At 42.5% G+C, this 118002-nt stretch overlaps 2 protein-coding genes across 8 annotated transcripts; both read right to left on the reverse strand.

Moving 5' to 3' along the window:
- Positions 1-512: 512 nt before the first annotated feature.
- Positions 513-69018, reverse strand: PRELID2 (PRELI domain containing 2). Of its 7 annotated transcripts, none has more exons than XM_026498999.4 (9): positions 68839-68930; positions 64264-64361; positions 63641-63732; positions 56009-56066; positions 53831-53904; positions 52148-52308; positions 35473-35578; positions 8792-8861; positions 513-4542 (listed from the first exon to the last, which is right to left on the reverse strand). In XM_026498999.4, exons 4-8 carry the CDS (start codon positions 56052-56054, stop codon positions 8802-8804), a joined length of 447 nt encoding a protein of 148 aa, XP_026354784.1. In that variant the 5' UTR covers positions 56055-56066; positions 63641-63732; positions 64264-64361; positions 68839-68930; the 3' UTR covers positions 513-4542; positions 8792-8801. The 7 variants fall into 7 exon arrangements, 5 of the variants coding, with proteins under 5 accessions (XP_026354784.1, XP_048076863.1, XP_026354781.1 ...); XM_048220906.2 differs by lacking the exon at positions 68839-68930 and adding an exon at positions 65070-65155; XR_008957482.1 differs by lacking the exons at positions 63641-63732; positions 64264-64361 and adding an exon at positions 4966-5119 and having other exon boundaries at positions 68839-69018.
- Positions 69019-95656: 26638 nt separating this feature from the next.
- Positions 95657-108629, reverse strand: GRXCR2 (glutaredoxin and cysteine rich domain containing 2). The gene is made up of 3 exons (XM_026498432.4): positions 108215-108629; positions 101925-102152; positions 95657-96659 (listed from the first exon to the last, which is right to left on the reverse strand). Exons 1-3 carry the CDS (start codon positions 108548-108550, stop codon positions 96477-96479), a joined length of 747 nt encoding a protein of 248 aa, XP_026354217.2. The 5' UTR covers positions 108551-108629; the 3' UTR covers positions 95657-96476.
- Between the last annotated feature and the right edge of the window lie 9373 nt (positions 108630-118002).

Consider the following 118002-nt stretch of genomic DNA (forward strand, 5'->3'; position numbering starts at 1 on the left):
AGCGTCTGCCTTCGGCTCAGGGCGTGATCCTGGCGTTGTGGGATCGAGCCCCACATCAGGCTCCTCCGCTATGAGCCTGCTTCTTCCTTTCCCACTCCCCCTGCTTGTGTTCCCTCTCTCGCTGGCTGTCTCTATCCCTGTCAAATAAATAAATAAAATCTTAAAAAAAAAAAAAAAAAGAAAGCAGGGGCTGTGTCTCCCACGCTCTAGGGGGTCACATGATTTCACGCTGCTGTGTCTGCACTGTGCTTCATTCCTTCTCTCCTGGCCCACCCTGGACCTTTGCTCCATTTGCACACGGCCCACTCAGATCACTCAAAGGAGCCTCTGCTTGCTTCCGGGAGAAGTGCAACAGCTCACCTTGGGGGACACGGGGAGCTAACATCATCTGGCTGGTGTAACACTCGCAACTGGGGCTGCTGTAAAGGACTGGGGTCATCACTACCAACCATGGACACAAGCTCTGCTGGGTGACGTGATACCCCAAGAAACTAAAGATCATGCATAAGAACTAGTCATAACACCTTTATTTCAGAATGTCTACAGGATCGAATCTCATAGCCATACAACTAATTTATAGCTCCAAATCACAATAATACTGAATCAAAAATACTATGATTACACAAAAATGTGGCCGAGAGATGTTCGTTTGAATTTAATGTACTTAACGTTTCACACCATACAACTGCACATACAAAAACACAAACACGGCTGCGGGAGACAATGGCTTCTAGGTCAAAAGACATCACTTTCAGCAACATCTCACTTACCTTGAGGTCAAAGATCTGACAAGTGTAGCTGAGAAATCAGGAAGGTACAGGAAAAGAGTACAATATTGTCACCAGGTCAATGCAGCAACGTTCGTTCGTTTTACTGTTCTCAGAAAAGCCCTTCGAATCCTGTTTACTGTTACTTGAGACGTACAGCATGCAGTGACATGAGTTCCCAACCCCAGACAGAACGAGAGGAAGCTTCCCAGGGGCAGGCGACAGTAACCACTGCAGAGCTCAAAGAGCAGAGCCATTTGGTGGAGGGGCTTTAACAAACCCAAAGAGGGCCTGAAACAATGAAAAACATAAAGGATGACCATAACATTTTTTCATTATTTCTACGAGATTGTACACAAAAGCAGGGAAATGTATACTAAGAGTTACAATGTAAATGGTTCAAATAAAGGAAAAAAGATGTGTGACTTAAAAGAACCACCTTGACTTGTCTATACCACGAACCCTACAATGTCTGACAAATGGGATATTATTACCACATATATACTGCTTATAAAATACACAAAGCAATTTATATAAAAAGAATACAGCGCCTTTTTTATCCACATATGATTGAAGCCATAAAAGCACCTTCATGGTAAAAGCACCTCAATCATGAAGGGACAGCCTCAGTCAGCTTACCTCTGCATTAAGAACTTTATATTGCATCCTGAGCGGTCAAGTCTATTGATCGGTGGGCCCAAATGACCACAAAACCTTTTTACATGCTACGAGGGCAAGAACACGGCCCCGAAATCAGCGTTTCTCAAAATATGGTCTGTGGAACAGCACAACTGAATCTCCTGGTGAATTCGCTTTAAAGTGTAGATCCCCCCGTCCCAAATGCAGTTTCATGAATCCTAATCTCTGAGGGAGGGTCTGGGAGCCTACAGTTTAGCACTCTTCCCCGAGGATTTCTGGGACAAGTAGAAGTGTGGCCATCACTCTACAAAATCATCATCTTGAAGTATAGGCTCAAGGGCACCGGGGTGGCTCAGTCGGTTAAGGGTCTGACTCTTGATCTCAGCTCAGGTCCTGATCCCAGGGTTGTGAGTTCAAGCCCTCGTTGGGCTCCAGGCTGGGCTTTTTTTTTTTTTTTTTCCTAAATGAAGTGTAGGCTAGGCCGCCCAGTCAGGAGGCAACTGGCCGGTCTGTGAATTAACCCCTTCCCACACTTATTCCTAAGATGCCCAGTAGGGTGGAACTCCTGGTTTTGACATTTCTCACAGGAAAAGGATTCTGACATAAAATAAAAATAAACTCTAACAAGCTCTAATTAATTTTAAAAAGAGCATAAGATTTTTAAGCCATATATGTGAAGCTCAAAGCAATGGATGCCTGCAGAGTATTAAAAAAGAAATACTGAGTGACCGGAAGTTTTCTGGGAATGGGAAGAAAATACATCTCAAAGCTGTCCTGCAGAAGAGGCAGAATGCAGCTGACATCCAGAATGGGAAAATGCAAATCTATTAAAAATTGGCTGGGGTGTTTAAGCCAGGTCTTAACACTTTTGAGGCAGAGGCTGAAAACTACTGGCAAACACGTTTTGTATGGCCGGCACAATGTTTTAAACAATTGTGAATTATCGCCAACCTGTAAAAACTGGGAGAATTCTTCTCTTTCAAATAATCTGTCTTTTCCTACCAAACTGGAAATTGGAATCACTTGAAAAGCCAGCTACACGGTTACAGTGTGGGGGAGCCGGGCAGCAGCTGCCCACCTTTACACAGGTGTGCGTCCCCACAGTGTCCCAGTGGCCACCTGCCCGAGTGACTCATGAGATCACCTGCCAGGTGCCCAAAGCCATTTGCACTGGCCACCCCGGCTCCAGGCAATTAGGGCAAAAATTCCGTCTCTCTGGTGCTTCACTCTTTCTAGTTCTAACAAAAATTCTTGCTACAAAGATCCTTTCCTACTTTAGAAGTGTTGAGAAAGAAATCAGGTAATGTCTGAAAATCACCTAGAATTCACTACAGCATTCTCATCCCTAGCTGCCTACTGGAACCACCCAGGGAGCTTTAAAAAATACGGACGCTGGGTTCCACCCCCGGAGATTCTGCTATATTGCTCTGGCCAAAATCCGGGCAGCAGGGGGTGGTACCTAGAGCTCCCCAGGCGGTTCTAATGAACACCCAAGGCTGAGAACTGCCGTCAGAGGATGCACGTTGCTGAGTATGAAGCATTAAGTTCATTCCAATGTCAACCTCCAAATACGGATTTCTAACCTCTCACCTTTGGGATAATTGACATCACCTTTTATTTCCTGAAATGGGCTATTATCCCAAAAGCCTACCAAATGCCATTTACAACCTGGAAAAGGAAGTCAAAGTGTGCTCTGGTTTCTACCATTCTTTTTCCCTCCAACACACCTGAAGAATGAAAAAAATGAGAATTATCCTAAGGGACAAAACTCAAGCAGCACAAACAGCTCAAATACAATAAGAAGCAGCTCACGCTGGCAGGCTTGTATGAAAAAATGAAATTGCTTTGAAATTCATCACTTGCACTAAGTGGAAAAATTTTCAAATATTAAAAAACAAGCACGATTTCCCCCAGTCTTGCCAGTAATGGCCCAATTTTTATCTTAAGCAGATAAATTCCAAATTACTGCCTCTCTTCAAGCTTTCTGTTACGTAGTGTGCGTTTATATTTTGGCTTCCAATCACGGGAAATGCAAACTACCGTCACCTAATTTTCAAACAGTAATACTACCTTACAATACATCTGAAAAGTACATTTTCAAAATGGTTTCACATAATAATGACTTCTGTTTACGAGACTTCTACTCTGCAAGAGGTAGTAGCATACTGCACTTGGTAGATGTGACCTCGAATCAGCCCAACAACCTCACGAAGTTCATCCTATAACCCCGTTGTACAATTAAAAATAAGGAGCTTCAGAAAGATTGAAAATTATGTAAATGACCGATCACTGAGCAGTGGGTGGCAACACCTGCACTCAAACACAGGCCTGTCAAATTCCCACACCTGTGCTTTTTGCAATAACCCACCCCCCCGCCCTTCTGTGTTTAATCATCACGAGACAGACATCTGTGCCCAGTTCTCCCCACTTGCCAGTGAAACACAGAGAGGGATCGGCTCCACATCTCACAATGCCAAAGTTACACCCTGCCTCCCTGCTCTCCACGCAATGTTCTTTCAGAAGACCAAATCCCACAGCTGACATGTTACGTTACAGAAGCTATACTGATGGCCCTCGGGTAGTACTTATGGGTAGATATCAAATGCTCCCGATTTCTGAGAATCAAACATTACTCTAAATCTGGCATAGCTTCAACATAGGCCCGGTACGTTCCTTTCTGTTGTAGGCCACCTATGCATCAAGTATCAGGTTCAACTCCTTTATCGGTCCCAAAATCTTCTCATGAAACCTATGAGCAATAATGCTGATAACATACGGGCACAAGTGCCACTTGCCAGGCCTCTAGCCCGTCCTTGGCTTCCCTGACACCATCACCAGGCAATCAGCAGGACATCCTGAAGAAGGGCAGACGTCACCTTCTCTGGATTTTTTCCTTTATTTGTAAATCATAAAGATACTGTGTCATAAAAATCCACCTAGAAGGTCTCATGTCCAAGAGGGCCACTAGCTGAGTCAGGCTCCCAGGGGAGGATAGAGTTTCACACCCTGGCACGGAGGTCTCCTCTTCTTTAAGCTGCCGACACTGTATCCTTAAGCTTGTATTTGGAAAACTGCATCAGTGATGTGTTACGGCCAAGAAGGGATTCTCGAGCAAAAGTAGCATAACACAGCTCCCCTGCAAGAGAAAGCAAACAGGCCTTATTACCTAATAAACATGTCTCGCCAATCAATACTTATTTGCCTCTTTTCTGAAGCAACTCTTAAAAGTCACTTGAATTCTAGCACTATGGATAATTCTTGAAGAAACTGCATTTCTGCCTCCTAATGATCTTTGAACAAAGCTAGCACCTGATTAAGTCCAGCGACCCAGAGGAGCTGGTTCAAAGGGGAGTTAAGACAGATCTAAAACTGAGGGCTTAATCATTCCAGTGTGAAAGAACTCTGCCATGTTATCAAACCTCACCAAGCTGCCGGAGGCAAGAACAAACAGATGTCAGGGCTATTTGTTTTATTCAAAAATGACAGGAAATCAAAAGTCTATCAAATGGATATGTCAGCAGCAACACCATGAGCATATTGGTTAGTGAGATTTACGCACCTCCATTCTGGCTCATGACAAAATCACCTTCGAAGCTTTCTAATTTTCAAATGCCCACGTGGATACACAGGCCAGAGAGTTCTGGGGAGTAGCTTGAGGACTGGGCACCACATACAAGATGGTCACAGTCTATGTGAATTTAAATCATGCAAATCTGAAATGTGGTATGATATAAAAATAGTAAATAATGTCTCCCCGTGCACAATCATCCAAATCCCACAGAATTTTTTTTTTTTTTAAATTAAGAACTGCAAAATTCCCGACTGGCAAATGGAGCCCACCGTACACAGGACCTAGACTCCCGCCGCATCGCGGGGCTGCTTTATCTGCTAAACAAAATGCCTACATTTCTACTCCATGATGCATGTGCACTGGGACTTCACGAGCAATGGTAACGATGACTGTTGCTGCTAGTTTAACTTCACTGTTGTGATCATTTCAATGCTTTTTTAGGCCTTAAAATAAAATCATCCGAGTGGTGAGGTTAGCGCTAATACAGGGAGACTAAACTGTCACACTATTAACTTTGAAATACAGGTAACATGCGGTCCAATGCTATATAAAAAAGGCTAAACAACCACCACAAGGCTCCTTGATCCTTAGGATGGGGCATGCTCGAACCTAGGGGATAGAAAGCTTTTCCTTAAAGGATCAGACAGGAAATATTTTAAGTCTTGCAGGAGGCGAGCTCTGTCACAGCTATTGACTCGGCGGGTCTTGCAGTCCAAACAAAGCCAGCGACATAGCTGTGTTCCAATAAAACTTTATCTACAAAAGCAGAGAGCAGGTTGGATTTGGCCTGAGGGCAGTAACTGACTGACCCTCTACAGCCTTAGACCTGATACCGACCCCCCTCCTTTAAATGTGACATTTTATTGCTCATAAAAACAACCATTCTTCCATTTTAACAACCATTCTTCCATTTTCCATAGAGCCAATTTTGAGAAAAGAAGTTCCATTAAAACAGGCATATTTCAAGCTTGCCAAAACTTTGTAATAATAGTCAACAAAAAAAAGGGAGCAATAAGCTGGCAAAAACACGGCCAGCAACATCAAAGCCTTAAAATGTTCTATATCATCTTTTTTGCCATGCTTACATAACTATGTATTTGTCAAAACTCACCAAACTGTATGCTTAAAATTGGTCTATTTATTTGTACATAAATAATACTTCAATAAAATGGATATTGAAAAAATGCTTATAGCCTCGGCAACACGTTCTAATTTGGGTTAGATTTATGTGGTAACAGTGTGTGTGTGTGTGTATATATATATATATATATATATATATATATATATCCCTTACTTCACATTTGCCCCCCTGGGTCATGAATTAAAAGAGCCTGAATTACGTAAATCCTTCAAAACCCCTGTTGCATTAAATGCCCTGAATACAACTGTCCCACACTAAAATCCCGGTAGTCCCCAAACCTCAACCACTTCACTTGAAAGACAGTAAGTTGGTTTTAGAAACAATGTAAAGCCCCGAGTTCATGGCTTGACTTTCAATCACAGTAAAAAAAAAAAAAACAGAGGGGCGCCTGGGTGGCTCAGTCCTTAAGCCTCTGCCTTCGGCTCAGGGTGTGATCCCAGGGTCCTGGGATCGAGCCCCGCATTGGGCTCCTCTGCTGGGAGCCTGCTTCTTCCTCTCCCACTTCCCCTGCTGTGTTCCCTCTCTCACTGGCTGTCTCTCTCTCTGTCAAATAAATAAATAAAATCTTAAAAAAAAAAAATAAAGAAAAAACACAAGAACATGGGTAATTTATGGCAATAGGTGATGCTTGTTGAATTTCCTCGTTTCACTTAAAATCAAAAACACAAGTTGGTGTGAGGGTCATCTCTGTTCTTTTCAGCTGTCTTTCCTCCAGGGTGGAGCATGTCACCACTTAAGAAAGAAAAAAAAAAGTTAAACAGCACGTGGCTGGGATGCTAACATCAAGGAAAAGACACACAAGAAAATCATTCCTCCGATTAATCTAAAGGCAACAAAATCCGTGACGACAATTTGAAGACCCCAGCTATTAGCTTGCTCAGGGCCCTTGTATTTCATCTGTCTCCACTCAGAGACGAGACCTCATCTAAAGCAACTGTTCTCAAAGCGAGAGCCCTGGGCCAGCAGCATCGCCATCACCTGGCAGCCCGCTAGAAATACAAATCCTCGGACGGCACCCCAGACCTACTGACTCAGAAACTCTGAGAGTGGGGCCCATCGCGCTATGTCTAACAGATGCCCCAGATGATTCTGAGAGTCAAGGACGCTCCAAATCATTAATCTGAAGTTTGAAAAACAATATATACTTGTAAGTGGAGTCCCGTCACGTTCTCTCATTTAACTTGGAGCTGACCTTAGACCTCACCCTTTGGGATAAGATGGGATCCACGCTCCAGGACGTGAGCTCTAGGGCTACTTGCGAGCCTCACAAAAATGCCTCAAAATTCGTTTTCAAAGAACAGAGTAGGTGTAGGAAGGCAGCATATTTCGATTCTGCTTCAACATTTTTGAGCACCTGCCATGTGCCGTGCTTGTGCTAAATGAAATTATCTTATTTAGCCTCCCCAGTCATGAATAAATCTGTTTCCAGGCCTGGCTAGCACGCGTTCAATGCCGAATGAAAAACTTGTACATAAATGTTCATTTTGCTTCTCCTTTGGTTAATTGTTCTCAGACTTTATTGTACATCACAATTAGAGTCCAAGGTTGCTGCTACGAAACCAAGCGTACTATAGTTTTAAGCCAACATAAGGAAATCTGAGGTAATGATGAATTACCCAAGACAATGCTTGCTTTACTCAAGTTAAAAATTCAAGTTCAGGGGCGCCTGGGTGGCACAGCGGTTAAGCGTCTGCCTTCGGCTCAGGGCGTGATCCCGGCGTTATGGGATCGAGCCCCACATCAGGCTCCTCCGCTACGAGCCTGCTTCTTCCTCTCCCACTCCCCCTGCTTGTGTTCCCTCTCTCGCTGGCTGTCTCTATCTCTGTCGAATAAATAAACAAAATCTTTAAAAAAAAAAAAAATGCAAGTTCAATAAATTTGGTCAGATGCAAATCCATCGTACTCATTTATTTTAGGCTCTGGTTCTCTCTTAAATAACTTCATTCTGTCCCTTCTGCGATGGAGACCATTCTCCTTCATGTGGACAATAAAATGCTTAAGGGAAACTTAAGGGAAAAAAAAACTAAGTAATTCTAAAAACCCCCTGCTACCTGTGACCCCGACAGGATTTGTCCTCAACAAGAGGTGGCAGGTGCCTTTCCAGCATCCTCCGCACAAAGCACGCAGTGTTAGGCATGGCACCCTTACCCAGAGCCCAAGAATACTCTCAAGACGTCAGAATCCTTCTCTATAGCGTTTCAGGCGGCCACTCCCAACCAGTACAAGTATTTATGACCAATAAAACACACTGATTTCCCTGGCCAATCAAAACATGCCCCTGTTCTGTTTCTCTTCCTGCTTCAAATACAGCTTTTAAACCCCTTCTTTCACTGTTCCCAGAACAATAAAATTAAGCTTCAGCTAATCCTGAACCGCGGTCTACAAATCTATGGCACCTTGAGGGTCGCAATCATGCTGGATTGTGCTGAGCGGTTTAAACCATTTGAATGCAGTTGTAACCCAGCACGTGGTACCAAACTGCTCTGAAAATCAAAGAACGAAGTCAATGAAGGTACTGAAGAGATAACGGACCACCTGTGAGACAGGCTTCTCTGCCCCTAACCGGAGAATGTACGGCCCGAGTAGCCCAGGGAGGCTGATGCCTAAAACAGGGCTTGCAAGCAGGAAAACATGGCTGGAGGAAATAATTCTGATTTTGCTTTTGATACTCACTGACGATTCTCTATTCGGCTAAGGGGGCACCACACTGTTCCTTCAGCAGCATCTCCATTATTCTAATTCCCTAGAGAGAGAAGAAAGACTCATGAGAACGCACAGTTCGCGCACAAGCACTTTTATATCCGTCACGACCCTTTCCCTTCAAGGAATCCAAATCACGGCCCTATATGCATTTCAGAAAAGTAAGCCCATAATCATACCTTACATTTTCATAATATTTTCCTCACCAGTTTCACCTACCTTTTCTCTACATGGGCTCAGAATTAGTCAAGGGAAGTGGGCACAGGAGAGTTCAGAATCTCCATTTTAAACATAAGAAAACAGGCCAAGAGAAGGTAAGTCACTTCTTGAAAGTAGCCCAGCTGCTAAGTGGCATTGCCAGAGCTGGAACATAATGGCAATAACGAGTATTTATTGAGCACTTACGAATGCGCTACGCTGGCTGCCCAGGTTTTCGTGAGCATGGTCCTGAGTAGTGGGTGCAGGGTGCACCACGGAGACCCCTTCAGCACCGGGCACCTCTTCCCCACCTGCCAGCACTGGAGGCACAGTCACCCTCAGCCACACGGAGCTGCCTTAGCTGAGGCCATGTCCCCTCTCCAGCAGCGGCCCACATCCAAGGACTGGTGGATACAGGGGTCTACAGGCCCAGCCCCCTTCCCTCAACTCCAGCAACCATGAAGGACATCCCATTTCTAGAGGTCCCCGTGGGATCAGCTGAGACCTTCACCACAACAACACACAGTTCAAAGTCTCCTCCTGCCTGACCCTATTTCCCCCACTCCCTCTAGCAAGGGCTGTTCCTGAGGGCCCTCTCCAGTCACCCTCTGCACAAAAGTCTCCATCTCTGAGTTTAATACACACAAAACCCCTGAACAAGTACTATTCTTACTCCCATTTTACAGATGAGTTAGTTAACATTAATTCCAAGAGGTTTAAGCAATTTTCCCAAAATCCTACATCTGTTGAGTAATAATGCAAGGAAAGAACAAAGCCATTCTGTTCTGGCTTCAGAGGTTCCCCTGACCCTTCTCACATGCTCATTCCACAAATGCACATCCCGACCTGTCCATGCACCCACCTTGCCAGTCAAAATCTGCCCAAAGGAAAGAGGAAAGCAGACACTCCCTCTTTCCTCATTCAAGAGCAAGTTCTGCAGACCAGGGGATAAACCTTCACAAAAAGACAGGATGATGACGTAATTATGAACGAGAGGTTTAAGGAGGTCAGAGCAGGGGGAATGGGAGACACTGTTCTCAGGAACTAGAAAGTAGTTTACAGGGAACAGGAATAATCTAAGCTAACTTAAAACACAGGTCCCCAGGCCGCTCCCAGGAAGACTCTGATTTAATAGGGCTCAAGCAGGCCCCAGGGCTGTGCACCTTTAGCAAGCACGCAGGTAAGGCCCGTGATCAGGCAGGTCTGGTAGACAGGGAGCTTCTGGAGAAAGGCGGGGGCTTCCTACCAGGGGTTTACTCTGTGGCACGGCAAGGGAGTGAGCCCCTAGAGAAGACCATAAAATATACGGAGTGCCAGAGTACACCAAACAAAATGTAACATATCCTTGCGGTTTCCGATGCTCCTTCCGCTTGTGGCCAGCCATCGCCACAAAGACTGCCCCGGTCCTACAAGGAAGAAGTACCACTTAAAGGATCCTGACAGAATGCTGAGAAGCACAGAGTGGGGGTGAACCAACGCTGCAAACTCTAAGACCAGGAGCATGGCTGTCAGAGTTGGGAGAGCCGGGCTCTGGTCACAGTACCGCCAGTTATTCTGGGGGTACTTTAGCTGAGTCACTTTTTACCAAGGAGTAACTGCGACTGGAGAGCTGAGGGGACAGCAAGGCCAAAGGGGTAGTGCAGCTGCACACCAGAACTGGGAGGGGGACCCACGGAAGCACACAGGGATCCCCACGCCTTACTGAGACCCACACCGTCAGCATGTCTGGGCCTGGAGCCTGGAACCTCTAGATTTATAATGTATCTCATGTGGTTCTGAAGCACAACTGGTTCATTTACTAGAATTTGTGAATGGCAGCCTGACACCACCTCGAAGATCCCCTCCGGCCCTGCCAGTCTGGGAATGCGTTTCGGAAGATATGATACACATGGTCCTCTGGTCCTCTTGGAGCTACTCTCCTTGCAAAGAAATAGGGGGTAAAGAGGAGAGGGGGGACGAAACCACCAGTGCAATGAAATTTAACCTAATTCTTACCCTAAGATCTAATTGCACTCATTTCTGCTCTCATTCATTCATCAACAGATCCACTCAACAAATATTATGTACCTACTGTGTGCACTGGAGATTAAACGGTGAACAAACAAGACAGAGCCCCTGCCCACAGGGAGCTTACAATCTAGTAGTTTTCATACCCCTTGTTTCCATTTGTTTGTTTCAACAAAACCCTGAACAATAATTAAATGCCTTCCCTCTATTTTCAGGAAGAATAAAAACGGCCATGTTGATTCCATTGCAACCTCCTTTTTGCATAAATCTGGTGGTATGTCTTTAAAAACAGGAAAGTGCACTCTCTCCTTAGGAAGTGAGCACTGGTGAACTCTACCCATCCGTCTAAATTAAGAATGCCACCACTTACCGAGCTGAACACTAATTGACATAAGTGAAGACTGTGAGGTTTGCCTTGGGAATTGAAAGACGTTATTTATTGAATCAATTATGTTCACAATGTGACAGTTGATTTTTCTTTCCCTTTTTTCCCCCTCTCTCCTACCACTTTAGTCTTTTTAAGGAGAACAGTTAGAAATAGAAGGTGGAGAATGGGGGCAGAGAGAGAGAGACCTATAAAGTGAATTTAAAAAAAAAAACAAAAACCCTAACAGGGAGGCCAAACCATTATTTATTACCTCTCTTTAGTATGGAGAGACCAAATAAAAGCCCAATCGATAGAGTCCTTTCAAATAAAGTTCCAATGCTTAAAACTCAACCCCTAGGAGATCAGGCTTAAAGAGGCTAAATTTACACCACTTATCACACAACCATGCCTGAAATGCAGAGCAAACATTAAGCGAATCCACCTTCATAGATACGGCTTAAAAGCTTTTTGGACTGACGAACCATAAACCAGCTTGATTTTATTATGCCTTCCCCTCTGAGATTTTTTTCTATTACAAGGCTATCTTCCCTATTGCCAATGCACAGATAAGGGAGCCCTCTCACGGTCTCATTTCCCTAATACCAACACTGCGCGGGCCGAGCACAGCCCCACAAAGGCGTCCCGGAGTCTCACAGACTGAAAACACTTCACAGCTCCCCCGTGCTAAGAGTCTCGGAGAAACAGCTGATTATTGTGGGAACCAAAAAGCTTGTCTGAAGGGGAGCTGGAAGAAACTAGACTAAAGGTGGCTGGATCCAGACGGTGTCTTTAATCTGTTCTCCAACTGACGCTTCCTTAAGAAGTCCTGATTGACCTAGGAGGTCCCAAAGAGAGTGCTAGTTCTCAAGCAGCTCTCTAACGACAAAACAAGAACTGCTCACTTAACTACCACAGCAATCAAAGATGGGTGCAGAATCTGGCACACAAAAGGGTCCTTGTTTTGATGGATTACAAGACTGATAAACTGATTACTTTCAAAGGCCAGGCTGAAAGAGTCTGAATTTTAGCATTACAGCAGCGTCCTGCCCGGTAGTTAGCATTCTTCAAAGTGCAGTCGGAAACAAGCACTGCCCAGGAGATTGAAGAACAGAACAAGGAAAGAATAAAGAATGAAAGTATTAGAAAAAAAAAAAGTGGGAAAGAATGATGTGAAAAGAATTTGACAGCAGAGGTAGGACCTAAAATGGGTCCCGAAGAATCTGGATTAGCCACGAGGGGTTCACAAAGTGCAATAATGTCAAATGCTGAAGGTCGCATTATAAAACCACTCACACCTTCGATAAAAACATTTACATCAAGCTGACCTCACTTCTTTTTCTATTTTTTTCATTGTTGGTTTACACAAAACTTTCTTCGAATCTTTTCGTTTACTCTGTGTAGAATCATAACATATGAATAAAATGAAGGATGAGAATATGTCACTCCCTGCTGCAACCCTTCCAGAGTGTCCCACTGCTCTTAAAATACATGCACACTCACTATCATGGCTCCAGGGATTTCCCAGGCCGCTCAGTGCCCTGCGCAGACACAGGCCTGCTTTCCATTCAGGCAACAGGCTCAGTTCCTTTCTCTTTCACACACTGCTCCCTCCAGCAGGAACATCTCCAGATCTACCAGTGGCGGACTACCTCCTTGCCATACTGAGATCTGAACTCACCCAGCACCTCCTCAGAGACATCCGACGGCCCTCGCTACAAAAGCCTGGCCACAGCCTGGATCACACAGCTTGGTCCTACGGTCTTTACAGCACTCATCACGATAGAAAATGACCATGCTTTCTCAAATATTTGGTACTGTCAGCCATCCCTTCCCTCCCAACAGAAAGTAAGCTCCAGGAGATGGGAGTAACACCTGGCCAGTGAGCATCGTCTGTGGGAAAAAGGGAGGAATCAGCATTCAGTTTTGTCATTAAAGGTAAGAGAAACACTGCTCAAAGCTTCTCCAAGAAGACATCTTTTGCCCAAGAGAGCATCCTTTAATCTGATGGAGGTTAATTTTTTACATTTAGGTCCTCCTCATCCATAAAACTGGGATAACCCCAAACAATAATAATAGTCAAAATTATGGGCATATACTGTATGCCAAGCACTGTGCTGAGTGCTTTACCTGCCAATGGCTTATTTTATTCTCCTATCTGCCTTAGAGGATTATCTTTTTTTTTTTTTTTTTTTTGGATGAGATCTGAGGTTCAGAAAAATTAAGCATCCGGACCAAAATCACACAATAACTAAGAAGTGAAGAGTCTTGATGTGACCCAAAGCAATCAGGACTGAGAGTCCAGGACCCAGGATGTTTCAGCACAAGGGGGCAGAAGGCATAACTGAGACTGCATATGTGAAAATGCCTATTACAATGCTGGGTACACAGCCAGAGTGTGCTCTTCCCTTCCCTATTTACTATGTTCAAAAAGCCTGATAAATAAATCAGACATCCGAGCCCTGCTCCCAACCTAAATGGCATGATCCTTAATATATGAATCAATATTTAATCACCTCTACAAATTATTTTAAATACAATGCTTTTCAGATAATCAGTAGGAATATCTGATAGAATGTATGACCTCAATATAATTTTCCCATAGTAGCTAATAAACTCTTGAGTAAGATTCATTTTTATTTTGATAAGTAACCCAACATCTTTAGGTGTAACTGCAGAACATTAACAGACGTAATAACTCAGATGTCAGTGCTTCACGTTATAAAACTCCCTCTCCTTAAAGAGAACGTTTAATCTCACAGTTGGTTGTGGAAAAGAATATACCCCCCAAATAATAAAATCTAAAAACTGGAAAGGCCATTGTATTATCTAGTCCAGAGAGGAAAGTCTTTGCGAGGAACTGAAGGTGGCCCACCTGACTTAGAGAAGTGTCCTGGGATCAGATAACAGGATGAAAGAAGATCAAGCCATTTCCATCTTGCCAGTTCTCAAATAAACTCTGACCTGGCATAGACATTTTAGTGGCTAAAAGTCATTTAGGCATTGGTGTTTGCCTATTTTATGAAGTTCCTTCCCCAACCCTCCAGGGTAACCCCATTAGTCTATTTTCATTTACAGTTTTTTAGAACGATCTATATATAATTTTATTTTTCCTGACTTGGACTAAATGGCCTTTTCACTACTAACTAATCAAGAGACCAGCCTCCTACCTAGGGCCACACACCATCCATGACATTTCTGACAAACAATCTTGTTACCTGTTAGAAACCTCCACTGATGGGAGGCTTTCTACCCCTATTCCATCTGTCAGTCCTCATTATAAGACAGTCTTCCCAACTGGCTCACTGAAGGGGGTCCAGTACCAACTCTTGTACTCTTAACAAGCAAGCTAAAACACAAGGCTCCTATCAATTCCCTTTATGGGCATTTATTCACTATTCATCAGATTTAAGTGCAGGCATAATTTCGCCTTGCTTCTTCCCTGTTCTGAGAGATAAAATGATTACTAGCATGCTTGTTGTCTCTAACAGAATAAACAAATCCACTAGATGCCCAGATAATTCTCCTTTTATCTTTGATCTCTTCCCGTCTCTTCACCCACATTCACACTAATTTCTATATGTCAACAATTTTCTTTACATGTAAGGCCAGCCTACTGTGTCTTCAAATCTTGTGTGTCTTTTGAAGAAAACATAATTTTCCAAAGTCATATGTCAGTCAAAAACCCATCACACCAAATCTCACCAACACTGAGATTATCTCTATTAGTCCTCTCAACAGTCTCCTGAGCTAAGACACGTTCACTCACCATTTCCAGGTAAGGAGATTGGGCCTCAAAGAGGAGATTAACTTGCTCAGGGTCACAGAGCGAGTAAGTGACCAGCCTGGAACTCTCCAGCTCTTTCCGCAGTGAGTATTTGCCTCAGTGAGTTTGTTTCTGGGCCCACACAGTGGGTGGAGGGAAGTGAGCAAGCACGCGTCCGTGCGGGGCTGCTGTGAGGGTTCACTGAGGCAACAGATACAGTTACTGACACATGACAGACTTTTGTCAGACATCCCCGCCCATCCTCTCTCTGGGGCCTGAAAAGCAGCTACTGATTTCTTTGTGGACCCACATCTGACGAGGGGCCTCTCACAACGGGACTCCCGCAACCAGGCACCCCCCCATTCAGTGGATGGTCAGTGACCCAGAAGATATGTCAGCAAGGGCTCACCTCGTGCCTAGACCAGATTTCTCCAAACACATTCTACTTGATCTTTACAGCACCTCTAAGAGTTAGTAAAACTTCTGTTCGACGACACTGAGCCTCGCAGGGTAAACCAGCTTTCTCTAGGTCACAGGGTCTTCAGCAAAGGGAACAGAACCAGAATCCAAGTCACAGGAAAGAACTGTTTATAGAAAGGCTACGGCCCTACGAGGCTGTGCCGAGCACATTATAGGCTGGTCTCATTTAATCCTCACACTCAACATACGAGTCAGTGGCATGAAGAAAATGAGACCCAGAGAGGCTGAGACACTTGACCAACAGCACCCAGCTATGTAAGTACAGAATCCAGATTCACACCCAAGTTTTTGTGACTGAGCCCGCAATATAGTGAATCCTTAAAAAGGTACATTTGGGTTTTCTCAAAAAATGACACGTTGCTTTAGGCACAGTCCTTCCTGCCATCCCAAAGTTATTTCCATCTACATCTGGGTGATTTTAATTTATCTATTTAGGGGAGGCGGGCTGATACGAAACCACATGTAATTCTTGAAACTGCACTAAGGATAAAAGCATCTCACCTCATCTCCAAGTGCACTTTGTTTTCTGTTGATACCAAGTGAAGCTCTCTCCTGCACTACGAAGAAGCTGGAGGACAGGCATGTGCACAGGAAACATTTCCATTTTGACCCAATATCTGCCAATCAGAATTCCTTGGTTTTATCGAAAGCCAACTAGTGAGGCTGTTACTTCCCACAAAAAGCCTTTCATTATTTCTTGGGAATAAAAGCCCAGGGAGGTTGAACGAGGTATGAGATTACGGCTTTGGGCCGGAGGGCCGTAATGAATGTTAGCTACGTAAACAGGAGGGCTCACCTCCACTGCCCCTCCTTCACACTACCTGTGCAATGGCATAACCATGACATCCGTGGCAAGTGTAAGCATTTACTATTACAAATTAACACAAGCAACCAGAACAAAAGCTACAAATAAATGACTAAATCATAAAATCACTACATTCAAATAACAGTCTAAAGATAAACTACCTGCTGTTTTTAAGAGTCATTTATTTGCAAAGGGGGGAAAAAAATACCACGTAGTGCTCACAGATGCAAATATTCTTTAAAATCCCCAGCCATTATCTCCATTATCCCCATTATTATCAAATAATAAACTGATAAGGGGAAAGAGAGAGTGAAGAAATGGCTGTAATAACACAGTTGATACTCTTTAAAAATTGTTCTATTTCAATTGCTAACTAAATGGAAGCATTACTGGTTAATCCCTAGGATCCTATCCTTTGTATTGTTTGGTCCCAGATATTCCTTCATGAATTAATAACTCCCACATGGACGATGTTCTAAATCTACCAGCTGCCTTGAATGTTTAACAATGTAATAAAATTCTTCCCTTCAATAAAAAAAGCTAAGGTTTATAAAAAAAAATACATTTGCACATCTTTCACTTGGTGAACTGCAAAGGTGAGACTTTTAAATAACAAGCACCTGTAAGCGATTCGGAGACTGAAGCAAACCCTCCAGGCTCAGGGACACCTGATTCACACCTTGTTTGGAATCTGGCCAAGAAATTCAGGTTCCCTGGGAATCATTTGTTAGACTGCCTGACATGGAAAGGGGCGAGCTGCTGGAACAGTAAAGTAGGGGGGATACTAGTCATCGAGTGCAGAGAATAAAGGTCTGACTGCCTCATGTGAACAAGGGTTCCACCACTCACCACCTGTGTGATTTGGGGCAAGTCGACTCACCCCTCTGTCTCCCCATCTATAAAATGGTCATAGAGTCCTTACTGCAGAGCAGCGTTAAGCAAACTGAAGGAGGTAACGCACGTAAGGTACTGAGGATGGTATCTGGGGCATAGAAAGCACTCAACAAATATGACCTACTATTACCTTTCCTATTACCCCAATGGCTAAAAAGTTCTGCTGCTTTTAAGATTATTTTAAAATAAAATAGGACAGAAACAGGGGCACCTGGGTGGCTCAGTTGGTTAAGCGTCTGCCTTCGGCTCAGGTCATGATCCCAGGGTCCTGGAATCGAGCCCCACATCAGGCTCCCTGATCAGCAGTCTGCTTCTCCCTCTCCCCAGCCCCTCCCCCGCACCACTCATGCTCACTCGCTCTCTAATAAATAAATAAATAATCTTTTAAAAAACTAGGATAGAAACATTAAGGTCTTCATACATTCAGAAAAATCACACAATACCGTGCACATGTGTTCACTAGCTCAGTAACTATTTGCTGAGCACGGACTTTGCGCTAGGTGCTGAGGCTAGAGTGCCGAGCCCCACACGGAGCCTGCTGTTCACTGAGGCAGACAAAGAATCATGAACAGTCACATACTGGTAACAGTACTTCAGGGAATCCTTTCTAAGGTAATGACACAAAATATGGAAGATTCTGTGTATAAAGATGTTTCACGTGGTCTCGCTTCTAATGGGAAGCTCGGAAACGACTTCAGTGCTCAATCCTAAAGAAACAGGGAAATCAGTTTACGTAACAACTTGATGAAATACTGCGCAGTCATTAAAATGCTGGCTTTGCGGGTTCTACAGTTGCTGTGGTAGGCCTGTGAGATATAGTATCACTTGAAAAGAGCAAGACATGAAATTGTACTTATACTTAATTATGACTGTTTAAAGTCTGCATAGAAAAGACTGAAAAGAACATGCCACTTTGAGCTATAATGGCAAGATGACAGTTATCATTTCCGGAGTATTTAATATGTGCCAAGATATTTTCAGCACTTCTTTATACTAGCCCCTTTTATTCTCCTGCTCAGAAGGTTAAGTACTATCATTCGCATTTCACCAGGGGCTCAATCTGTACACACCCTATGAGGGAGGGGCCGGAGATTTAAGTTCGTTCTGTGACTCCCAAAGACAGGCTTATCATAACCTCTACACAACTCCGTAGCCTTAATAGGAAAAATAAGTTTCCACCTATTTTTCTTTTTAAATAGTAACTGATTATTTGCTGTCTGCCAAGTCCTGTCCCGAGCATTTCATGCATTTAACTCATTTACTTCTCCCACGTACTTGATGAAGTAGGTTGCAATATCATCCTCACTTCACAAATGAGGACAATGAGACTCAGAAAATTAAGTGGCTTACTCAAGGTCACACAGCTGATCAGTACAGGACATTCTGCTGGTTTTCAAAGACATCTAGGGCAAAAGAACCCATATGGCTCTGCTGAAAAAATATATTTTAAAACATTTATGTGCAGGTAGCACCTATCAAAAACATTTTAAACAAAACCTTAATTTTTTTTGTTTTTTTACAGACTGAATGAGTCTTTTTGGGAGAAGTGCAGCCATTTTTAAAATTATGAAATACTCAAACATATCAAGAAGTGAAGAGAACAGAAAAAATAAGCTTTAAAAAATGTTAGTATCTTGCGGCGCCTGGGTAGCACAGCGGTTAAGCGTCTGCCTTCGGCTCAGGGCGTGATCCCGGCGTTGTGGGATCGAGCCCCACATCAGGCTCCTCCGCTAGGAGCCTGCTTCTTCCTCTCCCACTCCCCCTGCTTGTGTTCCCTCTCTCGCTGGCTGTCTCTGTCTGTCAAATAAATAAATAAATAAAATCTTTAAAAAAAAAATGTTAGTATCTTGAAAAGTAAAAAGCTACATCCCCACCAAAGGCCACTGATGGAGAACATTTTTAGGTACAGCCTCTAAATTCTTCTTAAATTGGTGTCAATATAAAAGAAGTTAACTCTCAAAAACCCACCATTTTCCTTTACTAAGGAAACTCAGAGAAAAACAGAAAAATAGTTTAGCTAGAATCTAAGGAAGAAAGCTAGACAAGAAATAAGGAGTCAAGGTGGCTCAGTGGGTTAAATGTCTGACTCTTGATTATGGCTCAGGTCATGATCTCAGGATGGTGAAATCAAGCCCCATGATGGGCTCCTCAATGAGCCTGGAGCCTGCTTAAGATTCTCTCCCCCCCTCCTGCTCTGCCCCTTCCTGACCCCTCTCTCGGAAGGAAGGAAGGAAGGAAGGAAGGAAGGAAGGAAGGAAGGAAGGGAGGGAGGAAGGGAGGAAGGGAAGAAGGAAGGATGGACGGGAGGGAGGAAGGAAAGGGTCAAATCCTAGGCAGCAAGTGGGATTCTAAAGAAATGGAAAGGGACAAAGAAATATCACTCCAACAAACCTGGGTTCACAAGTCACAGGCTTCTTTCCTCCTTACCTGGCAGGCACTCCGGCCTTCTTCCCCTCTCCTGCTGGGGCTCTGCCTGGTACCACAAGTCCCACAAAGGGTGGACACAACCAAAGGGTCATTCAGCAAGAGATGAAATTCTCCCACAGAGTGGGGAGACAGAATAAGAAATCACCACCTACAGAGGAGGAAGAATGATCAAGGGGAACAGCTGGACACCTCAGAGAACTCACAGAGCATTTAATTAGTATGCTGCAGGGCTTAAGTACACAACTAAAGTTTAACTATTGGATGTACCTTTAAGAAATTAAATTACCTTTGCAATGCAAGTTGCTCTACACAGAATTCTGTATTAATTCCTGATCTCAGAAGGCTCAATGACATTTTCTTGGCCTTGTTGCTCAAACTAAGAATCTTAATTTAGCACAAAGAACCCAGCTGAATTCCAGTCCAGTCCTCCAACGGATCTGATCCACAAAAGTTACGTGCCTCAAATGCACTTAATCCGCACAATCTGCAGACACAGCCCCCATTTTTCCAGTATTTCAATGCCCCCTGGCCAAAGCTGTTTCAGTTTTCAATTCTGCGTCTGCCTTGGGTTTATATGAGGTATGTGAAGATTTATGGTGGCCACAAATACCTATTTTCTCATTGTCTCTGTTTTTGAATTTAGCACAACAGAGTGGAAGAGCGAGCTCAGAGAAGTTAATAGATGGGCTGGAAATTCTATCCACAACAGTGGGGAGAACATGGTTCCCAAATCTCCAAAGATTCCTGGGCAGGTGCAAGAGTAAAGGAACACTAGGAAAGCAAGTCTCACAGTAAGTTAGACAGTAAGTCTCACAGTAAGACAACGCCATTTTCTCTATGTTCTGACAAGTGTTGACTTGACAAGTGTTGACTTGACAAGTGTCCTGTCTCCTCAGCCAAGCTCTTTGGGGGAAAAGAGTCTGTCCTCCAGGTCAGGGAGTCAAAGAGTACAGCAGTTAAGAGGATGGGCTCTGAGGTCAGCCCACCTGGAATTCCAGCTCTGCCACCTGCTGGCTGATGACCTGTGCAAGTAAAATAACCTCTGTGCCTCCACCCCCTCATCTGTAAAATGGAGCAGTGGGAGTAGTCTCTCTGTCTCTGATTCACTGGGAGAACCCACCGCTCATAAAATAGTACAGGGTTCGGCTCATGGTAAACACTCAATAGATTATAGTTAGTATTAATATAGTATAAGGTTTTTTCCAAATTTCCACAACAGTCTATGTTTTCAAAAAGCATGGATTAAAAATAAGCCAACATATCTATTATCAGGTACCAATACCTCCAACACCCCTACGACACCTACACATCTCTGTAATAAGCACTTTATTTAGCTCACCTGAAGAAAACTATAAAATGAAACTGTAACATCCCTACCACATGCTTACCACCCCCCTTGCTAACCAGTATTTTATGAAAGCATGTTTATTATTTTCAAATATTTTATTGCCACCATCTCAACCCCTGACCATCTACTTGTTACATGAATTATCTCTGATGGTCCTGGATGCCCACTTAGCTTAAACTCCTGAATTGTTATGCAGGCTTAAAGACTATTTGTCAGAAAAGAATTTTAAATCTTGGTATTTACACATTGAGGGAAAGGAGGGACAGCTCCCCCCAAAAAAAGTATCATGTCAGAATTAAAACCAAACCTCCTAGTCCAATCCCTGATCTACAAAAGATGATACTGAAGTTCAGAGCAACCAGTCCAAGCAATGTGGCCACTGAGCGCGGCCAAGGCAGGGCCACCACGCGGATCGCCTGACTCTTGGCGCTTGTGTTAAATGCCGCGTGATGTGTGGAGACGTGACTTGGATCGCTATGCAAATAACGCCAGTGACATATCTAAGGCTCAAGAAACGACTTTCTACCATTTCAGCTAAGAGCCTAACTGCTCAGGTTCATCGAGTTTCATAGAAGGCAATGCCCCACAGCTGCAGCTGGCTGATTGCAGGGTTTCCCCCAAGCTTTACCACCGAGCAGTCAATTATAACCCTGATGAGTTCAAATGAGCCATCAAGGGATTCTGGATTCTTAAGTCTCACAGTCGAGGTAAAGGCACTGACTTAAACTCAGGGAAAGGACCAAAGACTGTTATCACTCACGGAATACTCATTTTCACCGAGAGGTTTTCACTACAAAGGCTACACTGCTTGGGATTAAAACTCTAGAGATAGCACGACAAGCTGAGTAGACGGGGAGGGGATAGGTAAGCAAAGGGCCGTTACTATCATTTAACTGATCTAGCAACAAGTTGTTAAAAATCAGAACTCCTGGTAATAGTCTCACAGCATCTAATGAATAAATATGGAATAAATCAATCTATTTGAGCACTCAAGAGTGGGATTAAAAAGTATCACCAACAGAGCTGAATTGAGAGCTAGGAAATAAACCCTCTGGAACTAAGGGCAGAACATATTTCATCAGTTCTTTCATGTCGGTCAAGTAATGTAAAAAATCTTGAAAAGATTCACATAACCAAGAAGGAAATACAAGGCTCCAACATGCACTCAGCAGATTATTATACTGATGTTCATATGTCATACTTGTGACTTTTATTTATTCTTTTGAATGACACTTTTATTTGCTGTCTTCCTCTATCTTAGAACTACTGGGTTTTGAAATGTCCACTCTTTTTTAGGGTTGTGACTACCACACACATGTGTCTCCTAGACATTCATTTCACAGATGAGGAACTGAGCAGCTTAGGGCAACCAGTCCAAGATAACACCATTAGCCTGGAGGAGGACTGGGGTCAATTAGTTAATGACAGAAGCAGTGACTTTCAACGTCTTTGGAGTAGCAATCAGAAGACTGGGGCTAATAATTTCATTTCCTCTTCACAATAATCCTATGAGGGTAGAATAATGAACCCAGCTTTCCTAATGACAAATGAAGTTTAAGAGGTTAGGTCCTTCATTCAAGTCAGACAGCAAGGAAACTGGTAATACCCAGTTGGCTTCTGGTGGAAGCTACAAATTGGCAAAAATTCTTTTGTCAAGAAATTTAGCAATTTGCATCAAAGGTCTTAAAAATGTGCACACTCATTTACCCCAAAGACACATACGTAGTGAAGAGAAGGGCCATATGCACCCCAATGTTCATAGCAGCATTGTCCACAATAGCTAAACTGTGGAAGGAGCCGAGATGCCCTTCAAGAGACAATGGATTAAGAAGATGTGGTCCACGGGGCGCCCAGGTGGCACAGCGGTTAAGCGTCTGCCTTCGGCTCAGGGCGTGATCCCGGCGTTGTGGGATCAAGCCCCACATCGGGCTCCTCTGCTATGAGCCTGCTTCTTCCTCTCCCACTCCCCCTGCTTGTGTTCCCTCTCTCGCTGGCTGTCTCTGTCAAATAAATAAATAAATAAAATCTTTAAAAAAAAGAAGATGTGGTCCATATATACAATGGGATATTGCTCAGCCATCAGAAAGAACGATTACCAACATTTGCAGCAACATGGATGGGACTGGAGGAGATTATGCTAAGTGAAATAAGTCAAGCAGAGAAAGACAATTATCATATGGTTTCACTCACTTATGGAACGTAAGAAATAGCAGGGAGATTGGTAGGAGAAGGAAGGGAAGAATGAAGGGGGGGTAAACAGAACCACGACAGACTATGGACTCTGGGAAACAAACTGAGGGCCTCAGAGGGGAGGGGGGTGGAGGACTGGGATAGGCCGGTGAGGGCACGTATTGCACGGAGCACTGGGTGTTATACGCAAATAATGAATAATGGAACACTATATCAAAAACTAAGGATGTACTGTATGGTGAATAACATAACATAATAAAAAATTATTATTTAAAAAAATGTGCACTCTTTAACCCAGGAAGTGATGAGAAATATACACAAGTATTTGTATTCATGGATTTACCACAATATTATCTACAATGGTGGAAAAAAAGGAAAACCAACAATAAGAGAAATTCTGCCAATGGAATATTATGAAGGTATCAAAACTCATGTTTTCAAGGAAAAATGTTAACAGTGTGTCCATAAATGGAAAAGATAGGCTAAATAAACAGAATACTCCCAATATTGTCTTTCAAAAAATACCATAATACATATATACATATGCCAACATACACAGACACAGAAAAAATTACATCACAATGTGAAATGTGGATACAATGAGTATTAAAATTACAGATGTAAACAAGTGATAAAAAATAAGTTTTAAAACACCATAAACTGCTGCAATCTAAAATTTTTGTTCAGATAAGTATTTAAGAAGGTATTTACACATAAAAATACCTTTCTTGTCAGAGAACTTCTCTTAATGCTAATAATTCTTGAAGTTTCTCTATGTGCCAGCCATATTTCATATATGTGCCCTCACTTAATCTTAACCCTATGAAGTATGACCACTATCACTTCATTTTAGAGATGAGAAAATTGAGGGTCCAAGATGTGAATGTGACATCTAGGAAGTGAAAAAACCAGAGCATGGACCAAAGAGCACTTCTCTAAAGCTTCACATTCAATCCTTATTGTTAAACACACAGCCAAAACCTTGTTTCATGCTGAATAATCCTTCTAAGGCAGAATATACCAGGTTCAGGAATTGACATCTGGTACATGACTATTAAGATATCTATAATTTGCTCCAAAATATGTCACACATACAGTATCCTATCACGATGCCTGTGCTAGTTCACGTTATGCACCAGGGACACTCAGCTGTCCCGATGCAGGCTTCAGGCTCTCGGGGTTGGGCTATGAGCATTCTAATCAGCAAACCTACTCTCCAGAAACTTAAGTTACCTTTATCCTTGAAAACAGCAGGGGCTTTGATAATTGGAATAAGGAATGTTAAAATTGTGAATTTTCACTGGTAAAGTTAGTGACTTCCTAGTGAATGTGCCACATGGACTCCCATTAAGTGGAACTTAAGATACAGGGATCAGCTCAAAATTCCAGAGATACACCCATCCTTGCACAATGAAGGTCTAAGATTCTATCCAGCAAGCCCTACACCAGCCAACTTTAGGGATGGCACCCAAAGTTTATGCCTAGATGGTCCTATGACCACCCACTGGATCAGAATATTTGGCTGCCTGATGCTATCTTTAAAACAGCTGAATCCTGCCTTTGGAATAGTGTCAGCTCTGCTTTCAGTGCGCTAGCTGCTTATGCAATTCATGGTCAGAGCACCCGGAAGGACAGAGATTTAATCAAACTGATAAAACAGGTACACTATTTTGTGCTACTTATAAACAAAGGGTTAATGAAATGTCTGTATGTGTTGCAGAACTTTATAAGCTGGTAGTAAGGTCGTGAGGGTGCAGCTGACCTTTACCAACTTCTAATTATCATCAATTCCCAATATGCGTCTAAAAGAATTTAACAGTTGTGCATGCAACGTGGCATACCAATCAGCTGAGATCAGTATGGTCGGCAGCGCTGACACTGCTCCTAGTGATTCCTGCCCCTTGGTATTTATGCCCTTGTGTAGTCCCCTTCCCTTGAGTGTGGGCTACATCTAATGACAATACACAAAAAGAAATGGATGTCACTTCTATGATTAGGTAACAAAAACTATGGATTTTGCCTTGCTAGCAATCTCCTGACCCCTCTCTTGCTTGCTGCCATGTTGTGAGAGCCCTATATGGCAAGGAATCAAGGGAGGCAGGTAGAATCCTACCAGCAACCATGTGAATGCATTTGAACTGAATCTTCCCCGTAGAGCCTTCCGATGAGATCACAGACCCAGCCAACACCTTGATTGTATCTTTGTAAGACCCCGAAACAGAAGACCCAACTAAGCCATGCCCAGACACCTGACCCACAGAAACCAAGAGACAATAAATGTGTTGCTGTAAGCTGTGGGGTGCTGGGATAATGTATTATACAGCCACAGATGGCTCATATAGTTTATAAAAATGACGCAACCAAAAAGTAGCCAGGTTTTGCCCGTTTGGACCACTACAAATACAGTGTCTCAGTGTATGTGTGCATGTGTGTGTGTGTGTGTACTATGTACAGTGTCGTATACATACACACATACACACACATTTATATCTACTGGTATATACACAAGAATAGTATCTTCTGTCTCAGAGAATTGTATTCCACTATTAAAATGGATTTTTATAAACACCCTCAGGAAACAGCATGTTCAGATATCTTTAGCTGTAGCATGTGTAGGCCAGACCTTCTTTAAAGTGCTGTTCAAACTGTTTGACTTGCCCACATTGTTTCAGTGACAACTATTTCACATGCTGTTGAATTCAGCCTCTCTCCACTTCAGCCTCCTGATCAACACAAGAGTAACGATGCGACTAATAACGGGGCCTTGCCAGGAGAGTGGCTAGGACAACAAATTATTTTATTACACACTGAAAATGTATTTCATAAACTTAAAAAAAAGTAAAAAGGGTAAAACGTCTATGGGAGTGCATCACGAGAGCTCCGCGTTCCCACAGCATTCAGTGTCTCCCAGCACAGAGACAACGGGGCTAACAAAGAACACTTGCATGGCAGGAGTGTAATCACCCATATTATCTCCTAAGCCTCTCCCAGAAGAGTAAACCCCAAAATCTGCAAGAACTATGTGGGAGTTCCCCAAAAAGTTCTTTTGATTTTGGTTTGGAATTTTGGGGGTCAGGGGCCAGGGGACTGGTGAGTGAACTTGGGAGAGATGGAGACAGTTACAACCAGTGCAGTATGAAGCATACTTTCTCAGTGGGAACCATATCAACACAAGGTGACAATTTCTGTTGCGGAGTGAAAAATATCTTACACTTTTTATGTATGAAGCAAAGGCATAATATAGTGTATAAACAGATAATCAGTATATCCATGGTATTAGTATTTCATGGGGAGGGGGACAAAAAGGGGAAAAAAAGTCTAAAAAGGCTCACTGCATATGGGTGGGTGATGATGAAAAAAAAGGTTAAAAACCAAGACCCCAGGGCTACCCGCCAGACAGGGAGAGCACCTGCAGAGCCACACTGCCTGGGGAATATCCCGCTCTCTCTGTGGTGTCCTTCTCCTAGGATCCCTGAGGTGGGACTTGACGGGCCTGGGCTCCACCCAGCTCTGCTTCACAGCTGTTGGCCGTTCCTCCAGGCTGCAGAAACCTGTATGAAGTCTTTCCTGTGTCTCACACTTCCCTCAATCCCTATTTTCCGTCAGATCTTTCTGTTTTCTTGATCTGTTTTTCAATGTGCCTGCTTATCTCAAGGCAAGCTAAAATATGCACTTAAGCGGTATCCAGCGTGCTACTTGTCTGTGGCACTTTCAACACTTCCAACCCATCACGGATCAAAACCGTCCACCAGAACCTGAAATTACAACAGAGCCAGAGACTATGGCGGAGTCAAGAGACAACTGAATGCCTCTCAGACTGAGGAGAGCACCATATGGCAACTCCCTGGTGTCACGAGCCAGGAGTGGAGTATATATAGCACTCTTCTGCACGGACTTGAGAAAAATACACAGTAATGGTACAGTCCCTTGCTGCCGTGGACAAAGATAGCGAGCTACCTCAAAAACAAACTTTTGAGCAGTTCCTTAAAAATTTAAACAGGATTACCATAGCATCCAGAAAAAGAATTGAGAGCAAAGACTTGAACAGGCTTTTACAGACCCCATATTCATGGCAGCATTATTCTCAATAGCCCCAAGGTGGAAGAAACCCAAGTGTCCCGTCGGATGACTACTAAGATGTGGTACATACACATAATGGGATACCACTCAGCCTTAAAAGGAAAGACTGACACACATTATGACGTTGATAAGCCTGAAAACATGATGCTAAGTGAAATAAGCCAGACACAAAAAGCACAAATATTGTCTGATTCCACTTACAAGAAGTACGTCAAGTAGTCAAATTCACAGAGACAAAAAATAAAAGGGTGGTTGCCAGGAGCTGGGAGGAGCGAGGAATGGGGAGTTATTTATTTAATGGCTACCCAGTTATTATTAGGAAGATAAAAAAGTTCTGGATTTGGATAGTGCTGATAGTTGCACAACACTGAATGTACTTAATGACAGCAGACTATGCATTTAAAAATAGTCAAACTGGTAAATTTATGTAACATATACTTCATCACAATAAAAAACCTTTAATATAGTTTTTAATATTTAGGGGGGGGGAATCAGGAGATCTTTACTGTAGGTTTACCTCTACATCTTGATTTACGATTTTGGCAAGTCAAATAACACCTGGGACACCCATGCTTCCTCTTCTCTAACACTCCGCTTCCCGAACTTGCAGATCATCGCATGTACTCAACAGCTGGTCTGTTGCGGCCCTGGGGAAGAGCCAGAAAGTCTGTGTGCAGTGCCTGAATCTGGATTTGATCAGCAGCTCACGAAGTGAAGGTCCTTCCATCCTGAGAATCCATGATTCCTTGAGCTTTCCAACAGATGGATGACATTTTCCATCTCGTCTTCTGTATGTCACCAACCACATCATTCCCAACATCACCTTCACGGGTATGTTTTCCTTTTATTGAGGTATAACTGGCACACAATATTAGTCTTAGGTGAACACATAATGATTTGATATTTGTAAAAACTGTGAAATGATCACCACAGTAAGTCTATTAGCATTCATCACCATACGTAATTACAGAATTCATTTTTCTTGTGATGAGAGCTTTTAAGATTTACTGTCTTAGCAACCTTCAAATATGCAGTACGGTATTATTAACTATAGTCACTGTGCTGTACTTTACATCCCCACATCATATTTATTTTATAACCGCCTCTGGCAACCACTGATTTGTTCTCTGTATCTATGAACTCAGTTTTCGCTTTTGCTTTAGATTCCACAAATCACTGAGATCATATGGTATTTGTATTTCTCTGACTTATTTATTTAGCATATCCTCAAGGTACCATCCATGCTGCTGCAAATGGCAAGATTTCCTTCTTTTTTATGGCTGAATAATGTTCCTCTGTGTGTGTGTGTGTGTGTGTGTGTGTGTGCGCGCGCGTGCAAGTGTGCATGTGCGTGCCACATCTTCTTTTTCCACTCATCCACCAGTGGGTATTTAGGTTGCTTCCACATCTTGGCTAATGTAAATCATTATTTACATGGGGGTATAACACCTTTTGAGTTAGTGTTCTCATTTCCTTTGGATAAATACTCGGAAGTGGAATTGCTGAATCATAGGGTAGGTCTATTTTCAATTGTCTGAAGACCCTCTGTGCTGTTTTCCACAGTGGCTTCACCAACTTACATTCCCACCAACCGTGCGCGAGGGTTCTCTTTCCTCCCACCACCAACACTGATTAGTTCTTGTTCATTGACACTAGTCATTCTGACAGGTGTGAGGTGATAGCTCATTGTGACTTTGATGTGCATTTCCCGGAAGATCTGTGATGTTCAACATTCTTCCTATACCGGTTAGCCATCTGCATGTATCCTTTGGGAAAATGTCTATTCGGTTCCTCTGCCCATTTTTTTTAACATTTGTTTAGGGGTTTTTGCTATTGTTTTTTTGTGTATGGTGTAAGAGAGTGGTTCAGTATCATTCTTTCGCATGTAGCTGTCCAATTTTCCCAACACCATTTGCTGAAGAGACTGTCCTTTCCCTACTGTATATTCATGGTTACTCTGTTATAAATTAACTGACCGAATAAGCATGGGTTGATTTCTGGGGTCTCTATTCTGTCCCTTTGATCTACATGTCTGTTTTTAGGCAATTCCATAATGGTTTGATGACTACACCTTTGTAATATAGTTTGACATCACGAAGCACATGCCTCCAGGGTCTTTCTCAAGATTGCTTTGGCTATCCGAGGTCTTCCCTGCTTCCATACAGATTCTACAACTGTTTATTCTTTTTCTGTGAAAAATGCCATTGAAATTTTCTTTTGTAAAATAAAGATATTTTCAATACAAATAGCACAAAAACAAACCCATAGTCCACAGGAAAGCAGAAAAAAAGGATATATCATTATAGTAAAAGTGGTAGAAACAACAGCTGAACACACCCTCAACCTGTCTGGCACTCTGGAATTTAGGCCAGGTAGAGTCTGGATAAAACCAGAGGCAGGGGGCTCTGACCAGAAGGGAGGACGCTCTCTAGCCACCCAAAAACCCTTAGAACTACCAATATCATAGCCCCTCACTCCCCCGGTCCACTCCAAGTTCTTCCATTGCAACCGAACTCCTCGTTTCTGCATTCCTCCGTCCTTCCCGTAAATTCCACATCGCCTTGCACTGGCTCTAGCAAGCACGCCACATCTGCCGCTGAGTGCAGAGCATGGATGTGGCAGTGGGGTATAATCATTAACCATACGCTCTGGAGACAGCGAGGTTAGGGTTCAAATCCCAAGTGCACCACTCACTAATTCCAGGACCATGAGAAAACTGCTTTATCGCTTGGGACCTCAATTTCCCTACGCATAAAAGAGGAGTAGAGTTCCTATGTCACAGAGTTGCTTAGAAAAGTAATTTGTGGGGTGGGGCTGGGGGGCTGGGTATCTCAGTTGGTTAAAATGTCTGACTCTTGATTTTGGCTCAGGTCATGATCTCAGCGTCCTGGGCTGGAGCCCCACATCGGGCTCACCAGGGAGTCCGCTTGGCTTCTCTCTCTCCCTCTGCCCCTCCCCCTGCTCTCACTCTCTCTCTCTCTCAAATAAATAAATCTTTAAAAAAAAAAAAAAGAAAGAAAAGTACTTTAGGTAACGTGTACCATGCATAGTGCTTGGCATCTAGTAACTCTTATAAGTACAGTTGTTTTAATACCCTTGTCAGCACTGATCTTAGTGCTGACCACTGAACGCCAAGTGGAGCTCAATAAATTCTCACTCTCAGCATATGTTTGTTTAGTGCCTGTCAAGCTTTCCACCCCAAGCTTTTAGATACTTGTGAAATAAAGCTGTACAAGGCACAGGTTCCACTCTTGTGAATTCTCCTTCCTACTTGTGTCTCCAGCTTCCCACCCAGTGCCTGGCACATAGCTGATACCCAAGTGTTTGTGGAACTAAACTTCTGAGTTTAAAATCTACTGTGTGTTCATATGAGTTTGAAGAGAAATAAACAAACATGTAACCATAAAAAGAAAGTATGAAAAAGAAGCACGTGAGTTAGATTTTTTTTAATTCTTGACAACAGGAAGAACACCTTATGTATATTTAACCTGTGTTTTTCAATCTACTGAAAACTTTCAAACATAGTTTTCACACCTATTTGTGGAATGCATTAAAATTCCCACCTTCTGGGGCACCTGGGTGGCTCAGTTGGTTAAGTGTCTGCCTTCGGCTCAGGTCATGATCCCAGAGTCCTGGGATCAACTCCCACGTCGGGCTCTCTGCTCAACAAAGAGTCTGCTTCTTTCTCTCCCTCTGTTCCTGCTCCTGCTCTCTCGCTCACTCTCTCAAATAAATAAATAAAATCTTTTTGAAGAAATCTTAAATTCCCACCTTGTAGACAATTAAATTTAGGATCAGAGGGATAAAGTGACTTGTGCCACATTACAAAACCAAGGGGCTTTAGTGGGCTAGAAGTCAGAACAACTTTTATTTCAAAAACACAGTTGCTGACTTGGCTACCAGAGGGCAATTCCCATTTGCCTGCCCACATACTTCCACTTAAGACGAAAGTGAGAAAAATTGAGCTACCCTATGATCCAGCCATTGCACTACTGGGTATTTACCCCAAAGATACAGACGTAGTGAAGAGAAGGGCCATATGCACCCCAATGTTCATAGCAGCAATGTCCACAATAGCTAAATCGTGGAAGGAGCCGAGATGCCCTTCAACAGATGACTGGATTAAGAAGTTGTGGTCCGTATATACAATGGAATATTACTCAGCTATCAGAAAGAACAAGTTCTCAACATTTGCTACAACATGGACGGCACTGGAGGAGATAATGCTAAGTGAAATAAGTCAAGCAGAGAAAGACAATTATCATATGATTTCTCTCATCTATGGAACATAAGAACTAGGATGATTGGTAGGGGAAGAAAGGGATAAAGAAAGGGGGGGTAATCAGAAGGGGGAATGAAACATGAGATATGGACTCTGAGAAACAAACTGAGGGCTTCAGAGGGGAGGGGGGTGGGGGAATGGGATAGACCGGTGATGGGTAGTAAGGAGGGCACGTATTGCATGGTGCACTGGGTGTTATATGCAACTAATGAATCATCGAGCCTTACATCGGAAACCAGGGATGTACTGTATGGTGACTAACATAATATAATAAAAAATCATTAAAAAAAAATATATGAAAAAAAAAAAAAGACGAAAGTGAGGTCCGAGTGATATATGAAAAAGTCAGCATTTGTGTCAGAAAGGCCCCGAACTGCAAGTTACCTCCACGTGGTGAAGGGAGGAGAGAAGAGCAATTGCACAACGTCTGGAGGCACAGAAACTCCAGTGACTCACCTTGGGGCCCAGATCCAGGGCTAGCTTCTAACTGACAAACACAAAGATACAAACTTTGTGAGGGCCTCGCTGTGCTCTTTTCTGGATAAAAACAGATATCAGATCCCACCTTTACCAGCACTGAACAGCCTCAAGGATAAAGTCCTAAAGTGAAAATAAAGTGGCCTCAAACACCCTCCCGGTAACGTCCACACAAACTATTTATGCAGGCTCAGCTGGGAAGGTTTATCACGAAGTCAGGCTGATACGGGAAAACATCAGCACTTGGATAAAAGGTACAAGACGATTTAGCATGAGTGCCTCCTAAAATTGAAAAGCTAACTCATTAAACTGAGCCTCTTAAAAAAAAAAAAAAAAAAGAGGAAAGTCAGAAAAGGCAAAACCTAGCAGGAAAAATATATTCTTACTTCTGAGCCAAAGTGAGAAAAAAAAGAGGAATCAGTTGGGTTCCTCACTTTAAAAATTTAAAGTCACTGAATGATTTCCAGATCATATTCATCAGAAACCAACTGAGATGCAGCTGTGCATTCTATCTCCTTTCTACTCATTTCCACATAAATGTAGGAGCACTGCCCAAGCGACTTAGGTTGAGGGGAACTAGGATTAAGATTAATAAAACCCCCTCTCTGCCATCAAGAACACAGAATCTACTGTGAGGCCAGGCCGGAAACCTTTGGGAATACTGGCACATCCCACCACCCCCTTCCCTGGGAAGTGCCATCCCTACCCTGACCCCCACACTCACAGCCCAAGGTGAGCCTTATTCACAATGACTTCCACCCACCTGGCCATGCTTGACCTATGAAAGGACAAGAGTCCCTTTCCAAGAATTTGGAAATGAATGAAACAAGCAGACAGTCCCTTTGTTGGCCAGAACTCTATGTAACACGCATGGAGGACTGTGGAGGCCCACCTCATACTCTACAGTCTGTGAAGCAGAGAAAGAATCAAACAGACGCTTAGTCTTACAGACAAGTGCTAAAGGAGGAATACTGTGGGTTCCTGGCAGCTCTCCATCCCAGGGCAGACCATTCTGAAGCCTGCCAGCCTCACCACCCTTGGACCCTTACGGTGAGTTAGCCTCAAGTAGTTTCTGTTACTTGCAACCCAAGAGTCTTACGTAGTAACTACAGAGGGAGTAAGACCACAACATAATGCGTGTAATACACAGCCCGGTTCTCAGGAGGCAAACATTCTGCTTCATTTACCTGAACACATCTTGCACAGTAAAGGGGCCAAGGAGTAAGACTTGCTCTAAAAGATGGGAATGTGAGTCCAGACTCCACCCTTTGCTAGTCCCGACCTCGAGTAAATCCATTTAGCCTATGCTTCACACAGTGCCTAACACGAAGCCGGTGCTCAGCATATATGGGTCAGAAAAGGGAAGGCAGACTAGCGGCCACCCACACAGCAGGTGCGCTTACCCTTCACGACACTGCTCATCAATACAACGGGACTAATAGTGTCTACTAGGTGCACCTCACAGGATCAGAATACATGCAACCAGTGTACAGTTAAAACTCACTGACAGGTTCAGACTGATGGACAGGTTGAATATAGACCCACCTGAATTAATAAAAGAATATTTATGTATCTAAAGCAGGGGTTGGCAAACTATGTAGCCTACAGGCCAAATCCAGTCCACCACCTGTACCTGTGTGGTCCAGAAGATATGAATGGTTTTTACAAGTGAACATTTGCAATATTATGGTAGGGAACACTAACTTTGAGTCACTATTTAGTTAAATGTTATGTTCCCCCACAAAACAGAATCTCATTTTTCTGATTAAAAGAACTGAACTATAAATAAAATTCAATTATTATTATTATATTTTAATTTTGTCAGTAAAAAATTCATGGAAATTTGTTTCTCTCTTGTTATAAAGTACCAACATCATATCTGCAGTTTGCCTTTTGGCCCACAAAGCCTAAGATATTTACTATCTGGTTCTTTACAGAAAAACGTTGTCAATCTTGATCAAAACAATGTACGAGAGAACCTACTCAGCGATATGGCAATGAAGTTATTCTTCTCATCAGGCCCATTAACTTTAGCCCCATCAATTTTGCAGAACACGGGGGGTTTTACACATGCATACTTTGCAACAGCACAGAAAAACCTGCAGTCATGTCTGAGTGTGAAAGGGCACATCAGATCTTCCAGAAGCTCAGTAACCCACTTCACACTCAGCTTAAACAGGCCGGGCCACTCTGTGCACCTCTGGGCTAGGAACACAGCATTAACCTGACAGTATGTTTATGGAACACCATATAATATCAAACACTCTGTCATCACTTTCAGCCTCCCAGACTAACACATCACAGGCCAGGTTCCTTCTTGAACCTAGACCTGCAAAAGGAGAACAAAGGTTCATGACCCAGAAAAATCTCTGGGGCAGAACAATATTCCTTCAGACCAGTCATTAAACCTATTATTAAACATACTGTTCCACAAATAAGAGCCATTAAACTTACCACCATTAAACCTAGTATTCTACAAAACAGAGCAAGGTACGTATGTGTAGTATTCGTCCTGAGCAAAGCGTGGAAGTGATTCTGCCCCTCATCACAAGTAATAATAACAGTTAAAAAGCAAAATATTATAAATAAAACAAGTTAATAAAAATGAATTTGTCAATACTAAAAAACACCTGTAATAGGTATATGATCATGCAAAAGGAAGAGACTTTACCCTAAAGAAGTTTTGAAAATAACGCTGTGAAGGCAAGAAAATAGCACATATATAGCTCTACATCAGGACGGATGCAAAAATAGACTAGTACTACTAAAAACAGGGTACAGACCTTAGAACTATAAGAGGGCCTCGGAGTCACCCTCATGGAAGCCTGAGCACCCCCAAGTACGGAGTCCGAAAACCACAAGAACTGACTACCAGGAGATCGTAAAAATAGTTACTTCAAAGGTTTGTGAGGATTAAAAGAGATGATGAATAAAATATTCTTTTTACAGTGAGTGGTACATAGTAAGTGCTCAATAAATACTAGCAATTATCTTTTTTAAGGAAATAGTTGTCATCATACTGTATACACTGAAAATATAATTATTTGTTCTGATTATATTTCTTCCATAGACTCTAAGTATTTTCCATATTATTACGTATTCTTCACTGGCATATTTTTCAATTTAATGGGTCACAAATGGCACTTAAGTTTTACTTTGATTTGGATTTATGTAATAACTAGCAAACAATTATTTTTGCATCTATTTGCTTATTTTTATTTATTAACTATTATTTTTTTTCTCATGACGTCTGCTCATGAGCCTTATTCAATAACCCAATGGGAATCTCCATGGTTTCTTAAAATAAATGTTGGTTCAAAGCAGAAACAAGCTTACCTTCTGAGCACCCTGTCTTAAGAATGTGCTGGCAAAAGTTTCCAAAATGCAGTTGAGAAAGCCAGCCCCTGTGATTGAAATCCTGCCTCTCTGAATGAACTCTGTCCTGTAAAAAAAAAAAAACAAAAACAAAAACAAAAAAATGCATCTTTGATGTCATTCTATGTTTGGATATTTAAACTACAGAGATTTCCAACAGCATAATTACCACTTATAATCAACACAAAACAATGTCCATAACAATTCAATAACTGCCTATTACAACAAAATTTTTATTAAAAAGAGACTTACAGTTTATATATACAATTATTTTATTCAAATTAAAGAATATCTGTTTCACATTGTTAAAGAGTAAATTTTAAAAGTTCTCAGCACACACAAAAATATTTTTAACAATGAGAGGTGATGGATCTGTTAACTAACCTTATTATGATAATCATGTTGTAATACATACATATATAAAATTATATTGTATACTTTAAACTTACACTATGTTAGTTATATCTCAATAAAGCTCAGGGGGAAAAAGAAAAAAAGAGAATATTCCACTATTCTAATTATACCAACTACAGAATACAGGATTTCTAGTCATACCTAAGACATAATTCTATGATAAAATTATGATAGTCGAGAGGTTAGTACTCTATCTTTAAAATGTTGTTCTACTTTACCCACAATAAACTTAACTGATTCCAATTAATATACATATTATTATGAATATATATATTCATTTCATGCAGCAAAATGGCTTCTTAAAATTGAATCTGAGATAATTATCAGATGTATAACTTTGGTTAGATTACTAAAACTCTCTTAACTCAGTTTCCTTATGTGCAAGATGAGAATAATCACAGTATCATCCTTTCACGACTACTGTGAGAAGTAAATCAGTGAATACACATAATGGGAACATGAACTGTTCCTGAGAAACAATGAGCATTCATTAAATGAGAGAGACAGGCAGTAAGACAGACTGGAAAGCCAGAAGCCTGGGATGACTTCTTCGAAGACTCCTTGACTGGAGAGGGTGGTGATCGTAGATGTGCCACTATGCTATTTAAAGTTCTACCAGGACTGGGTGGTTCAGTCGGTCAAGCGTCTGCCTTCCAGCTCAGGTCATGATCCTGGAGTCCCGCGATCCAGCCCCACATTGGGCTTCCCGCTCAGTGGGGAGTCTGCTTCTCCCTTTGTCCCACCCCTGCTTGTGCTCTCTCTCTCTCTCTCAAATAAAATCGTTAAAAAAAAAAATAGAGTTCTACCAATATTAATTATCTCCATTTCATAAAATGGATTAGATAACCCTGAGAGTGACATCAGAAAGATGGCAGAAGAGAAACCTCCAGGTCCTCACTCCCCATGGAGGTTCCATGTTAACAGTACACGGACCAACTTGCCTTTGGGAGAACTCTAGAAACCCGTTAAGAGTTCGCAGCACCCCAGGTGAGTGCAAAGTCAAGAAAAGCCACATCAAAGTGAGAAAGAAAGGCTGCTGCATTACCCACCTTAGCTTCCGTTCACTGAGCAAAGCACAGTGCAACTGGGGAAAAAGTCCCCACTTCTGGCTTCCCCCTCCGGAGGCAAAGGGAAGAATGAGATATCCAATATTCTGGCTTTACAAGGGGCTGCGCGAGGGACAGGTTTCTATCTCATCTGACTCAGAATGCTGAAAAGAATGGCAGTATACTTTGGGGGCTGCTGAGAACAGTATGGTGGCTTGTTACAGCACCGGAGTGTCTGCGGTGCCACAGACAGACATCAGGGACAGCAAGAGATCGTGGCAACTTGACAACAGGGGTAGACCTCTTTAACAGAAAATTTCACACAAAAACCTAGAGAAGAATCATCTCCAGAAAAGGTTTGAAAGACCCCCAGAATCTTTACCCAGGCTGATTAGTAAAGGTCTTCCACTGCATGAAGCCAGTCCATTAAGACTGGGGGAGGTGGCTGTTTTTTTCAAATGCTTGAGTTTCAACAAAAGATCACAAAGTATACAAAGAAACAGAGAAACATGGCCCACTCAAAGGAGCAAAACAACTCTCTAGAAACCAAGCCTAAAGACATAGAGATCTAGGACTTATCTGACAAATAATTCAAAACAATCATCTTAAAAATGCTCAGTAAACTAAAAGAGAACACAGAAACTAAACGAAATCAGGAAAATGATGCATGAACAAAATGAGAATATCAACAAACAGTAACCATAAAAAAAAAATTCAGAAGGTGAAGTACACAATAATTGAATTGAAAAATGTCCTAGAGGGATTCGACAGCAGACATGAACAAGCAGAAGAACCAACAAACTCAAACACAAGTCAGGCGAAATTACGGAGCTAACAGGAGCGAAAAAGAAACAAGAATGAAGTGAGACAGCCTAAGGGGTTTATGGGACATCACCAAATGGATCAACTGTACACATTATGGGAGTGTCAGAAACAAAGGCGAGAAAGGGGCAGGTAGCCTATTTGAAGAAGTAGTGGCTGAAAACTTGCCAAATCTGAGAAAGGAAATGGACATCCAAGTTCAAGAAGCTCAATGAATACCAAAAACGATAAAACTAAAGAGACCTACATCAAAACACATTATAATCAAACCATCAAGTAAGAATCTTGAAAGCAGCAAGAAAAAAGCAATTTATCACATACGAGGGAGCTCTAATGAGATTTTCAGAGAAACCCTGTAGACCAGAGAGGAATAATTTAAATTTGCCTTGTTAATTCATGTGTCCCACACACTGACCGGCTACCGTCCGCTAAGCACCTTACTCCATGCTAGAGATCCACAGAGGACAGTCTCTGCCCTCCAGGATCCCACTGACTAGTGGGAAAGACAAAGGGGCAAGTGGCTGAGGGCCACACCAGCTAACGGAGCCAGAGCATGCCAATGAGGAAGACCACCAGGACCCAAGGAGCTTAATAAATTCTGTTCAGAGGAATGACCAGAGCATAAGGTGGGCATGGGAGATATTACGAAAGGAGGCTGAAGGACAAATGGAGACCACCAGACCGCAAATGGTTTTCTCATGCTGCGGAGTTTAGACTTTATCCTGCAGCAACAAGGACTCCCCTTCTGAGGCGACCAAGTAACAGGTATAGATGAACGGTTACATTCGCACCACTGACTAAGCAGCTGGCTGCCACCCTTTGATGCTTTTAGACCATCTCCGATCCTCCACTTGCAACAAAGTACCCACACTCAGGGACCTCAGTAAGCACTTTTTATGTGAATAAATTCATTAATATTAAATTCTTTACAACCAGAAATATTCAACAAAGAAAATACTTCCTATACTTTCTTCTATCTCTAAGGACAAGAGATGGGAGCCATGTCTCCCGTATGTGTATTTGGGTGTGTGTGGGTGTGTGTGTGTGTATATATATATATATATATAGGCACATTTGCTCACACTAAGAAAGATATTCTGAGAATATTATGGATCCAAAAGGCTGTGATTTTGGTAAAAAAAAAAAAATAGTTATCATGACTCTTATTAGACCTTCTCTCTGATTCTCTAGTAGCAGTAGCCTCTTCATTCCAATCGTACATTCCATAAAAGGAAGCCTTCAGATCTCTCTCACACACACACACAGTTATCCTAGCCAATCTGACATAAATAGTCTAAGCAAACAGTCAGTCTAGGCAAAGCGGCTTCCACCTCTTAGATTTAAGCCTATTTAAAATGATTTGTTCATGTAAAACTATATCCCAGTGACACTAATCTTTCCTGTCTTTATTCCAGATTAGTCAGAGTAGAATTTTACAGTGATTTTAATATTTAAAAATGAAAAGTTGAGCAGTCTTACACTCTTGGGAGAGATAAACTCTTCAGTCCTCAAAGCAAGTGTAGGTGAGGGATTAATAAAAGTCTCTGTTACATCATATTCAAACCAGTATTTCCTTCTGCTACTTTTGGGAGATGTAAGTGCTCAGAAAAGCACTCTCATGGCTTGCCCACATATCACAGAATAACGGCCGGTAAAGCAGGGTCATGCCCTCACCATCACTGAAATGAGTTTATCCTAGTATATTTTAAGACTGCTAGAGAAGAAAATGTTGCACTTTCCCTCAATAATTCATTGACAAAGCACATCGGACCATTTTCTTCTTACTACACATAGCCAACCTAAATCCCTCATGCTAGATAAGCCTTCTTTTAAGTTCCTTGGCAAAACACAGCAGGTTACACAACAATGTACAGTTTAATTTCAGCTCTCAAAAAAGAAGAAACAACAAGAAAGAAAAGATGGACTGATGGATGGAAAGACGAAAGGATAGAGCTGAAATATGAAAATATCTCTAGACATTAGAATTACAGGTGTTATTTTTTTATCTTCTCCCTTTTAGTAACTTTCTATAACATGTATTAGTTGGTAATCACCAAAACTAGTAATAATAAGGACCCGAGGATCATTTCTATATAAATAAAAAGTTATTCTTCAAAAGTCTCTGTGCTCCCAAGAACCATTCTCAGTAAAGGTACATGCTAACTTCTGACTTACCATTCACTTAAAATCTCATTCAATCACCTCTTGGCTTTCCTTTTCCCACACTACGTAACCTCCGTTTTTTGTGCCTTTTGTCCTAAGACTTTCTACTGCCCCCAAGCTTGAAGTGTTTGATGTTTCACTCAAGAGACATAAAGATGACTGAAGTTTTCCTACATCTCTCTTTTATCTCTGCGAAGCCTAAAGGAAGGACTGATCACATTTATGATGTTACGTACCCAGGGTCACTTTTACTCTTCAAAAACTCTATAGCAACAGTGTGTATTCTGTACCAGACACTGTATTATCTTCTGAGGTTGTTACTCTTAAAACATTTTCTCTCTTTCACACATGAGGAAATTGTGGTAAAAAGAAGTTAAATAACTTGCCCAGGGTCATACAGTTTGGTGGCTGTAGATTCATTATCTGCTGCTTCAAAACCCCAGTCCTGCCCCTATGTCAGTTAATGACACAGTGCTCCTCCTAGTCTAGGATATTAGAGACCTCGCACCATGTTGTATTATTCCCTTCCTAAGCAACCCAAACATTCTATCAGCCAGCAGATAGCGTTTATTTTACTTCTAACGGCCCCTCAACAGCCCATGACATTCTCTTCCCTGCTACTGCCACAGCCACTGCCTGGGGTCAGCAGGGCGATTTTCTCTTTCCAGGACCACAACTGCCTCTCAGTGGGAACCTGGTGTCCGGCGTGCGCTCTCTATAATCCACGCTGCCCACAGTCAGTTTGCTAAGCACCTGCTGATCCTGTCGTAGACGGCTTCCAGAGTCGCAGAGAAGAGCCCCTGATGCTCAGCGGAGATGCAGCCACATCACTGCATGTAACCTGTGTGTTCGTTTTCACCGGCGCATGCTGTTCCACTGTTTGAAAATACTCCAAATTATCCATCCTTCTACTGAAGATGAACATATTATAATGCATCCAGGTAAGTAGGCCCACAAGTGTCTCTTAAATACAGATTAGTTGAATGTCTGGGTCACAGGACATGTGCAGTTTCAACTTTAGTAGATGACGTCAAATGTTTTTCTAAATGGTTGTCTTGTGTTGTTTTTTCTTTACTGCTTCAATGCCAACTGCGATGGCTAGCACATGATAGAAAAATCAATAATGCAACAGGAAGAAAAGCATGGAGAGAAGCAGAGAAGGGAGAGAAGAGAAGGAAGCAAAAGAATGAGAGAATTTATAACACCTCTCAGTACTATCATCAGGGCAATGAACAAAGTATCTCGAGATTTTCTCCTGCTAACGTCAGTAGGGGGCAGCGTTCACCTGGCTCAGAGAGAAGGCACCAGAGTTATCAGGAAAATTATGGTGGAAGAGGAGGCTCACTCATTCGTGTGGCGCCTGTGTCAGAGTCACACCTCTTGCTCTGTCCGTCCACAGGCAGGCTTAATTCAACACAGAACACGATGGAATCCTGACAGACGCACCCCTCAACCAGGAACATCTTTGTGAAAGTGCATGCCAGTTTATACAATCAGTCTCCTACTTTTAGGTCATTTAAAAGTGTATTTCCTTCTGGATTGGGGAAAATAAAAAAGTTCAGGGGAAATATGGATAAATTAATTCCCAGAGCACGCAGCCACTAGCTCTGAATCCTCAAAACGGCAGTTTCCGGGAAAGCAAAAGCTCTTAATGAGATCCTGTCCTTGAATTATTGACTGGTTAGGTATGGCAAATCTTGCCTAATTGTTTTCATGATGGGAATTTAATTAAAGTGTCTTTGAGGAGGAAGAAAGTTTCCAGATATTCCTGTGGTGATGACATCTCCGTTCTAATCATGGTGATTCTGGCATTCTCCTGTAACCACACAGAGGGATGGCCCACAAGAAAGGCAGGGTCTGCAGCTCAGATCGCCCACTCTTGCTCCATGGGTCTCACGGTGCTGCAGAGACTGCCGGGCTCCTGTGTGAACTCCACCACGCCAGAAGACATGGTCTCTCCACCCCGTCTCACCAAACCCATTCCTATCATAATGCTTCCTCGGAGAACCATTATTCGGACAGAGTTCTCAGTAAGTACTAAGCAGTCTTAGCCTTCACACACACACACACACACACACACACACACACAGAGGGAGAAAGAGAATACAAATTAAGGATGTAGTTTTTGGATTCACATCTCGTCGCTAACACAGAATGAAAACCTGCCAACATTGGCAAGGATCTAATGCTGCGTAGGTTCAGTCTCCTCAGGAAAATGGGATTAATAATACCTACTACATAGGTTGTTCCAAAGGTGAAGAAGGAAATATGTGTAAAGCCCTCAAGGTAATATGGGTAAGCATTCAATAAATGTTAGTTAATAATGCTAACCTGCTACTATTACTACCACTAATAATAATGCCATCTACTACTACCACCATCAGTATTCCCATTCACACAAAGACAAACACGATGTCTGAGAAGGTAAGTGCTCATAGCACAACTCCAACCCTGGTCAGCCCCCAAACCTTCGTCCCTCAGTAAATTCTAGGTGACACTCAATCACCCTAAACCACTTGGCAATGACTCGCTCCCTACCCATTCTGGCATTCAAAGCCCTTGGAGCTCCGGAGCCCTCCCATCTCACCAGCCTCCTCCTCACCTGCCATCACACATCACACTGGCGCACTCTGCACGACAACCACGTGAAACCAAACACCCCACTAGCCTCTCCAGCCCCCACTCCTGGGGCCCTCCCCCTCTGAGCTGCTCTCCTCTAACAAGTCCCAGGAATGGGTTATTAACCATAGCCCTAAATTACTAATAGTGAGCTGCAGCAGGAAATACGGTAATGCTAAGGAATTATCGAGTGTTAGAATCTCAGGAGCCCAACAGCCTAGAGCAGGTACATATTACAGGGCAAGGGGGCTCAGTCTCCTAAAACACGGTACCTAAGAACTGATAATCAATTACAACAGATAACACTCTTTTTGTAAGTAGGCTCCACACCCAGTGTGGAACCCAACACAGGGCTTGAACTCACAACCCTGAGATCAAGACCTGAGCTGAGATCAATCGTCAGATGCTTAACCAACTGAGCCACCCAAGTGCCCCAGATAACACTTTTTAATAGCCTACCATGGTAAAGTATTGTATTAAGTCCTTTGTATACACACATTTCACCTATTTCTCATGACAATCTTATGAAATAATATTGACCCCATTCTACAGATTAAAAAAACTGAGGTTGAAACAGGCAAATTTGCTAAGGTCTCACAAAAATAAGTGGCAGGGCTATTATTTAAATCCACACAGTTAACCTCAGATCCCATATCCCTTCCCCCAATCCTGCTACCTAGAAAAAAATGTCTATTTAGGGCAAGCTTATTGACATCCTGAGTGGTGGGCGAAGTTTCACAATCTACAACAGTTTGCGAACTGGTCCATTCAGAGTCTTGCCTTGGGATGTCAGGCCTCCCAGCGCACACATCCCATTTGGTGCTGGCTTCAAGGACACAGCACCCATGCTGCCGCACAGTGCTCCGCTAGTAGAAGGGCTACGGCTAAATGATCTGATGGTCCTGTTCCTGAAATTCTCAACCACTCTGAACAAGGGGCTTTGTATTTTCATTTTGCATTGGGCCCTGCAAATTACGTAGCTGTTCCTCATCCCATTTCCAATACAGGTCTATACGACACTACCAAATGCCATGCCCTTGGGGAGTTTTCTGAGATGCGTAGCAATGCGTGCTTCAGTTCAGCAATACCTAGCCTAAAAAAGCCTCAAACACATGCAAACCCTGAGACTCATATATCTACTTCTAAAAATGTGTCCTAAGCAAATAATCTTAGTTGAGGGCTTAGAGCAGCCTATAAAGATATTCATCACACCATTATTTAGAAGAGCATATAATGAGAAATAATGCAAATGCCCAATACAGACATTTAATAAAACACACCAGAATAATTTTATCCAATGAATATATCTAAGCAGCCATAGGAAATCATTTTAAAATGACATATTTAATAAGGAAAGACAGTCCCAAATGTAATGTTAAATTAATGTAGAAGTCAGAATACCATGTACAGTAGGATTCCATGTTTGTAAAAACGATTTTTCTGCAGAACGAGTAAATGAGTAAATAAATTGTAGCGACTGCAGCACGCTCCTAGGATGGAATGCTACACCCCATTGCAACAAGTACGGACACCCCCAGACGAGGCTCCCAGAAACAACAGTTAACAAAAGAAACCGACACAGCAGAGTGCATACGCTGATTCCGTTCCACACGAAGATCAACAATGGGCTAAAATTAATCTATAAGGACGGAGGTCAGAATACGGGTTCCCTTTAGAGCCACCGACTACAAAGAGCACAGACCTAAAGAGGGCATGAACATACTCTGTTTTTTCTTTTATGTATATCGTAACCGTCCTACGGTGAGTAGGCAACACTTGTAGGAAAAAAAGAGGAAAGATTATTTGAACACATGATAACAAAAGATATTTGGAGTAAGATCCATCCAAACTGGAACTACACGAGGGTCAGGTTTTCCTATCTTTAGACAAAAGGCTGCTGAGTCATCCCAGAGCAGAGGGGAGATCAGGAAGCAGCAGCCAAGAATCAGCCCCTCAATTCCTCTGCACACTCCCACCCTCCTGAGGTCAGACACACACGACCCGGAGCTGCCTCCACCTCCAGCACAGGTAATGTCTCAAAATGAAGCTGTAAATGCAGGCCAGGAGACTCGACTCCACGTGGCTTTTGACTTTCCATCTCTTTGCTTATTACCAGTAGTACCCATGATTGGAAAGACGACAACCGAGCTCCCAGGCGTCAATTCTCAACCTGACGTGGGAGGCAGCTCCTCACACAGGCCAGATGGGCATCAGATTTCTGGTTGTCTTAAGACATTTAGGTTGTTCTGCATGGTATCAACGCAGAGTGATAAAATATTATAATTTCTAATACTCAACATATTTACTCACTACAGATGTAAGAAACTAACAAAAGAAAAAAAGAAAGTTTAACCAGCATCTCTGATCCATTAAGAGCAGAGACTGCAACACAATTTGGACACTGGTGTCTCTCCCTTCTTCCTCCCTTACGTCCCCTGAAAATTCCCTTCTTCCATAAACTCAAGAGAGCTCTCAACTAAGTTCTGTTAAACTTTTCAGGAGGGTGATTCTGCCAAAAAGCGTTTCCTGTTTGCTCGGAGAGCCACGTTATCAACTGGTCACGCTTTGTAAGATTAACAGGAACTTTGTGAAAAGGGGAGTTTCAAAGAGACGTCAACAGTGTGTTTGCTCGCAACTGGGACCACAAGATACGGACTAGGTATCAGGGGCTCCCAACTCTATGTGCACAACAGATTCACCCGAAGAACTTATGAAACACTGACTGCCGAGAGCCAGCCCAGGCCTACAAAACTACAGCCAACACAACAAATCTACCTGTTTAACCTTCCCCCTGAATCCTGCACTAATACACAAAAACCAAAGGGCAAGGAGGATGAAAACAAAAAGTCAACAGGCATTGACTAAGATATTTCCAAAGTTCTTACTTGTCCACGGCACAGAACGCTCCCCTAGCTAAACATCCTTGTTTCCAGTTTAATTGTCACCGCTATTTCCAATAAAACAGCCTATTCCACTTTACGAAGTCAGTCCCTTTAAGGAGCCAGCTCCCTCTGAAAACAGCATTTATTCATCCTTAGTTCCACCAACAACTTCCATGTGTGTAATGCCTTATACTCTCCAAATATAGTGTTCCCATTACCTTATTAAACATTCACATTACTTTATGAGAGAGTTCAGGCCAGCTTTGTGCCTTTTCCCAGAGTCAAACCGTACATAAGTGACCCAGCATCAAAAACCAGAAGCAAGGTCTCCATATTACTGGTGATTTCAAGATTTCCTCTACCTTGAATTTCCTACCAAATCATCTTGGACTTTCCCAGTTTGCACTAGCCCCCCCTGCCAATCCCACCCCTTTTCACTTCCCTCGTCCCCGTTTCAGCCCCTAAGAAGCACGATCTGCCATTCGGTCAACGAGCAGCACAGGGCATCCCCTGCAAGCATCTGAGCACTGTGCTACAGACTGAGGATACAGCAGGAAGGGAAACAGGGAAGACTCTGATTATATGACGACAAACATAAAAAGCAAATGACTATCTTTTGGAGGGCAGCCCTACTGCTCCAAAAATAAGACTCCTGCCCAGATAGCATATTTACTCAGAAAAGGCCTTGTTGCTCAGTTTCTGTAATTGGCAATGCACCCTGCTAATTGTCTGATCACCCACTGGGGCCCTGGAAATTAAGGTGAATTTAAGCCCAGGGTGTTACGTTTTAGGAGGAATACAGTGGTATTTGTCTGGGCTATTTGATAACTACACCCTCAAGCCCTTTACTGTCAGGAATGGGGCTTAGAAATAATTCTTAAGTAATGTTAACAAAGCCGGAATATTTTAATATTCCAGGGACAGCAAGTTTGAAGGTCAACCAAAAAGGCTGGTGCCCAACACAAAGAAGTCACCAGACTTCAAAACTGCTACTAGGGGAGGAAAAAAAAAAAAAAAAAAAAGACTTCAAAGCAAGGAAAAAATGAACACACACACACACACACACAGAATGCCCAACCATCAAACCCCTGAAACATGCAAATTACAGTATCTGTGATTTACCAGACGAAGACGCAAGGCTTGGGATGTTTCAATCCAGAGATTGAAAAATAAAAAATAAAAAATGTTGTACATCTTATTAGAATGAAGAATATTCATATGTGTAACTTCAATTATCATGAAAATTTATTGAACTAAAAACAGCTGCTCATCCCATTAATTTAATCTGGGTGTGAAGTTTGACTTTGGTTTTTTTGTTTCTTTTACTACATTCCAGAGAAATTTTTTTGATATTTTACAAATGTTAGGTCAATACATCCAACCCGCACTCTACTAGGCTGCACATTTTAAATCTCAGAAATAAGGTTTATAAGCATCAATGAATAAGCAAAAAGCTGCTCCACACATGGCTGGGTAAAGACACAGGCCACGAAGGTACTCAACGCTGAGCATGGGAGAGTGATCTTGTTAACCTAAAGCCAAAGAAACCCAGCTCGGCAACATCGTGAATAGAGGGAAGTCTCCACTGATGGTCATAACTAAAACCTTGCTTCACGATAACAGAAAAGTTACTACTGACCACAAAACCCATACATTTACGGTGAAAGAGCAAAGCCCAAGAAAATACTTTTACAAGATGATTATCTTTTTAGAATTGCTTGGGTAAATATCCATCATTAAAGCCAAATCATATTTATATTAATCACATGCCCCCAGAGTACAGTGAAAATCTCTTTTAAGGAAAAGAACCAGGGGCGCCCAGGTGGCTCAGTCAGTTAAGCACCTGCCTCTGTCTGGGGTCATGATCTCAGGGTCGTGGGATTGAGCCACACATTGGGCTCCCTGCTCAGCAGGGAGTCTGCTTCTCCCTCTCCCTCTAACCCTCCCTCCTGCTCGTACTCTATCTCTCACTCTCTCTTTCCCAAATAAATAAAATCTTTGAAAAAAAGGGGGGGGGGCGGGGGAGACACATGGGTGGCTCAGTTGGTTAAGAGTCTGCCTTCGCCTCAGGTCATGATCTCAGGGTCCTGGGGAAAACAGGACCAAACACAAAACAGTAAGAAATTAATAAATTTATCTTGGAATGTAAGATTTCAGAGAACAGAAACGATGACTGTCCAATTGAGGAGTGTATAGCCCCAGAGCTGGTATACTTGAGGGAACGTGAAATTATAATGTAACTCTCGCCCAAGAAGGTACCACAAGTGCAGAGACATCAGTGGGAAGCCAAAGCTGAACCTAGGTAAAAAAACACAGATCAAGGCTTAGTCAGATTCTAAGGAACCCTTTTGGAGCCCATCTCTGAATTGAGCTGACAGGCCATGTATAGGGACAGAATGGCACCTGGTTTCCCATCACATACCCACACCTGCTAACCAACACACAGCCTGAGGGTCTCATTTTAGACTCAACGGCTGTGACAACTTTTTCTCTTAAAAAAAAAAAAAAAAGGTTGTCCACATTTCATCTTCTGGGTATAGTGGCTAGCCATCATTGTCATATTCCCTGGCAAAGGAGGAGAAAGAAATAATGTCTTTTCCTTGATGTCCCCCCAAGATCACCCACTCATTTCAAATGTCTGCCTAAAATGCCTTGCTTAAATCCATGTCAAGAGCTAAGAAAACAAGTTGCCTAGAGTCTGGACCACAGCTTTCATCATATTAACCCCTGCTCAGAAACCTTCATGCGGCTGCTGAAATGACAAGACCCCTCCTCCATAACCAGGCAACCAAAGCACTCTATACAGTTGACATAAATACATCCTTTATTCATGTCCATATTCCTACCTCACCACGTTGCTCAAGGTGGACCCTGGCTCGGCAACTTCCTCTCACTGTGCATGTTATTTAACCTGAGCTTTAAAATACTGCAGGGGAAGGATCTAGCTTTGACCTTGATATGGTAGGTGTCAATAAATATTGGCCCAATAGATCAAAAATCTAAAAAGAGAGTGTTTGGGCGCGTATAAGAAAATAACAAATCAAAGGAAAAAGGAAGTGTAATTGGTCAAACCCTTTTATAGAACCATCTGATAATATGTATCAAAATATAAAATACATATAACCTTTGACCCAGAAATCCAACTTTGCTCCATCTACCTTAAAAGGTTATTAAATAACTACAGAAATACGTAATAATAGGGATTTCATCACAGCATTATTTGTGACAGCAAAGAAATGCAGAAACAATCTAAATGCCAATTAGGAATGAACTAAGAAAATTCTGTAAACAGACACTATTGCTAGGTAATGAAAACTGGGGTTTTTCCCCCAGAACTGTTTAATATTTTTTATAAGACACATGTATCATATTTTCCAGAATCAAAGTATTAGAAAAATAATTTTTAAAAAAGACACAAAGGGAAAAGGTCCTGAAGGATGTTTTCCTTGGATTCTCAGAGCCAATTATCACTTTACATTTCACTGATAAAGGTCCAGTTCAAACTAGCCAATAGACTGGATCTCTGAGAATATTGACACTAAAACAAGGCGGGTGAAAGGCTTTTGTGTTTTCTGTATAAAATCAGACAACTCAGTCCTTTCACTACTTCTACATACAAAAAAACCCCAAAAAACAAAAGATTCCCCTATACTCTGGCCACGCTTTTATACTTAATTCCAAACACCCACGTTCCATGTGAAGCTCCTGCAATGGGAAAGGCAGAGGAAAAGCCACCACTAAGTGGTCCCAGGCAAATCCGCTCAGAGGCTCGTGAGACGAGGCTTTCACACTCCTTCGGTGTGCGGCTGGAGCGTGTGAGAATTACCACTACAGGACCGAAATTACGGGGAGCAGTAACGATCCGTACAAGTGATGGGGCTCCAGAATGGATTTTAAATTTGGGGGTTTTAGTTATATGAGCTTGAGAGTCTTACTATTTCCATTAAAATGACAGGTGAATAAAAGATTCAAGTCATACAAAAAAATGAAAAACAGTACATGATCCTCTGAAATCAGAGCTCACAGCAATAATCACTATTAACACTTGTTTTGTTTTGCTTTTGTTTTTAAGCCTATCCCAAAAAGGTATTATCGCTTCTCGCCCATTATATTGGCAAACATTTTTTTTAAAGTATGTTAATAGGAACTGCTGGCTTAAGGGAAATGAACTCTCGGGCCAATATTTATTGACACCTACCATATCAAGGTCAAAGCTAGATCCTTCCCCTGCAGTGTTTTAAAGCTCAGGTTACATAACACGCACAGTGAGAGGAAGTTGCCGAGCCAAGGCGTGAGTCCAGGTAAGACGTCCAACTCATTATTTTTGCTATATTCAGAGCTGGGCAACCATCAACATGAGTTCCAGAACATTTTCATCACCCCAAAAAGAAACTCCATGCCCATTAGCAGTCACTGCCCACTCTTTCCCTCCTTGCCCATGGCAACCACTAATCTAGTTTGTCTCTATGGACATACCAACTCCGCGCATTTCAAGTACATTGATTCACACGCTCTGTGGCCTTTTGTAATTGGCTTCTTCCACTTAGCATAATATTGTCAAGCTTCGCCCACATTATAGCACGTGTCCTTCATTCTTATGGCTGAATAATATTCCATTTATAAGTATACCACATTTGGTTATATATTCATCAGTAGATAGACATATGGTTTCCACATTCTGCCTATTATGATTAATGGTGCTATAAACATTTCCTATACAAGTTTTTGTGTTTTCATGTATGCTTTCAACAGAGCATAAATTGCTGGGTCCAGGGGTAACTCTATGTTTAACTTCCTGAGGCCCTGCTCCATTCCCATTGTCATCAGTGCTGTGTAAGCGTTCCCACTGCTCCCCACCCTTTCCAACACTTGTTACCGTCTATCTTTTTTACTATAGCCATCCTAGGCAGGTTGGAAGTGCTTTCTCACTGTGATTTTGATCGGCACTTCTGGATATAGAATGATGCTGACCATCTTTTCATGCACTTATTGGCCATTACACATCATCTTTGGAGAGACAGCTACTCAAATCTTTTGTCCATGTTTTAATTAGGCTTTTTTAAAAAATTCAAGTATAATTAACATGCGGTGTTCTATTAGTTTCGGGTGTACAATATGATTTAACAATTCTATATGTTATTCAGTCTCACATATTATGGATGTATATATATTATCAGATATATGGTCTACAAATATTCTCTCCCATTCTCTGCCTTGTCTTTTGACCTTCTTGACAGTGTCCTTTAAATCATAAAAGTTTTTAATTTTGATGAAATCAATTTCACCTATTTTGTCTTTCGTTGCTTGGGCTTTTGGTATCATATCTAAGAAATCACTACCTAATCTAAGATCACAAAGATTTTTACCTGTTTTCTCCCTAAAAGTTGTATTAAGTCTTAACTCTCATTTAGGTCTTTGATCCACCTTCAATTAATTTTGTTTTTGGTATGAGGTAAGGGTCTAACTTCATTCTTCTGTTTGTGGATATCCAGTTGTGACAGCACCATTTGTTGAAAAGAATATTCTTCCATCATTGAATAGTCTTGGCATATAGCTTTTTAAAATCTTCCTTATGTGTTCTATAGCTTGACAGTGGCAGTGTTTACACAACTATGTCAAAACTCATAGAACTGTACATTAAGAATAAATTTTGTTGCATATAAATAATATACTCAATAAACCTAATAATTAAAACTTCTCCTTTAAAGAAACATTCACATATTGCATATGTAAGGATCATATGCTTCACAAATACTATACTACTGCTTGTAATAAAGAGAAACTGGAAACCATCTGAACCTCTACCAAAAAAAGGGGGGGGCACCTGAGTGTCTCAGTTAAGTGTCTGCCTTTGGCTCAGATCATGATCTCAGGGTCCCTGCTCAGCAAGGAGTCTGCTTCTCCCTTTGTCCCTCCCCCCGGTTCATGCACTTACACGTGTGTGCTCTCTTTAGCTCGCTCTCAAATAAAATCTTAAAAAAAAAAAAAAGCTAAACAGATGTAGTATAATCATAGGATTGAATACCACACAACACTATAAAGGAATAAGCTAGGTTTTATATATGTTAAGTGGATAAAGTTCTATTAAGCAAACAAGGTAAGTACACAATGACTGACACAGAATGAAAGCACGTATGTAAAAAGGTAACAAAACTGCTATACAGGCTCTGTGAATACACATGTAAGTACCTAATGGTATCTCTTACAAGTCTAGAAGAATCCTCAGCACACTGATAACACTCACTGCCTCTGGAGAGAGCAAAATGCACCAAGACTGGACAGGGTGATCAGAACAGAGCTGAGCTCTGTTATTTCTCCCCCAAAGGGAAATCTATTCATTAACTACTTGTAGGATTAAAAATTAATAATGTGGGGCACCTGGGTGGCTGGGTCGGTTGAGTGTCTGACTCCTGATTTCGGCTCAGGTCATGAACTCAGGGTGGTGAGATCGAGCCCATGCACCGGGCATAGAGCCTGCTTGAGATGCTCTCTTTCCCTTTCCTTCTGCCCCTCCCCCCGCTTGCCCGCACATGCGTATGATCTCTCTCTAAAATAAAAAAATTAATAATGCGCACCTTATGTGAGTTGTAAACGGAGGTTATGAGTATGGAATCACAGCTTTTTAATACATGCAGTCATCTGTGCATCCCTGCACCCAACCTACACACACACGCACGCAGCTCATCTTACCAGTTTGGATTTTCCATACTTTGCCGGAAGACGGACTCTTCCTTCATGGATGCATACTGTGTCCACGTAAGGCAGTGACTCCGGATAGCCATGTTTCTCTCCTGAGGATTGAGCCAGGATTCCTCTTCCAGTTGGATATTAGGTACCTTTAAGATGCTCACCTGTCCAACAGAGAGTGGACAGCTTTCTCAATTTAGGAAGGGCAAGCTACATAAAGACGAGGTCCAGAGTTGCTTTTACGCTTGGATAACGAAGAGGACAAGTGACGCTCACGTACACATGAGGGCTCACCAATGGCTGTGAGTCCTCGATAATCAAACACACTATGGCCTTACTAAATGCTGGCAAGGACATGCAAATGGCCCAGGATTTATGCAGGCTGTACAGTCCCTGGCCTGATTTCCCTAACGGCTAAACACCAAGCAAATTATCAGCCTCCTTCGTGTCTCCTCTAGGGCTGGTTATGGCCTTCTTAAATTGATGGATTCTAATTGGGCCCACTTACGGGCTCGCATGCAGGACAATATCAGATAAAATATTTTCTTCATTTTAAACTCTGTCCAGTACCTCGAAATGTATGCTTGCCAAGGTGGAGAAGACATGGGAAACTACAAAGGCAGCATTGTACAAAGTCAGAGGTGTCCTTAAATTATTTAAGACTTGAGAAACAAGACAAAGTTGAACGCCTTTTTAAATAATAGATTCAAAACATGTATATAGGGCAAAGGCAGGGTATACACCCTGTGGAAAAAGCCAATGATAATTTGCTGCACACAGTGCAACACATTTTACCGTGTGGAAAATAAAATGAAGTTCTTTTTCACTGTCACATCAGCTTTCCTTCAAAGAACGTGACAGAGTCTTAATGCACGACAAGGAAGTGACAGAAGCCACCCTTTTTATTACGTAGAGCAAAGAGTACAGCACTAGGATCTACAAGCTAACTGGCTTCTCCGCCACAAACGGAACCACTTCCGGGTTGAAACCACCATCTGAGGCATCATAAGAAGTGCACGCCAAGATGCTCTCCTCTTAATTCCTAATGATTCTAAAAGGACTCTTGTCAATAATCCCACTGTGACTTAAGCAATGTTATGAAAAATTCTCACTTACCTTTGCCAACAATCACCAGAGTGCTTAAGAATTTCAAAGAGAGAAAAGAATTTGCTATCATGAAGATTTCATCATCACCACCATTACTTTACACAAACACACACAGAAAGACTTACAGAGAGTACTGAGAACATTATACTCCCTGAAATAACTATACTCTCTGACAGTGAAACAGAAACTGAAGTTTTTATCTTTCTTGCTAAAGAGACTAAATATTTACCATCTGCCCATTTCTGATCATTCTGATCTAGGAGTCATATCTTACCACGGACAGATGAGAAAAGCTGGTCACTTCATCCAACGTGTCCAAGGTAGCTTTACAATAATTATAGACCATCTCTATGTCCACTAAGGGCCCTCCACAAAAGAGAAGCAGAAATAGACAGAAAAAAACCTATCTCTGGTGGCATCTGCCAAACTGAGGTTAGATATGAGAGTGCCTTCTCCCTCTGAGGGGCTATGAGGTACAACTGGGAAAGTTCTAACACTCCTGTACATCAGAAAATGCTCTCTCTTCCCAGGACTACATGAAAATCACCCAAATCTGGTTAAATTTTAAAATGAATTTACCTTCCTTAAAATTTCTGGAACCACATTCTGACAGACTGCAATCCTCTTTCTATAGATGATCCCTGTTGACACATCTAGAAACAGAAAATTTTTACACTCAAAAAATTTTTAAGGAACTGTATTCTTGTCCTATGTCGATAAAACTTTTCACATCGATGTCGATTTTCTAAAACTTCAGTAGAATTCCTAGAGAAAAAACGTTTAACTCAAAACTCAGTGTCCCTGACCACTTTTCTGAGCCAAATCATTCCAAATACACTCATCCATGGTCGAGGAATAAGGGTAAGACAGCTAACTCACAGTGCACATTCTAAAGTCAAGGAGAAAGACTTGCAAACCATTCACTGCTCTGGACTATGAATGTCAACACTCCAGTGACAAGGGCCAACAAAGAGACTATTTTAACAAAAAATGGAGAATCTCATTCTGCCACTTTCTGCACCAACCATGTTTTCAAGCACAGGCTTCTGGCTACAAAATTTAAATATATAATTAATCATATTAATCATACTCTTTACTCATAGGGAAAAAGCTTCCCTGTGACTGGTACTACTCTGTTTTGGAACTAAGTTTCCAGAACAGCACCAATAATGTAAAAAACACAAAATACATGTGAATTAAGAAAAAGGGAAGCAGGTTCGGAGAAAAGAATAACCTCTGAGGTGTTGTCTTTTGCCCTGTAAGTGAATGTGACCCAGCCAAGCTCCTACAGGGTTTCTCAAAGCTCTGGCTAGAGTAGCCTTGAACACTGCGGCAACTGCCCGGACTGCCCAGAAGCCAGTGCCAGGGTGAGAGGTGGGTTCATCTCCTTGCCTGCTGGCATTCCTCTAGCCATCCCATCCAACATTTGAAGCACGCATACCTAAAATGGACAAAGATGGGGGCAAAGATGCCCCTGTCAACGGTAGAAACTATAATTAGTGCTTCTATACCACTTTGGGATGTGCACATTGTTCTCTCGTTTGATCTTCACAACAACCTAAAAGCAGATTATTATTTTCCCATTTAATAAATGAAGAACCTAAGCCTTCAAGAAGTGAGGTCATGCAGGTAGTAACAAAATCAGGCCTTGAAATCAGATTTCTCTGATGCCAAATAACACATCTCTCCCAATATTTTAAAAAAAAAGTTTTTAAAAATATTCTTTATAGAATTATGGACATGAAGAAAAGACCCTCACAAGCGAAAGACAGTCTCGTGCTTATCAAGCACAGAGAAGACTTCAGAGTCATGTGACGAACAGCGGCATATCATCTGTTTTCTCAGAAGGCTCAAGAGCGTGTCGGAAGTGGGTGTGGGTGTCTCCAAGGGTTTATACACTGACTCTGTCCATTACTAGAGCTTTCTGCAGGGCCCCGTTCTCAAGTCCAAGCAAGGACAATGAACATGCTTTCAGTGAGATACAAATGACAGCAAGCAGTGAAGACTCCTACACTCTAATTCGGGGGTGAGTAAACATTTCCTGTAAAGGGCCATACGGTACATATTTTAGGTCTTGTGGGCCAGATGGTCTTGTCACAACAACTCAACTCTGCTGTTGTTGCAAGGAAGAAGCCATAAAGAATATATAAACAAGTGGGCATGGCTGTAGGCCAATAAAACTTTATTCACAACATCAAGCAGGACAAGCATAGTTCATCAACTCCTGTTCTGGTCAATGTGGAACCACGCTGTCAACTACAGTTATGATTCCATAATCTAATCACTTTATAGTCACATTTGATATACATGCTACTAATCACAACTATTTTGCCATCTATAAAATGATATACGAGTATATTAAAGGGATACAGCCATGTGACCTTGGGCAATTTATTTCACCTCTCTGTACCTTGGTTTCTTCATACATTAAATGGGAATAATAAAAATACATACACCATACATTAGTCTGAAGATTAAATGAGTTAATAAGAGTGAGAGTGCTTGGCACATATGAACTGCTCAGAAATGTTAGCCGTTACTACTGTCATCAGTTATTAATTGAGAGAGTGACAAGAGCATATTAAGCAAGCCCTCTGCTGCTGTAAGTGCTGGGGACTCTTTTCTGTCACTTCAAATACAGAAATACACCTGTTCATATATCTGTTTAAAAAGTAACAGGCTACACACAAACACCTTTACAAAAATCAATATCACTTAATGATCATCACCAAAGTGAGGTATATTCAGAGAACTTACCTCTTTTTTCCTCCACAATTTTTACAGAGATGACATTTTTATCCATGGGGTTGGGATACTAAACGAAAACACATAAAGAAGAATTACCATTCATCTTTTACCAAAGTGCATTCTTTCCCAGCAACCCCAGTTCTTTGCAGGAACAGTACATATTTTCCAAGGAACCTCTAAGGCCCGTTTTCAATCAAGGCTCTTCACTTTACTACTTGGACCTAGATAAGTGAGAAGCTACCATTACTGAACCTGCAAAAATCCAGGGAAAACCTTCTTGAGATCCAACCTAGCCCTGGGAGGAGAAGGGCGGGTGAGGTTACACTAGGTTAATTATGGAACCAGCCTCACTTAAGTGAAGAGAGTCCTCTGTGCCGTGCCCTAGGCTACATGCTCTATTTACCTACAAGATCTTGTTTAAATCCCAAAACAGCCTCTCTGCTGTGACTGAGTCACGCATTATCATGGTCTCATCTGTCAGAAATGGAAACTGAATAAAGATCACAGAGTCCAGGATCACCCTGCTAGTCAGTGGGAGAGCCGTGAAATTAAACCAGGCCTAATACAAAGTGAACCTTTCACTACGATCGTATACCATTGCCTGGCAGCTGGGCCAGCATCACAGGAGAACAATTCTAGAAGTAGTCTACTCCAGGTGCTCAATAAATCATTTATTAAGTCCCCTGAAAGACAATTTGGATATAAAAAGGCTAGAAAAACGAGAGACTATGGACTCTGGGAAACAAACTGAGGGCTTCAGAGGGGAGGGAGTGGGGGATTGGGATAGGCCGGTGATGGATATTAAAGGGGGCACGTATTGCATGGTGCACTGGGTGTTATACGCAAACACTGAATCACGGAACGCTACATCGAAAACTAATGATGTACTGTATTTTGACTAACGTAATATAATGAAAAACTAAACAAACAAACAGGAAAAAAGAAAAAAAAAGGCTGGGGAAAAAAGCTACCATTTTTGTCCTGGCAGTTTGCATAATTTCAGTTTAATTCTCAAATTAGTACCATGAGGTATATGCTGCTTTCTCCCTTTCACATGTGAAAAATAAGGCCCAGATAAACGAAGTAGTTTGCTCAAAATCACTCAGCTAAAGAGCACCAAGACTGTAACTTACCCACAGATATTTTCTAGTGCCTTCTAAGCCCACCTTCCTAACCTACCCCTAAATCTCCTCAGAATTACTCAAATCCGATCCTCTCTATTGCTCAGGTGCAAAGAGGAAGACTTCAGGAGTGGAAGTGACTTCCTCAAAGCCACAGGACAAGGTGGCCCCTGATCACGCCTGCTGAGCACCGTTGGGCTTTGTCCAGAAGCTTATACTGCTTCATCGCGAGACCAAACCTGAAAAGAAAACTACAGGAAGTCTCATCCAAGACATCATGAAGTGCCAAGGGGGGACGAAAGCAGTGAAGAGGCTGACAGGCAGGGGAAGAGGGGCCCTCCACTCAGTGAACTTGAGCTTCAAGTCTTTGGAACCCCAGGAAGTGGTATATGCAACTCAGTGAGTGTGGGTCTCCCATCTCACAGCAGCTACCTGCATGCACACATGTGCGCATGTGTGTGCGTACGCATGTGTGAGACAGAGACGTTGGCTAACTGGTTGATCTTCAGAGGAAAGGGTCCACTACTATCACACATATTAAAGATATCTGTGGCCTCAAAATACACTGAATTAGAACACAGGGTCTGTGAGAACAGGAATATGACCTACTTCAGTCACTCCTCTATCTCTACCACTAGCAGTATCTGGCACATAGTAGGCACTCAATAAATTTTTGCTGAATGAATGATTAGGAAGATGAACCTCGCTGACCTCAGGAGTCAACTTGGAAAATAAACCTCACTTTGCTTGGGGCCTATCTGAGGAGAGAACACAGATGGTCAGTCCTCAGCAGCCTTGACACTTCATCAGGCCCCATGCCATAAACTCTGTCATTCACACTTCCATCCTGGAAACTGCAATCTTGAGAACTAATCACAAAGTGGATTTTTAAGTATTCATTCATTCATTCACTCATTCAATTCATTTTTGCTCCAGAAAAAAATGCTCAAAATTACGATAACTGTTTTCTTGAAGTTTAACCTTCAGATAATGTCCACTAGGGAGGGTCAAGTTCAGCTACTCTGTTTGTGGCAAGGGACCTCACTTACAGAGCACCCTTGAAGCAAGGAAAATATCTCCACCTCACACAGATCCCCTGCATTGTGTGTGTGTTTGTGTGCACGAATAAAAACTTTCATACTAAGGTAAAATGAAAGTTGGAAAGTATTTCCTTCACTAGTCCTAGTTTGCTCATTTTGTATTCATCAATACTTCCTGACTGAATATTACAAACATACTTAAGTTGTAGGAAGATTACTGAACTAAATTATGGAAGAGATCTGAAATATAATCACCGGAGGAGGATAGTGATAAAAGCTTTCAAGTTCTGATTAGTTCACTAAGTTATCAGTGAAATTCCTAAAGAATATAAACTCAGAAACTTCACACTTTCACATAATTTTAAGATTTCTTATTAAGCCAAAGGGCACTGACTGAAACAATAGTGAAAACTGTCTATTCATTCTTCATTTAAGAGGTTTTGAATACCTACCATGCCAGACACAGTTCCAGGCACTGAGGATGTCATAAAGAAAGAAATAAAACTGTAGCCTCTTACAGAGTTTACGTGTTAGTTGGGGAAAGAAACAAAAAAATAAACATTATCAGGAAAAAATAAATTAGACTAAGGGATAATAAGGAAATGGGAAATTGTGGAGAGGGGTCACTGTAAAATACCTAAGGCTCACCCATTAGAAAATGCTTATAAATAATAAGTAAAATGAAGGTTTCAGTCAAACACAAGAGATTCTGAACTATTCACTTTAGTAAAATCATCTGCATGATTCAAGTCATTTTCCTACCCAACTACTTTGGGGCGTTGAATAGACACGAGCCTCCTGTTTCCACATGAGAATGGGAAAAGAAATGAGAGGTTTATTTACAATAGCTAAATACCATGACGTGAAAGGCATATATTCTAACTTTTTTAAACTTAAAGATTTATTGGGCTGAGGCTCCCCCTACCTGGCATTACTTGAAATGATCTGACGCCATCTTGTGGTAACCTGAATATTCATAAGTTAATTCATGAACCTTCTCCTGAAGTCCGGTAATAAGAGGTTGAGAGAGGGAAGGCTCTCAGAGAGGGTCATCACCAGGAATGCTAATTTGAGAAGGCAGGAGGCAGTGGACAGGTTTCTCTGGACACCTTTTCAAACACGGTATGACACTGAAACGGATCGGGCTAGGTCAGGATCAAGACCACCAAAGACTTCGTGAGCATCCACTGATTTACCGCACGGGGTATCAGAGGCTGTCTCATGCATTATCGTATTTAGTACTTACCCAAACGAGTAAGCCTACAACTACTATTAAGACAAGGAGTCTGCGTAAAAGCAAATGGCGTGAAGCCTGCACACAAGCAGGCTCACACCCATTTCCCAATGCCCACTCCACACCAGCGACTCCCATGGAAGCAAAAACACCCGGACACCTGCCAAAAATGCTGGCCATCCAGGACCTGGCTCAGCGGATCACCAACTGTAGTGGCAGAACAATCACCACGTAGGGCCATGTACATTCGCCCTGCGTGCCATGTACTCTGGGGGACTTAGGATTTTCCAAGGTATATTTCACTTCATTTTGAACTTACTTTACTTCCTTTATAGAATGATAAAAGAAATCCTTTTTCTTTCCCCAAGATATAAGTCCACTGCAAAGAACACAGTCTAATGAGGGCAAAATGCAGACTCCTCTACAACGTCATATACCTTTGCTTTCATGTCCTTTTACATGTTAAACGGTAAGAGGCCTAAATAAATAAATAAAAGGGAAGAGGCCCCAAATTGCAAAACACTGGGAAAAAAAGAAAATGTACATTAAGACAAACAAAGAGCTATGAAAAGTGAAAGGCCAAGAAAGTGAGCCCATCTAATTACAGGAATGACAGTCAATACATTTGTGGGAGGAGCTTCATGAAGATACAGCTATTTACCTTCCTTATTGACAAGGGAAAAATATATAAGCTTTCATAAAGCCTTCTCTTAAGAGTAAGGAGTTTTTAAAATAGCAACTTTCCAAAAAGCTCAGAAGTCAATGCCTGCCTTTTCTAACACTGCCCCACCCCCCAAAAAAGCGCTAATGACCTCTAAAGGAGCCACTGTTTACCAACTTCCAAATGGCATTATCCAAGAGAGCACAAGAGGCAACTGAGCTGACAGATCGGTATGATTAGTCGTACACAGGCCGAGAGGACCTACAAGAAGACTGTATATTAACACTTCTGTTTTACAAGCACTCCAAGAATCTTTGCTGCTCAGGCTGCTTGCAAACAGGCATGTGCAAAGAGGTGGAGCTGCTGAATCTTGACTAAGCCTTTAGCTAAACAAACAAATCACCATGAACTGTGCCAAATTCACGAACTACGCGCAATAGTGTATCTTAGAGGGAAGCAAAGTTGATTTTACACCAAGATCAAAGGAATCGTAGTTAATCAAAATTTCAGTGATCAAGGAAAAACCTACCTAAGTCAATAAATCTTTGAGTAGTTGTTCCTTGCCCTTTCAGACCAGTAGGAAGATGAAGTAGGATGAGGTAGAAAGAACAAAGGCCAAGACGTCCAGACCGTGACGCTGCCATCTGTGAAGCCAGGGTGGGGGCCACCAGAGGACACTCAAGGCCCTTTTGGCTGGGACAAGCTATGATTCTAAACAAAGGCCAACAATGTCACATCATCCTTATTCATTCAAAAATGTCCTAACAGGGAACTTGAGTGGCTCAGTCGGTTAAGCCTCTGCCTTTGGCTGAGGTCATTATCCAGGGTCCCGGGATCAAGTCCCATGTCGGGCTCCTTGCTCGACAGGGAGCCTGCTTCTCCCTCTGCCTGCCCCCTGCTTGTGCATTCGTGCGCTTGCTCATTCTCTCTCTGACAAATAAATAAAATCTTTTAAAAAATGCCCTAACAATTGGCAATGACATAATAAAGTTTTCTGAAGGAAACAGCTTATAATTATGATACAAAGGAAAACCCTCGTATCTCAATGTTAAATGCATACATAAACCAAATGCATTTAAAGATACAAAGTCTACAAAGTAACTAACCAGTACTCTTCAAAAATACCACGGTTCAGAAAGACAAAAGGAAACAAAAAGACTGAGGAACTGCCCCACGTTGCAGGAGGCTACGACATGAAAACTAAATGCAATGTGGGATCCAGGATTGACTCTTAGACGGGAAAAATGAGATGAGCGGACTACTGCCAAATTTCAGTAAAGTCTGTAGATTTTTTTTTTTTTAAGATTTTTTATTTATTTGACAGGATAGAGACAGCCAGCGAGAGAGGGAACACAAGCAGGGGGAGTGGGAGAGGAAGAAGCAGGCTCACAGTGGAGGAGCCTGATGTGGGGCTCGATCCCATAACGCTGGGATCACACCCTGAGCCGAAGGCAGACGCTTAACCGCTGTGCCACCCAGACGCCCCAGTAAAGTCTGTAGATTAGTTAACATTGTATCAATGCTAATTCGCTGGTTTAAAAAATTATACACCCATTTGGGGAAGCTCGGTAAAATAGTTCTTTGTCTGTTTTGCAAGATTTTGTAAGTTAAATTACTGTGGACCCTTGAACAACATGGGTTTGAACTGCGTGGGTCCACTTCTATGTGGATTATTTTTCAATAAATGCGGTACAGTACTGTAAATGCATTTTCTCTTTCTTATGGTTTCCTTAACATGTTTTTTTCTTTAGGTTTCCTACCATCAGAATACAGAATAGAATTTGCATAACATACAAAATATGTGTTAATCAACTATTTATGTCATCAGTAAGATTTCCAGTCAATAGAGGGCTACTCATAGTTAAGTTATTGGGGAATCACAAGTTACGAAGATGCAGAGTTTAAACTGTGTGGGGGCCAGGGCCCCTAAACACCATGTTGTTTAGGGTCAGCTGATTTCTCAGTGAAAAGCTAAGAAATAGGGCGCCTGGGTGGCTCTGCTGGTTAAGTGTCTGCCTTCAGCTCGGGTCGTGATCCTAGGGTCCTGGGATCAAGCCCCGCATCGGGCTCCGTGTTCAACAGGGAGCCTCCTTCTCCCTCCCTCTCCCCCTGCTTGTACTCTCTCTCTCTCTCTCACTCACTCTGTAAAAAAAAAAAAAAAAAGAAAGAAAGAAAGAAAGAAAGAGCTAAGAATTAAAAAACAAAATGAAAATACAGAGTGTTGAAAAACAGAATTGAGTTTTAGAATTCAAGAGACCACAGTATGAAGCCCATCTGTGGGAGTCTTGGGCAAATTACTTTAATCTCAGCCTGCCTTAGTTTCTTCACCTGTAAAATTAGGGGGAAAAAATCTATCTCAGAGAGTTGTCATAGAAATTAAAGGGAATAATTTTACATAAAGTGTACACCTGGGCACCAGGCGGGTTCTCAATAAACAGTAGTGGTTTTTTGCTGCTAAAGAATGAAATTAACATTTTTAAAACTTAGTTTCAGGACTTCAGTGTTTATCTCACAATTCACTGTGGTGTGGCATTCTGTATATTCCTAGTATCCTTCTGCAAACCAAACAGATTTAAATGATGACTTAAAAATTATTAGAAGATATTTCTTCTTTTCCAGACTAGAACTTCACGAGCTCATGCTTTACTGATTCAGGGGCCGTGTGACAAGAACTCCTGACACATTCCTCCCTCCTAGCATTAGGGAAGGCATTGCGTCAGAGAAGTAGGAGGACTAGAGAGAATATTTACTTTTTTAAAAAGGCAATAAACTCTAAGTAGTCTAAAAGCTCTCATAGAATTATAATTAAAATACGGGGCGCCTGGCTGGCTCAGTCGGTAAAGCGTGTGACTCTGGATCTGGTGGTCGTGAGTTCGAGCCCCACAGTGGGGTAGAGATAACTTAAAAATAAAATCTCATAAAAAAAATATGATCCTTGCCCCACACTCTGATGTCTGTAATATGCCCCTGAGAAAGCACTCATGATAAAAATTAATGTATTTTCCTCTGTCCCCTTAACAGTGAGCTCCTTGAGGCCTCAGGCCATGTTTTATTTACCTCCTCATCTCCCAGGGGCAAAATGATACAAAGACTTATTATAAATGTCCATTAGTAGACATGTGAAAGTTTTACTATTACTGCTTTGATAGTTAAAAACTGCCCTACCTTCTATAACCTGATTAAGCCACGGCCACCACTAGATAAGTTTCCAAGCACACTTTTGCATCATTTAAATAACATTTAAAAAATAAGTTATAATTCAAATGTGCAACATTATTCATGCTCTTTCTTCTCTTTATTACTCCAGGTTGGTAAAGACTTGTGCAGACTACTTCACCCAGCTTTTTATTTTCAGGTTCATGGAATGAGTGTAAGGAATTATTATTGTTAGTATTACTATCAGGATTTTTAACATGTACTTTAAAGCACCTACTATGTGCCGACATGAAGTTAAGTGTGTTACATGCAACTACGTGCGTTATCCACTTAGTTTCCCCCAGCAATGCCAGAAGACAGTGACTATTACCATATTCTGCAGATGAGGACCCGGAGGCACAGAAAAAGAACTGACTTGCCCAAACTCACACAGCTAGAAGCGCTCCGTCCCCCCGTCTGATGTCAGAGCCCGTGCTCTTCCCGTTTGCACCATTCTGCTTCATGTCGGACCTAATCTTCTTCTAGCAGGATTGAGGATAGGAAGATAAAAGAAAGACTATTACAGTGTAAGTAAAAAGATAAATAACCATTATGTTAAACTAGCCCTATCATTTGTCAAATCATTTATTTTGGAAATATGGGTTCACCCCAAATAATTCAGGAGCTTTTCAGGAAGAGATGTTCCCCACAAGCAAGTGGCAAATTTGCAAGGGAGAAAAGATAGGATCAGAAATGGAAACATTATTAATTACCCAATCAACTTTCTACTCTAAACGGAAATAGCCATTCATAAATCGCCTTTATGAGTTTAAGGGTAAACACTCAAACCATTTTGTTCAGCACATCAGGCTCCCGGCAAGAATAAATAAAAACCCAAGGCCACTGTGTTGAAGCAAAAAGAAATTATTTTAATCTGTCCATTTTATTACAGAGCCGTAAGTAAGGACATGTTCCTGAACCCCGCACTAACTGCAGTCTGAAATTACACAGGGCTAAACTCCACAGTGGTGTGCTTCATTCACCCACTCCACAAGGATTTGCTGAGCACCTACTGTGTTCCAGGATCTCTCTGGGTGCTTGGGATGCATCAGGAACAAATGAAAGCTCTCTGCCCAGGAAGCTTACACCCTATTCACAATGACTCCTTTGCCTGCAGCACAGAAAGAAAATCAACCTCAACAACTCTATAGTAAGAAAAATCCTAACTTCTTTGGCCTTAACTGAGAATAAACAAGAAAAAACAGTCAACATAAGGGCCCTCTGAGTCCTTTTTAATGACTTTAAATTTTAAGTAGACAAAACTGAAAGAGTGTTTGAATCCAGCTCACGAATGCAAGCCCAGTAAACAGGCCCATGTGAGCTCGTAGAGATGAGCGAGCTTCCAGCCTGCAACCAGGCAGCCTTGCGTGCTCTTTGTGGGTGGTTTTAAGTTAAAGGGAGGAAATAGCTGTAAGTGGTAAGAGCTAGAAAGCTAAGAGTCATACAAAGAAGCCTAAATGCACTGTCAGGTGCACTGACAATATAGTGCATGGAAACTACAGTTTAGCATCTGATGAATAAACCATTTTGGGTTTCATAGCATTCCCCCAAGAAGGGTTCACTGAGAAACACTATATTGCATGAACAAAGACTTCTGTGGTGTTTGTTTTCAAGGTGCCACTTAGCTTTGAAAGCATGTAGCTAATATTTTGCCTCTGGTATCCAACAGGCAGGTGTAAGAAGAGCAAACATTCTTCAGGTTTTAAAAATAGTAGTATATAATAACTTGGAAGGCGAGTCCTAACATACCAAAAGACGTACATCAGTAGGCTCTATTTAAAACAGAACATCCTCAGTGCTGAAACAGCTTCAAACGTACCACTGTGCAAAATCAGATTAAATGCTTCCAGAGATCCTCATATGATTATCCCTTCTGCCACATGCGTTCCTTTCAAAAAAATACATAAAGACTAAAAAAAAAATAAAAGTATATTTAGCCACAAAGATCATTCTTACTACCTTACACTTATAAAAAGCTTATGCTTGTCAAACTCTTAGACATTTGATCCTCACAACAATCCTGGGAGATAGGTGAGGTATGTGGCATTATTGTTACACAGATACGAAATTAAGATAGTAGGGTTGTCATATACAGTTGTGCATGTTGCTCCCTGCACAAGGTCTTCCAGTCAAGCAGGCGAGTGGTCACAGGGCTACAGCCACCTAGTGGAAGGACCGCTGAGACAGAGCAGGGACCAGACTTGGGTCCCCACACCCAGGAACTGGCTAACAAGCCACAATAATCCAGTTTTCTAGCCCTGCCAGCAGGTGCTGCTTGCCTTCAGAAACTAAGGCCAGATGCCGGAAGCCACAAGCGCCAAACAAGCTCCCCTCACCCAGCTTTCAATCAGTCTGATCCACTTCAGACACCGTGCAAACCCTCCGGCACCTAAAAGGGATGGCTGGCTGTGAAAACCGAACCAATCTAAGCCAAGATGGACCCCACTGATAACCCCTTTTTAGCCTAAGCCTCTTTAAAACTCTCCCAGGCCTCTCCTTGGGGAGCTAGACTACAGAATCTTTATTTTGTCTCCCCTGTACTGGAGCATTAAGCCCTGGTAAAGCCTTGCCTGGAACTCCCACTCAGCCTCCATTTCTCGGGCTTACACAGCCCAGGAGCCTGAGGGTAACGGCCCCTCTTGCTAATTTGCATAACTAGCTCCACTGACTGTGAGCTTGTGGAGCCCACCACCTAGAGGAGGGCTCTGTAATTTGCACAAAGGCAGAGTACAGACTGGTGAAAACTGTGTCCCCAAGGCCACCAAAAACTGCTTTTAGTGGGGAAAGCACAATGATTAGAATCCAGATCTACCAACTTCCAGTTCATGGCTTTAAGTAATGTAAGGTGAAAATGCTCACAGCAAGTGGATTAACTGACATCTCATAATTTAACAGAACCCCTCTGAAGCATTGCTTTGTGAATAAAAAGAATGGAAGTGTAGTGTCACCCATAGTGTTTACACTGTCCCATTGCTAGGCCTTTTCTGAAAATACTCTTTCCCTAGCCCTACCTTCCAAAATATCCTATTAATTAGGCGCCAGACCCCTGGCCGAGTGTTGTATTGTATAAGAATGCTAACGCACTGTAATTGAATGCAGCTCTATAAATGACCTCAGCTGTAAACACATGGCACACAAAAACCAGCCAGCTGAGCGCAGTCCACCCACAGAACTGTAAGACCCAAAAGTCTACCTTTGGTTCAATCCACTGAGTCACAGGGGTGATTGGTTAAAAGCAACAGAAAACTGAAACACTGTATTTTCTCAGCTTAGCACACATCAATACTATACCCTTACATCAGGCACAAAGGGTCCAAGATGAATAACCGTGAGAGAAGATTAGGCAAAACACAACTGAGACTGGATAAAGAGCACAGCAAAGATGATTCTGGAACATTTTATTCCCTCAATAATCAACTGAGTGCCTATTATGTGGCAGGCAGCAGAGCCCAGGGACTAGCGCTTGAGACTTTGGATTCAGGTGTGCTGAAATCCTGGCTGTCCCAACTGCTGGCTGTGGGAACTTAGAAAAGTTGTTTAAATGTCTCCGAACCTCATTTTCTCTAGGTAGTGAAATGGAAATCGGTCCTAAGTCCTTCCCACAGCTGCTGGATGGAGTAAACATGATAATATATGAAAGCACTTCCTCCCCGCCCTCTTTCTTCCCTAAGAAACTCCTATTCACACTTCAGCCATCATTTGACAAAGGCCACTTTTTTGAGAAAGCCTTTCCTAATGGCCACCCTGGGGGACTTGAGCAGGCCTTCCCTGCTATATTTGGTCCCAGCAACAGCAATTTCTCTGTGTAAATACACATCATCAATTTTAAGTATGTGTTCATTACTTGTTCATTTATGTATGTCAGTCTCACCCACTAGAGACCATCAGCTCCATGATGGTCTCTCTGCTGGGCCCTAGCACCGAGCCAGGCACACGGAAGGAAAGGATCTCTAAACACCTGCTGAATGAAAGAAAAGCATTCAGCCCAAAAGCATGACCACACGCAAAGTACCCTCTAAAAGAGAGCTGGCGCTGTGCTCTGTGCTTCTGCAGGAGTGAGTCCTGCCCTCAAGAAGCTTAGAGTCTCATGAGGGAAAAAGATACGTGCAGAAGTAACGATCCAACATGAGAAGATGATCAGTGATGCCCGGATCCAGTGCTCCTCCAGTTCTGGCAAAACGGAGATCAGCTCTTGGTAAAGAGCATCCAGAAAGACATTCCAAGGGAGCAGTGGCATTAGAGAATCCACACTCCAGACGGCCAGTCCTAATAAAAAATGGAGTGTTGACTTTTTCTCTTTTGGGCCCAGAAGTCTGGCCTAAGGCAAAGTCTCCACCAGATCCACAATCATGCTTTCATTCATTTATTCATTCATCATTTACCACTTTTTACTGAGCACCAACTAGGTGGTAGGCACTATTCTAGATACGCAGGATCAATGAACAAGATCAACAAGCTGACATTCTCCTGGAAAAAACAAAACAAAAAAGGCCTCGATGGCAACACCATGTTAACCAGCGTCCTCATCAATCCTTGTGACCTGGGTCCCCAACTGCATCACCTGCTCTCATGGAGATCAGGTCTTATCACTTAAAAAATTAACTTCCTCCTCCCAGCATCTCGGTTTTGCTTCTGGGTTGTATAGGGAGCATACTGCCTGGTGGGTGCCACCCGAGGCCAACGACAATTCTGGCAAATCTTGCTTTAAAAAGTGAAAGCTGAAGGGGAACCTAAAATATCTTCTGATACAAGACTCTATCTTAGATGCAGAAAGTGAGGCCTGAAGAGAAGATGACCCTTGACCAAATGAAGTAACTACAGGCAGCGACAGACTACAGTTCAAGAGTCTCAGCTCCCAGGCCTGGGTGCTCTCGACTTCTCAAAGTTTCCTATTCTATTACCACGAGCATAGTCCTAGGAGGCGTCCCTGGGATAAAGAGGACTACTGAATATCGAGCCTAGGGTGCAGTTACAGTAGTACAAACAACTATAACATTTTGGAAGCCTAAGCACCAGTCCAAGCACTTACACACGAATTATCTCACTTGATTCCTCACAACTAACCCTTGGCGTTAGTACTTTTATTTCCCCCATGTCACAGATCAAAAAACTAAGGCACAGAGAGGGTAAGTGAGCTGCCCCAAGTCCCACAGCCGTTTCATAAAAGAGAAAGTAGCGAGGTGGTTAGAGGGGCAGTGCTGAATAAACTAGGGTCATCGCTTCCACAACTCCCACTGGCTTGGGGGGAGGGGGATGATGTACTAGAAAGATCGGCAAGTCATGTGTAACCTCAACCAGGCTCCGGAACTTGCATTCCCTACGGGTGTGGAGCAGGGTGTGAACGTGCTGCCGCTCACGGAGCCTTCCTTTCATCCCAGGGATGGGTGGGGAGCCTTCGAGGAAATCCACCTCCACGCCCGCCCCGCACATCCCGAGGCAAAACCCGCAGCTGGGGCGCGAAAGCGGACTCCCGCGGGGGCAGGGGAAGGGGCAGGGGCAGGCGACTGGCGCCCCGGAGCGCGGACGGCTGGGCCGGGGGTCGGGGCGGCCCCGGGGGAATGCGAGCGCGGCCCGGGCCGGCTGGGTACCTTGCGGAGGAAGCTGGCGACCACTTGCTCGAAGGGGTACTTGTACACCTGGCGTACGTCCACCGTGACCCCCATCCCCGCACGCCAGGCGCCTGGGTGTGCAGCGGCCGCAGGCGTCCACACCCGCCCCACCAAAGGGGCGTGGGAGGTTTTTTCCTCCCTTTTCAAACTTTCGAAACTTTATTGTCCTCCCGGAGGAACTGACAGGCGGTGGCGCCCCGCCCCCTTCCGCCAGCGCGATGCGTGGGCGGCGGGCGCGCGGCCCGGGCGGTCTCGGCCTTGCAGGAGCCCTTGCAGCCCCAGCTGCGGCCCGCGCGCTGAGGGTTGGGCCTCTGCGCCTGTGCTTTTCTGTCGTCACCTCGACAGAGCTTCGGACTCAGCAGCCCTAAGAAAAGTGATCATAAATACGGCAACTGCCCGCCCTCTAAGTTTGGGTTGTAATATAACCCTCCGTGTTGCTGAGGCCCGTGGGACAAAGGTCAGCAACTGCATGACACTCAGGACCGGGCAGCTGCCTCAAAAGCTTTAAGTTGGGCCTCAAGTATAGTAAAAATTGCCCCATACGCCCCAGGAGTGTTCAGGAAGTAAAGAACCACGGCTTAGCATATCTGACCCCGTAAGGAAACTCCTATGCTCCTCAAAGTTGAGACACCATGGAGCAAGGAACAAGGCGACACGAAACGAATGTGAGTACTTGTCACTGGACTGTACAGATTTTGCAAGAAAGAACAAGTGAATCCGTTTATTCAATAAGTTACTCAAGGTATTACTTACTGAGCATCTGCTCTGTGCCCAGCACTGGTGGGCACTGCACATTCAGTAATAACTAAAGCATGGTCCCTGCTGGCAGGTACTTGGGTGAGCCCCGTCATTTCACAGCCAATAAACAAAACAGGAAAACAAACAGGATAATGGATTAACGTTATGGGGGTGGGGCCTGATTTTAGCTAGGATGAATGAGGAAGGTCTCTGAGGTGGTGACTTTCACATTTACAATTTTATAATCTCGCTTGCTACTGACGCACACAGTCATACTGGCATTGCAAAACCATACGCTTGGGTAGATGCAGCTCTCCGTTACTCAGGGCTTCACTCCCTCCACTACAAGAGACTGGAGACAAATATACACCCATCCCAACAGGCCTGCTTTTAAATTCATAACCACTAACCTCAAGGGGCCTTTTAACAACAACAACAAAAACCCTTACATTTCTCTCATCCACTTGTCCCACAGTCTTCTCACCTCAAACCCCCAACACTTCCTTCCCAGCCTTAGTCTCAGATGACTACCTTGCTTCCTTTTTCACTTCATAAATAGGAAACCTCTTTCTGCTACATCTGTCTACTCACCTGTACAAATGCCCTGCCTTCTCTCCTGTTCCTGTGCGTGAACTGTCAGTGCTTACTTGAAGGCCAGTTTCTCCACTGGTCCACTGAATCCAGCAGTGGGCTCGCAAATGGTTAACAAACAGCTCTCCTTCTAAAAAAACCATCAAAACAAGGTCCTGATATCTAATGATTGCAGTTTTTGTCACATAAATACTCCCATCATGGCCAATTTCAAACTACCAAAGTGATGTCACTAACCATGGAGGTGGGAAAGACACACCCAAAAATGGGCCACTGTGGGTCCCTGGTTAAGCGTCTGCCTTCAGATCAGGTCATGATCCCAGGGTCCTGGGATGGAGTCCTTCATCAGGCTCCTTGCTCGGCAGGGAGCCTACGTCTCCCTCTCCCTGCCACTTCCCCTGGCTTACCCTGCTTGTGGACTCTCTCTTTCTCTGTCTCTGACAAATAAACAAAATATTTTTTTTAAATGTGCCACTGTGTGGTATTTCTACGTAGCATCCACATGTAGCAGACATGACTGCAAGAACATAGTTAATGCAGCCAATGCAATCTTGAGAAGGAACAAAGCTGGAAGTATCACAAATTCTGGATTTCAAGATATACTAAAAAGCTATCATAATCAAAACAGTATGATACATACACTGTTGGTAGGAGTGTAAATTGGTGCAGCCACTATGGAAAACAGTATGGAGTGTCCTCAAAAAGGTAAAAATCAAACTACCATATGATTCAATAATTCTGCTATTATTTACCCAAAGAAAATGAAAACACTAACTCGAAAAGATATATGCACCCCATGTTTATTGTAGCATTATTTATAATAACCCATATATGGAAGCAACCTAAGTGCTCATCAATAGACAAATGGATAAGGAAGATATTGTGAATATATATAACAAAGTATAGTTGGAAGAAAGGCAAGCAGGGACAAGCCCCAAAACTACCCTTAGAAGGAAAAAGACCCCATCCTGTTATTCTAGGCTATACTCAATGCCCCAGCTTTAAGTTCTCCTACTGGGAGGACTTACAACTTGTCCGTAACAGAAAGGAAGGGAATGGCCCCAGACCCAGGGGCCAGCTCAAAAGCCAGTGGGACTTTTTTTTAAGATTTTATTTATTTGAGGGGGGGGAAGCGGGGAACCTGACGTGGGGCTTGATCCCAGGACCCCGGCATCATGACCTGAGCCAAAGGCAAACACACTTAACCAACTGAGCCACCTGGGAACCCTAGCCAACTGGGTATTTAAACAAAGAGCTTGATCTGGCAGCCTGCCCCCAGCCAGCATGCTTTACGGCAGTGGGGGCCACCACCCTCTTGGTCCTGGAGGCTATAAAGCACCATCCTAGAAGGAGCACTCCACCCTTTCCCATGGGAACCACCACCTGATAGGTAGATGAGCACGTGGACAAAAACCTGATTGGGTGACGGGCACATGGAGGGTTAATCAGATTAAAACAGGCCACACTAGAGAGCCCTTAAGACCCCTAGATTTAAACTTCAAACCAGCAACCCTCTCAGGTCCCCTCCTTCTTCGGAGGCTTTGTAATATCGCTCAATAAACTTTGCTTTGCTGCCCATCACTCTTCGGCCTACCTCTTCATTCTTCGAAGTGGCGTGACCAAGAATCACAGGCACTAAAGGAAAAGAAATCCTACAACATATATATAATGGAATATTCCACAGCCATAAAAAAAGATAAGATTGTGGCATTTAAGACAACATGGATGGAACTAGAGAGTATTACGCTAAGTCAAACAGGTCAGACAGAGAAGACAAATACCATATGATTTCACTCATATGTGGAATGTAAAAAAAAAAAACAAAAAAAACCCAAATTAACAAAAAGCAGAAGCAGACCTATAAATACAGAAAACAAATTTCTGGTTGCCAGAACAAAGAGGGCTGGTTGGATGGGCAAAATGGGTGAAGGGGAATGGGAGATAATAGGCTTCCAGTGAGTAAGTTACGGTACTGAAGCGGGAGAGCTAGGTTCTTGTCTCACTGAATCGAAGAATTAATCTCTCAGACAACCGACAATGGAGAGTGAGTAAAGTGATAGAAGTTTATTACGTGAAGATAACAGAAAAACCTCTCAGCAGTGAGAGGGTTGCTACTAAGGGCTTTAGGGTAGGTCTTTTATAGAAAGCTAACCTGGGAACTTAAATCCTTTTAACATTTCTACAGATATCACCATTGAGCCAGGACTAGTGATAACACCCTCAATGGCTTATTTCTTTTTTAGTGTCTGGCTATTCTTCATCAGTCACAGGTGATTATCATAAAAAGACACCCACCCCACAAGCCTAGGGCAGGGCGGTATGACCCTCCCACATGCCTAGGGCAGGGTGGTCTGGTGTGTCCCCTTATCTCTGGTTTCCCACACCCCACGTTTTGGGGATATCTGTGAGCCTGATCACAAAGCCCCCTATCTATCACTCCCTACCTAGCCCCACCTGTCCCTTACTCAGTAATAAAAGGTACAACACAGGGAATACAGTGAATGATACCAGAACAGGGATGTATGGGGGCAGTGTTACTCATGTAACACTGTATGTATGTCAACTATATTCAAATAAAAAAAATCTTTCTTTAAAAGAATACAGGGGCGCCCGGGTGGTATAGTCGGTTAAGCACTGGACTCTTGGCTTTGGCTCATGTCATGATCTCATGGGTCATGAGATCGAGCCCCATATAGGGGGCTCATTAGGAGAGTCAGCCTGAAGATTCTCTCCCTCTGCCCCTCTTCCCACTTGTTCTCTCTCTCTCTCTAAAATAAATAAATAAATCTAAAAAAAAATTAATGGTAAATGTAGTGATACAATTTAGAAGGGATGAGTTGGGTTTTTTTTTTTATGTTTACACTGGATAATTTAACCAAGTAGTAATTCTTTTTATTTTTTATAATTTTTATTATGTTATGTTAGTCACCATACAGTACATCCCTGGTTTTCGATGTAAAGTTCGATGTTTCATTACTTGCGTATAACACCCAGTGCACCATGCAATATGTGCCCTCCTTAATACCCACCATCAGCCTATCCCAATTCCCCACCCCCTCCCCTCTGAAACCCTCAGTTTGTTTCCCAAAGTCCACAGTCTCTCATGGTTCATTCTTCCCTTCCTTCTCCTACCGATCTAGAAGGGATGAGTTTTGAAAACTTATTACCCTTTTAAATAGTTTATTTAATTGTAATTTATATAATTTAATATTTAATAATATCTGTTTAACAACCCTCCAATAGGATTCAGAACACAGTAGTCCAAAACATGGCACCATGGCATACTGAATATCGTAAGCTGAAAGAGTTTGAGAAAATGGCGGAAGCAGGAAGTTCTCTGACCTTCCCCTCCCCTTCCTGCCTGAAGCGGGTCGTAAGACTATCTTCTAAGGAGTGCTCCCCACATACCAGAAGGAAAGTACCATCCTTATCACCAGGATGGGAATTTTCCAAAAGAATCCAAACAAACATGCCTTGCCAAGTTTCCCAACATTGATAACACTTACCTTATACCCTTTGTCCTCCTAGATTTCTATACTACCACCTGCTCTTCATCAAACCTGGTATAAAAACCCTCAGGCACAACCATTTCTTCAGGTCCCCATTTCTATATGAAGGAGCCCATGTCCCACAAAACTTAAAGTAAATGTGTATGCTTCTCTCCTGTTTATCTGTCTTTGTCAGTTTAATTTTCAGACCCAGCCAGGGACCCTAAGACAGTCAAGGAAAACGTCTACCGGCCCTACACAGCTGTACTGCATCACTAAAAAGTTCCTTGTTCCCTTTTTGTCCAAGGACATCTCTCTATCCATAACTGCCCTTTCTTACACCATCAGTTTTGCCTCTACTGGATCATTCCAACCAGCACACACTACAGGGTATGCTGTGATTTCTTCCATCTCAAAAAAATCCACTCTCAACCCCATACCATCCTCCAGCTCTAGTCTAATTCTCTGCTCCATTTGCCTATAATGTCTTGAACCCATTCCAATCAGTTTGGGCACCTGCCAGTTCCCTGAAACTACTATTGTCAAGGTCACCAATGACGAAATGGCTAAATTCACTAGTTAATTCTTAATCCTCACCTTACTACACCTAAGAGCAGCATTTCTTTGAAATACCTATGAGGAGTGGAATGGAGGGTTGGATGTCAAAGCCCTTGAAAGTTGACTGTACGTAGAGAGCAACTCCACTATACATACTGTCCAGAAAAACAAACACCAGCCTTCCTAGGGTACTACAGAGACCCACAAAGGAGAGATAACTGACTCGAGGAGTTGATGGAGTTGATGGTGACCCTTATCTGCCTCCGCTATCAGAGAATAGCTGGAGACTGGGTGTGAAACAGGAGACCCCTGCCAGGCTGGGTCCTATACCCTGACTCTGCTCTGACAACTTCTTTCTTCCAGAATGTATCCTTGGGCAGTTGCTTGCCAACTCCTGATTAGCTGCCCACAAAAGGCCAAGGTTGTGTCCTGAAAGATTAAAGGACCCAGAACCTGTTGGCTTTAGCTGGGCTGGTTGGCTGTAAGAACAGAGGCCACCTGCCTACTCCAAGGACATCAGGGTACTCTGAAGGTGGAAACATGTGCCAGGCTTGAGAAGGGAAGCTACCGCCAAGGAATCTTGTGGCTCAGAATCCCAGCCAGCTTGCACAACAGTCTCACTTGCTATGTCCCCAAGGAAGAGAGAAGGAACCGCAAACAAATTCCCATTGCTTCAAACCTGGGGGGCTTAACTAGTCAGGGACTCGAGTTTGGAAATTTGCAAACCTCACAAGTTCCTCGTTTGGTCTTTGAGATACCAAACTCATCTCTGTATCTTCAAGGCAAGGCACAGTGGCTTGAACATAGTAGATACCCAGTCCACTCTGAGGAAGTAGACAGATGACTGGCTCTTTATAAATGCCGTGAGGCTGAAGTGGATAGGGGCTTCAGCCCTGACCCTCTCCCCTCTTTGCTTTCTCACCCTCTTCATGCTGGCTCACTATCCTCTTCTCACCATCCTGACCATCTCTCCATCACTGATCTTTTTCACCCAATCTTATAATTGTCTGTTTGTAGAAATTCTCCACTGAACTACAAGGGTCTGCAGACTGGAAAGAACTATGTGTTTTTCACTCCTCCCCATCCGGTGCTGAGGAGGAAACCCCCCGTCCTGCTCCTGGTGCCTCCTCCATTCCACTGCTGCTACCACACTCACAACACTTTTCACACCAGGTGTGGGGGTTTTCCCCATGCCACGTAATGCCATGACACCAGCTGGGTGTCCTACAATTTAACTCTGTCTGGAAATAGTGCCAGATCCCACACGTTCAGGGCTCAGTCCTACGAGACTGCCCCTCCCCCACATCACTTCAGGTGCCAGTCACAAGTCCAGGTTGCTTCCTGTGCTTCTGACTGAGGGGCTATAAATCAAAGCTTTCCATGACTTCCTCCTCAGTTTGATGTACTTGCTAGAGCAGCTCACAGAGCTTAGGGAAACCGTTTACCTACTGTTTACCCATTTATTATAGGAGGAGATGATAAAGGATACAGACGCACGTGCAGATGGGAGAGAGGCGTAGGACAAGGGAGGTAGGTGGGAAGGAACACAGATCTTCTAGGCCCTCTCCGGGTGCATCTCTCTCCAGAACTTGCATGTGTTCACCAACGTGGAAGTGCTCCCAAACCCATATTGTTGGGATTTTTATGGAGGCATCATGGAGGTAGGATTGATCATTAACTCCATTTTCAACCCTTCTCCACTTCCTGGAGCATGGGGATGAACATTCCAAGTTTCTCATCATGGTTTGGTCTTTCTGGTGACCGACCTCTAACCAGAAACCCCCCCGAGTCACCTCGTTAGAACAAAAGACATTCCTATTACCCAGGAAATTTCAAAAGCTTAGGAGCCGGGTCAAAAAACAAATATTACAACAAAAGATGCTCCTAGTACTTTTATCGTTTAGGACACTACAAGGGTTTTAGGAACTCTGTGACAAGAAAGGAGTGAAGGGGAGAGTAGAGAGTGGGTAGAGGGGGAGAGGAAGCAGAGACCAATATTTTCTATTATCTCACAAGTGCCCAGCAAAATATCTGGCACATGGTATATGTTGACCAAATTCATGAATGTACCTCACAGAGATTATGACCTTGAGCAAGTTCTTTCTTGCACCCGCACCTCAACAAAGTGACCAAGAGGGCCAAGACTATTTCTGAACTCCTTATACTCCCTGAGAATTCAGATGTGAGCTAGAGACTCAGGCAGGCAACATGGATAGAGTTACCAGAACCAGGGTACAAAGCAGGAATTTGCTGGGAGAACAAGGCAAAATCTCAGAGCAAATTCACAGTATCAGGGCAAGTAACACCTGTGGCATCAGTGAGCCAGACTTTCCTTCCCTCAGTTAAAGATGAGAACGATCAGACAGTTTTAAGAAGGTCAACAACTTCAATCAGCCAGAGAGGACCTATTTCAGGGCAAGGAGCTCCTAGGTCATCATACCATCCCACATGTTACAGAAGACTTAGAAGTTCTATCACATTCCAGTGCCTAGCAAGAGAAATATGTAAAACATCTGGTATTACACAAGTAAGGATACCAAGGAGAAAAATTAAGAAAGAGAAGAAGGATGATGAGTGGGGGTGGCACAGAGGGGAAGACCTCCCTGACAAGCTGACATTTAAGAAGAGTTTAAGAAGAGAGGGAACAAGTCACACCCATGTTTGGGGGAACATCCTTTCCAAGCAGAGGGACTGGCCAGTTACAAGGCCCTGAGACAGCAGTTCTTTGCCTGGTGTGTTTGAGAAATGGGAAGAGGCCAATGAGGCTGGAGCAGAGTCCTGGAAGATAAGGTCGGAACAGCAAAAGAATCTAGGCGCACAGAGTCTTCTAGGCCCCTGTGAAGATGTTACCTTTATCTCTGTTATGAGATACGGAGAACTTTGAGCTGGGCAGAGACATGATCAGAACTCTGTTTTCACAGAACCATTCTGGCTAGTAATGGTGAAGTGATCTTGGGGAGGCAAGGGGAAGACAGAAACCACCTAGAAGCCCACTGTAATAATGTGGATCAGAGGACGAGTGATCATGGAGGTGCTAAGGGAGCAGGGTTTAGATTCTGGATTTTTTCTGAAGGTAGAGATGGAAAAGCATGCTGACAGATGAGAAGGGTGTGAGAGAGGAGCCAAAAACGTCTCAGCGCCATATCGAACACCACATGGGGAAAGCCCACCAGACTGGAAAAGGACATAAAGCCAGATGCATTCATGTCCCAGGGCTGCCTAAACGAAGTACTAGAAACTGGGAGCTTCCACAGAAATTTGTCGTCTCCCAGTTCTGGAGGCTAGAAGTCTGAAATCAAGGTGTCGGCAGAGTTGTTCTTTCAGCGGGCTGAGAGAAAATCTGTTCCAGGCCTCTCTCCTGGCTTCTGATGGCCTCCAGCATCCCTTTGCTTATAGATGGTGTACTATCTGTCTTCACATCATCAGCGCTCTATGCTTGTCTGTCTGTGTTAAAATTTCCCCTTCTTACAAGGATACCAATCACTGGATTAAGACCCACCATAATGACCTCATCTGTTATGTGCTGAATTATGACCCCCTCAAAATCTATATGTTAAGCCCTAACCACCATACCTCAGAATGTGACTATATTTGGAGATGAAGCCTTTAAAGAGATAATACAGGTAAAATGAGGTCATATGGGTGGGCCCTCCTCCAGTATGACTAGGGTCCCTATAAGAAGAAAAGATGAGGACATGGACCTGAATGGAGGGAAGACCACCCGTCTGTAAAGCCAAACAGAGAGGCCTCAGAAGATACACACCTCCTACTTCCTTTTAACATTGGGAGACGTATATATGATTTTGTAGCCTTTTGCCATGTTCTCTAACAAATTGAGAGCATTAGCTTCAAAAATATGATTTTAATTATACAAATCATATTCCATTATATGAATGAACCATCATCTTAAATTATGTTTTTTTATATTATTTTTTGTAACTACTGCTCACGAAAATCCTTGTAGGTAAATTTTTATCACCATATTTCATTGCTTTTTTAAAAGAGAGTCCTAGAAGGGTAGTTCCTGGGTAAAAAGAGAGGACCATTTTGAAGGACCATTTCAACCCTGTCAACACCTTGGTCTTAGACTTTTAGCCATCAGAACGTTTTGCAAGTAAATTTTGGTTGTTATTATAAGCCACCCAGTCTGTGGTACTTTTGAAGCAAGAGAGCTAGATTCTTGTCTCACAGAATGGAAGAATGAATCCCGTGGACAACAGAGAGTGAGTAAAACGATAGTTTTATTAAGCAAGGATATAGAAAAAAAGCCCTTGGGAGTGAGAGGGGTCCCGACAGGGTTGCCACTGAGGGCTTTTAGGGTTGGTCTTTTATAGAAAGCTAACCAGGGAACTTCAATCTTTTTGACTTCTCTACTGGCAGCACCATTGATTAAGGACTAGTGATAACATCTTTAATGGCTTATTTCTTTTTAGGGTCTTGTTATATGCTGTTGACCACGGGAGACTGTCATAAATAAGATTTCCCCTCAGACACCTAGGGCAGGGTGGTCTGGTATGTTCCCTTATCTCTGGTGTCCTTACACCTCCACATTTTGGGGGTTTCTGTGAGCCTGATCCCGGAGCCCCCTGTCTATCTCTCCCTACCCAGCCCCTACTGTCCCTTACTCACTTTGTTATGGCAGCCCCGACAAACTAATCCATCATCTTAAATTTTTTATCTGCTAAATTCCTCTTTCCAAATGAGGTCACATTCCCAGGTCCTGGGGGTCCGGACTTGAACATCTTCTGGAGGACATACTTCACCCACAGCACCAGACACAAAACAAGCAGGGATGAAAGATGAAGACAAAGTCTGGTAGCGCCAGATCTCCAGTTCTGGCCTGGGAGCACCACCAGATGCCTCGGTTCCTGCAGCTCCTTCTGGAATGTTCTAAGATTCTCCAGGATCCTTCCAGTCAATCTCCTTTTGTGCTTAACTTTATTTGAGTTGAGCTTTCTATCACTTTCAACACAGACTGCTGACTAATCTGTTGTGGAAGACAAATTTAGCCGTTATGAGTCCATATGCCAGAAGGAAAAAAAGGGAAAGGGAAAGGAAAGAAAAGAAAAAAGAAAAAGAGAAGAAAACAGAACCATTCACTGTCAGGTCTTTTTCCATCTCTAGATCAACGCAGCTCCTGAGACCTCTGAAAGGTGAGCTGCCTAACACATTTATAATTTCAATTCCCTATTTTTACTCTTCTCATCTTCATTGTTTAGAAATCAGGTAAGATTTTTTTATTCATTTTGTTTGCTTGGCAAAATTGCATCCTTTAAGGCCAATCCACTTTACAATGTTAGTACAAAAGGGGGACTCTCTGTAATAGCAGTCGCAATTAATGGCGGGCATTTTAAAAGAGTCTATTTAAGATACTTCCTGTCTGAGAAGACCAACTTTAAAAGACAGATCTCTTGCTAGAGTGCAGACCAGAAATTACCAAAGGGCAGTTGTGGTCATAACACAGAGAATGATAATAATAAAACCAAAGGCACACAGGAAGAATTCCAGATGAAGTAGAAGTTAGACAGCTCAGGGGTAGCATACTGCACCTCAGTGTGAATAAGTTTACCAAATCTTCTCCCTTCCCACAAATTTTCCAGGGGAAGAAGGAGATGTGCGCAGGAAGGTACAGAACGGCTGGAATGGGTGGAGGGTGTTAAAAAGAAAAACCACAAGCCAAAAAGGGCATCACTCAGACCAAGTCACCAAACCCAGGCTCAATACCTAACCTGATTATCTTTCAACCTTCCCCGGAAACCCAAATTTTAAAGGGTTAGTCGGAATTTTCTATGAAGGCAGTGAGGTCATCTGTCCCAGGGGCCTTCTCCTAGCCCCAAAGGAAACTGATTTGCATAACAAGACCAGCTGTGAAGACAGACAAAGGGCTAAGACACAGGAAAAAGTGCTGCACATCATTCGCCTTCAGGGAAATACAAATCAAAACCACAATGAGATACCACCTCACACTGGTCAGAATGGCTAAAATTAACACGTCATGAAACAGCAGATGTTGGTGAGGATGTGGAGAAGGCGAACCCTTTACACTGCGGTGGGAATGCAAACTTGTACAGCCACTCTGGAAAACAGCGTGGAGGTTCCTCAAAAAGTTGAAAATAGAGCTACCCTACGACCCAGCAATTGCACTACTAGGTATTTACCCAAAAGATACAAATGTAGTTATCGGACCAGGTGCCTGCACCCCAATGTTTATAGTAGCAATGTCCACAATAGCCAAGTATGGAAAGAGCCCAGATGTTCATCGACAGATGAATGCATAAAGAAGATGTAATAATGAAATATTACTCAGCCATCCAAAAAAATGAAATCTTGCCATTTGCAACGACATGGATGGAATTAAGGGGTATTAGGCTAAGCAAAATAAGTCGATCAGAGCAAGAAAATTATCATACAATCTCACTCATATGTGGAATTTAACAAACAAAACAGGAGCATAAGAGAAGGAAGGGAAAAATAAAACAAGACAAAATCACAGAGGGAGACAAACCATAAGAGACTCTTAATCATAGGAAACAAACTGAGGGTTGCTAGAGGGGAGGGGAGTGGGGCGATGGGGTAACTGGGTGATGGACATTGAGGAAGGCATGTGATGTAATGAGCACTAGGTATTATATAAGACTGGTGAATCACTGATCTCTACCTCTGAAACTAATAATACATTATATGTTAATTAATTGAGTTTACATTTAAATTTTTTAAATTTTATTTTTTTAAACTTTTTAATAAGATTTTTTTTTTAAGATTTTATTTATTGGGAAGCCTGGGTGGCTCAGTCGGTTAAGCAGCTGCCTTCAGCTCAGGTCATTGATGAGGGAACGGAAGGCAAGCTGAGGACAAAGCAGAAGCAGACACCCTGCAAACCCCCCCCCCATGGGATGTATGTGACATTCCTCAGGCATTCCTGGCTGCCCTAAAGGACAAAGAAACAGTTAACCTATAGATACCACAATCTTGCAAGACTTGAGTCTCCTTCAGTTTATAAATGTCTTAGCAGTTTACAAGAACAAAGCTATCAGTAATCTAGCTTCCAGAAGGGAATGTATGTAGACACAATGAAATTTCCTTACTACCTACAGCCCATTGACAAGTCCTTGAAACAGGCACGGTTACATTCCTCCAGGAACTCAGTGGCCTAGATGTTAAAACTTTGCTAAGGGCAAAAGGCAGTCCTAGCCTGATCTCCTCCCCTCCACCAAGATCCTGTAAGTCTACTTTAAGGTATAAAAATTCCTTTGGAAACTTCCTTTATCTCTAACCCCCACCCCCCAAGATACATGTTGGCAATCATCCCCCAAGCATATGGCCCACCGATATACATCTGAAGGGTCTCATGACTCAGGTTTTATTAGACAGTAATAAATGACCTTTACCCAACAGTAGCTAGCCCCCTCAAGGTCCTGGAAACCTTGCTTCCAAAATTCCTTAGAGACTTACGCTATCCCTAACCCCCTCCCAACTTGAGGGTATATAACTGATGAAGTCATAGAATCTAGATGAGGTTCAGTGGGGTGGAGTCCGGAGCCGACGACCAAGAAGGAATTCTTGAGGCATCTTTGGTGCAAAATTGGTGGTTTATTAAAGCACGGGGACAGGACCCGTGGGCAGAAAGAGCTGCTGCCCCGGGTTGTGAGAGGTGCCTGATTATACACCATGGCGTTGGGGCAGGTGAGGAAAAAGGGAGGCTGAGAAAGCACTTTCATATGTCAAAGAAGACTCGGAGGACACTGGAGGCCCCACCACCGACAAGCCAAGGCTGTCCACACTATCACTGTGTCCTTATCAGTGAGCTGCAGTTACTTTCATATGTCAAAGAACACTCTCAGGATATTGGAGGCCCCGCTATTGTCAAGCCAAGGCTGTTTACACTATCACTGTGTCCTTATCAATGAGCTGCAGGTCCTTTCCTTAGTTTTAGAGCAGCCAGAAGTGCCAAGGAATGTTGCATACATGGTGGGGGGGGGGGGCGGTTTGCAGGGTGTCAACTTCTGCTTTGTCTTCAGCCAGCCTTCTATTCCCTCATCATAACGGGCCATTCCTCACAACCCCAGGGCAGCAGCTCTTTCTGCCCATGGGTCCTGTCCCCGTGCTTTAATAAACCACCAATTTTGCACCAAAGATGCCTCAAGAATTCTTTCTTGGTCGTCGGCTCCAGACCCCACCCCACTGAACCTCACCTATATTCCACAACCTCATCAGTCATGAGCCCAGGGTCTTGGGATCGAACCCTGCATTGGGCTCCCTGCTCAGCAGGGAACCTCTTCTCCCTATCCCTCTGCCTGCCAGTCCCTCTGCTTGTGTTCTCCCTTACTGTTCTCCCTTTAAAAAAAAAAAAAAAAAGACTTTATATATTTGAGAGAGAGAGAGATCACAAGCAGGGGAGCGGGGTAGAGGGAGAAGCAGGACCCTGGGATCATGACCTGAGCCAAGGGCAGACACTTAACTGAGTCACCCAGGCACCCTACCCAGGCACCCTAAAAAAAAAAAAAAAAAAAGTAAAATAAACCCTTAGAGTTAAAGGGGGGAAAAACAAAAAAAGACAAGCTGCTACGCTTCTCCTAAGGGAAAGTGACCTGGCCTGGAACAATCCTTTCTTTGGTTTTGTTCTGTTCTGTTCTGTTTTGTTTATAACTTCCTTACCCCACCTTCCTTCCTATAAAACCTTTCTATTTTGTACAACTCCTCAGAGCTCCCCTCTACTTGCTAGATGTGATGCTGCCTGATTCATGAATTGCTTAATAAAGCCCATTAGATCTTCAGATTTACTTGGTTGAATTTTGTTTTAATGAGAGGAAGCAGGGAGAAGAGAGGTGCTGGAGAGGGAGACAACCGTTAAGGGCCCCGGGGCAAAGGAAGAATGAGTTGAGGAACAAATAGCAAACTTAACACTAAGTAACTTTGCCTTGAGCTGGTTATTACATTATTTCTCTCAAAGTACTATCTGACTGATGAGATCAGAAAGAAATGAGAACGTTATCAGTCCATGACAGACCACCCAAGAATAATGATAGCTCTCAAAGACTAAATCCATTCTCCACTCCAAAGGACTGCTTCCCAAAGGGCTTCTATTTTCAATCTTGCAACAGTCTGAAGAAGTGGCATTTGTCTTAGATTGGGTTCCCTGGAAACAGACTTTGAGGCAAGAACTTAAATACAAGAAGATTGGGGATGCTTCAGAAGTGAAGAATGCAGGGCTCCAAAATCTGGTTCCAACTGGGGCCTCAGCCAATCCTACAGGAAGCTCTGGCGCTGGGTGGCCCCCCAGTGAGGTAAGGGGTCTGGGTGAGCCAGTTCCCTTGCAGTGGAGGACAATTTCCAGTAAGGAGCACAGCTCTGGGATGGGGTTGGGAGGGAAAAACTCTGAAGAGGGGAACTTGGTGGAACGCTACTACCACGTCGATTACCCCTATTATCCAGTTTACAGGTGAATACACTGAAACTCAGAGAGGTTAATTAACTCATGCAAAGGAGTAAAATCCAATCCCCCAAATGCTTATCTGCAAAGGTGTAAACTAATAGATACAAAGTCCCTGAAGGAAACTGGAATGATACGAAGGCAGAACACACAAGAGTGTCCACGTTAAAGGCACTGATGTTTAAAAAAAAAATGAATAAGCCAACCAAAAGAGGTTTTGGTGCATACAGCCATACCACCCTGAAGGTATCTGATCTCCAAAGAGGTATGGTGGCTTATGAGAGCATGAGAAAATAAAATTCAAGAGGTAAACATAGATAATGAAGAAATTAGCCCTTTGAAATAGATGATTCATGTAAGGACTTTCAATAATTCTTTCCTCAATAGAAAAGAATATTCTTTTCCTAAAATGGTCACATCAAGATTAACCTAAGCCATCAAGCAAGTGCCTCCTGTCTGCTCACACAGCAGGCTGAGCTCACCAGTAAGAGCTTTCTAATTGGTGAAGTAGTGATGTCTCTGAGTAAATAAAGGGGTTCCTGATTTTAGCTTCCCAATAGCTTAATGAGTATTGTGGATAATATTATGCACTGTTGTGTATAACTGGTCGTCCCATGTTTACCCCAAGACATGGACGCTCTCTCTTAGAGATGGGATAAAACAGCTGCCAAGCATGGAAGTTAAAGAGTTAATTCCAGGGATGTAACAAATTCACATAAACTCTAACATTATCCTTTATGACCAGGCGTAATAGACTTGATTTTTTACTATAGTTACTACCATTGTGTTACATACAGTGACCAGGAGGCTGGGCCAACCTGGAGTTTTGCTTAAATAACATTTCAGTGATGTTCTCAGACTCTCCCTGGACAAATGATTAAACAACTGCTGAAGGACAGGGAGATCGTTCTTAGTCCTCCTAAGATACTAATTAGTCCATCAACAGCTGCTTCCCTAACCTCAGAGCTGGAATAAAAAGGAAGCTTAAATGCTAATTTCTCTGGGCACACATCTTAAAAGACTGACTCATCCAACAGGATATGTGATGCCAACGAGCCAAAAGAAGCCCCATGACCCAGGAATGAATGATGAATATCATAGTTTATAATTAATCAATGAGGGGACTCCAGAAGAACGGGCCAATCCAGACAGCCCTTCTGGCACTCCTGGGAATACCTGGAGTTCATGGTCATGTTATGGCAATTAAGTCAGAAAAAACTGGGTATGCTAGTTCAGGGGACAAGCATTTCTAGGACTTTGGAGGCTTATGTAAGGTGAATAAATAATTCTTTGGTAAGTCTATTTATCCATTCTTTCTACTAGTATTTAGCACCTGGCACAGAACATATGAGAACATAAAGAAAAGTAAGATATGGTTCTCCCTTCAAAGGGCAGACTGGGCATTCTTGATTGTTTACTCTGCATTCATTCTGCCCTCTGTCTTCAAAATAGAACCCTGTTTTCCTTCCAGTTTTCACCCCATCCCCACCTGAAGTGGGCCTTACTGCTCTAGGAGTGATCTCTATCGCCAGTGACTGGCAACAGAACGGGCATATGGCCCAGTCTGGACCGATGAGACATTGAAGAGAGGTTTACTAGGGCCCTCCGTTAATTAGCTTCCACTCTCTTGGAAATGAACAAGGAAGCGTCCCTAGCTCTGGCTAGCAAATGTCCTACGGGCTGATAGCCCTGGTGTGACACCATCCCTGTGATGAAAGAATCCATCCGATGGGAAAATTTGGGTCTTCTGTGAACACTGTGGAGCCCCAGACCAATCACCTCTAAATAGCACACTGTTCTCATTGCCCCAATTCAGGAGCTAACAAATTCACTTTGTAGTTTAAAGCCAGTTTAAGTTGGAATCTATTACTTGCAACCTAGTGAATCCTAACGGGTACAAAGCTAACAGTCTGAATTTAGCTCCCCTGAAGAGGTATTTTCTGGAATCAAGCCATAGGATAAAATACTCAAAGATGGGCCTGGATCTAATCTTTCCTTGTATCTGGCATCCTACAGATACTAAATGCTGAATCTCTCATGGAATTCAGATAAGATAATGTATAAATAAATTCTCTGGGAGAGGAAATTCTTTTCAAATAAAATAGTAAGGCAAATAGGCACAAATACAAGCTTTTCATAAAAACAGGTAACATTTCTTGGGTATCTAATATGTGCCAGGCACTGTTCTTTGTGTAATTGCTTTGAGGAATTTGCATGTTATTAATTTATTTAATCCTCACCATAACAGTCAGGTACTGTTACTACCCACGTTTACAGGCAAAGAAGCTGAGGCACACACATTTACTCAGATACATATTAAAAAGTTTGCTTGGGGGCGCCCGGGTGGCTCAGTCAGTTAGCCTCGGACTCCTGGTTTCAGCTCAGATCATAATCTCAGTGTCATGGGATTGAGCCCCACAAACGGCTCCATGCTCAGCAGGGAGCCTGCTTCTGCTTCTCCCTCTCTCTCTCTACGCTTCACCCCACCCACACTCTCTCTCTCTAAAATATATAAATAAATATATTTTTTAAAAATTTGCTTAAGAGGACACTTCTTGGTAGTTAAATAACTAATGACTAATAAAAACACAATTTTAAGATTCAGTGTTTCAACCAGTAGGACTTAGCTCAAGTCAGTTCGTAACAGGACTGAGTCTCCTCTTCTAGACAGGATAACGGGGTAAAGAATATTGATTTCCTAGTTTGTTTATGACACTTAAATATGCTATGTTCATTTACAGATTCTTGCTTGTTTTTTCATGTTGCTGCAGTCTAAAGGTTACTGAAACCTCCAAAACTCTCCTCCGTGTCTTTACCTTAAAATCAATAAATATCCTACGGAGGGCACTTGATGCAATGAGCGCTGGGTGTTATACGCAACTGATGAATAGCTAAATTCTTTCCCTGAAACTAAAAATACACTCTATGTTAACTAAATAGAATTTAAATTAAAAAAATTTTTTTTTAAATCGGGCATCTGGGTAGCTCAGTCCGTTAAAGTATCTTCCTTTGGCTCAGGTCACGATCCCAGAGTCCCACATCCGGCTCCTTGCATCAGCCGGGAGCCTGCTTCTCCCTCTCCCTCTGCCTGTCCCCCTGCTTGTGCACTTTCTCTGTCAAATAAATAAATAAAAATCTTTTTTAAAAATGTTTTTTTAATCAATAAATATCCAGTGTGGACTATGTGCTGTTAATTCTTTCACTAAGCAACCTACCGCATGGTGGGCGGTCTAGATGCTGAAGAAACATCACTCAGCAAAACAAATATACTTGCTGCCCTCAAAGAGCTTACCTTCCAGTGGGAGAAAGGGATGTAATGCAAATCATTCCACAAATACAAAATTACATATGTTGCCTTGAAAGAAAAGAAAGGGGACTGCTAAGAGAGAAAAGGGGTATCTAATTCAGTCTGCGTGTGTGCCAAAGAAAGCCCTTCTGAAGAAGTGATACCAAACATGAGATCGGAAAGAAAAAAGCAGTAGACATCTTTTATTATTTTCTTACCCAGCATCTACTGACATTCTTCTTGCACACCCTTCCCACATGCACCACGCCAGTGCTTTGGAGACAATTCTGCAGCCGCTCGCTGCGGGGTGGGGCCAAGAGTGTAAGCCGAGCATGTGCGGATGGACACAGGACCTCCCTGACGCCAATCACAGCAGCAAGGCCCCATCTAGGGGCTTTGGCGGAAGCTTTCTCGCCCACTGCACTGAGGAGGTGACCCTGAAGCAGGGAAGACTTGTTTTGAGGTTATTTAAATGATCCAGGCCAGAGGTAGTGTTGATTGGACTCCACTGGAGTGGAGATGGTATGGAACATGGAAAAGAATGGAGAGATTCAAAATATATTTTAGAGCTAGAGAACAATCAGAAATAACTTATCTCTGCCCAGACCCATTGCTTTCTTACTTTATGTTTCAGAGGCCGAGGGGCAGCATAAAAAAATTAATGAGCTGAGAACTAGACCCCATTTCTGGGGTTAAGTCAGTTAAGGAGGATGTGACGTTGCGCAAGTCCTTTGCCTTCTCAGACCTTCACTTGCTCATCTCTATCAAAGGAAGGGGGAGTGAGAGTGCCTTTACTTTTTTCTTTAAACATTGACATTCTAAGTCTGATCGCAGGAAGCTACCACATCAAAATATTTGAAAGAGATAAGTGTCCCTGACTTGATTAAGGAAACAAAGAACGAAACCTCACAAGACTGCCAGAGTATAGTAATTTTTTGAATGGGGAGGATAAAATAACCCCTAATGGCATAAGAAGAGCTAGAACCTTCTGATTATGATTTTGCAGTGATAGTTCAATTTATGCAGTGTCTGCAAAATGACCAAGATTCTATATGTGGTATACTGTCAATATAACCCGCTCTCATTTGGATTCAGATTCTTCTACATTAAATCTGTTCCTCCAGGGACACCTGGGTGGCTCAGTCAGTTAAGCGGCCAACACTTGATTTCAGCTCAGGTCATGATCTCAGGGTCCTTGGAGTGAGCCCCACGTTGGGCTCCATGCTCAGTGCAGAGTCCGCTTGTCCCTCTCCCTCCCCACTCCTGCTTACTCTCACACATGTGTTCTCTCGCAAATAAATACATAAATAAAATCTTAAAAAAATAAATCTGTTCCTTCAAATATAACAAATAAACTGAGATGTAGGAAAGGTACGTCAGCAGTATTGGACAAGGCTAACTTCACAGGCATTTTATTGTAACACGATTCACTGAATATGTATTTTATTATTTTTTGAAAGATTTATTTATTTATAAGATTTTATTTATTTGAGAGAGAGACAGTGAGTGTGCATGAGTGGGGGGGGGGGCGGGCAGAAGGAGAGGGAGAAGCGGACTCCCAGCTGAGGAGGGACCCCGATGTGGGGCTCAATCCCAGGATCCTGGGATCATGACCTGAGCCGAAAGCAGATGCTTAACTCACTGAACCACCCAGGCGCCCCAAGATTTTATTTTATTTTTTAAGTAATCTCTACACCCGATGTGTGACTCGAACTTACAACCCCGAGATCAAGAGTCACACGCGCTCTACCTACTGGGCCAGCCGCACCTTTGAATACGTATTTTAATAGTTATTTCCCTGGCGTGTGTTTTCTTCACAGAAATATCCATTACCTTAGTGTTCCTGCCCAATTGGTGAGTTTGGAGGAAAACCTAAGTATGGTAGCTCAGTCTTTCCTTCTCTATCCTTTCTGAATCTGTTTCCTTCAGGGAAGACAACTTCTGTGCCATACTTAGCCAGGAGGTAAATAGGGCCACCCTGTTGGGAAGGCCTGCAGGCAGATACATCAGTCCAAGCCCAGAACCGTCCAGCATCTAAGCAACATCCCCCAGTACAGCTTTTATTAGTGATGAAGCTGATGTTTTCAGCTCCATTTTCCTGATTCTTGCCTTATCCTTCAGGTGGTGCTAAACTTGAGTGAGGGAAAATGATGTTTATTGAATCTCCTAAATTCCAGCATCTATGTACCCACCTCAGTGGACACTGGAAAAACACGTGGCCAGTTAATTAAACTCTATGATCCCATGGATACTACTGCTTAATATGAATCTAACTCTTTAAAGGGGGGGCAATTTGATGTTGATTTAAAAAAGTATTTTAAACACAGTAGTACAGGTGGTACAAAATTGTGAATTTGGCAAACATACAAAAAAATTATGAATTATGTGAATAACAGAAGTTTGGAGATTACCGTACCCAAAAGGAAAATGTGACCTAGGGCATGTCTTGGCTCCACTGAGGAGTTTTATATGCCAAAGAGACGGTCAATTCAGGAGACAGGCTTATAGTTGATGAAAACTTATATAAGAAAAGTATAGAATAACAATACAGTAAGTGAAGTTGGAAATATCAGTGTGAAATAATAACCTTAATAAGTATGTTTTCAGGTCTCACTGGCCCAGCAGCCACATCAGAGAATTCTTGCTCATCACACATTCTCACGTGCACCCCCAGAGCCCAGCTCCTGGTCTTTAGAACTACTGCCTAGTCAAAGGAAATAGAATCCCCTAGAAGCTAGCTAATTCCATGATTTCAGACAGAAAAAAAAATTAAGAACATTTCTCCAACATCCTGTTGTTGCCAAAAAGCAAGAATGTTTTTAAGAATGTCAGGAGCATTGTATAAAGGATAAAGAAGTCAACATAAAGAGCCCCCCCCCCCCCACGCTGAGTATAAGGTGACAATTTTTTTTAAGTAAAATTTTTATTGTAAGAATAAAGCACTGATAACACACACACACACACACACACACACACACACACACACAATATCAAATGTATACCCAGGTCAAAAAGTAGAACTTTGCTCTTCATCCCACAAGCTTCTTCCATGAGCCTCATTCTGCTCACACCTCCTTTCCTTTCTATGTATCTTCACTTTTATAATAAAGACTTGCTTGTATTTTTTAATGTTTTATCACCCAAATGAATAACCCTAGACACTATAGTCTTGCCCATTTAAGAAAAAAAAAAAAAGATGTCTCTTAAGATGAAGTTACAATCTGAGCACCAAAATCACTGTCAACCGTCTTCCCCACCACCATGATTACTGACGTCAGCGTGGCTTATAGGATAGGATAAGGTTTGTGAAAGGCCATGAATCTGAAATGACTCAAAACAGAAAAGCTAATATGAAGTGTGCCCAAAAGGTCACTGTAATAGAAAATGGTGAACATAAAAGAAACACATTTATTTTTATTGGTTTTAATAATCAGGAGAGTTTGATATTTCTTCTGTTAATCCTGTATGTTTATAAAGCACAGTCACACACCTATCTCTATGTGCTTCAGGAGAATAAACATTGGAAACTGTAAGCCGAGTAGTCCCAGAAAAAGTAGATGGCACGAACAGGAAGGACTATTCAGGTTGGGTGGGTACCCACAAGAACCAACCAGAAAGAGGACTCCACAGTATCTATCAGTAAAACGTATTAGACAGATGACCTACAAAGGCACACTAATACACACGCTCAATCTCCCAACTCTTAGGAGATTCAATCTCAATGCTAATACGGGAGATATAAGTTTTTAATGCTAAGAGATAAAATCCATTTTTGATTATGACGGGATAATCGGCTATGTAACGATGGTGAAGTAATAATTAAAAAAGCAATTTCAGAGATACACACTAGGTTGGAAAATTAAACCTTAGGCACAAGATAAGGCCTGAAATAGTCTCACTGACATACGAGATATCATTTATCCATAGAAAAGCTAACTATAAACAGGTGGTTTGGGTCAGAATCACCTTGGAAAAAACAAACAAGTCTGACCAAGAATTAATCAGTCAATACACCAGGTTCTACAATCCAGGCGGTTCTGATAAGGTAATCTTTTCTCTGAGATCTGCTAAGAATTTTGTGACCCAAGGAAAGGAGTAAAAATAATAATGCTGTAGCCCTCAGGGTGTATCAAAACTAGCAGAGAAAAATAAGAACAGAAATAAGAAAGGCATTAAACCCATGATTATTGATGCTTTAGAGCAGATTTAAGTGAAATGACTGCAATAAATTCTGTAGTCTTTGTTTTATATGTTAATGAATTAAGGTTTTGAAGTGTTTAAAAGGATCAGCCATTCTAAATATATACTAACAGTTTAAATTGTTTAAACTTATATGTTTAAAATTATATGATTAATACATTTGTAATCAACGTTTAAAGGCCTCAAGAAAAATTGGTTTTCAGTTTTGGGAATTAGATTCATGAACTTAATAAATGGAGCACTAAAGAAGGAATAAACGATTGTATTTCTCTCCATGGGAAAACCCTTTGGAGATAAAAGGATCTGTCATCTTACCTTAAGTCACTTATCTATCCCTGGGTTACAAACAGTCCCCAAACTCACCGGCTTAAAACAACATTTATTATCTCATGGTTTATCATCTCACCGGTCAGGGATCCGGCGGGCTCGGCTGCCTGCTTCTGGCGCCAGGTCTCTGGCAAGGCTGGAATTAAGACGTCATCACCCTGAGTCTCAGGCTCAACTAGGGAAGGAGCACCTTCCAAGCTCACTCACTTGGTCGTCGGCAGGATTCAGGTCCTAGCGGGTTGCTGGACTGAGGGCCTCAGTTCCTCCCTGGCTATTGCCATCCCGTGTGGACCTCTGTTCCTTGCCCTGTGGACCTCTGCATAAGGCAGCTCACAACGTGGCAGCTGGTTTCAGCAAGTCCGCAAGCAAGAAAAGCCACAGGAAGAATCATAGTTTTTTATAACCTAATCTCAGAGGTGACATCCCATCATTTTTGTCACATCCCATTGCAAGAAGCAAGTCACTAAGTCCGGTTCACACTCAAGGGGATGGTACAAAGGCAGGAATACCAAAAAGTGGGGATCATTAGGAGTCATTTTAGAAGCTATCTGTGAAATCTTCCTGAGACATTGGCGCATAAGCAAACAATACACTGAGGGTCCTGTGTGTGCAACCAAATGTCATGTGTCTGCAAACACCAAATCACCCAGCATTATTAAACACCTTCTATACGCCAGGCACTATGGTAGATGCAGGGCATATAATGATAGATAAGGCACACTTTCTGCCCTCAGGGAGACCAACAACTAAAGGAGAGTTAGCCACTCTCTATTCTCTGCCCCTCCTATAATATGTACCATTTTATTTTGCAAATATTCTTATAAATCTCTGGTTCCTTATGAGACTATAACATCCCTGAGAGAAGGTACTATGTCTCTTTCATCTTCTGGCTCCCTGTGTTTTCACATAACCTTACTCACAGGAGTCCTTCATTAGTATAACACTTCGAACCTATAAAGCAGACATGGTCAAGAATCTATTAGCCATTCACACCTTAGTATGAATTAATGGCTTCAATCTTGTGAGACATAATCATTAGCAGGGGAAGAAGTACTTGGGAGCTGGACAGAAGTGATGCTAAGGGACTGTACAAAGAGGAGGTTCACACCATTAAAGAAGATAAATGCTAAGTCTAGTTTTGTCAAGGCCTGATTTAACTACCCCATTCCTACCACCTTCCCCCACTCCTCCATCCCCAAACAATGCAAAAGTTACACTGTGTTATGGTTCCAGGCCTTTTCTTCTCTGGGTTTTACATGTTCTTTAACACAGGCAGTAATTATATGCCATAATTCCGACACTGACAGAACTCCATTTCTCTCACATAATTGCATGAATGTGAACTCTCTGTAATTACTGTGTTTAATTAGAAAATGAGATGCAACTAATTAGGACAGGTGATAAAAACAACTGTGAACATTTCTTTCAAATTTACCTTTATCATAAAATTCACTCAGATTAAGCCCTAGTGAACCACAGAAACTTTTTATAAATGCCACTGGCCCAATCTAAATGAATATATTACCACAGTGATTCATATATGGGGAAGACTTAGAATAAGAACGACATCTTTCTTATGAACTTAAGCTTAATTGATGTCTTTGGTCACTTTAATTTGGGAAGGTAAATTATGGGTTACATAGTTAATACTGAATGTGGACTTCAAAAAAACATTTTCAATGTGCAACTCTCTCTTTAAAAGTGATCTTACCTGGAAGCCAAAATACAAAGAGAAAAAAGCAGAGTTGTTCTAGTGGCAACGGTTTAGGGCAGATGGATTGGGCGTCCCCTTACTCCACAATATCCACAGGCAGGGAGGGGAAGGTAAGAGCCCTTGCAAGGCACAGGTGTCTTTCTAGAAGGGTGGGGTGTGTGAAGGGAAATCTTCCGGCCCTGCAGATCTTTGAAAGAGCAGGTAAGTCCTGAGGCTAAGTCACATTTGGAAAGAGGGGCCATACAGATGAGTTCTTCTGTTTAACAGTTACAGAGTTAGAAGAATAGACGGTACAGTGGGATGGAAAGGCAGACAAGAAAGCCGGAACCGGCAAGGACGGTTTTAAGTGGTCAGCACACCAGCAAAACAGGTCTTGCTAAATTCAGCCGAGTTGTTGCTACAGGAGTCTCTGCCCCCTGATTACCACCCCCATTTTCAGTACAGTGTGTTACCTTCACAAAAGCCTAGCAAGGCAAGATGTTTGCGAAGATCACCAGAAGGGCTTGCATGTTTGTGGTCTGGGTGGATGTGACGTGGAAAGGAGTGGTGTGTGGGGCTAACAGATAACCAATACACGGGATTAATTCGATTGTGAGGACAACTCGTGGCGTAAGTGTCAAGTGTCTGGAACAGCATCCTGCACGTGGTAGAGCTGATATGTGATTGTTCACGTAAGTAAGTAAATAAATAAAGTCTGTAACAAAGCCCCCGTGGCCAGCTCAGCTAACCTGGCCAAGCAGAGGAACAGAACCCCTGGAGTCAGTCGTTAAGGACAGTGGCAGTGCCCTCCATCAGGCAAGATTTCCGGAAGTGGAGTTTGCAGGTCTCCTGCCCCAGCAGTAAGAGCAGGGTATGGAAGGTGAGGGTACGCAGTTGACAGACAACAGACCCCATCCAGAGCAGCATTTCACGCAGTAAAACCCAAGTTCTTACAAGGGCTTTGAAGGAAGATGGCCCCTCATGCCAACACGCATGCGCCTTCCTTTCTGACCTCATTTCCTGACACCTGTCATCTTGTTCACCACGCTCCAGCCACACTGGTTTCTTTGCTGCTCTCCGAACACATCAGGCTCTCCTTCCTATGAGCCTAGCACTTGCTGCTTCCTCTGCCTGGAATAATCTTACCCCAGATACTTTCACAACTCACTCATCAACTTCAGGCCTTTATTTAAAGGAAACCTTTTCAATGATGCTTTCCTGAAAACTAATTTAAAATTGCAACCCCTCCCAACTCTCTATGCCCCTGATTGTTTTATTTTTCATCAAAGCATTATCGTCTTCTAATACTCTATACGCCTATACATTGTATATGTACATATAGTTATATATTTTAATTCTCTGTTGCATACTTTTAGTTGTCTCTAAATACATGTATTATATATTAAATATATGTTTTCACTTGTCAGCAAATCCCCACCAAAATGGAAGCTCTATGGGGGCTAGGATTTTGTCTGTTTTGTCTACTAATATATCCCCAGGGCTCAATGAATACCTGTTGTCTGAATAAACAGATGTAATCATTAGTGGATGTATTTATTATGGGATGGAAAGGATTAAAGTCTCTGAAAAGCATGAAGGGAGGAAAAGAAGCCAACACTGCTTACACTTCTTCCTCTGGGAAGCCCTTTGAACCCCACTCAGGCTGTGTGAGATGTCCCTTCTATGTGCTGCAAACGCTCCTTGTGATTCCCCCGTCCCAGAACTTGTCACACTATGCTGTAATTATCTGTTCGTACATCTGTCTCCTCCACTGAAACTGTAAGCCCCACGCACCACCAAGGGGATGGTGCCCATCGGGGCAACAGGGCACATCAAGCATGTGGGGCTCAAAATATTTATTGTCGAATGTTCCCGTCAAAAAAGAGGATACACTTAGAGGTCTCCTGTTATCATTCCTCCCTCTGGTACTCTGGAGAAACAGAAAAGTCAAAAGCTGTGAGAAAACACACACCAAGTCAAGGAACAGTTAAGTGTAGAAGCAAAGAAGATCGGCGAGCAATAGTTCTATCGTTCTGGCTAAGAGAGAACGGGCAAAATTTATCATGGCTTCCAAAAATATTTTAATCTTTTTATTAGAGCTGTTCATATTTCCTGAAAAGCATTCCACTGTTGAATTATTTTAACATCTGAATATTAGAGGGTAACAAACAAATCTTGAAAAAAATTAAGTTATGAAAATCAAAACTATCATAGAAAAGCCATGTGTCTCAATAGGTAACAGACTTTACAGTGTTATTCTCAAGTGGTAAGGGGAGTGGGTGTTAGAGCTACAAAAATTCATTAACAAAAGAATTTTTCTAGCTTTATAACCAACTTTAAGAGGAAAGAATTACCTTTAGCATGTGTATTCACAGATGGTAGAAAGATAATTCTTAAAAATCTGCCTTGGTTAGTTTTTCTTTTAGAGGGTTCCAACAGATAACTATAAAATATCCAATCATTTTTGAAGAGATTGTGGCTATATCTTAGATTTAAAATACATTTATTTATTTGCTAATAATTCAGGGGCTGGAAGAAGTCATATCACACACACATACTTAAGCACCAAATTTATCACAAATAGCTTTGACTTGGCTCATAACCCCAGCAGTTTAGAGGCACACAGAAATGTCTTATCTCATCTGGTCTTAAGAAGTAGCATTGCTCATTGCCTGCATGAATACTACCCAAGCACATCACACAGGAGAGACCCAGGGCTTTGAAAGAAAGACCTTCTCAGCTTGCCTATCTTCAGCATGAAGCACGTACACATTGTTTTGTTTTCAGTGGCCTGCTAGTACATTCCGCATCGGGCATCCCTTTCCTCTTCTGCTTAATTAAAAATTCAATCTGACCAATAATGATTTCAAATGCATTATAAGCTACAGGAATTCAGTTCATCAGAAACCTGACTTTTTTTATTCCTTTCTCACTGCATAATTTTGCAAAATAACTCCCAACCAGAAAATGACTTCAACCTGCTGCCTGAAATGTACATTTATTTGCTCACTAGTCCAAGGAAAAAACTGAGCTAAGTCAAGTAAGATCCATGCACACGTTCCTGGAAGGATAATTTTAGAACCCGTTTCAAAGCAGACTCTAACACAAAAATTTCTCTGCCACTTAGAACCACACAGAGATACTCCTAGCCTTACAAGATGTCATCAAGTGATTGAGTTTTGCCCGTGGTGGAAGTGGTCGCAGCCACTGTGGCTTCCTTGCTGGGAGAGGGAAGAGAAGGACGGGGCTGTTTATTAGAAATAGCTTCGGAAGGATGCGATCAGAGCGGACGTACAAAGCCACGGGCTATTGACTGCAAATCTGGCAAGGCTGCAGGCCATTCTCATTGCAGGCAGGGCAGCGCAGGGCCCGATAGGACTCCTTAAATCTGTTGGCCAGCATGGAGAACTTGCTGCCGTGGCACAGAGAGCAGGTGGCACTGCCCGACCCTTGGCAGTGAAAACAGTTGTCCTCGGGAAGCTCCCCTTCCTGCAAGAGACAGGTCAGGGTTTAGTGACGGCAGTTCCAGACCACGGTTCCAAAACAGGTCGAAGTAGCATGGGGCTGCCTGAAAGGCGGAGGCGGAACGACAGTACAAAATGCTTCCCATAAATGCCGATGAGGGAATAGCCAGAGGCACAGAATGCTCGCTGAAATGTCATCAGAGAGGATTCCCTTGATGGAATCTCTAAGGTGCAGCCCCTGCCCTGGATTCTGTACCTTTATGTTCCCTGTCGCCCGTATCACCATCCGACCTGCGATTTCTGCATGCTCTAGCAGGACAAGGGCTTACTCTCCCTCACTGCCCAATACTAACAGCGAGCGCTTGTGGCATGCTTAGTGGGTGCCAGGTGTGGTTCTAACAGCTTTCTCCACATCCATCTAATCCGCACGACATCCCAGAGAGATAGTGCAAGTATTATCAATCTGGCTGCAGATGGGAAAATGAGAGAGCGAGAAGTTCAGTTATTTGCCAAGGGTCACACAGCCTGGAAGAGAGGAGGCAGGTTCTGATGCCAGGCGACTGAGCACCACCGTCCTTGCTCCTCAAGACTCTGCACACAGCCCCTCCTTGTAGCTGCCCAACAGCAGCCATTCAAGAAAGACTGTTTTCGTGCCAGACTGAGGGGATGGAAGACTCGATGTTACAATCCTCTGAAGCTTAACTCTCAATTCTTGCAGTCCTTTATCTTGCTTTCCTTTGAGAGCTGCGATGAGGCCCGGCACAGCAACCATGCACCTTGGACAGTCCCCTTGACCTGTCTAAACCTCTGCTTTTCTTCACCCGCGGAATGGCACTGGCGAAGCTTGCTGCTCAGGGCAGCTGAAGAGTCAATGAGAGAATATGTGGAAAGACCACAGTATATTATCTGCCATGTTACAGGTTCTCCATAAAGGTTAGTTCACTTCTAAGCCTTGCGAGTAAGTCTGGACTTACTAGTCCTCGACTCCCATCCTGCGGAAAAGGCCCCCGTCTTCCCTAAGACATCTCAAGGAAACCGGCGGACTTTGCACTCCACAAAGACTGTACATAGACCATGAACCATCCAAGAAATAAGGGGGGTACCAGATCAGTGGCAGGGGGAGCCAGCAGCAAGTCCTGTCTATTCACCTGCCCAGCATCTCTCCGATCCATCCAGTTTTCTCTGCCCACAACCACAGTCCCAGTCCCGACACCCACCAGTTCTGGCACAGACTCAGGTGGAGCCCTTGTGGGCTCTTCTCCCCGACCTAGTCAGCTCCTATTTGGTTTCACAGGTCGGCCTAGCAGTACCTACACCTCTGGACCAGGAGGCCTGACCGGCCTGTACCGCCCCCAGCGCGGCAGGTCTTGTGATCTTCTCACAGCTTCTGCTGACCACACAGGAAGCTCTCGGCGCCAGTCTCTGTCACCACCACTTCCAAGACTTAAAGTGCCGAGCCTGGCACAATATTTATTGTGCACATGTTTGCTGGATGAATAAACAGAACAACAATATCTGGAGAAGCCTTCCAATTCTTAAATTCTAGGAACTAACAAGACGACTGGAGTCCACTGGGTGGCTCCGCCCAGCTAACACAGCTCTCTTTTATAACTTAAGAATAAAAATTATCTTGAAAAGGGAGGCAGAATTCTGAAAATAGTTCCATTGTGCTACAAAGTGCCTAAGAAGGCATTAAATTTTATTTATTCTAGATTTAAGGAATGAAAGTGATTACCCAACTGACAAAAACCTAAATGATGTCTATGTATGCTTTTGTTAATATTTCAATGATTGCTGCCAGAAGTCTAGTATATTAACAATGGAGAAACTTGTTTCCTTCCCTTAAAGCGTTCAAAAGAAATGGATTTGCCAAAATATTCTTTAAGCAAATTGTCACGGTCCATTTTTCTGCCAAATCCACATGTTTTTGTTTTGACTGGATCCCAGTGAGTTTTTAATGTTGCCAAAGGAAGTACAGTAAAATCCTACCATAATGCCATATGTGTCAACCAAAAATTAATTTGCATAGAATGCCAGGTTCATATTAAAAGATTAATGAAATGACCTGGGGAGCCTGCTGCAGAGAACAAAAATAAATCATCGATCACATATTCTCTAATGTCACGGGGTTATACGATGCAGTATTAGAGGCTTCCCTGGAGTTTCCACTCTTACCCCGGGTCATTTACTGCCCTCCTTCAACCCTTTGCCCTCAGCATGCTCACGGAACCATTCAGTGATTCAGTAAATCAAGTGTACCGAGCCTCTGCTCTGCACACAGCGTGCGAGACACGAGCTTCTGTCTTCCATTCTCAGCATTTTTAAATTCTTCTCAGAAAATATTCGGTGAGAGGACTTAGAACGTAGTTATACAGCACAGCTGAGGTTCTAGAACCGACAGACCTACCCAAACCACCTCTTGCTAGCTCCATGAGCACAGAAAGAGGCCTCAGCTTTCATTGCAGACTCAAAGGCTTGGGTAGCCCTGAAGTCACCAACAAGCACCCAGCTGGAGGCTGCTCGGCAGACGGGGCAAGATTGTAAGATCGGTGGCCCGGGGGACCACAGTTTGACCACTGGCTCTGATGGCCTCTGGCAAGTTACTTAACTTCTCTGTGCCTTGGTTTCCCCAGCTACAGAAGAAGACGGCTAACAAAACCGCCCTCGGAGAGTCCTTGTGAGAATGAAAGAGACTAACACATGGAAAGCACTGGGCATGGTGCCCAGCGATCACGGGCCCTCAATAAATGGCAGCTCTTATTATCATTCTTACTATTATTTCAAACGCAAGATCTTTATAAAGCATAAAGAAACCCAGATGACTTATGGTCTCAGATCCACAGAACATACAACCAGATTCTTCCCCTTCCGTATTTCGCTGTGGCTCAATTCAATTATTCCTCTCCTTTTCTTTTATAGTTAATACAGAGGGTCAGCATGGTCTGGCTTTTAGCCTCGGCCTGCTCCTTCATCAAGGTTCCCACTGCTTCCTGTTCCATCTCACACAGCAAAGAGTCTCCTGGTCAGAAGGGGGTCCCTTGATGTTCTCTGACCCTCTTTTTCAGAATAAAACCTGTCTGGGCATTTACTGCACGAGGGATTTGGCAAACAAATAGCAATTGAAAACAGAGTTGAAAAGACAGGCAAGTGAAGTATAACCTTTCACGGCAACTTTCTGCTGCACACCTCTGTCCTAGTTTATGGTAGTAGAGCGAAAACACGTGGATCTCTTCAAATTGAATTTAAAGATAATTGTCATGTCAGGCCTGTGTGGCTGCTTTTTTTTATTCAGGCCTGCAGCATGAGCTGCCTTTTATCATGTCTGGCTCTCTTCTGAAAATATATGCGCCTACAAATTACCAAATGGTATGAAAAAGAATAGAATTAATGAATTTTAAAGTGGGAAGGTAATGCTTCGGATCACAACGTTTAGTAGTCCTCCTGCTGCTCTGCTAGGATCTGAACAGTGCTATGTAAAAGGCAAGAGAAGGCAGAGGCAAGAGAGTTCCTACCAGCAGGCTCTGTGATCCCAAATTCCAATACTCTTTCCACGAACATTTAACTAATATTTACTGCACACCTACTCTGTGCCAGGCTCTATTTTTATTTATTTTTATTTATGTATTTTTGACACGGGAACTACTAGGTTACACCCAACATAAATACGGCTCCTGCCCTCATGGAGAAAAATTCTAGTGGGTGACAGTAAACATTAACTAAAGATTTACACAGGGAAATGTTAAGATTGCAAATGAGGAGGGAGTGAGGTGCTCTGAGGGGTCCATCCTTACGTATTTCATCCTCCTAGAAGTGAGGGGAGGCCCCTCTGAAGACGTGATGCCTCCATTGAGATTTCGGGTGCTAAGGACAAGGCAGTGGGGAATCTGGGAACATTACAGGCACGGGGAAGTTGCCTCTGGCAGGAAAGGGCAAAGAACATATGAGTGGTAGCTAGATGGGCAGTGTGTCTGGGACAGAGAATGAGGAGAGATGTGTAAGAGGAGGCTAAAGAGGCGAACAGTGGCCAGGCTATTTACTGTTTTATTCTAAGCCATGAGAGGTTACTGAAGTTTGTGGTGGGGGAAAAGAGTGATGAAGGGGTGACATGATCATATTTGCATTTCAAAGATATCTTATCCAGTGTGAGATCAGGTTGGAAAGAGATATGAGTCCTTGCGAGCAGAACTTTAATAAGAGTCTTTTGCTAGAGTCTGGTCATGACCTTCCTGTTCCTGTCCTCTAAACCCTACCAGGGTGGGGACATCTCTCAGGGTGAGGAAGTCCCTGGCCCATTTTGTCACACCAACCCAGAGGAGGTGAGAGTGAGTCCTACAGTAAATCTGCAACTCCCAAGAGATGGCAACTAAAGAGAGAGAAAATTCATTTCTGCTGCTATCCAAGCTTTTAACCTCTTAGCTTAAATCCATCAAAATTGCTTTTCCCACCGTCAATCCCACACTGTGAACTAATGAATATCATCACTCCACGCCTTCATCTGAGCATGTCTGAGCAACGGTTTCCAAGGTGAGGAGTCCGCACCTCTGAGAGCTGTGGGCAGAAAATCATTCTAAGTATTTCTATTTACTTTTTATCTTAAAAAGGCAAGAAATTCAGCTTCAATCATATTTTCAAAAGAAACTGTTAGGCTAATTTTTAATAAATTAGTTGCTCCTGGCCCCTTCGCTAGGCCAGGCAGTCAGCAAATATAGTGCCCAAGGGACCCTGGAGTAAGCATGATGGAAAGTGACCTCACTGCGTGGAGGGTGACAGTGGTTTCCCAGCTCATTCATTCACTCTGAGCATCCTGCAGCATACCGGAGTTCACTCGTCCCTGGCCCAGCGGGTGCATGGAGAATAGTGCTGAGTTTTACCTGATCTCTACAAAACCCAGACACAAGGCTTGATAAGACTCTTTAAGGAAACTGGATTGAGGATAAGTCCAATAACAGAAGCGCAAGCAAACCCATAGGAGAAAGAACAGAGCTGATTTTTCCATCTCTGGAACAGGCTGTTCTATGCCACAGTGCAGAGTGAAAACAATAAACACCTAATCAGATCTCAGAAGAAGTCACCAAAAACAATTAAAATTACGCATATCTGAAACACAGGCATAACTATTATTGCTAATCACATGCCATTAAAATATAATCAACTCAAAATTCCTTAACATCTCCAACAGTTAAGAGTATTTATATTCAAATTTTCACTTAAGTCGTGCACAGTCAAAACCATTTGGAGACCGCTGCTGTAGGGCCAGCTCCAAGGAGGACAATGACCCATTCTGACACACCTGTGGGTACTGGTTATGGGGGAATGGGCTTTCCGCGTCTGGCAAATGCCCGTCGTTCTGGTCACGATCTCCATAGATTTCTTCTTTGCTCATCAGAGACTCTTCCTCGGCCTCCTCTTCCTTCTGGAGAATTTTCTTCATGAAGTCTCTCTTGTCCATTGGGGTTCGAATGATTTTCAAGTTATTTGTGTAGATGATGATCTTGCCAAAATCTATAATAGGTGGGGACTAGAGAAATGGAGAATGAGCATGGCGATTTACCAGCCATCACCAAACACCGGGCCGCAGAACCTGCTCAACATCCCAGGAAATGGGGGAGAAGAACTTGAAACCGGCTAGCACTTCGGATTCCAACAGACCCCAAAGCTACAGTTCGCTCCCCGGTTTGCTCACTCTCTCGGAAAACCCTGAAACCCAGCCTCCTTCTCCCTGTTGATGGTAACCAACCAGAGCTGAACGAATCCTGTAACTGGACCGTAAGGCTCTGCAGGGCGGGGGCCAGAGCTCCTCTTCCCACGGCACACACCATAGTAGCTGATGCAGACTGGGCACAGCCGGTGTTTTAGAAACACAGAAGAAGGCCGAAAAAAATCAATAGCTCTCCAAAATTTTTATGCATAAATAATAACAGTAGATAAAATTTACTGAATTATGATCATTATTTTATTATAGTGGGTAGCATTTCTTTTGTGTCAGACATCATGCTAAGCGTTTTACAAACATGACCTCACTTTCCCCTCAGACATCCCTTGAGGTGGATGCTGTGATGTCTACATTTTACAGATGAGGAGACTGAGTCACAGGGGGGCTAAAAGCCTCTCAAGGCTACGGTTGGTCAGGGTCTGTGGCTGGGATTCAAACCGCAGTCTGTCTAACTCTACAGCTCATATTCTTTTTTTTTTTTTTTAAAGATTTTATCCATCCATTTCACACAGAGAGAGAGAGAGAGCGCACAAGCAGGGGGAGTGGCAGAGAGAGGGAGAGGAAGAAGCAGGCTCCCCACAGAGCAGGTGTAGCTCGATGTGGGACTCGAACCCAGGACCCCAGGATCATGACCTGAGCCGAAGGCAGTTGCTTAACTGACTGAGCCACCCACGCGCCCTAAAGCCCATATTCTTACACCTACACTGCACTATTCACAAGCATTTCCCCCCCAAAAACCTGTAAGATCATTATGTGTATAATGATCATATATATATAGATACATATGGTAGTGATCTTATACATATGTAATGATCCAATATATGTAATGTATTTTATTACGTGTATAATTATGTAAATCTTGTTATGTCAATAAACATACTTCTGTGGCATCTTTACTACTAGCTTATGTTCCTTTCTGTGGATTTATCATGCACTACTGATAATTTGCTGAGGAATAATTTAGGCAATACTACAATGCAGTAGAGAAGCTCGGAGGAGTAAATGTTTAGGGATCACTTAACTAAGAAGCCAGAGATAGGACAGCTCAGCAACAAACACCACCGATCTTAATCCTGCTGTTCACCAACTGTAACATACAGGAGAGTCATCGGGCCTCTTAGAACCGCAGTTTGCTCATCTGCAAATGGGGTGACATTAACCTGGTGGCCATCACCACAAAGTCATTATTAAAACAGGAATACTTGGGGGCACCCGGGAGGCTCAGTCGGGGGAGCATCCTGCTCAGGAGCCCGGGCTCAGGACCCTGCCCCAACGCCCTGCTGGCTTCTGCGCCGACGGGGCAATGTTCCTGTGGTTAAGGATTTTGATGCTCATCCCTGAGGCTAATTATATCGATTTCTAGGGGTGGAGGTGCAATGAAGAATATATAAAACAGGGTTTTCAAAGCTAAAGATACTATGCAGGGGTGGGCATTGTCACCGCTGCTGCTATTAAAATTCGTCTGCACTGCGTGCACAGTCATGCTACACAGCTAAATGCGCCCATGCCAAGTACTCCGTCTGGCTTTCGTAGAAGGGTAGAAACCAAATTTGCTGGGGCGCCACAATCACGCAGTCTCCTATTGACGGCCGTAACACGTTCAGTCACGACCTGGCTTAAACAGGACTTCAGTACTGGGATCCCCTTCCTTGAAACACAGAGTATTCTATCGTTATTTATGAAGCCACGAGCTTCCTACTTGGCCCTGGGTTCTCTCCCTCTCTTCAAAGGATCATGTGGCAGCTTCCATTTCCTCTTGTTTGATGCACACTGGGTTCCTATTTCACACTCTGGACTATCAGTTTCTGAACATCAGAAGATGAAGATGATGGCACTTTTAGAAGGTTCCATTTCCACTTCCACTAATAGCCAAAGAGGTTTAGTTACTAGGAAGCTTTTCTTCAATGTAGAACTGGTTTTTCAAGGTGAAACTCTAAATCTACTGGAAAAAAAAAATCTGTGGTCCTGTGGTCCAACCTCCTGCCTCTAAGCTGGTCTATATCTGAGACACCCAAAAGAGTACATTTATTTTTAATGCACTTGAAAGAAGGAGGGTCCCAAATCACCTGTAAGGTGTGTTTATGTTTCAGTCACCCTGACAGCCAAGTTCTTCCTTGTGTCTAAGGAAACCCTCCAGGTGTAACTAAAGTTCACATTATCTGGTGACGCCCAAGGGCCCGTGAAGAACACCCACTCTTACATTACAGAGGGCCAGGATGAAGCCAGGAGTTTTTGTGATTCCTTCCATCGGGCCCAGAATGGCAAGCTGGGTGACTGAGCTTCATAAATGCTTTGACAACAGTGGCCACGTGCCCTGAGACTGCTGTTCAGGCACCAGTGAAACCTTTCTACTTAAAATGCAGGGACACCTTCCTGAGTCCCAGAAATGCAAAGGGCTTTGGAGGTAGGCAGGCCTGAGGTCAATTTTTCTGTGCAAGATTTGCAAGTTACCAAACCTCATGGCCTGTTTTTCCAATTTGTGAAATTCTCAAAGAATTACCATGAAGATGAAATGACATATATACAAAATACACGCTCAGTAGATGCCATGTCCCCTCCTTCCCTTCCATTTTTTTAAATGAACCTTATAAACTTCAAATGGTTTCAATTCTTTAAAATATTTATTTGTTTATAGCCACTCTCTCTATCATATAAAATTTTTTTTAAAGACTCAATATTTCTTTGATGAGAACCTGGTCATTATCACAATGGTAAGGGAGTATTTGCTATAAGCATGTCCAATGTTCCAGGCACAATGCTAAGTATTTCTTATGTATAATCTTTTTTTAATCACCACAACAATCTTCGTAAGTAGATAGTTTTATTAGTCTCATCTCATAGAGGACGACATTGAAGCAAGGCAAGATCAAGCGGTCTGCTCAAGCTCCCACCGTAAGAAGGTAGAGCGGACAGCAAGCCCAGGTTTAACAGACATCAGAGCCCCTGCCTTTTTTTTTTTTAAATGTTTTATTTATTTATTTATTTGAGAGAGACAGAGAAGCAAAGAAAGAGAAAGAGAAAGCACGAGCAGGGGGGAGGGGCAAAGGGAGAGGGAGAAGTAGGTTCCCTACTGAGCAGGGAGCCCAATGAGGAACTCCATCCCAGGAACCTGGGATCATGATCTGAGCCAAAGGTAGACGCTTAACAGGCGGGGCCACCCAGGCACCCACCCCTGCTTTTTTTTTTTTTTTTAAGATTTTATTTATTTATTTGACAGAGAGAGAGACAGCCAGTGAGAGAGGGAACACAGGCAGGGGAAGTGGGGGAGGAAGAAGCAGGATTCCAGCAGAGGAGCCTGATGTGGGGCTCGATCCCAGGACTCTGGGATCACGCCCTGAGCCAAAGGCAGATGCTTAACAACTGAGCCACCCAGGCACCCCTACCCCTGCTTTTTTTCTAATGATTATTTTTACTGTGGTAAAATACATAGTACATAAAATTTACCACTTTAACCATTTCTAAGTGTACAGGTCAGTGGCATTAGTACGTTCACACTGTTGTGTAGCCATTACTACCAGTCATCCCCTGAACTTCTTCATCTTCTCAAAATAAAACTGTATCCCCATTAAGCTCCCACTTCTCCCCTCCTCCAGCCCCTGGCAAGCCCCCCTGCTTTACTTTCTGTCTCTATAAATCTATGCTAGGCACTTCACACAGATGGAATCATATAATTATCTTTTTATGACTGGTTTATTTCACTCAGCATAATGTCTTCAAGTTTCATCCATGTTGTAGCATGTGTCAGAATAGCCTTCCTTTTTAAAGCTGAGTACTATTCGACTGTGTGTATATACACTTTATTTGCCCATTCATCGACTGATGGACATTTGGGTTGCTTCCACTTGTGAGCAACTACGAATAAAGCTGCTATGAACATTGGTGTACAAATACCTGTTCAAATTCAGAGCCTTTACTTATAATTGTTGTGCTTAACTACTACCCAGTGTTGCTTCATAACCAGTGTTTACTAGGGTTTATTTTACAGTTGGATTCGCTATTGAAGAATCATGGCTTTCCAGCTCTCGTTTCCTTATGTTTCTTAAATACCACACTGATAACCTGTTTCAGTGGGCAGAGCTGCAGGAATCCATCCTGACCCCTCTCTTACCCAGAAGCCGGCTAACATTGGAAGGTAGCATTTGGATCAGGCAACAAAGAAAACAAGGATAACTGGATCAAGCGGAATCAAACTCTGAATATGGTCTCCAGAGTCTGTGTTTAAACCAATGTTGTGGTGCTGCTATGAAGACTCAATTATCTAGTTTTATAAGTCCTTACCAAATCATACATTTACAGAAGTGCCAAGTTTGACACAATACTTGTGAAGGACAAGTGGTCCGAATTATCTACATGGCCTTATACAAGGTCTGTATAAACTACAACTTTGTAAAGTCTAAACCTACAAGTAAGATTTAGTTTAAATGAGATACTATAAGTACAAGACATAGCCAAGAACCTAGGATATAATAAGCACTCGGTAAAAGGTAACTATCACCGTTAACATTATCATTATCATTAATGGTGAGAATAGAATAAATTGGAATAAAAAGAATAATTTTAGAGACTAAAAAGAAATATTCCACACGACCAAAAGAAGGAGGAATCAGAAGACCTGGGTTCTTTTTCTGACTTTGCTCCTAATGACTCTCTAATACTGGGTGGATCCCTTAACAATTTGACACTCAGTTTTCCTCATCTGCAAAATGGGAATAACTGTATTTTGCCTTTCTCCTCAAGGCTGTGGTAAAGACCCAATGAGAAACTATGTGAAACTGCTTTATAATGCATAAGCCACTCCACTAACATGAGGGGTTGTTCACTCCAGCCCCCTTTATTATCAAAAAGAAACCTGGTATTATCTGTGATAAATGTGGACTCCCATAATTACACTTTTACCAATGCCAGAAAGGCCAACGCATTTGTCTGCCATAGATGAATTATCTGTTCCCTTAGGAAACTAACAATAAAAATGATTAGAGAGTAATTATCTGAATTTCACACTTTAAAGATGAGAGCATATCCTGGTGTACTTTTCATTAATAACCTGGCACATTATATAATTGTATTTAATATTAAAGGAAAAAAGCCACGCATGGTCCCAGTGGCAGACATATACACATCTCCTTTTCATTTTTAGAAATCAATGAATATTTTCCAAGTTCTTCTAGCTTAAAAGAAAATCATGTTGAGGCTTTTGATTATCCATGGTACTGGGGAAGAGAACTGAAATTAACAGATAAAATACACGTTTCAATTGAACTATTAGCTCAAACTTCTTCCCCAAGTAACATTTCCTCGGGTTGACGTGCTTTTCGCCATTTCTTCCCAGGACTCCAACCACTCAATGTTCACGCTAATGAGCAATGAAAAGGCAAAATAAAGAAACAAAGAAACAAACATTTTTTAAAAGCAGGCAGCGGGAGGGAGATAGGAAATAAAACAAGACATGGATAAAGCACAAGCTGAATAACTGGCAGAGTGAAATGAGCACCTTCAAACACTCAGCTCTTTCAAGAAACAGAACAACCAGTTGTCGCATCATTTTCTAGAACGGAGGTCTGGCAAGCTGAAAACCACTGCATCTCTATTTAAATTACTTCCCAAGATAACCCCGCCACTGACCCAATTACAATTCACTATCCTGGATGGAACTGAATTCTATACATGCTTATTGCACTTTCCAATAAGGAGTCAGCGAGCATGTTACGTTTGTCCCAGAAATATTATTCCAATAGCAGTTTCCCATTTAGTGCACCTACAGCTCTGGTTGGTACTGGAGCATGAGCAAGATACAAATTTGAGTCAGTTACGTGTTTTCCTATATACATTTTAGTCCTTAAAGTTTATACACCATGTGCAATACCAACCTTATGGTCATTCGCCTTGTAATCATTGAAGAAAGGCTGGCTGCCCGCCAAAGTGTAGGCATTGCCTTCTCTAAACACGCTGATCCTTTGAGCAGTCAGCTTAGGGGAGTATGGTTGGGGCTTGGGGGCTTCCCCAGACCCGTAAACACCATCCACTGGTTCAAGGGACTCCTGGAGAAAGCTGTGAGGGTATTCCTCCTTTGGCGACTCTAATTCCTGCCCGTCCTCAAAGACCTGCTTCAACACTCTGCCACTGTAGGAGGAAGAGATTTTAAAGCGTACTTTCCGTGGTTTGCCGTCACTCTTCTGGCTCTGCTTCTTCTCGGGGTCCTCCATCCGTAGGAATTTCACCCTGTGGTTTCCAGGCGTCAGTGTAGCCAGTAAAATTTGGGGCTCTGAGGAAAAGGCATTTTATTTTCTCTCCTCTTGCATATAATTAATTCAAGTTGGTGCTGGGGTAAGCTCAGTTTACAGCAACTGACACCCACACATTAACTATTGATAGACCCTCATGCAAAGGTAGGCGATTGTGGGTTCGTGGGGTGGATGGAGCGCAGCGTAAGACAAGACTGGGTCCCCTCTGAATCCCAAACTCCCCCGTAACTTCAACCCAACCCTGGCTTTTCCTAACTCGAGCAAGAGTAGATTTATTTAGACCGAACAAGTACCAATTCGATAAGGCTCCGTTACTACATCAGCTAGCAAATGTGTTCTTCTTCTTCTTACCAACAGCTATGACCTAGTGAGCACTTAACAGGCGCCACGGATTTTTGCATGCATTGCCTTACCTGGTCCTCACAATAAGTCTGCACTGGAAGTATAATTATCCCTGTTTTACAGGGGAGAAAGCGAGGCTCAGAGCAGTTTCCCCATTTGTCTATTCTGTTGCAGCTAGGTAAAAGACAGAGCAGGGATTAGAACTCAGTTCTGACCCCCAAACCCACGGCCAGTCCACTAAGCCAAAAGTTTTCAAACTGTGTTCCATGGAGCCCTAGACAGAAGGGAACCGCGGATCCTGGATTCCAGGTCTTCGTCCCTGTATGAATCAGAGAGGCTACATTTCCTATCTACTTTATATTTAAGATTTCATTTGCAAGCCCCGCACTAGGCCCCGCTGCCCATCATAGACAATACTGGATTCCAGGTCTTCGTCCCTGTATGAATCAGAGAGGCTACATTTCCTATCTACTTTATATTTAAGATTTCATTTGCAAGCCCCACACTAGGCCCCGCTGCCCATCATAGACAATACTCAGTAAGTGCCTGACACTGTGCACTGGTCGTGGGATGAATATCAGGGAAGTATGAGACGTGGGGCTTGTGAATGGCAGGCCTGCAGTCTAGTTCAGGAAACACACGAAACACACATGAAGTTAACAGCCTCCTGCTATTAGCAAACCATCCACAGCTGACTCCCAGAATACCTATTCTGGGAAGAGAGTGGTCCCTAAGGAAACAAGGATGCAAGAAGGCTTGTGAAGGAGTGGGCCCCTGAGTTATGTCTAAAAGGAGGATTTGAAGAGCTGAAATGGTGGGGGTTGAGCCTTTCTCCTTGTTTTTGTTAATGATTTCATCACTTGCTCAGTGGCCCAGATTGACCTGTCTTGTGTTCTTGCAGCCATTGCCATGGATTCTATCACCACTGCATTTTCTCATCCACCCGCAGCACCCTGACCCTAGGTGAAGCCCTCATCATTTCTGTTTTCAAGATTGCAACAATCTCCTAATGACCTCTTTGCCCAACCATTCTCCACATTGATGCCAGAGCCATGTTTTAAAAAACTGTCTGCAGATGTTAGTTTCCTACATAAAAAGTCCTAGCCTTTCTGTGCAGCAGGCGAAATCCCCAAAACCTAACTGTACCTTCATTTCCACCCTTAATCTCTGTCACTCTTCAAGGTGCTGCCAGAAATTGGTGTTCCAGGCACACTGACAAGCTCACCTATTTCTTAGAATCACAGGTTTCTGTCTCTTATCCAGGGTTCTGTTTCATGACTGAAATGCCAAGCCTTCACTCCTCCTTCAAGCTACGCCTCAAATGTCACTCTTCTGGGAAGTCTTCCCACTTGCCCCAAGTCAAAGGCCATGGAACTTTGGACCAAGCACCATTAAGCGCTTCTTGCTTTCTCTGACCATTCTGGGGTTTCCCTGCGCTAAACTGTAAACACTTCAGACTCAGAAACTGCCTTTACCATTTCTCTATCCCCCGTGTTTATCAAAGTACCTGGTACATAAAAGAACTCAGTTAATAACTGTTGAATGAATGACTCCAGGTAAGAAAAATCAAATAAATCAAACTTGAAATACGAGTTGGGCATATTTTATGGAGAACAGGCAGGATCAGAAAGTGGTCAAGAAAAACATTTGTATTTCTACTAAGGAGGGGAATTCACAATTATAAGGTCCTGCATAATCAACGTAAAGGAATAGGTTACACACACACACAACACATTTTTAAAAAAGAAAGATATGCTCATCGTAACATCAGAATATACATTCTTCTAGGATTCCCAGGGTCAGAGCTGACCCTGATGTACCATGAATCCATTACAGGAGGCTGATACATGGCTCCCTCAGCCATCAGGACAGCCAGGTAGGCCTAGGCTTCTAGGTGGCCATCCCTGATGACATTAGCCTTTCATTTACTCCAGTGGACAGAATGAATGTCATCATCTTGTAGTAATTGAGAAAAAAAATGGATTTGAATCAAGCAGCACCAAACTAGAAGTGGTTAGGAGTACTCCACCAACAGGAGCACAGGGAGAGAGGCTTTTATAGGGAAAGGCAGAGACAAAGTCAGGAAATTATTGATTGACTATTAGTGACTAGCTGCCCTCAGTGTTTTGATTTCATAACCATCAGGCACGTATGGGGTTAGATTTTGGGTTATATGGCTTACACAGGCTGCCACAGCATTAGAACCACATCAGTTTAATCCCCTCCTTGTTTAATTAACTTAACAATTCCCCCATTTTGGTCATCCTCTCATACAACAAGACATTAACTCAACGCCTGGCACTAATGTGATTCTCAGTCACCATCAATACTAAGTTGCTCTTGTCTCATTATGAAACTCCTAGGGAATGACATCAGCTCCATGGAAGAATTGTCTTTGTTTTCCTCTCATTGTTCATCTTGTTTCTGTTCTCCAAGGGCAGTGAGACCACACAAGGGAGATGACAATGGTAACTCTTAGGAGGGTAACACCAAGAGGCTTAAGTATACTCATCAGCCACGGGACCCATGAACCATACCAGCTGGTATCAAAAAAAATTTTTTTTAATGTACTTAAAAGGGCATCAACCTATTCTAGCCAAGCAGCATATGCATTCATTTCTTGTATTTGCTACAATACCAGAAGCATCGATTCAGGTATAGCAGGAGTTATTTGCTATGGCACAGACCCCTCTTTGTTCAGCCAGTAAGTAATCTAAAGCAGTTCTATTCTGTAAAACCACCTAGCAGGACAGTCAAGGGACTTTTAACTGTGCAGCTACGGCCTTATTGGTACATTCGGTGAGAGTCGCCAGAATAAGGGAGCGCTATCCTCTGGTGCATTAACAGAGAAAAAGCAAGTAGCAAAAGGGCAAAAAAGAACAGTTTTCGTGCTGGAGATGAAGATCTTGATCTGTGAACTTGGGAGAGCTGTCCACTCAAGATGCCATCTGTTTCTGAGGAGTAACCTCCCTAGTCAGTTTTCATTTCATATCTCTAGCTGATGTGCAACTCCAAGAGTATGAAGTCTTTTCAACTGGGAGAGGGGGCTCCAAGATTCAAGTTCCTAATGTGTGACTTATGTACGGCAGCGAGGAGGACCTGGTATGGTCTCTTCCAAGGAGCAGCTCAAGGCAGTCTTTTTTCTTAGTGATTCCAAATCAGCAGGATCAGAGAAAATTGGAAACTTTAGTATGGAGAGTTGTAGGCACAAGAATTCAAGATCCACTTCACTTATAAGTACATAACAAAACCTCAAAGACAATAAACAGGACTGGAATTTGATGTCTACAAGGTTGTGTATAATGTCCCCAAAACACAATTATTTCCTCTACAATCACCCTCGTCTCTATCAAAGATCATCACAGTAAGACTAATTTGTTTGCAAAATAAGTCTAGTCTCATTAGATGTGGCCTGATTATTTACATAAATGCAGCAAGTGATCGATCATACAGGTTCCTTTTAAATCTTCTTTGCTGGGCCTTTTCATAATGAATCTTATACCGGACTGTTAAAAGCCTCTCCAGACTAAGAAACCAAGCCAAGAACTCACCATGAGACTTCACTTGGAATACCGACAGATCTACATGACTCTTCTTTTTGAAGGTATCCTCAGGGTTCCTGAGGATAAGTTTACAGGGAACCCTTAAGCAAGGTATCAGGCTAGTTTTTTCCAAGGGGCTTTTATTGGTTGCATGAAGTCAATCTTAGCTCCTTCAAACTGTCTGGTCATATTTCATTGTTGTTTTTTTGGTTTTTTTTTTAAGATTTTATTCATTTGAGAGAAGAGAGAGAGAGCACAAGTTGGGGGGAAGGGCAGAGGGAGAAAGAGAGGGACAAGCAAACTCCCCACTGAGCAGGGTACCCATGTCTGGTCTTATTTGATTGTATACATATTCTCAAACATGACATTCCAGTCAAAGCTTTCATAATATAACCAAGTTTGCAATTGTGTCCTGTTATAAGGAGAACAGATTCTATTGAACGTATGCAAATAACCATATTGCCATGAAAATAAGAATACTCAATAGATTTCTGAATTCTGGAGGGATCAGACAGGAAGAAAAAGTAAATGTTTCATCTGTTTACAAAGGTATACTTTACAAAATTACCGTAAGTCATAGACAGCTTACAGAAAGGAGAAAAAGCTTTCCTTAAATCTGGAAGAAAATAAAACTTAGGAACCAGCAATGTTTCAAAGAAACAGTTGTAAAAAAAAAATTACAATCACCCTCATCAGTTCATTCAATTCCACGTTATTAATTTTTGTTCTGCTTGAATCCAGTTTTTCCTTTAGTTCTGGAAATTCTTTCCCAGTTCAGTTTTATGATCTTAAAGTTATCAGAAACTTGTATTCTAGAGTAACTATCAGAGTCCTTTCCATGAATCTGAAGATGAAGCACCTTTGCAAAAGCATCAGAGTAAAGTAGTAATTGTCTGTAAATGACAAGAAGACTTTTAACCAAATAGCCATGGTTATAGATCTGACGAGAGTTCATTTGATAAGGAAATGTAATTATATTTGTGGCACACAATAATTTAGGCTAATAGTTGGACAATAGGAGAATACTGACAAATTTCTAGCAACTTTAAATAATTTCTGGAATACATATATTAGTAACAGACATTCATATACATATAAACTAAGAAGGCTTATCATCACTTATTTGACAACGCTTCCCTCATAATTTAACATACCAGATAAACCTGATTAGTTTAACATCTCTCTTTAACAAGATGAGAGAGCTTCTAATGATCCTCTGCGAAATCTCAAAGTTACTCTAAGGTCAAAAAGGCTGCATTTACAATTTGATTTTGGGAAATTGTCAAAACGTCAAAAGGTGTTAACATCTGACTAAATAGGATCTCAGATCATTATGAAATAATACTTAACTATCATTTTAACTATAGAAGATTTTAAAGGCTAATACAGAAGTTTACATAGTTGTGAACAAAACTTAGCTCTTTTAGTATTGAAAAGAAAGGATTTTCTTTTCTTTTTTCTTCTTCTTTTTTTTTTTTAATTTTATTTATTTGAGAGAGTGAGTGAGCTAGAGAGAGAGCACAGGAGCAGGGGCAGAGGAAGAGGGAGAAGCAGACTCTCCCGCTGAGCAGGGAGCCTTATGTGGGGCTCGATCCCAGGATTCTGGTATCATGACCTGAGCTGAAGGCAGATGCTTAACTGACTGGGTTTTCTTAAGTAATCAAAGGTATGACAAGAACAAGTGAAGAGGGGCACCTGAGTGGCTCAGTTGGTTGAGCGTCTGCCTTCAGCCCAGGTCATGATCCCGGGGTCCTAGGATTGGGCTCCCTGCTTAGCACAGAGCCTGTTTCTCCCTCTTCTCCTTGCTCATGCTATCTCTGTCTCTCTCTCTCTCCCTCAAACAAATAAATAAAATCTTTTTTAAAAAAGTGAAGAAACATTACATTATTTTGACAAAACACAAACTCTTTGCTTTTTAGGTTGATTACCCAAAAGGCAAAATAATAATAATAATAATAATAATAATAATACCACTATACTTTTGATACCAAAACTCATTCTTTAAAAACTTAAAGAAATCCATCCCCATTTTAATCAGCTTGAGCACGCACAAAATTCCTTTTCCAAGATTCCTTTTCCACAAACCTTCTAAAAAAATCTTTTTCTCTTCATTTAGGTTTTGACACCTATGTTTTCTCTTTCTCATTCTGGAACAACCGGTCAGTCTACTTTCCCTACCTACTTCTTATACACAGCTGTTTCCTTTTACCCTATAATTTCTAAGTGGTTTTAATTATATGTATTAATTAGAATTCTTAAACCCTAGAATCCTTTATTCCTAGTGAAAAGTGGGCAGTAAGCAATTCTGCATTGTCTGTCATACTACTCTGTGCATCTGCAAATTTATAAATCCTTCTCACAATTTCTAGAAGTATATGTTTCCTCAGGCAAATTTTTAGTGTGATGCAAAACATGTTTACTAAAAGACTCAAGTATCTTTAACAGGGAGCCAAAAGTGAATAAACTTGTGTCCAGTAATTAATGTTTCAGTCCTTTATCTTATTTGGGAATGATCTAGATACGCAGTGAATAGCCATCATTTAATTTATCTCACTATATCTTTAAGGGTTTAAGTTCCCAAAAGGATTCCGGAAACTATTTTTAAGTAGACATACCATAAAGCATAAGTGTTGTTGAAGAGTTCATTTATAAACTTTAACCCTACTTAGATCTATTTAATTTACTTGCTCTTAAAAATTATGTTTAGGGGCGCCTGGGTGGCACAGCGGTTAAGCGTCTGCCTTCAGCTCAGGGCATGATCCCGGCGTTATGGGATCGAGCCCCACATCAGGCTCCTCTGCTATGAGCCTGCTTCTTCCTCTCCCACTCCCCCTGCTTGTGTTTCCTCTCTCGCTGGCTGTCTCTATCTCTGTTGAATAAATAAAAATTTTAAAAAATCTTAAAAAAAATTATGTTTAGATTACTTGTGAAAATGTCATGAGACACTGAACAGTTAGCCATCATTTTAAGTTATCCTTCTTGCTGACAAACTCTGTAACAGAGATAACATAAGTTTATTTGACTTTTAGTACACCTAAGTAGAATAAAAGGTTATAGTTGATGTGGCTAACTCCAAAGACATGTGTTTTAATTAAACCAACAAGCTTAAACTAAACTAGCTTTTATATACAGGAGATTATGCTATATCACATGAACTTGAAAAACATTTGCATTAGTTTCTATATTTCTGAGAGTATACTTGGTTAATATAAATGCCTGTTTGTCTTTAAGCCATTTAAATAGAGTTCTTTACAAATTAATTTGGGCAATACCACCCAGAGATAGAAAAATATCACACACCTGTAACATACATACATAAACATACACAAGCATACAGACAGATGCAGAGATCTTACAGATTTCATTTTAAAACATTAGCCATAGGGGCGCCTGGGTGGCTCAGTCGGTTAAGTGTCTGCCTTTGGCTCAGGTCATGGTCCCAGGGTCCTGGGATCAAGCTCCACATTGAGCCCCACATTGAGCCCCACATCGGGCTCCCGGCTCAGTGGGGAGCCTGCTTCCCCCTTTCCCTCTGCCACCTGCTCATGCTATCTCAAATAAATATATATAAACTCTTTTTAAAAAAAAAAAAAGTAAAATAAATAAAACATTAGCCATAAGACAGATATGATCATGCAAAGCTCACTAGTTTATAAAAGAATAGCTGGGTCCAAATGTGTCTCTAGCAGACAGAATAAGTAAAGGTTACCTCTTGAGTAGCTAAAATTTTACTTATATTTGTGGAGAAGACTTTTAAGATTTTTTTATTCACCTAATTTCCAAATTATTGTCTTTTTTCCCCTCCTGATCAGAATTACCTCCCTGAAGTTCACATTCCAAGAGAGAACTCTGAGTTCCTAGAAGAGACAGGTAGAACATTTACAACTCAAAGGCAAAGAAAAGGATGTAAGTTTCTTTAAGAAGGGTGGCTTTCCTCCCCCAAATCCACATCTTCTACAATATCTAAAGACTTTAGAGATAAATAGGGGAGGTTCTGCTATTAATAGAAAGGATAGTCGGGCTTTGCATTGTTTCTAGAGCCGAATTTCTGTTCTTGCAATGACTCGATTTGTAAGACAAGTACAGTTGTTCTTGACTCCTCAAAGAATTGGGTTGCAACCTGAATGACTTCAAAAGGCTGACCCAGCCATCTGACTACCTCATCCTCAATTTATTGCTTTTTATCAGGCAGATCTTCAACTAGGATAGAAATCAAAAGATTCCCCTGTTCTAGATTTAGAGCTGTGTTTCTTTGGAATGTTTTAGTAACTCCTTCCAGAATGGCTTCAGAGTGTTTTGCTTTCCCTCTGGATACATAGTTTCATTTTAGCTTAGGGGGTCTAAAAAAGTTCCTATCAGGCTCTGAATATCAACTTCCAATTTGGCCAACTTTCAAACTTGTGACCATTAGAGCTACTTAAGAACAACAACAACAATACGCCTTTCAAATCTCTTGTCAGGTTTCAGCCAAGACAAAGAGTAAATATTCCCAGCAGTATTTAACAATTCCATGGACACAAAAGGGGTGCCGCAAGAGGGTGCAAAAGAAACTACCCTCCCAAGAGCCGGAGACACTGGCAAACATAACCAAAAGAAAGACAGACTTAGACAGTTTCCCTGAGAGCTGGCAAAAGGCAGTAGAACCCTAGCTGCAAATAGAGTACAACCCACATTTCTGTTGACGATACCAAACAAATTTTCCGGGCCTATAATCTGAGAGTAGCCAAGCCAAGTTCTCAGGACACAAAATTAGGACAAACAAGAGGCAAAACCTATCTCTGGGAGAGAAGGAAATGATAACTAATGTTTTTCTCCTGCCAATCTAAATTTGGAAAGAAAGAATAATACGAGATTTACCTCCCTCTCTTGACCAGGCACCAAAGAGAGAGACCTGGGAGAGCTGACTTTGGTTAGGATTCTTAAAATAGAGATGACTTTATGCAAATAGATGGAGAAAACGAAATCTTCAACCTTCTGCCATTTTTCCTCTGGTTGGATTCAAACAATAGGAAATGTTTTATTATAAAAAATATATTTTTCATCACATATTAATACAAAAAGGAGTGACTTTAAGTCAAACTTAAGGTAGAATCATTTACTCAGGATTGTGTCCATTTGCAGAAAATTTTGATTGGTTATTGAAAGTAGACATGATTTACATAATAAAATCAATCCATTTATAATCTAATAATGGAGCTCATTACTTTTTAAAAGCTCTGATGGAGACCTAACCAAGTGATTAGACTTGGTGTCCCCACTAGTGGGACAGACTGATATTCTGTGCCTTCTAATGTGATGCTTCATTTGCCAACTAAGTGTCGGCATTCTTGATGGTGAAAGGCATTATTTACGGTTAAATGGGACAGAAGGCAAATGGGAATAAATAATCATCGCACTGATGAGGTATAGTTAAAAGTTCAATGTTTATTGATCCTGAACTTCAACCCAGCTTTTGGTTTACAAGAAGCACAGGAAATGGAAGAATGAGCTAGATGACCCTAAGAGATAATAATCAGATGGACAAAGCCA

This window comes from Ursus arctos, unplaced genomic scaffold (genome assembly GCF_023065955.2).
Source record: "Ursus arctos isolate Adak ecotype North America unplaced genomic scaffold, UrsArc2.0 scaffold_5, whole genome shotgun sequence".
NCBI classification, from domain to species: Eukaryota; Metazoa; Chordata; class Mammalia; order Carnivora; family Ursidae; genus Ursus; species Ursus arctos.

What these genes read in the sequence shown, in the direction of transcription:
- PRELID2 (XM_026498996.4), bottom strand. Translation starts at nt 68,913, where the DNA reads ATGGGGGTCACGGTGGACGTACGCCAGGTGTACAAGTACCCCTTCGAG. An exon ending in AATTGTGGAGGAAAAAAGAG is followed by an intron (nt 53,905 to 56,008) that starts GTAAGTTCTCTG and finishes TTCTGTTTCTAG; the next exon opens with ATGTGTCAACAGGGATCATC. An exon ending in AGTATGGAAAATCCAAACTG is followed by an intron (nt 35,579 to 52,147) that starts GTAAGATGAGCT and finishes TTTTTTTTACAG; the next exon opens with GACAGAGTTCATTCAGAGAG.
- GRXCR2 (XM_026498432.4), bottom strand. Translation starts at nt 108,550, where the DNA reads ATGGAGGACCCCGAGAAGAAGCAGAGCCAGAAGAGTGACGGCAAACCA. An exon ending in ACAAGGCGAATGACCATAAG is followed by an intron (nt 102,153 to 108,214) that starts GTTGGTATTGCA and finishes CCATTTCTCTAG; the next exon opens with TCCCCACCTATTATAGATTT. An exon ending in CCCATAACCAGTACCCACAG is followed by an intron (nt 96,660 to 101,924) that starts GTGTGTCAGAAT and finishes TGTCTCTTGCAG; the next exon opens with GAAGGGGAGCTTCCCGAGGA.